The sequence below is a fragment of the Coregonus lavaretus genome (assembly GCF_964263955.1).
Source record: "Coregonus lavaretus genome assembly, chromosome: 26".
In the NCBI taxonomy this organism is placed as follows: domain Eukaryota; kingdom Metazoa; phylum Chordata; class Actinopteri; order Salmoniformes; family Salmonidae; genus Coregonus; species Coregonus lavaretus.
The window spans coordinates 26,425,662-26,538,731 of NC_140013.1; the positions used below are offsets into that span (position 1 = coordinate 26,425,662).

The following is a 113,070-nucleotide window of genomic DNA, read 5'->3' on the forward strand; positions in this document are numbered from 1 at the left end:
GCTGCGTGCCATAAATCTAGCCATGGAACTGCCCCAACTAATCACCACGAGACGGCGCTCCCACTTCCTGCATATCAAATGTACCTCTCTCTACCTTGGGCTTCCCTTATTTTTTTTGATTACCCTCCCAAATCATGTCGCTCTGAGCAGCTACTGCTCATTGATACAGCAGGGTGTCTGGGACTCTGAGAAATACTTTCAAAAGTGTCGAGGTGGGAAATCACAGTTGTCTGGAATCTGATTAGTGCCCTTAGCTTCCATGAATACCAGTGTGAGTCACTGGCAAAGCATGAGCTTGAGTCTAATTTAAGAAGCTTCAGTTATAGCTTTCACTTGGGAGTTTGGCGGTGGTCTTCTTGACAGCTTCAGTATGACAGGTAGACCTGCTTGATCTTGTGGAGGGCTGTCAGTAACAGAAGAGACAGGTAGGCTGCAACTACAGCATGTATTAAATACTTAGGCTGAAACATTTTATTATATTCTACTACCATTTACATTATGTTCCACAGGAGGTTGGTGGCACCTTAATTAGGGAGGACAGGCTTGTGGTAATGGATGGAGCAGAATAAGTGGAATGGTATCAAATACATCAAACACACGGTTTACATGTGTTTGATGACATTCCATTGGCTCTATTCCAACCATTATTATGAGCTATCCTCCACTCAGCAGCCTCCACTGTATATGTTCATATTATTATATTTCATTTCTTATTGTTGCATTGTCGAGAAGGAACCTGCAAGTAAGCATTTATTTGGATGATATATACCATGCGTATCCCATACATAAGACTAATACAACTTGTATTAATAGATAGGGGTGTTATTGTAGCAGAAGTTGAAATGGAAGCAGTGTGGGGAGTTTGTTATGCATAGAGCTTTGTATCATTTCACTCAACCTTGATTCATACTACTGTAATATCTGAAGGCATGACAAACTGCTACCAGCAGTGATTTTTTTAATGGGGGGGGGGGGGGGGGGGAAGAAGGATTACTTTTATACTATTCCAGGTATTCCTTAGAGGTAGGGTTTCAAGTGTCTCCGGAAGGTGGTCAGTGACTCCGCTGTCCTGGCGTCGTGGGGGAGCTTGTTCCACCATTGGGGTGCCAGAGCAGCGAATAGCTTTGACTGGGCTGAGCGGGAACTGTGCTTCCATAGAGGTAGGGGGGCTAGCAGGCCAGCAGTGGATGAACGTAGTGCCCTCATTTGGGTTTGGGTGATCAGTAGAGGTAGGGGGGCTAGCAGGCCAGCGGTGGATGAACGTAGTGCCCTCATTTGGGTTTGGGTGATCAGAGCCTACACCCAAACGAGGGTTCATTTATTTCATGCCATTTGTCAAATAACTCACACCCTTCAGTTGCCTGTAGCAGCTCTAAACATACATTGCTGACTGCATTGGTCCCTCCTTATCTGAGATCCTTGGGACATCCCTACCCCCCCATTGAAGTTTCAAGTTTAAAAAGGTTACGGTAGGTGTTATGGATAGGTCCCAAGGATCCCAGAAATGCATTGGAAACAATCCACCTTATTTGGAATGCAGGAACAAGACCATGGCATGAACCTGGAGGTCCTACTGAATTTAATGGGTGACAAAATTAACAAATACAGCCCAAGTGAAAGCACAAATGTAGGGTTGGGCAAGTCCCATTAGAAAAGGGAAGCATTGATACTGATTGAACACAACACTCTAAATGAGGTGTAAACATCCTCGGCAGGGTGCCTCCAAGGGGACGCCTCAGCCCGCTCGTCTTCTGTACCAAAGCACAATTTTGACAGCGTAATACCGCCACAACACTTCACACCACTTAGTTTTATGTTACACGCCACAGCACTGTCCTCTCCCACCGGGATTACATTTACAAACTGATTTGATGTGAGTGCATGACTGAAAAAACACCCAATTGTTAACGGCAGGGTTTGTTATTGGCAGGTCTGAGGTCCTGGATTTTATTTGGCAATGATGGTCATAGTGAAGTTGAAGTGAGTTGAAGTGTTTTTATGCAGAGGAAATATTGTATGTGATATAGTAACCCCAATTCGTTCAAAGTCAAGTTTAGTACCTTCTGGATATTGCTAGATCAATTGCTGTGTACATCACAATATATCAATTAGAGTTGTCATTCTGAAACTAGATTCACAGACTTCCAGCCAAATGCAATCAAGAGTCAACTCATTCAAGCTGAATGAATGAATGAATCACTGCCCTATATCTGGAGCTATAAAGGCTCTTCAAAATGATGAGTACACAGACATCAGGGAGAATAAGAGAATATTACAAGGAATACAAAAAAAATTAATGCAAATTTCTCTTTTCAGAATTTTATTCACATCTGAAAGCAGGAACCACAACAGCACAACCTGAAAAAGACAAGATGATTTTAGATGGAATACATAGCAGTAGTCCTCCAACCTGCCTGTTAACATGTTACGCATTACATGTTTTACACAACACATTCAATCAGGTATTGCAGTGAGGAATCTTGAGTTCTTTGCAATAAAATGTAGGCTAGTTCCATTAGGACTACTAGCATAACACATACCGGTTTATGCTTTCTCTTCCTTCTCTGCCTTTGCTGCCTTAGCTGCCTTCTCAGGCTTCTCTGGCTTGTCTGGAACCACAACGCCACCCTCCTCCTCGGGACCCTTGGTGTTACGTGTGTAGATCACCTGCGATCTGTGTTTTGACACCAACTTGATCATACCTAGAGGGGCGGCAGAATGGAATGTGCCATTTAGTTTGTACAGATATTGAAATACTATGGTCCCACATTACCAACTGACCCACTCACTGCCCTGACACAAGTTAAGACAATATCCACAACGCTTGATGCTGAAAGAGCAGACATCAAGTTGCAGTGCCAGTCTTAGTAGTCACTGATCAGAGCCAATGTTCAGCAAAACGACAGTATTTTCCCCCCATGAAGGAAGACTACTGCCGACAGGGGTTAAAAGTGACATTTTGAAGGAACAGGACTGATGACCATTACAAAACATGTTAATTTTGTAGTAAGAGTTTTAATTGCAAAATATTTTGTGTTTCATTTGGAAGGCAAGTGAGAGGAGTGCTAAACATGGGTATATGTAGGTGGGGCTTAACAGCTTTGTAAAAGTATCTGTACCAGTTGGCTCTGCGGCAGACCCACAAGAGTCAGTGCCTTGTTGAGTCAAACTGGGGTTCACTGTAGCAAAGCTCAAAATTGAACCAGATCATCGTCCTCAGACTACTGACACAGAGTGTAGCCTGCCAAAACACAACACTAGTGTAGATAGACATGACAGTAGTGTACCAGCAGCCCATGCAAAAGGGTGTATGCCTATTCTGACAAACATGTACCATCCACACTGATATTAGGGCTAAAAAATAAAGCCAAATGTTGAAATTTGAGTACAGTGACTGCCATACAGACTAGTCTTACATAAAGTCAGATCTGGTTACCCGACTACTTCCCAACTTCATCAAATTCACTAAGAGTAAACACTATGGTTGAGAATCAAGAGTAAGGGGTCAGGGTTTACCTTTGCTGAGCAGTTCCTGGAGGGCAGCCCTGGCCAGAGACCCTCTGATCTTTAGCCTCTCAGACACAACTGCTGGTGTGATGAGCTTGTAGTTGGGCACTTCCTTGTTCAACTTTTCATAGGTGGCCTTGTCGAAGAGGACCAGGTTGTTTAGCTTATCCCTCACCTTTCCCTTGGACCACTTCTGCTCAGGGGAAATGGAGGTTGTTGATGTTATTCACACTCCTGACAGTGCAACCATTTTATGACACCAAAGGAATAAACCCCCAAGCAGAGATCAATGGATACCAGGACATACCTTCTTCTTGGCTTTGCCTCCGGATTTGTTGGCTGGATCCTTGTCCTTTTTGGACTTCCCGGAATCCTTCCCCTTCCCCTTGGCGTCTTTAGGAGGCTGGAATAAGAGATCACAGCAAAATTATCCAACTGATGTGGAATGAACCATCATACATTTACCAAAACTAGCAAACGTTAGGTGGTAATTTGTAAGTGCACTATAACTTACAGAAGATAACTAGTTGGTTTGAACCAAATAGGATGAGAGCCTGTGAATATTTTAGTAATGTGTGTAAATGTAGTTATGCCTAAATGAACTTACTAGGGCCTAGTCACATGCTAAAAACTAGCTAGCTAGTCAACAACCGACTCCAGTTAAACCAACAGTGGTCTGCAGAGAACTGGCCGGCAGTTTGCCTAATCTGATCAGTTGATACATTTGTGTGGGAACGGTCAGACTATGAGATATCTACACATTGGGGCATGATAGACAACTGATTGTCTGAAACATGATCCGATGGTTGGCTGATCACGCAGTAGACCATCAGCCGCATGTCAGCTAACGTAGCCAAGCAAGCTAACGTTAACTAGCAAGCATGGCCCACTTTAATCGTCAAGTGAACTATTCCATTCATAATCACGATCAGGACGCTACGGACGACTAATATTTTCCAACTACCCATCCCGATCTATCCAGCCTCTGTACTTTTCCGAGTCAAATATTTTATTCGCCCTCGAATTTAATGAAAAATCACGCTAAAACCCTTACCATGATGTCCCACCGTCAAGATGTCGGAGTGAAAGGAAGTTCAACCCGTGCACGAGCCCCTAAGAGAACCCGTACATGCGGATGTTGAAGTATAATCCTGGGAAATGTAGTTATTTTGGCTATACGTTTTTCTATATCTTGGTTGTAGCATGAATAATAAACAGATCTGCAAAATAAATATAGATGCCATCTTTAAACTAAAAATAATACGAATGAACACGCAGGTAAAGTTACCTCTGTTCAAGATTATTTTGGATGTTGTTTGAAATATTTCCTGTCACGTGACAATTTTGTCACCTGTGCGGAAAAGGGCAAAGATGGCGATATTCAGTGTGTATGTTGTAAATAAGGCTGGGGGGTTAATTTACCAGTATGATAATTATGTACCGAGAGCAGAAGCAGAGAAAACATTCAGCTATCCTTTAGATCTGGTGTTAAAGATCCACGATGAGAAAGTTGTTGTATCATTTGGTCAACGCGATGGGATCCGAGGTAGATTGTCCGCAACTGTCAAGTGATCACATCAAGGCTAACAAAATTGACATAGTGATAGCCGGTAGTTCATGTCATGGTTGGAACTCAAATGTTGCATTGTGCATGCTTCTATTTATTGTTAACATTGTGCACGCATACTTCTATTAATCTAGTGGGCCATGCTTTACTTTCCATCAATGGAGTGGACGTCAACGGCAAGTTCACAGCGGATGGGAAGGAAATCATCGAATACTTGAAAGACTCAACAAACTATCCGGTGTCCATACGGTTCGGAAGGGCTCGCTTGAGTTCCAATGAAAAACTGATGCTGGCTTCAATGTTTCATTCGTAAGTAGTTACACTTCTCAGGTGATTACAGCTGTCAGCTCTAACATTAATAAATCCTTTGTCTATGGTGACAATTGCTTTTCCATGATCTTGCTGCATGTTGTATTGTACTTTTTCCTAGGTTGTTTGCTATTGGTTCACAGCTTTCCCCTGAAGTTGGCAGTTCAGGAATTGAGATGCTGGAAACAGATATGTTCAAACTGCACTGTTTTCAGACACTCACTGGTAAAGCCATGTATTCAAACACTGCTATCAGTCTCTGTGTGCGATGCCTACATGCAATGCTCTTGGTTTGAAAAACGAATTCCGTGTCAACTTTTTTTTCAGGTATAAAGTTCATTGTGCTGGCAGACGCCCGGCAGTCTGGCATTGATGCACTCCTGAGGAAGATTTATAAGATCTATTCAGACTTCGCCCTCAAGAACCCCTTCTACTCTTTGGAGATGCCTATCAGGTAACTTTCCCATTTCAAATATCTGCCCTCTGTCACATGAGTCTATCAGTTATCCAATTCATTGATGAGCAATCATGGCAAGATATATTTTTCCTTCTTTTGTTGCAGGTGTGAACTCTTTGATCAGAATTTGAAGGGTGCATTGGAGATAGCAGATAAAGCTGGTAACTTTGGACCTGTATCTTGAGCAGGAACAAAGATTAATTGCTCCTTTTTGTTGTTGAACCAATCCATTGAATTGTGTTTGTTGTGACTGGGAAGCTACAGTACATTGCATATGGGTCAACATGTCTCCAAGCAGTGCTGATATTTCAGAACTAATGTTGATTAACTTGTATATGAGAAGGATATGTTATACTGGGATACAATGTAAATACTTTTTTATTTTTTCCATACTTTAAGAATAAACACCACTGTAATGTTATCATCTCCTCTACTCACGTTTCAATGCAATCCTTTAGAAGTAAAATCAACCACAACATAAGGTATTTTATTCAAGTCTTTTATCAAATCAAACAGATTGCACCCATTTTAAGGAGATATGTCAAGTGCCATTTTCAAAAGTGAACAGTACATTAAAGTGCCTTGGTTTCAAATGATCAGATTATGCTCAAATTGAAATCATATTGACACACATTTTCAATATTTAAATCTAGGGTGTACTTTATGCCATGAGCATTGAAAAGAGTTTCAAGTAACACAACATAGTTGATGTACTTGCACCTGAATACATCTTCAGTGAAAATAAATAATCCCTGGATCAACTCCATGTCTCACCATCTCTTTAAACAAGAATATACAGGACCATGTCTCCTTCAATTAAATTGAGCCTTTTTCAAATCAAAAACACTTCACAAATAAGAAAATGTACATTCTTATCCTAAGTTTCCCATATTGGCAACAGAGTTATGAGGTGTAATGATCAGTCAGCCTTCTTTGGGACGTGACCCATCTTGGTTCTGGTGTTCTGCAGCAGGAAGAAGCTGATGGTAGTGATGAGACAGGTGATTTCTGCTACCCAGAAGGCCATTTCCCAGCTGTGGTGCTTGGCGATGGTGCTGAACGGCAGTCCAGAGCAGAAGCCACCAACTGATAACAATACAAGGATGTCAATTAGGCTGGTTCTCATAAATAGGATATACAGATTTAGTCATTGAACTTCCTGTCTGGTACTGCTAGTAAAGCCAAGACACCAGAATGCATTACAAATGTTTTTTGTGAAAATATTCATTAGGATTTGAGACAATTTGGTTGAGATAAACTTACTGTTGGCCATTAGGGCAACGATAGCATGTGACATTCCACAATAGTTTGAAGGAGCACTCTCATTGGCTATCACGCCAAACAAGGCTATTGGTCCGTAAGATGAGAAGCCAAAAGTAGCCCCCAAGAAGAGGATCCACATCTGAATTTATAACATAAAAAAGAAAACCATGAACTAACAAACATAGACTAATAGTGTATTGACTCTGAAAGGAGATTTGAGGAACATAATGTGTTTACTATACCTTTGGGCTGTCTGGAGTGACAGTGACCCGGAATAGATACATGGAATCAAACATCCCAGCCATCATTGAGATCAAGAGAAAATGACGGGGGTTTCCATGGCTTTTCATGCCTTGCTGTACAAAAAGAAATATGGTACCTTACAAGCACTGCTTTGATTTTTATAGAGCTCTGAATGAATGTATGATGCCACTGTCAACCCACTTGTGCCACAGCCTTGTCAGAGAAGTATCCTGCAGCTAAACTGCCCAACAGGCCTCCCACCTCCAGGGCACTCATGTAGGAACTGCCTGTGAAAAAGAGCTGCATTCAGGCAAGCTTAACAAGAGGCAGTTATTATTGAGTTATCAACAGTAGGCTATTGCATACTGATAAAACAGGGATGTTAGCGTTTTCCGTCATGAATCTTGTTCTGGAGGCAGCTCTGCAGAGTGGTCACTAACTGGCACAGCCATAGTCATAAAATCTGATTTTAAACCTAACCTTAACCACACTGCTAACCCTAATGCCTGACCCTAACCTTAAATTAATACCAAAAAGCATTAATTTCTACAATATAGACAATTTTGACTTTGCAGCAGGCCTATCTAAGGGAAATCGCTGTTCTGCCTCCAGGACAAGACTTATGACAATAGACTTCAACCTGCGTAAAACAGAGGGACAACGCCGGTGTTAATGTATCAGACTTCCATATCCATGAGTGTTGACTGGCCCTTGTCCTGGATGAGGAAGCGCTGGCCCCAGTCAGTGCAGGCCGTCTTCACCCTGAACACCACCAGGTAGCCCACAGACAGCAGCCACAGGTAGGGGGACAGGATGAACTCTTTGAAGGTGGTCTCATCACTGGATGAGCCTGGTAAGGGAGAGAGGTTTCAGTCACACTAGCACATCACTTAGAGTGTGCATGATCTTGAACTCGTTCACGCTAGCATGTGAGGGGCACACTGGGTGCAGAGTCAATTCTCACAGAGTGTCACTGACTTTACACACAATTGCACATGCAGACAATACACAAAAAGGCATGCGTTCAAACGAAAACCTGTGCACATCACAGTCACACACATTTTGCAATGTTTAAACCACAGAACCAAATGAGGTTAGCTCCAAGCTTTGACCTGCTTTGCCCTTCTTACCCCCCCAGTGTCCATGTTGGGCAAGCACATGTCCCTGGGCTCGTTCCTGATCAACAGCAGGCTGACGAAGGAGACCACACAACAGGAAAGGCCTGACATGGAAAGGGTCGTCCTCTAGCTGTAGATCTGGGCCATCAACGTTGCAATAATGGGGCCTAAACTCCCAGCCAGGTTCATACTGCAGGACAGAATCGCCCACCACGTCCCAAACTGAGAGGGCTCGAATCACTGAGGGGCAGAAGGGAATGACATATCATAGTATCAGACTAGTGATGTGCTGCATGGCTTGACACGACTGGAGTTAAATGGACAGGGATATATAGTGCATTGGGAAAGTATTCAGACTCCTCCACTTTTTCCACATTTTGTTATGTTACAGCCTTAATCTAAAATGGATTGAATCATCTAAAAAAAAAAAAATCTACACACAATACCCCATAATGACAAAGTGAAAACAGGTTTTTTGTCATTTTAGATAATTTAAAAAACAGAAATACCTTATTTACATAAATATTCAGACCCTTTGCAATGAGACTCAAAATTGAGCTCAGGTGCATCCTGTTTCCATTGAACATCCTTTAGATGTTTATACAACTTGATTGGAGTCCACCTGTGGTAAATTCAATTGATTGGACATTATTTGGAAAGGCACATACCTGTCTATATAAGGCCCCACAGTTGACAGTGCATGTCAGAGCAAAAACCAAGCCATGAGGTCGAAGGAATTGTCCGTAGAGCTCCGAGACAGGATTGTGTTGAGGCACAGATCTGGGGAAGGCTACCAAAACATTTCTGCAGCATTGAATCTCTATTGCACTCCACACTGCCCTTTCCCACCTGGACAAGAGGAACACCTACGTGAGAATGCTATTCATTGACTACAGCTCAGCATTCAACACCATAGTGCCCTCAAAGCTCATCACTAAGCTAAGGATCCTGGGACTAAACACCTTCCTCTGCAACTGGATCCTGGACTTCCTGACGGGCCACCCCCAGGTGGTAAGGGTAGGTAACAACACATCTGCCACACTGATCCTCAACACGGGGGCCCCTCAGGGGTGCGTGCTCAGTCCCCTCCTGTACTCCCTGTTCACCCATGACTGCATGGCCAGGCACGACTCCAACACCATCATTAAGTTTGCCGACGACACAACAGTGGTAGGCCTGATCACCGACAACGATGAGACAGCCTATAGGGAGGAGGTCAGAGACCTGGCCGTGTGGTGCCAGGATAACAACCTCTCCCTCAACGTGACCAAGACAAAGGAGATGATTGTGGACTACAGGAAAAAAAAGAGGACTGAGCACGCCCCCATTCTCATCGACGGGGCTGTAGTGGAACAGGTTGAGAGCTTCAAGTTCCTTGGTGTCCACATCACCAACAAACTATCATGGTCCAAACACACCAAGACAGTCGTGAAGAGGGCACGACAAAGCCTATTCCCCTTCAGGAGACTGAAAATCTTTTTACGCTGCTGCTACTCTGTTAATTATTTATGCATAGTCACTTTAACTCTACCCACATGTACATATTACTTCAACTACCTCAACTAGCCGGTGCCCCCGCACATTGACTCTGCACCGGTACCCCCCTGTATATATAGCCTCCCTACTGTTATTTTATTTTACTTCTGCTCTTTTTTTCTCAACACTTTTTTGTTGTTTTATTCTACTTTTTTATTAAAAATAAATGCAATGTTGGTTAAGGGCTGTAAGTAAGCATTTCACTGTAATGTCTGCACCTGTTGTATTCGGCGCATGTGGCCAATAAAATTTGATTTGATTTTGATTTTATTTGAAGGTCAACAAGAGCACAGTGGCCTCCATCATTATTAAATGGAAGAAGTTTGGAACCACCAAGACTCTTCCTAGAGCTGTCCGCTCGGCCAAACTGAGCAATCGGGGGAGAAGGGCCTTGGTCAGCGAGGTGACCAAGAACCCAATGGTCACTCTGACAGAGCTCTAGAGTTCCTCTGTGGAGATGGGAGAACCTTCCAGAAGGACAACCATCTCTGCAGCACTCCACCAATCAGGCCTTTATGGTGGAATGGCCAGTTTGCCAAAAGGCACCTAAAGACTCTCAGACCATGAGAAAGAAGATTCTCTGGTCTGATGAAACCAAGATTGAACTCTTTGGCCTGAATGCCAAGCGTCACGTCTGGAGGAAACCTGGCACCATCCCTACGGTGAAGCATGGTGGTGGCAGCATCATGCTGTGGGGATGTTTTTCAGCGGCAGGGACTGGGAGACTAGTCTGGATCGAGGGAAAGATGAACGGGGCAAAGTAGAGAGAGATCCTTGATGAAAACCTGCTCCAGAGTGCTCAGGACCTCAGACTGGGTTGGAGGTTTATCTTCCAACAGGACAACAACATGCGGAGATCATCCATTCCCCCACACTGTGTCTCATAAAGACACGGCGGTTAGAACCAAAAATTTCAAATTTGGACTCCAGAACAAAGGACAGATTTCCACCGGTCTAATGTCCATTGCTCATGTTTCTTGGCCCAAGCAAGTCTCTTCTTCTTATTGGTGTCCTTTAGTAGTGGTTTCTTTGCAGCAATTCGAGCATGAAGGCCTGATTCACGCAGTCTCCTCTGAACAGTTGATGTTGAGATGTGTCTGTTACTTGAACTCTGTGAAGCACTTATTTGGGCTGCAATTTCTGAGGCTGGTAACTCTAATGAACTTATCCTCTGCAGCAGAGGTAACTCTGGGTCTTTCACTCCTGTGGCGATCCTCATGAGAGCCAGTTTCATCATAGCGCTTTATGGTTTTTGAGACTGCACTTGAAGAAACTTTCAAAGTTCTTCACATTTTCCGTATTGACTGACCTTCATGTCTTAAAGTAATGATGGACTGTCGTTTCTCTTTGCTTATTTGAGCTGTTCTTGCCATAATATAGACTTGGTCTTTTACCAAATAGGGCTATCTTCTGTATACCACCCCTACCTTGTCACAACACAAATGATTGGCTCAAACACACAAATTAACTTTTAACAAGGCACACCTGTTAATTGAAATGATTCCAGGTGACAACATCATATGAAGCTGGTTGAGAGAATGTCAAGAGTGTGCAAAGCTGTCATCAAGGCAAAGGGTGGCTAATTTGAAGAATTCAAAATATAAAATATATTTTTATTTGTTTAACACTTTTTTGGTTACTACATGATTCCATATGTGTTATTTAATAGTTTTGATGTCTTCACTATTATTCTACAATGTAAAAAATTGTAAAAAATAAAGAAAACCCCTTGAATGAGTAGGTGTGTCCAAACTTTTGTCTGGTAATGTATATACTGTCCATTTCCAATATATACTGAACAAAAATATAAATGCAACATGTAAAGTATTGGTCCCATGTTTCATGAGCTGAAATAAAAGATCCCAGAATTTTTCCATACGCACAAAAAGCTTATTTCTCTCAAATTGTTTACATTACTGTTAGTGAACATTTCTCTTTTGCCAAGATAATCCATCCACCTGACAGGTGTGGCATATCAAGAAGTTGATTAAACAGCATGCTCATTACATGCTCAGCACTTTGTGCTGGGGACAATAAAATGGCACTCTAAAATGTGCAGTTTTGTCACACAATACAATGCCACAAATGTCTCAAGTTTTGAGGGAGCGTGCAATTGGAATGCTGACTGCAGGAATGTCCTCCAGAGGTGTTGCCAGATAATTAAACGTTCATTTCTCTACCATAAGCTGCCTCCAACTTTGTTTTAGAGAATATGGCAGTGCATCCAACTGGCCTCACAACCGCAGACCACGTGACACCATGCCATCCCAGGACCTCCACATCCAGCTTCTTCACCTACAAGGATCGTCTGAGACCAGCCACCCGGACAACTGATGAAACCGAGGAGAATTTCTGTCTGTAATAAAGCCCTTTTGTGGGGAAAAAAATAATTCTGATTGGCTGGGCTTGGCCCCAGTGGGTGGACCTGGCTCCCAAGTGGCTCCCAGGCTCACCCATGGCTGTGCACCTCAGCAATATAACAGTATGCCCAATTCGTGATGGCAAATGCCCATTGTAATATATTGCTAATGGACAGTGTCCATTACACATATAATATATTGCCAGTGTCAACATGTTATACTGCAATTGGACAGTGTCCATTGCCAATATATTTAAATGGGGATTTCCCACAGTGTCCATTACACATATAATATATTGCCAGTGTTAACATGTTATACTGCAATTGGACAGTGTCCATTGCCAATATAGTTGAATTAGGGATTTACCATCCCGAAATGGACAGGCTGAAATTAACACCTAAGAGTGAGGGAGAGGAAACACTATGTCTGTTTGACTCATACTGTGTATTGCTAATGGACATTTTGTCCATTGGAAATAAAATACGCTGCTAATTGACAGTGCATGTGTCATTGCTCAGAATCATCATAAACGGTCCAATGACAGCACGGATAGAGTGTGCGTGTACTGTACAGTGTCCCAGTAGTGGACTTTATTCGTTTAAGCCCTTTAACTGCATGTCTAAACTTAGTTAGAGTCTATTCCTAGAAAACATTGAACCACTGTAGTTTACAACAATTATAATGTCTAAAGTGGAAGTTGGGAGAGTTATATTTGAGTGTTTCAGTGAAACGTAAGTGAGGGAGGCCCTGCTCTCTCGCTTTCCCAGATGTTTAGTCAATTTCATTCCGATCTCCTTTGCATTATTGTAGCCTTTTTTTTATAGCCTGTCAACTATGTGTCTGTCTATCCCTGTTCTCTCCTCTCTGCACAGGCCATACAAACGCTTCACACCGCGTGGCTGCTGCCACTCTAATCTGGTGGTCCCTGTGCGCACGACCCACGTGTAGTTCCAGGTCTCCGGCAGCTTCTGGAACTGCCGTTCTGCGGCCAACAAGGCAGAGTTCATCTCAGCCTATGCTACCCTCCAGTCCCTCGACTTCTTGGCGCTGACGGAAACATGGATTACCACAGAAAACCCTGCTACTCCTACTGCTCTTTCCTCGTCTGATCATGTGTTCTCGCATACCCAGAGAGCATCTGGTCAGCGCGGCGGTGGCACAGGAATCCTCATCTCTCCCAAGTGGACATTCTCTCTTTTCCCCCTGACCCATCGGTCTATCTCCTCATTTGAATTCCATGCTGTCACAGTCACTAGCCATTTCAAGCTTAACATCCTTATCATTTATCACCCTCCAGGTTCCCTTGGAGAGTTCATCAATGAGCTTGACGCCTTGATAAGTTCCTTTCTTGAGGATGGCTCACCCCTCACAGTTCTGGGTGACTTTAACCTCCCTACGTCTGCCTTTGACTAATTTCTCTCTGCCTCCTTCTTTCCACTCCTTTCCTCTTTTGACCTCACCCTCTCACCGTCCCCCCCTACTCACAAGGCAGGCAATACGCATCTTTACTAGATGCTGTTCTTCTACTAATCTCACTGCAACTCCCCTCCAAGTCTCCGACCACTACTTTGTATCCTTTTCTCTCTCGCTCTCCTCCAACACTACTCACTCTGCCCCTACTCAGATGGTAATGTGCCGTCGCAACCTTCGCTCTCTCTCTCCCGCTACTCTCTCCTCTTCCATCCTATCATCTCTTCCATCTGCTAAATCCTTCTCCCTCCGATCTCCTGATTCTGCCTCCTCAACCCTCCTCTCCTCCCTTTCTGCATCTTTTGACTCTCTATGTCCCCTATCCTCCCGGCCGGCTCGGTCCTCCCCTCCTGCTCCGTGGCTTGACAACTCATTGCGAGCTCACAGAACAGGGCTCCGGGCAGCCGAGCGGAAATGGAGAAAAACTAGACTCCTTGCGGACCTGTCATCTTTTCACTCCCTCCTCTCTACATTCTCTTCCTCTGTTTCTGCTGCTAAAGCCACTTTCTACCACTACATTTCAAGCCTCTGCCTCTAACCCTAGGAAGCTCTTTGCCACGTTCTCCTCCCTGCTGAATTCTCCTCCCCCCCCTCCCTCTCTGTGGATGACTTTGTCAACCATTTTGAAAAGAAGGTTGACGACATCCAATCCTCATTTATTAAGTCAAATGACACCGCTGGTCCTGCTCACACTGCCATACCCTATGCTTTGACTTCTTTCTCCCCTTTCTCTCCAGATGAAATCTTGCGACTGGTGACGGCCGGCCGCCCAACAACCTGCTCGCTTGACCCTATCCCCTCCTCTCTTCTCCAGATCATTTCCGGAGACCTTCTCCCTTACCTCACCTCGCTCATCCTTGACCGCTGGCCATGTCCCTTCCGTCTTCAAGAGAGCGAGAGTTGCACCCCTCCTCAAAATACCTACACTCGATCCCTCCGATGTCAACAACTACAGACCAGTTTCCCTTCTTTCTTTTCTCTCCAAAACTCTTGAGCGTGCCGTCTCTAGCCAATTCTTCTGCTATCTCTCTCAGAATGACGTTCTTGATCCAAACCAGTCAGGTTTCAAGACTGGTCATTCAACTGAGACTGCTCTTCTCTGTGTCACGGAGGCTCTCCGCACTGCTAAAGCTAACTCTCGCTCCTCTGCTCTTATCCTTCTAGACCTATCTGCTGCCTTTGATACTGTGAACCATCAGATCCTCCTCTCCACCCTCTCCGAGTTGGGCATCTCCGGCGCTGCTCACTCTTGGATTGCGTCCTACATGACAGGTCGCTCCTACCAGGTGGCGTGGCGAGAATCTGTCTCCGCATCACGTGCTCTCACCACTGGTGTCCCCCAGGGCTCAGTTCTAGGCCCTCTCCTATTCTCTCTATACACCAAGTCACTTGGCTCTGTCATATCCTCACAATTCATTTTCTCCAATCCCCCTTCTGATAACCAGGTGGCGAATCGCATCTCTGCATGTCTGGCAGAAATATCAGTGTGGATGTCCGATCACCACCTCAAGCTGAACCTCGGCAAGACGGAGCTGCTCTTCCTCCCGGGGAAGGACTGCCCGCTCCATGATCTCGCCATCACGGTTGACAACTCCATTGTGTCCTCCTCCCAGAGTGCAAAGAACCTTGGCGTGAACCTGGATAACACCCTGTCGTTCTCCGCTAACATCAAAGCGGTGACCCGATCCTGCAGGTTCATGCTCTACAACATTCGCAGAGTACGACCCTACCTTACACAGAAAGCGGCACAGGTCCTAAGCCAGGCACTTGTCATCTCCCATCTGGATTACTGCAACTCGCTGTTGGCTGGGCTCCCTGCTTGTGTCATTAAACCCCTACAACTTATCCAGAACGCTGCAGACCGTCTGGTGTTCAACCTTCCCAAGTTCTCTCATGTCACCCCGCTCCTCCGCACACTCCACTGGCTTCCAGTTGAGGCTCACATCTACTACAAGACCATGGTGCTTGCCTATGGAACTGTGAGGGGAACGGCACCTCCTTACCTTCAGGCTCTGATCAGACCCTACACCCAAACGATTGCACTACGTTCATCTACCTCTGGCCTGCTAGCCCCCCTACCTCTACGGAAGCACAGTTCCCACTCAGCCCAGTCAAAGCTATTTGCTGCTCTGGCACCCCAATGGTGGAACAAGCTCCCCCACGACGCCAGGACAGCGGAGTCACTGACCACCTTCCGGAGACACTTGAAACCCTACCTCTTTAAGGAATATCTGGAATAGTATAAAAGTAATCCTTCTACCCCCCCCCCATAAAAAACAAAAAAGTGGTTGTCCCACTGGCTATCATAAGTTGAATGCACCAATTTGTAAGTCGCTCTGGATAAGAGCGTCTGCTAAATGACGTAAATGTAAATGTAATGTCCAATTCGTGATGGTGAATGTCCATTGTAATATATTGCTAATGGACAGTGTCCATTATACATATGATATCTTGCCAGTGCCAACATGTCATACTGCAAATGCTGGCGCTGGCAATATATCCTACACTACATAACCAAAGGTATGTGGACATCTGCTCGTACAACATCTCATTCCAAAATCATGGGCATTAATATGGAGTTGGTCACCCCTTTGCTGCTATAACAGACTCCACTCTTCTGGGAATACTTTCCACTAGATGTTGGAACATTGCTGCGGGGACTTGCTTCCATTCAGCCACAAGAGCATTAGTGAGGTCGGGCACTGATGTTGGGCGATTAGGCCTGGCTCGCAGTCAGCGTTCCAATTCATCCCAAAGGTGTTTGATGGCGTTGAGGTCAGGGCACTGTTCAGGCCAGTCAAGTTCTTCCACACCGATCTCGACAAAACATTTCTGTTTGGACCTCACTTTGTGCACAGAGGCATTGTCATGCTGAAACAGGAAAGGGCCTTCCCCAAACTGTTGCTACGAAGTTGGAAGCACAGAATCGTCTAGAATGTCATTGTATGCTGTAACGTTAAGATTTCCCTTCACTGGAACTAAGGAGCCTGAACCATGAATAACAGCCCCAGACCATTATTCCTCCACAACCAAACTTTACAGTTTGGGGCACGTAGCGTTCTCCTGGCATCCGCCTAGCAGGGCAGAAATTTGATGAACTGACTTGTTGGAAAGGTGTCATCCTATGACGGTGCCACGCTGAACGTCACTGAGCTCTTCAGTAAGGCCATTCTACTGCCAATGTTTGTCTATGGAGATTCCATGGCTGTATGCTCGATTTTATACACCTGTCAGTAAGGGTGTGGCTGAAATAGCCAAATCCACTAATTTGAAGGGGTGCCCACATACTTTTGTACAGTTGAAGTCGGACGTTTTTCAACCACTCCGTACATTTCTTGTTAACAAACTATAGTTTTGGCAAGTCGGTTAGGACATCTACTTTGTGCATGACACAAGTAATTTTTCCAACAATTGTTTACAGACAGATTATTTCACTTATAATTCACTGTATCACAATTCCAGTGGGTCAGAAGTTTACATACACTAAGTTGACTGTGCCTTTAAACAGCTTGGAAAATTCCAGAAAATGATGTCATGGCTTTAGAAGATTCTGATAGGCTAATTGACATAATTTGAGTCAATTGGAGGTGAACCTGTGGATGTATTTCAAGGCCTACCTTCAAACTCAGTGCCTCTTTGCTTGACATCATGGGAAAATCAAAAGAAATCAGCCAAGACCTCCACAAGTCTGGTTCATCCTTGGGAGCAATTTCCAAACTCCAAAATAAGTATTTGACCCCCTCTCAATCAGAAAGATTTCTGGCTCCCAGGTGTCTTTTATACAGGTAACGAGCTGAGATTAGGAGCACACTCTTAAAGGGAGTGCTCCTAATCTCAGTTTGTTACCTGTATAAAAAACACCTGTCCACAGAAGCAATCAATCAATCAGATTCCAAACTCTCCACCATGGCCAAGACCAAAGAGCTCTCCAAGGATGTCAGGGACAAGATTGTAGACCTACACAAGGCTGCAATGGGCTACAAGACCATCAACAAGCAGCTTGGTGAGAAGGTGACAACAGTTGGTGCGATTATTCGCAAATGGAAGAAACACAAAATAACTGTCAATCTTCCTCGGCCTGGGGCTCCATGCAAGATCTCACCTCGTGGAGTTGTAATGATCATGAGAACGGTGAGGAATCAGCCCAGACTAAACACGGGAGGATCTTGTCAATGATCTCAAGGCAGCTGGGACCATAGTCACCAAGAAAATAATTGGTAACACACTACGCCGTGAAGGACTGAAATCCTGCAGCGCCCGCAAGGTCCCCCTGCTCAAGAAAGCACATATACATGCTCGTCTGAAGTTTGCCAATGAACATCTGAATGATTCAGAGGAGAACTGGGTGAAAGTGTTGTGGTCAGATGAGACCAAAATTGAGCTCTTTGGCATCAACTCAACTCGCCGTGTTTGGAGGAGGAGGAATGCTGCCTATGACCCCAAGAACACCATCCCCACCGTCAAACATGGAGGTGGAAACATTATGCTTTGGGGGTGTTTTTCTGCTAAGGGGACAGGACAACTTCACCGCATCAAAGGGACGATGGACGGGAACTTCAAATCTTGGGTGAGAACCTCCTACCCTCAGCCAGGGCATTGAAAATGGGTCGTGGATGGATATTCCAGCATGACAATGACCCAAAACACACGGCCAAGGCAACAAAGGAGTGGCTCAAGAAGAAGCACATTAAGGTCCTGGAGTGGCTTAGACAGTCTCCAGACCTTAATCCCATAGAAAATCTTTGGAGGGAGCTGAAGGTTCGATTTACCAAACGTCAGGCTCGAAACCTTAATGACTTGGAGAAGATCTGCAAAGAGGAGTGGGACAAAATCCCTCCTGAGATGTGTGCAAACCTGGTGGCCAACCACAATAAATGTCTGACCTCTGTGATTGCCAACAAGGGTTTTGCCACCAAGTACTAAGTCATGTTTTGCAGAGGGGTCAAATACTTATTTCCCTCATTAAAATGCAAATCAATTTATAAAATTTTTGACATGCGTTTTTCTGGATTGTTTTGTTGTTATTCTGTCTCTCACTGTTCAAATAAACCTACCATTAAAATTATAGACTGATAATTTCTTTGTCAGTGGGCAAACATACAAAATCAGCAGGGGATCAAATACTTTTTCCCTCACTGTAAGCTTGGCACATCTAGCCACTGGGATGTTTGCCCATTCTTCAAGGCAAAACTGCTCCAGCTCCTTCAAATTGGATGGGTTCTGCTGGTTTACAGCAATCTTTAAGTCATACCACAGATTCCCAATTGGATTGAGGTCTGGGCTTTGACTTGGCCATTCCAAGACATGTTTCCCCTTAAACCACTCAAGTGTTGGTTTAGCAGTATGCTTAGGGTCATTGTCTTGCTGGAAGGTGAACCTCTGTCCCAGTCTCAAATCTCTGGAAGACAAACAGGTTTCCCTCACGAATTTCCCTGTATTTAGCGCCATCCAGCATTCCTTCAATTCTGACCAGTTTCCCAGTCCCTGCCGATGTAAAAAATCCCCACAGCATGATGCTGCCACCACCATGCTTCACTGTGGGGATGGTGTTCTCGGGGTGATGAGAGGTGTTGGGTTTGCGCCAGACATAGCGTTTTCCTTGATGGCCAAAAAGCTCAATTTTAGTCTCAACTGACCAGAGTACCTTCTTCCATATGTTTGGAGAGTCTCCCACATGACTTTTGGCGAACACCAAACTTGTCTGCTTATTTTTTTCTTTAATCAATGGCTTTTTTCTAGCCCTCTTTCGTAAAGCCCTGCTCTGTGGAATGTACGGCTTAAAGTGGTCCTATGGACAGAGACTCCAATCTCTGCTGTGGAGCTTTGCAGCTCCTTCAGGGTTATCTTTGGTCTCTTTGTTGCCTCTCTGATTAATGCCCTCCTTGCCTGGTCCGTGAGTTTTGGTGGGCGGCCCTCTCTTGGCAGGTTTGTTGTGGTGCCATATTCGTTCCATTTTTTAATAATGGATTTAATGGTGCTCTGTGGGATGTTCAAAGTTTCTGATATTTTTTTATAACCCAAGCCTGATCTGTACTTCTCCACAACTTTGTCCCTGGCCTGTTTGGAGAGCTCCTTGGTCTTCATGGTGCCGCTTGCTTGGTGGTGCCCCTTGCTTAGTGGTGTTGCAGACTCTGGGGCCTTTCAGAGCAGGTGTATATATACTGAGATCATGTGACATTTAGATTGCACACAGATGGACTTTATTTAACTAATTATGTGACTTCTGAAGGTAATTGGTTGCACCAGATCTTATTTAGGGTCTTCATAGCAAAGGGGGTGAAATCATATGCACGCACCACTTTTCTGTTATTTATTTTTTATTATTTTTTTAAACAAGTTATTTTTTTAAATTTCACTTCACCAATTTGGACTATTTTGTGTATGTCCATTACATGAAATCCAAATGAAAATCAATTTAAATTAAAGGTTGTAATGCAACAAAATAGGAAAACGCCAAGGGGGATGAATAATTTTGCAAGGCACTGAATATGGCCAATACACCACGACTAAGGGCTATGTCCTGGCACTCCGCGTTGCGTCGTGCGTAAGAACAGCCCTTAGTGGTGGTATATTGGCCATATACCACACCTCCTCCGGCCTTATTTGCTCAAATAATGCATACTCTAGAATGCCCTTCAAGCCAATCAGAAACAAGTTTTCAACAATGCCATGGTATAATACTGTATGTGACATATGCAATAATTCCCTCTACTTGTCATTTTCTAGACGTGCAATGGTAGGCTACAATTTTTTTTTAAAGTATAGCAGTGCACTGCCCGAAGATACCCCTTCTAAAGTTGACCCCACTCTGGAAATGTACAGTATACAACTGAACAATACAGTATAGTACATTATAGTACAGTATATAATGAATCAATACATCTATGAGCAAAATCAGTTCATATCGGTGTGTGTGCATGCATTTGGTAAAATACTGTATTTATTTTTTACTGTGCCTTCAGAAAGTATTCATACCCCTTGACTTATTCCAACATTTGTTGTGTTACAGCCTGAATTCAAAATGGAGAAAAAATTTAATAAGAAATCCCATCTACACACAATACCCCATAATGACGAAGTGAAAACATGTTTTTAGATATTTTGGCAAATGTATTGAAAATGAAATACAGAAATATTGAATTGACATAAGTATTCAATACATGTTAGAATCATCTTTAGCAGCTGTGAGTCTTTCTGGGTAAGTCTCAAAGAGCTTTTCACACCTGGATTGTACAATATTTGCACATTATTCTTTTGAAAATTCTTCAAGCTCTTTCAAGTTGGTTGTTGATCATTGCTAGACAGCCATTTTCAAGTCTTGCCATAGATTTTCAAGCCTATTTAAGTCAACTGTAGCTAGGCCACTCAAGAACATTCAATATCGTCTTGGTAAGCAACTCCAGTGTATATTTGACCTTGTGTTTTAGGTTATTGTCCTGCTGAAAGGTGAATGTCTCCCAGTGTCTGTTGGAAAGCAAACAAAACCAGGTTTCCTCTAGGATTTTCCCTGTGCTTAGCGCTATTCCGTTTCTTTTAACCCCAAAAAAACTCCCTTGCCGATGACAAGCATACCCATAACATGATGCAGCCACCCTCATGCTTGAAAATATGAAGAGTGGTACTCAGTGATGTGTTGTGTTGGATTTGCCCCAAACATAATGCTTCGTATTCAGGACATGAAGTTCATTTCTTTGCCACATTTTTTGCAGTTTTACTTTAGTGCCTTGTTGCAAACAGGATGCATGTTTTGGAATATTTGTATTCTGTACAAGCTTCCTTCTTTTCACTTTGTCATTTAGGTTAGTATTGTGGAGTACCTATATCGTTTTCTCCTATCACAGCCATTAAACTCTGTAACTGTTTTAAATCCACCATTGGCCTCATGGTGAAATCCCTGAGCGGTTTCCTTCCTCTCCAGCGACAGTTAGGAAGGACGCCTGTATCTTTGTAGTGACTGGGTGTATTGATACACCATCAAAAGTGTAATTAATAACTTCACCATGCTCAAAGGGCTATTCAATGTCTGTTTTATTTTTACCCATCTACCAATAGGTGCCCTTCTTTGTGAGGCATTTGAAAACCTCCCTGGTCTTTGTGGTTGAATCTGTGTTTGAAATGCACTGCTCGACTGAAGGAATTTACTGATAATTGCATGTGTGGGGTACAGATATTATTATGTTATTATTGCGCACAGAGTGAGTCCATGCAACTTATTATGTGACTTGTTAAGCACATTTTTTTTTACTCCTGACCTGAGTTTATTTAGGCTTGCAATAACAAAGGGGTTGAATACTTATTCAATCAAGACATTTCAGCTTTTCATTTTTAAATAATTTGTAAAAATGTCTAAAAACATAATTCCACTTTGACATTATGGGGTATTGTGTGTATGCCAGTGACACCAAATCTAAATGTAATCTATTTTAAATTCAGGCTGTAACACAACAAAATGTGGAAAAAGTAAAGGGGTGTGAATACTTTCTGAAGACACTGTACAATACATTGCAATACATGCAGTTTGTTTTCTGCTCTTTACCTCTCTCGTTAGTCCACGTTTCTTGTTACAGTTTTTCTCAATTGCTAAAACACTCAAACCCATTGGCTGAACAAAGTTCTCAGTTGCCTGGACTCATTTAGCTAATTATGCAGCCTGTTGTCAATACCTTAAACCATTTCACATGGTAAAACACAATTAGCAGATCTCACTTAGACTTTTCAGTAAAACTCTAAACACATTCTCATTCTCAAAACACATTCTGCACTCTAATGCACATGTCATCCATACTGGTAAACACAAGTGGCAACAATCAAATACAAATAGACAACACATGTCATTGATTGAACACAACCACTCAAAATTGATTTAACCTGTTTCAAATGATGCGACACAACCAATAAAAGCCAGTTCAGAGAGCAAACAGGTTGTTGAAGGTGGGAAGGAGAAAGTCTGAGAATGGATAGAAGAAACAATGTGAGAGGACGAGGACGAGTGCGTATGCGAGGTGGGCGACGAGGAGGAAGAGGAGGAGGAGGGCAAGAAAGAGGAAGAGGAGGACGAAGAGGAAGACAAAGAGTGGAAATATCTGATGAAATTCGAGCAACAGTCATAGACCATGTTCTTGTCCATGGACTGACAATGAGGGAACCAGGACTGCAACCCAATTTGAGTCGATTTTCTGTGTCCACCATAGTAAGGACATTCAGAGAAGAGAACAGGTACAGTATACTACTGTATTTTTGTAATTGCAAATTTACTGTACTACACTATATGCAGCTGTTTCAATAGACATTTGTAAAGTTAATCACTGTATGCACAACTACTTTTTGTAGAATTGCAAGGCTGCCACATGCAGGTGGAAGGACAGCTATATTCACTCGGGAGCAAGAGGCCGTTATAGTTGGCATGGTCCTTCAAGATAATGCAATACGACTCAGAGAAATCCAGGAACGAGTGATACAAGACAACACACACTTCCAGGGAATCGAGCATTTCCACAATTGACCGTGTCCTCCAACGTAACAGGATGCGAATGAAACAAGTATACAGAGTACCTTTTGAGCGCAACTCACCAAGGGTGAAAGAACTGCGAGCTCAGTATGTGCAAGTAAGTGTACATTCAGAAACATTTACTGTAATCCAGATTGTCTACAGTACTAACACATACTATGTGAATGACATTACTCTTCAGTACATACAATGTATGTGAATCAGAAGTGCATACAGTAGGCCTAATTGTACTCTACAGTATAGCACTGTCTCTGTAAGACTTACAAAATCCTACATACAGTATATTGTATTTCTACACAGACAATATTTGACTTGGAATCCTTGGACAGACCCCATGAGTTCATCTTTGTCGATGAAGCAGGCTTCAATCTAACAAAGAGGAGAAGGAGAGGCCGAAACATGATTGGACAGCGGGCAATTGTTGAAGTCCCTGGTCAACGAGGTGGCAATGTCACAATCTGTGCTGCTATCAGCAACCATGGTGTTCTACATCACCATGTTACACTCGGGCCATATAACACCCAGCACCTTCTAAGATTTATTGCCAATCTAAGAGATATTTTATTTGAGTAGCAGGTTCAAGAGCAGCAGGGTCAAGCGCTAAATGAGAATCCCATTCCCACCTATGTGATAGTGTGGGACAATGTCAGTTTCCACCGAGCTGCTCCGGTAAGGGAATGGTTTAACATCAATGGGCAGTTTATGAACTTGTACCTACCTCCATACGCGCCTTTCCTGAATCCGATTGAGGAGTTTTTCTCCTCTTGGAGATGGAAAGTGTATGATAGACAACCCTACACCAGAGTAAATCTGCTGCAAGCCATGGATTTAGCCTGTGGTGATATTGGTGAGGAATCATGTCAGGGCTGGATACGGCACACAAGAGGCCCAATTGCCTCAGGAGGGACAATATTGCTTGTGATGTCGACGAAGTGCTCTGGCCTGACCCAGCCCAAAGACAAGAAGCACATTGATCACATGTTTACTCCTTTGATTTTTGTCCCTTTTAGTATTGTATACTGTAGTACAGTGCATTGTAGGCTGTATACTGTACAATGGACAAATGGTATGGCCCTGAACATTGTGCTTTCCATTTGTTAACAGTACTGACTGCTCAATATATTTTGACTGGTTGCAGGTTCAACAAAGAACAAGAATTACAGTATCACAGAGACAAAAAAGGACAAGTTTGTGAGATGCAGGGTACAGTACTGTAAAAATAGGGGTACAAGGAGGAGGAAGAACAAAAAACAAAATTCCAAAGAGCAAAGCAGAGTAGTAATTTCTGATCAATTTTGAGCTACTATGATAGAACATGTTTTCGTTCATCAAAAGACAATGATGGAAAAATATGACATTTGTTTTGAGATAAAAAATGTACTTCTCCCTGAGAACTGTATGTTTTGAACAATGTGTTTTCTATTTTTCGGTGTATTGTTTACTGACTGCTTGAGAGTGTATATCATTTTGATCACTTTGTTTATGATTTGAGAGCAGTGTTTGATTTTGAACACAGGTAAAACGATTAGTTACCGGAGTGTAACTCCAGTTCTATGAGTGGAGCGGAGCCCCATAGGGGAGCTCTGCTCCTAGTGGTTTACCCTCTGCCCTAAGGCAGCAGCAGCCTGAGACAACATTATGCACACACCTACAGCCAATAGGAGTACAGGTGTCCCTATAAGAGGGGATGCCTCCCCTCAATCAGCCTCCCGAGATATTTTTCTTCAGCGAGACTAGAGAGGGTCGGCGGGGCCTTAAGTCCTATGGGGCTCCGCTCCACTCATAGAACTGGAGTTACACTCCGGTAACTAATCGTTCTATATCGTGGAGCTCCGCCCCATAGGGGAGCTCTGCTCCTAGTGGTTTAAGGCGGAGCGTAGCGCTCCAAAATGTACTCCCTGCCGAGCCTAACCCTTCCCATCGAAACGAGAAAGTCAGGCCTAGCAATGGCTGCAACCGAGTCCCGCAGTATTGCAACTAAAAACCCCTACGGGCGTCACAATATACCGCGTCATCGGTTAAAAGACCCGCCCCACCTAGTCCAATGGCAATGCCAATGACTAGTGGGCAGATCACCAGAATAGAAGCCATACTAATCTATACCAGCAGATAGATGTGCCTCAATATCCTGTGAAAACACTACCGACCACTAATGGAATGACATCAAGTGTCACTCTACATTATGAACGCGGTAGACCGCCTCACTCACTCAATGGAATCCCAGAGATTAGTGGGCAGGAACAAAAACATGAGTCATACTAACTGAACAAGCAGATAGATGACCTCATATTCTGTTAATCAACGCATGCCTCTACTGTACTGACCCTGTCAGTCAGGATTCATGCCACAAAATATGTTTTCTTATCCAAAGCGGACCTGATGGAAACCCTGTCCATAGTCCTGCTTTTCCCTCTCTTCCTAGCTCAAGATCTCCCTTCAGCTATGCTGAGTACAGACCGAGCCAAAGAGTTAGAAAACACATCTGTCAAAAACACGTCTTCCTAACCAAAGCGGACCTGATGGAAACCTGTGTCCACAGTCCTGCTTCTCCTCTCCTTCTTGCTCAAGATCTCCCTTCAGCCACGCTGAGTACAGATCGAGCCAGAGAATTAGAAGACATATCTAAGAGATAGAAACGGATAAATGGAGACGGCGTCGACCAGGATGCTGCTCTACAGATATCCTCTACTCCTGTTCCTCTGAAAAGGGCAGTAGAAGCCGCTACTCCACGAGTGGAGTGAGCTCTGATACCCTGAGGCAATTGCCGCCCTGCTACCTCATAAGCTTTCTCAATGCCTTCACAAAGCCAGTGAGACAACCTCTGTTTTGAAAGTGGTCTACCTAGTGCAGCTGCACCGTGACACACAAACAACTGAGGCGATGACCTAATCGCTGCTGTGCGCTCGACGTAACACGCCAAAGCGCGTACCGGGCACAGGCGATGGAGCTTTTCCTCACTCCTCTCTCTATGAGGAGGAGGAGAAAAAGCCCACAGCTCCACGGTCTGTGACCTATATGAACTCTTAATAACCTTCGGCACAAATGCCGGGTTAGGACGTAACACTGCTCTGCTCAGGTCACCATTGATGGCCAAGCAGTCAGATCTCATCGAAAGAGCACACAAATCACTGACCCGCTTAGCTGTAGTCAAAGCGAGCAACAGTGCTGTCTTTATATACAGCATCTTGAGGGTGTATTTGATTCAATGGCTCGAACGGCGACTTACATAGCGCTTCGAGTACCAAAGCCAAATCCCACTGAGGAAGCGTGACTCTAGGTGTTGGCCTAAGTCGCCGTGTTCCTAATAGGAAGCGTTTCACTAGAGGGTGGCTAAAGACATTGTCTCTGCCAAAACCCTCATGACAAGCTGAAATCGCTGCTGCAAACACTCTAATCGTGGCAGGCGATTTTTTCTTATCAAACATGAGCTGCAGCTCATGGGGTCCACACCTTGTGTGACACACCATCGTGAAAACACGTTCCATCTACTGGCATACATCTTAGAAGTGGAACTGGCACGTGAACCCTGTATGGTCCTGATCACTGCATCAGATAACCCACGGCGCTCTAGCCTGTCCCTCTCAGCAGCCAGGCCTTCAGTGGTTGGCCGATTATGGGCAATTTCCCTATCGTGCCAGCCGCCTGAGACAACGCGTCCCGTCGATGTGGAATTGGCCAAGGTGGCGCAATCAACATCTGACTCATCTCCGCAAACCACGGAGCTCCCGGGCGATCGGGCGCTATCAGTATCACTGACAGCCCCCCTGACCTCACCCTGGCTAGCAGTGGGAGAATGCAGGACAGCGGAGGGAATGCATACAGGAGAACTCTCGGCCACGGTTGGTGCGCAAAGGCGTCCCTTCCCAGTGGCGGTTCGTCCTGTTCCCTCAGAGAGAACCACAGAGGACATTGCGCGTTCACGCGTGACGCGAATAATAATAATAATAAAATAATAAATAATATGCCATTTAGCAGACGCTTTTATCCAAAGCGACTTACAGTCATGCGTGCATACATTTTTGTGTATGGGTGGTCCCGGGGATCGAACCCACTACCTTGGCATTACAAGCGCCGTGCTCTACCAGCTGAGCTACAGAGGACCACAATAGGTCCACCTCGGCTCTCCCGAATTGTTCCCAAATCTGGAGAACAATGTCTGGATGCAGACGCCACTCGTCGTCTCGAGGACCCCGTCTTGACATGAGGTCTGCACCTACGTTCAAGTAGCCCGGAATGTGTGCTGCTCTCAATGAGCGAAGGTGCTCGTGAGCCCACAGCCACAATTCCTCTGCCGCACGATGGAGAGCAGGAGACCTGACTCCACCCTGGCGATTTATGTGGGCTACTGTGGTCCGGTTGTCTGACCAGACCAGCACATCGCGACCCCGAAGGGTAGACGCGAAGTGGGTCAGAACCAGTCGAACCGTTTCCAACTCCAGGAGGTTGATGTGACGACCTGATTGAGGCCACACACCTCCTATCGCTTGTGTCTGACATGTCCCTCCCCATCCCGTCAGGGACGCATCCGTGAATACTGGGATGTGAGAGGACACCTTTCCTATCGGGACTCCATGCGTGAGAACGCGCGAGTTTCTCCAATAGTTTAGGTCTGCACTGAGCGAGAGGGGAACCACCACCAACCGATGACGTTGACGCAATGGGTCTAGTCTTAGTTGGGCGAACCATCGCTGCGTCCTGCGCATGTGCAGGAGTCCCAGCGGAACCACAGAGTGGGCTGACGACATGAGACCCAAAAGTGACATGATCGACAGCGCCGTCACTGTGTGATTCGGACGACACTTCCTTAGGGCTAGCAACAAGGCTACCCTTCGGGGGTCCGAAATTCGAGCCCTCATCCTCACAGTGTCTAGCTGTATCCCCAGGTAGAAAATCTGATGAGTGGGCCAGGGCGCGCTCTTTTTCCAATTCACAGCAAACCCCAGACTTGTGAGATGCATCACTGTCTGTGTTGTGTGAGTGATCGCCAGCTCTGCTGACGGGGCGAGAACCAGTAGGTCGTCCAGGTAGGCTAGTAGCCGTATTCCCTGATGACGCAACGGTTCCAATGCCGCCTCCACACACTTGGAAAATGTGCGAGGTGCCAGGGCGTACCCAAATGGCATCCTCGTGTATTCGTACGCCACCCCTTGAAAGGCGAACCGCAGAAACTTCCTGTGACGCGGCTGAACCGGCACAAGAAAGTACGCGTCCTTTAGGTCTATGCTCGTACAAAAGTCCCCTCTCTGGACACATTCCAGCAGACGTTTTGTCGTTAGCATTCGGAAGGGCCGTTTGGTTATGCTCTCGTTGAGAATGCGTAAATCCAAAATCGGCCTCACTCCCCCCGTCTTTTTGGGCACTAGGAAATAAGGCGAATATAGCCCTTTGTTCCTTTGCTCCCGGGGAACTACTGTCACCGCCTCCTTCGCCAAAAGTTCCGTAATCTCTGTCATCAGAGCGGCCACTTTGTCTGGCGTTTTCATCACCGTCTCCACCACTCCCCTGAACGGGGGTGGGGTCCGGTGGAATTGGAGAGCATAACCCTTCTGCAACGTCTGTTCTAGCCAGCGTGAGAGGGTGCAGCTTCTTCGCCACTGCCAGCAATGCAGAGAAAGTGGCTGGGCGCGAAGCTGTGGTGCATCCAGTAGGAAGGACCTGTATTCCTCTATGGCCCTTACCGCCACTGTTCCCAACATTGAAGTGGTGGAACAGCCCAAGGTGGGCCTCCCGTGAAAGGGAGAGGAAATGCGTTCTGAGAAAGAAAGAGGAGTAGGGACGTCGGTTAAACCCGTAACCGTCGTATTCCTGCCCTCCTTGAACGCATCGCGGGTCTGAATTGCGCTGACCGAGGCCACAGCCTGCGGCAGGGCACCATCCCCAGCAAGCGATTGCGTCATCTTAGGTGACTGCAATTCGCTATCAGAGCCCTTAACTACAGTACTCCTAGAAGTCTGTAGTATGAGGTCTCTATGAGGTAAAACAAGGCGGCGCCTTGATACCTTCTTAACTTTCACCTTCTGTGTGTGTTCAACTCTGCACCCCTGGTGGGTTGAGTCACGCTCAGTGTGGTGAGTATTAGCACGTTCAAAGGGAAGTGGGGGCGCCGATACACTGGGCACCTTCGTGACCGTGGTAATCGAGCCCTCCGTGAACGCAGCATGGGTCTGAATCGCACTAACCGAGACCTTAGTCTGCGATAGTGCGCCATCCCCAAATAGCGGCTGCGTCATCATGTCTCCTGACTGAGACTGCAGCCTGCTATGAGAGACACTCACTACAGTACTCCTTGGGGTCTGTAATGTGAGGTCTCTTTGAGATAAGCCAAGACGGTGTCTTGGTATCTTTCCTCCCTTCACCTCCTGTGTGCGTTCAGCTCTGCACCTCTGGTGGGCTGAACTACGCTCAGTGTGGTGAGTATTAGCGCGTTCAGAAAGAAGTGGGGGCGCCGATACACTGGGAACCTTCGTCACCGTGGTAATCGGGCCCTCCGTGAACGCAGCATGGGTCTGAATCGCACTAACCGAGACCTTAGTCTGCGATAGTGCGCCATCCCCAACTAGCGGCTGCGTCATCATGTCTCCTGACTGAGACTGCAGCCTGCTATGAGAGGCACTCACTACAGTACTCCTTGGAGTCTGTAATGTGAGGTCTCTTTGAGATAAACCAAGACGGCGTCTAGGTATTATTCCTCCTTTCACCTCCTGTGTGCGTTCAGGTCTGCACCTCTGGTGGGCTGAACTACACTCAGTGTGGTGAGCCTGGGCGCGTTCAGAAAAAGGTGGGGGCGCCGATACACTGGGCACCTTCGTGACCGTGGTAATCGGGCCCTTCTTGAACGCAGCATGGGTCTGGGTCGTACTAACAGAGACCTTAGTATGTGATAGTGCGCCATCCCCAATGTGGTTATTATCAGCGCGTTCTGAGAGAAACGGGGGCGCCGATACGTTGGTTACGCCCGTAACCGTAGTAATCAGGCCCTCCGTGAACGCAGCATGGGTCTGAACTGCACTGACTGAGGTGTTAGCCTGAGACAGAGCGCCGTCCCGAATAGCGGTCGCGTCATCATGCCATTATCTGGCTGAGACTGCAGCCTGCTATGTGAGACACTCACTACAGCACTCCTAGGAGTCTGTAAAGTGAGGTCTTTATAAGGTACACTTAATACCTTTTATATACCTGCCTTATGTGTGCATTCAGCAACGCACCATGGTGGGCTGAGCTGCACTCATAGTGGTAAGAGAGAGAGCGAGAGTGAGGAAGGTCGAACGCTCTCGGATGTATTATGGAAAAGGGGCTCTTTTTGACAGTGTCAAGTAGAGCCAACTCTTTATTACACACATCAACAAAAAACATTCTCCTCCATACACTCAACGGTAGAGTGGGGGGGGGACAGTGGGCTCGGTCACAGCAGGTGCTGTGCCGTCTTCCGTTCTCTCCCCCTCGCCTGTCATAAACGGCGTCTCTTCTGGCCGCCCTTCGGGTGATGCCAGGGTGACGCTTTAATGACCTCTCTCGCCGGCACCTCTGGCGCTGCAGGGGGGGGCGAGGCCCGCTCCCTTGCTGCTGGAGGCCGCCGTCTGACGCCAAGCTGTAGCGAGAGTAACGGCCGCCCTTCCTCATATCCACTTCCGGGTTGGAGGGAATGGGGGGCAGCTTAATCTCCTGCTGTTTAGCAGCCCACTCAATGAGACCTGAGAATTCAGGCACAGAGAGGCTGTGGCGTCATCATCCAGGGATGTAATGACCTCACAATTTCCCGACGGAAAAGGGGTGTTAAACATCTGGGTCAGTGTAATGAATTGTTCCAATAGAATATTCATTTCTTCCCCAATAGCCCTGTCATCTCCTGAGTCAGCGCCTTCAGATGATGCCTCAGAAGCTGAGACTAACACTGATAGCACATCCTCAAGAGGAATATCCTCCCTAAAAATGCACAACGCTGCTTCCACTCCTTCAAAAAAGGAGGGCGCAGCTGGCGCATAGTGGGGGATTAATGAAGCTGTCCCTGGCGTGCTGTGTCCCTCAACCCACGAAACATATGTTGGGGGGGTCGACAGCCGCCAAGGGGAACAGCGACATTGAGCTCTGAAAAGAGCTTTTGTTAAATACTTACCCTATGGATAAGCTTGGTGTGCTCATTGTAGGACGACGTCGATGATCTGGAAAATCGACGGCGTTTTCTTCGTCCTGAGTCTTCTCTTCGTCTCTTCTTGGCTTCTTCAGTCTAGTCCAGTCGCTGAAGAAAAAGGGAGGCTGATTGAGGGGAGGCATCCCCTCTTATAGGGACACCTGTACTCCTATTGGCTGTAGGTGTGTGCATAATTTTGTCTCAGGCTGCTGCTGCCTTAGGGCAGAGGGTAAACCATTAGGAGCAGAGCTCCCCTATGGGGCGGAGCTCCACGATATAGAACTGTTTTGAGGCGAATGTTTCATTTTGCGAGAGGAGTCAGAGGTTTTGTAAATAGTGCTTGAAGATGAGGTTTTGTGTTTAATGTTTTCAGGAAATGGAGCAAGGTTTCAGAAATGGTGTTTTAGCAATTGAGAAAAACTGTAACATAAACTGCCTCCCACTGGGCACACACTGGTTGAATCAACGTTGTTTGCACGTCATTTCAATGAAATTACGTTGAACCAACGTGGAATATACGTTGAATTGACTGACGTCTGTGCCCAGTGGGCTATTTCTTTCCATCTCTGTACACCAGGGTTCTTCAATTCCGGTCCTGGAGGGCCGAAACACCTCTGTTTTTCATCCTCTCCTTCTAATCAGGGGCTAATTCAGACCTGGGACACCAGGTGAGTGCAATTAACTACCAGGTAGAAATAAAAAACAGAAGTGTTTCGGCCCTCCAGGACCGGAATTGAAGAACCCTGCTGTACACCAAACCCGATATTCAAGTCAATGCCCACGCAACCACATACATTAACTTTCTATCGAAAATGCAATGAAATATGATTTGTCATAATGACGGTGTGTTACATCGTTGCTGGGTTTTCTAATTTGCAGAGATTAGGTACTTTGGCGCCATCTAGTGAGCACAATGTGTGATGCACCACCTCCACCATACAACAACATGCATTGCACATACTGTATAATATCGCGCATGCTTCATGCATGCACTGAACCCAAATATTATATCACATTGTATCAAAGCACCTCTGATTCACCTTGATACAAAGTATCCAAGACATGAGATGATTAATCTGGCTGTGTAAAAAGGCAGGCACAGAGGCCACGTGGACTCTTTCCCATTTGAAGATGGCGGTTTCCATGGATACACAACAACAAAACACATCTAATTTTCAGGGACATGCCAAGCAGTTCTCCCATAATAAAGATCGAAAATAGCTAACTAGGTGCTTCACAACCGTGGACATTCGTTGTGTTATTATAATGGTGACATTCCCGTCAATATTATAGCTGTTATTTCTTTCAGTTGATGAGAGTGGACAATTTTTGACGATCATCATGGTAAGTGGAATCAGAGACAGGCCCACAATCTTACATGACATAGCAATTACATACATGCCAGTCCTATGCAGCTACATGTAGCTAGCAATTATTTGCTGGTCTGTACACACTTTCAATGACTGTATAACTACCAGTACCAAGACTATAAGAGCGTCTGCTAAATGACTAAAATGTACAAATGTAACACTGTTGACTTTCTCGCAGCCACAAAGTGTAGGGTCTTCATCTAGGCTCTCAGGTAGCTCCCGTTCACGTCGCTATCGCACCCGTGCCCTCACCTCTCATGTGGATGAGAGCCTCTTTGGAACCCCAAAACAGGTGGGCCTGCATATGTCAGCCATTTCTTTGATCAGCATTTAATAAAACACATAGCAGTAAGTAACCTGTGACAATTCAACTGTGCAAGGTCTGTGTGTGTATGTGTGTTTGTGAGAGAGAGGGGGAGAGAGAGAGAATTGGTGTAAATGTATATTGGATATTCTCACTCAAGGCGCTGTCAGCCTGCGATGTCAAGGACACTGAGATGGGTGGCAGGTCCGGACCCAGGGGCCAGTCCATGTCTGCTCCAAGTCAGAAGACTCAGAAACCAGAGACAGTTCGCATCATCACAAAGGACCTCATCCGAGACCTGAAGCAAGTATCAGTCAATACCTCAATTTCTCATTCGGTTACAATGTGATCATCAAGTCTAATGCTTTGTGAACATACCAGTACTACACTTAGCATTGTTTATTACGGTTTACTTATTATAAAAGAGAATGCCATCCAGTTCCATAAACCTACATTGCACCAATAAACATATCCCACAATCACATTTTACAAGTGGTGGTGAATTACAAAAAACAACAAAACAAAGCTGTCATTTTGCCAGGATCCCAAGAAAGGATCCGTCTGGGCTGTCTGTCATCCTCCGCCCAACTGAGATCGAGCGGATCAGAAGAGCTTCTCGGGTTTCAACCAAGGAGGAGCTGGAGGCCACGCTGGAAGCCCAGAGGAGGGAGAGAGAAGCAGCTATGGTGAGAAAGGACGAATGCACCTGATGAATTTGTAAGCAACTTTCCACATGAAATCTGGGTGACTAACTGGCAGTACAGGGTCCCAGCTACAGCACTACACCCTTGTGGAGATGTAACAGCAATAAACCAAACTAACCTCTGCACTGTTCTAATGTTGCTGTTTTTTCTGACAAGGATGCTGCTGAGGATCGGAAGGCCCATATCCGCCAGGCTGACCTGTCTCGTCAGAAGAACCAGGACCTAAGTGAGCTGGAGGCCGAGGCCAAGGAAAGAGCTCAGTACCTGCTGGAGAGGGCCAACGCCATGAGGATGGAGCAGGAGGACGAGGTCAAGAAACTCAATGAGGTACAGCAAGAGAATCAACCGGTCACTCTCTCATTGCTCACTCTTTCTCTTTACTTTGCTACTCTTTGTTATTCGTTTTATCTCAGCTTCAGTCCCAATATCACTGCAATATCACACATTTCCCAAGTTATTCTACCCATGCCCAGTCCAGACTCTTCCATCTCTGTGTCATTGTGGGTGTCGTGTATGGTACCTTATTGTTGTGGCCAGTTGATCCTGGGTGCCCAGTGCCACGCGGTGAGGGATGCCCAGATCATAGAGAGGCAGCAGATCCTGGCTGAGCTGCAGGAGGAGGAGAGGCGACTGGATGCCATGATGGAGGTGGACCGCAGGAGAGCCCTGGAAGCCCAGGAGCAGGTCGACGAGCTGCGCAAACACCAGAGGATCCAGTGAGGGGCACACATGCTCACACACACACATACACACCCACACAATGGTCCATTTAAAGTCAAATACACTACATCGCCTCAGCTGTCTTCCCTGTGTGTGTCTATAGGGGAAAGCAGCTGATTATAAACCAGATTGAGGAGCGTCTGGAGGACAGGATGCTGCAGAATGAGATGAAGGAGCAGGAGGGCCAGCAGATGCTGGAGAACCTGGAGAGGATGCAGATGGAGGAGCTGGAGGTATTATTAGTTAGAGACAAGTCTCCTTGTACAGTACAACATTCTTATAGCAAGGCTAATGTATTTCCACTTTGAATTTCAGTTAGAAATTCCTCATGAATTAGCCTGGTCCAAAATCTGTTTGTGCTCTTGCAACTCATGAATATCATTCATGAATTAATCGTAATGCAGTTACTGTAGGCAGAACGAATAATAAACGTCAGAATGGTGTGTGTGTGTCCCAGGCTCTGGAGAGGAAGAAGGAGGAGCAGCAGCGTCTGCAGCAGGAGATCCTTCGTATCAACGATGAAAGCCTGCTGGCCAAGGAGCGCAAGAAAGAGGAGGAGAGACTGGCCGACCTCAGGGCCATGGAGTACACCCACAAGAAAATGGTAAGAGGTACTCCATTATGAACTTCTTAATTATTGGTCTTTGGCCTTCTTGTTTTGGTAAGAAAGCAGAAGGGCAAAACAGTTGTCTAAGGCTGTGTTTACACAGGCAGCCTAAGTCTGATCTTTTTCCACAAATTGGTCTTTTGACCAATCAGATCAGCTCTTTTGCCAATAATTGAGTAAAATATCAGAATTGGGCTGCCTGTGTTAAAGCAGCCAAATATACTTTTGTGTGACCCCTACAGGAGCGGGAGGCTGAGTACGAGGCTGAACAGAGACGCATCAAGAGTGAGAAGGAGAAGGAGGTGGCCAGACTGCGAGCCCTACAGGAGAGAGACAAAGACCACAAGGCAGAGCAGGTGAGCAGCACCAAAGTTCCATTTGTTTTACAGTGGCTCACACTGACCTGTTGTTGTCGTAATTGATCATAAAAGGAATGGAGGAATGGTTACAGTGGTTTTGTGTATGACTTTGTCAGGATGAGCTTCGAGCCAGGAGGAACCAGGAGGGAGCGGCGAGGGATTGGAGGAGAAAAGAGAAGGAGCACCTCAAGAAGAAGGTGGATGTTGAGGAGAGGTTGAAGGCAGCTCGCTTGGAGCAGGTCACACACAAGGAGCACCTCCTGTCCATCGAGGCTGGGCGAGAGAGGGCTGAGTTTGAGAGGGTGTTGAGGTGCACCATGACACAATGTAAATGTACCCAGTGAGCACACACTGGTTGAATCAACGTTGTTTCCACGTCATTTCAATGAAATTATGTTGAACCAACGTGGAATAGACATTGAATTGACGTCTGTGCCCAGTGGGTAGTTACTACTGTACTAACTCGATCACACACTTGTATTACAGTTGGGCGGTTTCATAAATCAAAGCATAACACTATGCGATGTCTTGGACAACCAGGTTTTAAAGTGTTAGCAAAGGCCTCTGTATTAGCAGTAGAGTTTTACAGTATTTTTTTCTCACCCCAGGGCCCAGCAGGCATCCATCTGTAAGGAGAAGGACAAGGAGGAGAAACACAGGATCAAGATGTTGCGTCACGCGGACGGGGTGCGCCAGCAGGTAAGGGAGCGGGAGATGCAGGCCATCGCCCTGCGCAGGGAGGTCTACAAAGAGGGAGACCGGCTGGACAAGGAGGCCCGCCATCGTCGCATCCGCCTTGACGAGATCAAGGAGAAGAAGCTCAGGGAGCTCAAGTAAGTACAGGGACTGGGTGGGGACTAACTCTATTTACAGGGACTGGGTGGGGACTAACTCTGTACAGGGACTGGGTAGGGACTAACTCTATTTACAGGGACTGGGTGGGGACTAACTATGTACAGGGACTGGGTAGGGACAAACTATGTACAGGGACTGGGTAGGGACTAACTATGTACAGGGACTGAGTAGGGACTAACTATTTACAGGGACTGGGTGGGGACTAACTATTTACAGGGACTGGGTGGGGACTAAGTCTATGAACAGGGACTGGGTAGGGACTAACTCTATGTACAGGGACTGGGTGGGGACTAACTATGTACAGGGACTGGGTAGGGACTAACTATGTACAGGGACTGGGTAGGGACTAACTATGTACAGGGACAAGGTGGTATGTATAATTGAGGGGAACAGAGGATAGTCAGGATGGTCAGGTTTAGTTTTGTAATTAATGTTTGTTAATTTTACTTGTAGGGCTGCTGGACTTCCAGAGAAGTATTGCAATGAAGTGGAGAAAAGGGTCCATGCTCTCCCTCACTAGCATGACTGACAGACTGCATCACAAACCCTGATACTAATGAAATACTTTTTGACAGGGTAGAAAGAAGAAAATGAATTGTTACAGGGTAGAAATCTAGTGTAGCACATTTGTATTAGTGATCATTAGGTAATTTCTGAATAAAGAGGACTATACATTACATACTCTGAATGTATTTAATTTTACTGTAGGCATGACCTTGATTAAGTAGGTGCACATGAACTATTCAACTGATTGAAGAAAAAATACAAATTGATTGTTTATATATTGACTTAAATGTGATCATGTGAAAACATAAATTATTCTTTGAAGGATAAAATAATTGGACTGTGCCTAACAGCTTCCAGTCATACAGGACCCAAGATTTTATCTACAGGATATAATTTTTTATTTAGTCTGCATTATATTTATCTTTCAGCATGGTCTTTATGACAAATGTTTTATTGTTAATGTAATAGAAAAGGAATGTTCAGCGCTTAGGATGACACTTTACACACACAGCTCAAAGCACATCGGGAATACATCAAGGTAAATACAGGCTTTTATTTCAGACCATTCTTGACAAAGAACTGTATGCTGTAGTACTGAGATCTAATTATTCATAATAACCATCGAAATACATAACCTACAGGAGTGTTACTGATCTAAACAAGTTGACATTAGGACACCAAAGGAGAACGGCCCTGTCCTCCAATTGTTCTCAGAGCCAATCGCACTGACTGAACCAAAACGGGACAGGGCCGTAGAGGAGGACGCGCAGGATATCCACTTTTTTTTTTTTTTACGATCCTTCTTCTGTACACACAAAACTATGGTGACCTAGAACACCACAACACCTGGCATACACGGACCTCAGCACAAGGAGGGTGATGAGTAAATAGAAACGTACGGGTCTGAAGTCAGCCTTCGATCCCCCTGCACATACACAGTCTCACACACAAGCACTGTACACGGCACAACAGAAGGTCACCTAGATTAAAACACACGGAGCCATCAAAGGAGGATTAACATCTACTGGGGTTGACTGGAGAGCCAGTATAGGCCAAGGGGGATTAAAATTCTTATTTAGATCATTAGATCACACACATACACTCACATACATCTGTATGCATTTAAAACTCCATAAAGCTACACGCCTGTGCAGAATATACTATCGTTACTTAGTGTTGAAGTGGCAATATATGTTCAAATATTATATGTAACCTTTTTTCAGAATATACAATAATGAAATGCATTATACAGACAGACAATGTAAGCTGTTCACACGTTCAGTACATAAAAATTAAGAGTTTCTATATTAGTTTCTTCTCACGACAGAGTGCAAATCAGATCCTTCAACTACTTCAAAAGGTTAATTGCTTCTTTCTCAAGTCCACTTACATAACATAAACCCATTAAAAAAACAATTACACACAAAAAACCTTAATTCTAGTAAGTGTTAAGTAGTCAAATATGGAATGTGAAAAGAAAAGAAAGTGGTCCAATTTCTGTTCAAAACGATACAAATAAAAGTCCTTTGCAGTTTAAGGGAGAACATAATACAAATAATTTAATGAGCGCAGGTTTGCTTGCTGCCCGCTCCATGATCTCGCCATCACGGTTGACAACTCCATTGTGTCCTCCTCCCAGAGTGCAAAGAACCTTGGCGTGAACCTGGATAACACCCTGTCGTTCTCCGCTAACATCAAAGCGGTGACCCGATCCTGCAGGTTCATGCTCTACAACATTCGCAGAGTACGACCCTACCTTACACAGAAAGCGGCACAGGTCCTAAGCCAGGCACTTGTCATCTCCCATCTGGATTACTGCAACTCGCTGTTGGCTGGGCTCCCTGCTTGTGTCATTAAACCCCTACAACTTATCCAGAACGCTGCAGACCGTCTGGTGTTCAACCTTCCCAAGTTCTCTCATGTCACCCCGCTCCTCCGCACACTCCACTGGCTTCCAGTTGAGGCTCACATCTACTACAAGACCATGGTGCTTGCCTACGGAACTGTGAGGGGAACGGCACCTCCTTAACTTCAGGCTCTGATCAGACCCTACACCCAAACGATTGCACTACGTTCATCTACCTCTGGCCTGCTAGCCCCCCTACCTCTACGGAAGCACAGTTCCCACTCAGCCCAGTCAAAGCTATTTGCTGCTCTGGCACCCCAATGGTGGAACAAGCTCCCCCACGACGCCAGGACAGCGGAGTCACTGACCACCTTCCGGAGACACTTGAAACCCTACCTCTTTAAGGAATATCTGGAATAGTATAAAAGTAATCCTTCTACCCCCCCCACCCCCCCCCCTAAAAAACAAAAAAGTGGTTGTCCCACTGGCTATCATAAGTTGAATGCACCAATTTGTAAGTCGCTCTGGATAAGAGTGTCTGCTAAATGACGTAAATGTAAATGTAATGTCCAATTCGTGATGGTGAATGTCCATTGTAATGTATTGCTGATGGACAGTGTCCATTATACATATGATATCTTGCCAGTGCCAACATGTCATACTGCAAATGCTGGCGCTGGCAATATATCCTACACTACATAACCAAAGGTATGTGGACATCTGCTCTACAACATCTCATTCCAAAATCATGGGCATTAATATGGAGTTGGTCACCCCTTTGCTGCTATAACAGACTCCACTCTTCTGGGAATACTTTCCACTAGATGTTGGAACATTGCTGCGGGGACTTGCTTCCATTCAGCCACAAGAGCATTAGTGAGGTCGGGCACTGATGTTGGGCGATTAGGCCTGGCTCGCAGTCAGCGTTCCAATTCATCCCAAAGGTGTTTGATGGCGTTGAGGTCAGGGCACTGTTCAGGCCAGTCAAGTTCTTCCACACCGATCTCGACAAAATATTTCTGTTTGGACCTCACTTTGTGCACAGAGGCATTGTCATGCTGAAACAGGAAAGGGCCTTCCCCAAACTGTTGCTACGAAGTTGGAAGCACAGAATCGTCTAGAATGTCATTGTATGCTGTAACGTTAAGATTTCCCTTCACTGGAACTAAGGAGCCTGAACCATGAATAACAGCCCCAGACCATTATTCCTCCACAACCAAACTTTACAGTTGGTGCTATGCATTGGGGCACGTAGCGTTCTCCTGGCATCCGCCTAGCAGGGCAGAAATTTGATGAACTGACTGAACGTCACTGAGCTCTTCAGTAAGGCCATTCTACTGCCAATGTTTGTCTATGGAGATTCCATGGCTGTATGCTCGATTTTATACACCTGTCAGTAAGGGTGTGGCTGAAATAGCCAAATCCACTAATTTGAAGGGGTGCCCACATACTTTTGTACAGTTGAAGTCGGACGTTTTTCAACCACTCCATACATTTCTTGTTAACAAACTATAGTTTTGGCAAGTCGGTTAGGACATCTACTTTGTGCATGACACAAGTAATTTTTCCAACAATTGTTTACAGACAGATTATTTCACTTATAATTCACTGTATCACAATTCCAGTGGGTCAGAAGTTTACATACACTAAGTTGACTGTGCCTTTAAACAGCTTGGAAAATTCCAGAAAATGATGTCATGGCTTTAGAAGATTCTGATAGGCTAATTGACATAATTTGAGTCAATTGGAGGTGAACCTGTGGATGTATTTCAAGGCTTACCTTCAAACTCAGTGCCTCTTTGCTTGACATCATGGGAAAATCAAAAGAAATCAGCCAAGACCTCCACAAGTCTGGTTCATCCTTGGGAGCAATTTCCAAACTCCAAAATAAGTATTTGACCCCCTCTCAATCAGAAAGATTTCTGGCTCCCAGGTGTCTTTTATACAGGTAACGAGCTGAGATTAGGAGCACACTCTTAAAGGGAGTGCTCCTAATCTCAGTTTGTTACCTGTATAAAAAACACCTGTCCACAGAAGCAATCAATCAATCAGATTCCAAACTCTCCACCATGGCCAAGACCAAAGAGCTCTCCAAGGATGTCAGGGACAAGAGCTCATGAAAGCACATATACATGCTCGTCTGAAGTTTGCCAATGAACATCTGAATGATTCAGAGGAGAACTGGGTGAAAGTGTTGTGGTCAGATGAGACCAAAATTGAGCTCTTTGGCATCAACTCAACTCGCCGTGTTTGGAGGAGGAGGAATGCTGCCTATGACCCCAAGAACACCATCCCCACCGTCAAACATGGAGGTGGAAACATTATGCTTTGGGGGTGTTTTTCTGCTAAGGGGACAGGACAACTTCACCGCATCAAAGGGACGATGGACGGGAACTTCAAATCTTGGGTGAGAACCTCCTACCCTCAGCCAGGGCATTGAAAATGGGTCGTGGATGGATATTCCAGCATGACAATGACCCAAAACACACGGCCAAGGCAACAAACGAGTGGCTCAAGAAGAAGCACATTAAGGTCCTGGAGTGGCCTAGACAGTCTCCAGACCTTAATCCCATAGAAAATCTTTGGAGGGAGCTGAAGGTTCGAGTTACCAAACGTCAGGCTCGAAACCTTAATGACTTGGAGAAGATCTGCAAAGAGGAGTGGGACAAAATCCCTCCTGAGATGTGTGCAAACCTGGTGGCCAACCACAATAAATATCTGACCTCTGTGATTGCCAACAAGGGTTTTGCCACCAAGTACTAAGTCATGTTTTGCAGAGGGGTCAAATACTTATTTCCCTCATTAAAATGCAAATCAATTTATAAAATTTTTGACATGCGTTTTTCTGGATTGTTTTGTTGTTATTCTGTCTCTCACTGTTCAAATAAACCTACCATTACAATTATAGACTGATAATTTCTTTGTCAGTGGGCAAACATACAAAATCAGCAGGGGATCAAATACTTTTTCCCTCACTGTAAGCTTGGCACATCTAGCCACTGGGATGTTTGCCCATTCTTCAAGGCAAAACTGCTCCAGCTCCTTCAAATTGGATGGGTTCTGCTGGTTTACAGCAATCTTTAAGTCATACCACAGATTCCCAATTGGATTGAGGTCTGGGCTTTGACTGGGCCATTCCAAGACATGTTTCCCCTTAAACCACTCAAGTGTTGGTTTAGCAGTATGCTTAGGGTCATTGTCTTGCTGGAAGGTGAACCTCTGTCCCAGTCTCAAATCTCTGGAAGACAAACAGGTTTCCCTCACGAATTTCCCTGTATTTAGCGCCATCCAGCATTCCTTCAATTCTGACCAGTTTCCCAGTCCCTGCCGATGTAAAAAATCCCCACAGCATGATGCTGCCACCACCATGCTTCACTGTGGGGATGGTGTTCTCGGGGTGAGAGAGGTTTTGGGTTTGCGCCAGACATAGCGTTTTCCTTGATGGCCAAAAAGCTCAATTTTAGTCTCAACTGACCAGAGTACCTTCTTCCATATGTTTGGAGAGTCTCCCACATGACTTTTGGCGAACACCAAACTTGTCTGCTTATTTTTTTCTTTAATCAATGGCTTTTTTCTAGCCCTCTTTCGTAAAGCCCTGCTCTGTGGAATGTACGGCTTAAAGTGGTCCTATGGACAGAGACTCCAATCTCTGCTGTGGAGCTTTGCAGCTCCTTCAGGGTTATCTTTGGTCTCTTTGTTGCCTCTCTGATTAATGCCCTCCTTGCCTGGTCCATGAGTTTTGGTGGGCGGCCCTCTCTTGGCAGGTTTGTTGTGGTGCCATATTCGTTCCATTTTTTAATAATGGATTTAATGGTGCTCTGTGGGATGTTCAAAGTTTCGGATATTTTTTTATAACCCAAGCCTGATCTGTACTTCTCCACAACTTTGTCCCTGGCCTGTTTGGAGAGCTCCTTGGTCTTCATGGTGCCGCTTGCTTGGTGGTGCCCCTTGCTTAGTGGTGTTGCAGACTCTGGGGCCTTTCAGAGCAGGTGTATATATACTGAGATCATGTGACAGATCATGTGACATTTAGATTGCACACAGATGGACTTTATTTAACTAATTATGTGACTTCTGAAGGTAATTGGTTGCACCAGATCTTATTTAGGGGCTTCATAGCAAAGGGGGTGAAATCATATGCACACACCACTTTTCTGTTATTTATTTTTTATTATTTTTTTAAACAAGTTATTTTTTTAAATTTCACTTCACCAATTTGGACTATTTTGTGTATGTCCATTACATGAAATCCAAATGAAAATCAATTTAAATTACAGGTTGTAATGCAACAAAATAGGAAAACGCCAAGGGGGATGAATAATTTTGCAAGGCACTGAATATGGCCAATACACCACGACTAAGGGCTATGTCCTGGCACTCCGCGTTGCGTCGTGCGTAAGAACAGCCCTTAGCGGTGGTATATTGGCCATATACCACACCTCCTCCGGCCTTATTTGCTCAAATAATGCAAACTCTAGAATGCCCTTCAAGCCAATCAGAAACAAGTTTTCAACAATGCCATGGTATAATACTGTATGTGACATATGCAATAATTCCCTCTACTTGTCATTTTCTAGACGTGCAATGGTAGGCTACAATTTTTTTTAAAGTATAGCAGTGCACTGCCCGAAGATACCCCTTCTAAAGTTGACCCCACTCTGGAAATGTACAGTATACAACTGAACAATACAGTATAGTACATTATAGTACAGTATAAAATGAATCAATACATCTATGAGCAAAATCAGTTCATATCAGTGTGTGTGCATGCATTTGGTAAAATACTGTATTTATTTTTTACTATGCCTTCAGAAAGTATTCATACCCCTTGACTTATTCCAACATTTGTTGTGTTACAGCCTGAATTCAAAATGGAGAAAAAATTTAATAAGAAATCCCATCTACACACAATACCCCATAATGACGAAGTGAAAACATGTTTTTAGATATTTTGGCAAATGTATTGAAAATGAAATACAGAAATATTGAATTGACATAAGTATTCAATACATGTTAGAATCATCTTTAGCAGCTGTGAGTCTTTCTGGGTAAGTCTCTAAGAGCTTTTCACACCTGGATTGTACAATATTTGCACATTATTCTTTTGAAAATTCTTCAAGCTCTTTCAAGTTGGTTGTTGATCATTGCTAGACAGCCATTTTCAAGTCTTGCCATAGATTTTCAAGCCTATTTAAGTCAACTGTAGCAAGGCCACTCAAGAACATTCAATATCGTCTTGGTAAGCAACTCCAGTGTATATTTGACCTTGTGTTTTAGGTTATTGTCCTGCTGAAAGGTGAATGTCTCCCAGTGTCTGTTGGAAAGCAAACAAAACCAGGTTTCCTCTAGGATTTTCCCTGTGCTTAGCGCTATTCCGTTTCTTTTAACCCCCAAAAAACTCCCTTGCCGATGACAAGCATACCCATAACATGATGCAGCCACCCTCATGCTTGAAAATATGAAGAGTGGTACTCAGTGATGTGTTGTGTTGGATTTGCCCCAAACATAATGCTTCGTATTCAGGACATGAAGTTCATTTCTTTGCCACATTTTTTGCAGTTTTACTTTAGTGCCTTGTTGCAAACAGGATGCATGTTTTGGAATATTTGTATTCTGTACAAGCTTCCTTCTTTTCACTTTGTCATTTAGGTTAGCATTGTGGAGTACCTATATCGGTTTCTCCTATCACAGCCATTAAACTCTGTAACTGTTTTAAATCCACCATTGGCCTCATGGTGAAATCCCTGAGCGGTTTCCTTCCTCTCCAGCGACAGTTAGGAAGGACGCCTGTATCTTTGTAGTGACTGGGTGTATTGATACACCATCAAAAGTGTAATTAATAACTTCACCATGCTCAAAGGGCTATTCAATGTCTGTTTTATTTTTACCCATCTACCAATAGGTGCCCTTCTTTGTGAGGCATTTGAAAACCTCCCTGGTCTTTGTGGTTGAATCTGTGTTTGAAATGCACTGCTCGACTGAAGGAATTTACTGATAATTGCATGTGTGGGGTACAGATATTATTATGTTATTATTGCGCACAGAGTGAGTCCATGCAACTTATTATGTGACTTGTTAAGCACATTTTTTTACTCCTGACCTGAGTTTATTTAGGCTTGCAATAACAAAGGGGTTGAATACTTATTCAATCAAGACATTTCAGCTTTTCATTTTTAAATAATTTGTAAAAATGTCTAAAAACATAATTCCACTTTGACATTATGGGGTATTGTGTGTATGCCAGTGACACCAAATCTAAATGTAATCTATTTTAAATTCAGGCTGTAACACAACAAAATGTGGAAAAAGTAAAGGGGTGTGAATACTTTCTGAAGACACTGTACAATACATTGCAATACATGCAGTTTGTTTTCTGCTCTTTACCTCTCTCGTTAGTCCACGTTTCTTGTTACAGTTTTTCTCAATTGCTAAAACACTCAAACCCATTGGCTGAACAAAGTTCTCAGTTGCCTGGACTCATTTAGCTAATTATGCAGCCTGTTGTCAATACCTTAAACCATTTCACATGGTAAAACACAATTTGCAGATCTCACTTAGACTTTTCAGTAAAACTCTAAACACATTCTCATTCTCAAAACACATTCTGCACTCTAATGCACATGTCATCCATACTGGTAAACACAAGTGGCAACAATCAAATACAAATAGACAACACATGTCATTGATTGAACACAACCACTCAAAATTGATTTAACCTGTTTCAAATGATGCGACACAACCAATATAAGCCAGTTCAGAGAGCAAACAGGTTGTTGAAGGTGGGAAGGAGAAAGTCTGAGAATGGATAGAAGAAACAATGTGAGAGGATGAGGACGAGTGCGTATGCGAGGTGGGCGACGAGGAGGAAGAGGAGGAGGAGGGCAAGAAAGAGGAAGAGGAAGACAAAGAGTGGAAATATCTGATGAAATTCGAGCAACAGTCATAGACCATGTTCTTGTCCATGGACTGACAATGAGGGAACCAGGACTGCAACCCAATTTGAGTCGATTTTCTGTGTCCACCATAGTAAGGACATTCAGAGAAGAGAACAGGTACAGTATACTACTGTATTTTTGTAATTGCAAATTTACTGTTCTACACTATATGCAGCTGTTTCAATAGACATTTGTAAAGTTAATCACTGTATGTATTGTACTGCATGAATATGTTTTGTAACTGCACAACTACTTTTTGTAGAATTGCAAGGCTGCCACATGCAGGTGGAAGGACAGCTATATTCACTCGGGAGCAAGAGGCCGTTATAGTTGGCATGGTCCTTCAAGATAATGCAATACGACTCGGAGAAATCCAGGAACGAGTGATACAAGACAACACACACTTCCAGGGAATCGAGCATTTCCACTATTGACCGTGTCCTCCAACGTAACAGGATGCGAATGGAACAAGTATACAGAGTACCTTTTGAGCGCAACTCACCAAGGGTGAAAGAACTGCGAGCTCAGTATGTGCAAGTAAGTGTACATTCAGAAACATTTACTGTAATCCAGATTGTCTACAGTACTAACACATACTATGTGAATGACATTACTCTTCAGTACATACAATGTATGTGAATCAGAAGTGCATACAGTAGGCCTAATTGTACTCTACAGTATAGCACTGTCTCTGTAAGACTTACAAAATCCTACATACAGTATATTGTATTTCTACACAGACAATATTTGACTTGGAATCCTTGGACAGACCCCATGAGTTCATCTTTGTCGATGAAGCAGGCTTCAATCTAACAAAGAGGAGAAGGAGAGGCCGAAACATGATTGGACAGCGGGCAATTGTTGAAGTCCCTGGTCAACGAGGTGGCAATGTCACAATCTGTGCTGCTATCAGCAACCATGGTGTTCTACATCACCATGTTACACTCGGGCCATATAACACCCAGCACCTTCTAAGATTTATTGCCAATCTAAGAGATATTTTATTTGAGTAGCAGGTTCAAGAGCAGCAGGGTCAAGCGCTAAATGAGAATCCCATTCCCACCTATGTGATAGTGTGGGACAATGTCAGTTTCCACCGAGCTGCTCCGGTAAGGGAATGGTTTAACATCAATGGGCAGTTTATGAACTTGTACCTACCTCCATACGCGCCTTTCCTGAATCCGATTGAGGAGTTTTTCTCCTCTTGGAGATGGAAAGTGTATGATAGACAACCCTACACCAGAGTAAATCTGCTGCAAGCCATGGATTTAGCCTGTCATGTCAAGGACACTGAGAGGGGTGGTAGGTCCGGACCCAGGGGCCAGTCCATGTCTGCTCCAAGTCAGAAGACTCAGAAACCAGAGACAGTTCGCATCATCACAAAGGACCTTATCCGAGACCTGAAGCAAGTATCAGTCAATACCTCAATTTCTCATTCGGTTACAATGTGATCATCAAGTCTAATGCTTTGCGAACATACCAGTACTACACTTAGCATTGTTTATTACGGTTTACTTATTATAAAAGAGAATGCCATCCAGTTCCATAAACCTACATTGCACCAATAAACATATCCCACAATCACATTTTACAAGTGGTGGTGAATTACAAAAAAACAAAACAAAGCTGTCATTTTGCCAGGATCCCAAGAAAGGATCCGTCTGGGCTGTCTGTCATCCTCCGCCCAACTGAGATCGAGCGGATCAGAAGAGCTTCTCGGGTTTCAACCAAGGAGGAGCTGGAGGCCACGCTGGAAGCCCAGAGGAGGGAGAGAGAAGCAGCTATGGTGAGAAAGGACGAATGCACCTGATGAATTTGTAAGCAACCTTTCAACATGAAATCTGGGTGACTAACTGGCAGTACAGGGTCCCAGCTACAGCACTACACCCTTGTGGAGATGTAACAGCAATAAACCAAACTAACCTCTGCACTGTTCTAATGTTGCTGTTTTTTCTGACAAGGATGCTGCTGAGGATCGGAAGGCCCATATCCGCCAGGCTGACTGACCTTTCTCGTCAGAAGAACCAGGACCTAAGTGAGCTGGAGGCCGAGGCCAAGGAAAGAGCTCAGTACCTGCTGGAGAGGGCCAACGCCATGAGGATGGAGCAGAAGGACGAGGTCAAGAAACTCAATGAGGTACAGCAAGAGAATCAACCGGTCACTCTCTCATTGCTCACTCTTTCTCTTTACTTTGCTACTCTTTGTTATTTGTTTTATCTCAGCTTCAGTCCCAATATCACTGCAATATCACACATTTCCCAAGTTATTCTACCCATGCCCAGTCCAGACTCTTCCATCTCTGTGTCATTGTGGGTGTCGTGTATGGTACCTTATTGTTGTGGCCAGTTGATCCTGGGTGCCCAGTGCCACGCGGTGAGGGATGCCCAGATCATAGAGAGGCAGCAGATCCTGGCTGAGCTGCAGGAGGATGAGAGGCGACTGGATGCCATGATGGAGGTGGACCGCAGGAGAGCCCTGGAAGCCCAGGAGCAGGTCGACGAGCTGCGCAAACACCAGAGGATCCAGTGAGGGGCACACATGCTCACACACACATACACACCCACACAATGGTCCATTTAAAGTCAAATACACTACATCGCCTCAGCTGTCTTCCCTGTGTGTGTCTATAGGGGAAAGCAGCTGATTATAAACCAGATTGAGGAGCGTCTGGAGGACAGGATGCTGCAGAATGAGATGAAGGAGCAGGAGGGCCAGCAGATGCTGGAGAACCTGGAGAGGATGCAGATGGAGGAGCTGGAGGTATTATTAGTTAGAGACAAGTCTCCTTGTACAGTACAACATTCTTATAGCAAGGCTAATGTATTTCCACTTTGAATTTCAGTTAGAAATTCCTCATGAATTAGCCTGGTCCAAAATCTGTTTGTGCTCTTGCAACTCATGAATATCATTCATGAATTAATCAAATCAAATCAAATGTTATTGGTCACATGCGCCGAATACAACAGGTGCAGACATTACAGTGAAATGCTTACTTACAGCCCTTAACCAACAGTGCATTTATTTTAAACAAAAAAAGTAAAAATAAAACAACAACAACAAAAAAAAGTGTTGAGAAAAAAAAGAGCAGAAGTAAAATAAAGTGACAGTAGGGAGGCTATATATACAGGGGGGTACCGTTGCAGAGTCAGTGTGCGGGGGCACCGGCTAGTTGAGGTAGTTGAGGTAATATGTACATGTGGGTAGAGTTAAAGTGACTATGCATAAATACTTAACAGAGTAGCAGCAGCGTAAAAAGGATGGGTGGGGGGGCAGTGCAAATAGTCCGGGTAGCCATGATTAGCTGTTCAGGAGTCTTATGGCTTGGGGGTAGAAGCTGTTGAGAAGTCTTTTGGACCTAGACTTGGCACTCCGGTACCGCTTGCCGTGCGGTAGCAGAGAGAACAGTCTATGACTAGGGTGGCTGGAGTCTTTGACAATTTTGAGGGCCTTCCTCTGACACCGCCTGGTATAGAGGTCCTGGATGGCAGGAAGCTTTGCCCCAGTGATGTACTGGGCCGTACGCACTACCCTCTGTAGTGCCTTGCGGTCGGAGGCCAAGCAGTTGCCATACCAGGCGGTGATGCAACCAGTCAGGATGCTCTCGATGGTGCAGCTGTATAATTTTTTGAGGATCTGAAAAATCGTAATGCAGTTACTGTAGGCAGAACGAATAATAAACGTCAGAATGGTGTGTGTGTGTCCCAGGCTCTGGAGAGGAAGAAGGAGGAGCAGCAGCGTCTGCAGCAGGAGATCCTTCGTATCAATGATGAAAGCCTGCTGGCCAAGGAGCGCAAGAAAGAGGAGGAGAGACGGAGTACACCCACAAGAAAATGGTAAGAGGTACTCCATTATGAACTTCTTAATTATTGGTCTTTGGCCTTCTTGTTTTGGTAAGAAAGCAGAAGGGCAAAACAGTTGTCTAAGGCTGTGTTTACACAGGCAGCCTAAGTCTGATCTTTTCCCACAAATTGGTCTTTTGACCAATCAGATCAGCTCTTTTGCCAATAATTGAGTAAAATATCAGAATTGGGCTGCCTGTGTTAAAGCAGCCAAATATACTTTTGTGTGACCCCTACAGGAGCGGGAGGCTGAGTACGAGGCTGAACAGAGACGCATCAAGAGAGAGAAGGAGAAGGAGGTGGCCAGACTGCGAGCCCTACAGGAGAGAGACAAAGACCACAAGGCAGAGCAGGTGAGCAGCACCAAAGTTCCATTTGTTTTACAGTGGCTCACACTGACCTGTTGTTGTCGTAATTGATCATAAAAGGAATGGAGGAATGGTTACAGTGGTTTTGTGTATGACTTTGTCAGGATGAGCTTCGAGCCAGGAGGAACCAGGAGGGAGCGGCGAGGGATTGGAGGAGAAAAGAGAAGGAGCACCTCAAGAAGAAGGTGGATGTTGAGGAGAGGTTGAAGGCAGCTCGCTTGGAGCAGGTCACACACAAGGAGCACCTCCTGTCCATCGAGGCTGGGCGAGAGAGGGCTGGGTTTGAGAGGGTGTTGAGGTGCACCATGACACAATGTAAATGTACCCAGTGAGCACACACTGGTTGAATCAACGTTGTTTCCACGTCATTTCAATGAAATTATGTTGAACCAACGTGGAATAGACATTGAATTGACGTCTGTGCCCAGTGGGTAGTTACTACTGTACTAACTTGATCACACACTTGTATTACAGTTGGGCGGTTTCATAAATCAAAGCATAACACTATGCTATGTCTTGGACAACCAGGTTTGAAAGTGTTAGCAAAGGCCTCTGTATTAGCAGTAGAGTTTTACAGTATTTTTTTCTCACCCCAGGACCCAGCAGGCATCCATCTGTAAGGAGAAGGACAAGGAGGAGAAACACAGGATCAAGATGTTGCGTCACGCGGACGGGGTGCGCCAGCAGGTAAGGGAGCGGGAGATGCAGGCCATCGCCCTGCGCAGGGAGGTCTACAAAGAGGGAGACCGGCTGGACAAGGAGGCCCGTCATCGTCGCATCCGCCTTGACGAGATCAAGGAGAAGAAGCTCAGGGAGCTCAAGTAAGTACAGGGACTGGGTAGGGACTAACTATTTACAGGGACTGGGTAGGGACTAACTCTATTTACAGGGACTGGGTGGGGACTAACTCTGTACAGGGACTGGGTAGGGACTAACTCTATTTACAGGGACTGGGTGGGGACTAGCTATGTACAGGGACTGGGTAGGGACAAACTATGTACAGGGACTGGGTAGGGACTAACTCTATTTACAGGGACTGGGTAGGGACTAACTCTATTTACAGGGACTGGGTGGGGACTAACTCTGTACAGGGACTGGGTAGGGACTAACTATTTACAGGGACTGGGTGGGGACTAACTATGTACAGGGACTGGGTAGGGACAAACTATGTACAGGGACTGGGTAGGGACTAACTATGTACAGGGACTGGGTAGGGACTAACTATGTACAGGGACTGGGTGCGGACTAACTATTTACAGGGACTGGGTGGGGACTAAGTCTATGAACAGGGACTGGGTAGGGACTAACTCTATGTACAGGGACTGGGTGGGGACTAACTATGTACAGGGACTGGGTAGGGACTAACTATGTACAGGGACTGGGTAGGGACTAACTATTTACAGGGACTAACTATGTACAGGGACAAGGTGGTATGTACAATTGAGGGGAACAGAGGATAGTCAGGATGGTCAGGTTTAGTTTTGTAATTAATGTTTGTTAATTTTACTTGTAGGGCTGCTGGACTTCCAGAGAAGTATTGCAATGAAGTGGAGAAAATGGTCCATGCTCTCCCTCACTAGCATGACTGACAGACTGCATCACAAACCCTGATACTAATGAAAGACTTCACAATGGAGATAAATTGGCACCACCATCACACTTTTTGACAGGGTAGAAAGAAGAAAATGAATTGTTACAGGGTAGAAATCTAGTGTAGCACATTTGTATTAGTGATCATTAGGTAATTTCTGAATAAAGAGGACTATACATTACATACTATGAATGTTTTTAATTTTACTGTAGGCATGACCTTGATTAAGTAGGTGCACATGAACTATTCAACTGATTGAAGAAAACATTCAAATTGATTGTTTATATATTGACTTAAATGTGATCATGTGAAAACATAAATTATTCTTTGTAGGATAAAATAATTGGACTGTGCCTAACAGCTTCCAGTCATACAGGACCCAAGATTTTATCTACAGGATATAATTTTTGATTTGGTCTGCATTATATTTATCTTTCAGCATGGTCTTTATGACAAATGTTTTATTGTTAATGTAATAGAAAAGGAATGTTCAGCGCTTAGGATGACACTTTACACACACAGCTCAAAGCACATCGGGAATACATCAAGGTAAATCCAGGCTTTTATTTCAGACCATTCTTGACAAAGAACTGTATGCTGTAGTACTGAGATCTAATTATTCATAATAACCATCGAAATACATAACCTACAGGAGTGTTACTGATCTAAACAAGTTGACATTAGGACACCAAAGGAGAACGGCCCTGTCCTCCAATTGTTCTCAGAGCCAATCGCACTGACTGAACCAAAACGGGACAGGGCCGTAGAGGAGGACGCGCAGGATATCCACTTTTTTTTTTTTTTAACGATCCTTCTTCTGTACACACAAAAATATGGTGACCTAGAACACCACAACACCTGGCATACACGGACCTCAGCACAAGGAGGGTGATGAGTAAATACAAACGTACGGGTCTGAAGTCAGCCTTCGATCCCCCTGCACATACACAGTCTCACACACAAGCACTGTACACGGCACAACAGAAGGTCACCTAGATTAAAACACACGGAGCCATCAAAGGAGGATTAACATCTACTGGGGTTGACTGGAGAGCCAGTATAGGCCAAGGGGGATTAAAATTCTTATTTAGATCATTAGATCACACACATACACTCACATACATCTGTATGCATTTAAAACTCCATAAAGCTACACGCCTGTGCAGAATATACTATCGTTACTTAGTGTTGAAGTGGCAATATATGTTCAAATATTATATGTAACCTTTTTTCAGAATATACAATAATGAAATGCATTATACAGACAGACAATGTAAGCTGTTCACACGTTCAGTACATCAAAATTAAGAGTTTCTATATTAGTTTCTTCTCACGACAGAGTGCAAATCAGATCCTTCAACTACTTCAAAAGGTTAATTGCTTCTTTCTCAAGTCCACTTACATAACATAAACCCATTAAAAAAACTATTACACACAAAAAACCTTAATTCTAGTAAGTGTTAAGTAGTCAAATATGGAATGTGAAAAGAAAAAGAAAGTGGTCCAATTTCTGTTCAAAACAATACAAATAAAAGTCCTTTGCAGTTTAAGGGAGAACATAATACAAATAATTTAATGAGCGCAGGTTTGCTTGTTGTTTGTATCCCCTATTGTGAGTAGAAGAGCATGGTAAGCTGGTGAGGAACACAAGGAGAGAAACAGGTGACTCAGGGGTGGTGGGCGTTCACATGCCGTAGCCAAAGCCAGGCTGGGGAGGCTGGCCGTAGCCGGCGGGTGCTGCTGGGTAGCCGTAGCCTCCATAGCCAGGCTGGGAGGGCACGGCCTGACCAGGGCCTGAAGTGAGCATGAGCTGGGGCGTGCCTGCAACACAAACACGGAGGACACTAGCATGAGCTTCATGACAAGACTACTAATATACAAACACACTTCAAAAGGGTTAACATTGCCCAGGTGCTAAAACAACAAAGCATAATAGGCCTTCCTTTAGCATATTCAACCAATAGAGCGGCAGGGGTATGTAGAGGTCAGGTCGTCGTACCATAAACAATGGGCTGGGACTCTGTGTTCTGCTCCTCCCGTTTCCTCAGGGACTCTGAGGCATCAAGCTTGTCGACCTGTGAGGCAGGCAGAGAGGTGAGCATGTTAACCACAGACACAACCAGCAAGGGGTGCTCTAATGAGATGCCATTATAACTGACCTCTGGGTTATTTCACTGGCTGGCCGATGGGACCATTCCTGACAGGCAGAGATGAATAAAGTCAAGATTAAAACAGGCCGCAAGAGGCAGGCCATGCTACGGGGTGTGGGATGGTTTTTTAGTCAGGCACTGTCACTAGTTGCTACTGGCTATACTAGCTACCAAGCTTGACCACGACAGCCCAGCATTAGGGTTGTAAAGGAGTCTAATTTCAGATTAGATACACACAGCTAGGCCTAAACAAAACACATATAAATAAATAAATAAATGGTCCCACCATCCAGCCACCAGATGCATCTATTTCCATGTGCTTGGACAGTATGTAGAGAACCAAACCCATTTCAACATCTCTAATATGGGCCAACATCACAGAAATCTAACTACTAGGGATTACAAGCACTACCACAACGCTAACACTAACAAGAAACTCTCCCTACCATGAAGTAGAACAAACAGATATAATGAATCAACTGGAAACCACAATAAAAAAGCTCTAAATGGAAAGATTATACTTATATTAAATTGTCAATAACCAGCAAATAAGACAAATCTTTATCATGTCGGTCCTCTTGATTAGTTGTTAAGCAGCTTAGAGCAGGAATTGTAAAAGACAAAAAGGCAAGACTGACAATTCGCAGGATCAAGCAAGCAGCATCTTGAATATGAGAGAAATACACAACCTATGCATCCTGAATATTCACAAGATCACTTCAACAAAACCATGATAAGTCATTTATGAATATACTTCTCTCCTGTCAGATCACAACGTAGGGTTCAGTTCTCTACATACTTGCCGTCTGGCAAAACAGTCAGTACGTTGTTTTAAGATACAGGTAAACAGGCTGTAGGTTCATTGAAGGGGAAAGAGACATGCTGAAGCGGCAGTTAGGTAATTTCTCTGTTTAGAAGAGTGCATGAGAGAGGCAGAGAGCCACAGTGGAGGGAGTGAGAGGATGGAGGGATGGTTTGTACGGCCAGTCAAGGCGTCCAGAAGCAGGCACAGCCAACAACGATGTCTCCTAGCCTGTCCAAAGTGCTGCTAATGCTATGGAGGGGGAAACTCATGCTTGCCCTCAACACAATATAAGTATGTTAGACGCGTTCCACACCCTATGCACACACAGTACCCTGCTTGTCATTGAAGAGATCACACTTTACAGTTCTGGAGTAGCAAAGAACTAATACAGTAAAACTAATATAACAAATAAAAGGAACAAAAATATAATAAAATATAAAAAATGTCTACATACATGATACAATTTGTTGAGGATATTTACTAATATATCTAAAACTTGGCATTTTTTACTTTGAGAGTTAATTCTGTAAACAGTTACATAAGAGGAGGGAACTCTGAAAGAATGGTCACAATTTCCATACAGAGTATGTTCTATTCTCCCACGTTGCAGCTGTCTAAAGCTGTGCATAGCCCAAATATGAGGCTACATAACTTTGCTATAAGGACAACATTCAACAATGTTGGCCTTAAGCGCTGGTCAGACCACATTCAATGTGGTCCCAGTGCTGTTTTAACATTAATTTCAGTACAAATCAAACCCCATTACTCTACCAAGGTTGACCACTAAATGGCAAGTGGTACAGATTCTCACAGCCTCAAGCCAACAGCAGACTGGAGCTCAGTGATATTACAGACAGCGGTAGTTTCATTAGTATCTACAGGTCTAAGGGAGAGTAGTCTGACTACAGTAAGTAGAGCTCTCCTTTCCTGCTCCTGGACAGTTACGGAGTTTGCTGGTTTATGTGGACAGCCTCAATGGAATGGAACTAAACATCCCTCTGTTTGGGTGTTGCTGGGGTGAATGAGTTCCTGAATGGTCAGTCACTGATTCAACCCTGGAACAAAGAGCAATAGCTAATAGAGCCATCCCAAACCCCAGCAGCTCCCTAGAGGCAGGGTGGGAGAGCCCCACTCCAGACCACTCTGGGTGGGCTGTCTAGTCAAGGTGTGGTGTGGACTCAGAAGCAGCAGTGACATGGGGAGGGGACAGACTCATGCAGTTTCCTCTAGTTTCACTCCTCCAAACTACAGACTACAGGGGGTCAAAAAGAATGACTGGAAATGGATTGGACTTTCACCTTTTCCTTAATCGCATCAACCTGAAAGGGAATTCAGAGAGGCAACTTAAGGAGAAAAACAAAACAAACTCTCCCAACAGAGAGAACAAACAAACGTGGAATCATCAGATCAACAGAGAAAACAGAAGAAAAATCACAGTGAGAGATGGAAATAAGCCACTTTTGATACAAATGCAAGCTCTGGTGAAATTATTGATGTGGTACTTTTCAGTTAGAATGACAATATTCATCAAATAGATAGATATTATATATCAGCAGACCTGTTTCTAAAATATAATTATAGTAAGCATCATACAACATGCATAATTTGGTACAATTGGTCTGCGTAGTGGTCTATTTCTTCCTGTTTGTCCTAGATCCCAGTAGACTATAGCCTATACTACCATTTTGTTCTATCACAAGAAGTGATATTTCTGTTATTTCTTGACATATGACAAATATATGTGGCATGGAGAATCCTAAGCAGTATGAATCTCCTGATGTTAACATTTGTATGGAAAAGTAGCAGAGATGAAAACCCAAATCAAAAAGGAACACATGATTACTGGTAACACGATTGAGAGAAACGGAACAGGATGAGGATGTGACCGGCTGAAGTTGTGGTCGTTTACAAGATCCTGAAAGAAGGTGACCTCCTCAAAAGGTAAATTGGTACATTAAAAACGTCACCTGACAACAAATTGCCTCACCATGTTAACAGTACCTACTTTTTACTGTAGACACTGATAACCTAAGGACTAACAAAAACCTTACCATACCCTATGGGTTGAACTGCCATCCGAGTCGTGGCCAACTTAACCCACCTTGGAGAGGTACTCCCTCATGACCTGGATGAAGTAGGGCATGGAGAAGTCCATGATGTTGTGCCTCCAGGCCGTCTCCAGCACCACGTCAGGTCTCAGCAGGTCGTAGCAGGTGAAGAGGCAGGCGGCAAAGCACTCCTTCTTGTCCTCCTCCAGGAACCACGCCAACAACTCCTCAGCCAGCTCGACGTCTTTCGACTCAGACGCGTACTGCATGGCGTCCTACACACACACACAAAACACCACAGATATACACATTAAAACAGGGGAGACACAAGGGGAGAGAATTCAGAGTGACATATCTAAAAGCAATGTTATGATACACACATTTTACAAAAACAACAGCAGCATGGGTATCTATGTGAGCTGATGATCACTGGTCATCAGACAAAATATTAGTATAAAGTTGAGGAGAAACTGGACCTTGTAGAGTTTGTCCTTCTTGCAGAGTTCCACGCTCTGCTTCCAGCGGTTGTTGCCTTTGAAGAGGTAGGCAGCGATCCTTCTGAACTCAATCAGCTCGTGCTTCTCCAGGCCCTGGGCCAGGGTGATGTTGTCAAAGTTGTCGTAGGCGTCAATGGAGGCACGCAGGGCCTGGACAGGACAGAGGAATAACAACAAGAGAGAAAGTCATTTGCATGACAAAATAAGGAACTTTCTCTTTCCACAATGGTAATTTCAGTGTTTTCACAGTTTATTTTCTCCAAAGTATGCAAAACAAAGCGTATGTTAAAAGATCTTAGTACCGCATAGTCTTCCTCCGTGATGAAGAGGTTGTTAAGTGCTTCGTTGACACCCTTGTTGTTGTGGTTCTGCACTGACCGCAGGTACGGCTTGACCAGTGACAGCTGCTTGGTCTGGAGATGGACAGAGAAAAGTTCAGTCAGTGGACAGTCAAGCAGGTCGTTCTGAATGCCAAATATTGACATACAAGATAGATAGGAAGCTATTAAGTATGGACAGAGTAGCGTCCTAGTACCTTCATGAAGAAGTTGACTGCGCGGGTGTGGTCGAGTCGTGGTGACAGCACTATGAGCAGGTCGTTCAGTAACAATGGTTTGAACTCCAAGTAGAACTGGATAGCCTTATAGTATAACTCCACATTGGCCACCTGGAACGACAAAGCATTATACATTCAGCTGCAAGATCTGGATTTCTATTCAGTGACAAATACTTTGTCTAATACAATGACCAAGGAATACATCATGACAACTTGACCAATACGAAATGTTTGCAAATCTAAAACATGACATGCAGTCAATGCTGAGCTTGTGTGTTGTTGCAGTCAGTCAGTTACCTTGGTGACGATGTCTTTGAACTGTCCCTCCTTCCAGGCGTCTGAGGGGTGGCTCATCATGGTGATGATGGCGTTGTCAAACTCTTCATACTTGTCATAGAGGAAGACCAGCTCCGCCCACAGGTGGGCCTGCTCTGCAGCCCTCAGGACCTGTAGACAATTTTTTTTACATTTTAGTCATTTAGCAGACGCTCTTATCCAGAGCGACTTACATTTACGTCATTTAGCAGACGCTCTTATCCAGAGCGACTTACAGTTAGTGAGGACATACATTTGTTATTTTTCATACTTGCCCCCCGTGGGAATTGAACTCACAACCCTGGCGTTGCAAAATATAAAGACTATGCAAATAATTTCAATCCCCTTGCATATAGGCATCTCTCTGGAAGCATTCTTCCTCTCTCTCTCTTACCTTTGGAATGTTGACTCTGGACCAGAAGAGCTCCAGGTGCTCCCTCATCTTCTGGGGTTTGAACTTGGAGTAGAGGATGGCCAGCTCGGTGAACATGCCCATGTGAGCCCGCTCCAGGCCCAGGGCTGCCTCCAGCATAGTGATCAGCTCCTCAAAGTAAGCACGGTCCTAGAGACAAACAACCATGGCATCTTCAATTAACACAGGACCATTAAAAACAAATGTATCACATGTTATGGTATGATTGGGTTAAAAACAAACTCTTGCCAGGATAAGACCATTGCTATGAGAGTGAATATTGGTAGTAATTGAACCAAATGGGCCTTACCTGGTAGTAGTTGATGAGCTCCTCCAGTTCATCAGCATGGACAACGATGTGCAGGCCACACATCTGGGCCAGGCGGAACTCGTTACCATCCACACAGGCAAAGCACACCTCTTTCCAGGTGCGGGTGCTGTTGGCCTTGCGGGCTCCATCCACGGCAGCCTGGTACTCTCCCAGGTGGACCAGGGTGGACGCTAGCCGCCCGAAGTTGGACACGTTGTTGTAGAGCAGCTTGGCCGCGTCATACATCCTCTCATCATAACACCTGTCACCCACCTGGAATAGAGAAAGACTTGATAAGAAAAGGTATGATACTGGTCAGCAGTGATGGAGAAGGATGTGTCAGGTAAACCTGTGTGTGTGTGCCGATGTGTGTATATAGTATTCGGAGCGTACCTGTTGGATGTGGGCGTTGTTGGGTCCATTGATGAACTCCTCCAGTTCAGCCAGGCGGTTGGTCTTGGCCAGGGCGAAGATGAGCTCTGTCTCCACGTATGACTCACGGGACTTCTTACGGGCCATCTGAAGGAACTTCACCAGGTCCTCCCAGTTACCTGAGGATAGTAGGGGAACATTTCTATTTACTTCACTAAGCCCTTTTCCTCTAGCCTGGTTGCCATCTCTGCTCAGCTATTACATGCCACTCCTTGTACTCTGTCATTTGCCAAAGAGACTGGTCATTCTTCAATCTTCAAAACGGAACATTCTATAATTTGAATCAGGATTTGATCCTGATTCGATAACCCTCACAGCTATCCTCCAATCACAAAGGTTATGCAAATATTGGAACTCTATCACTTTTTTTCCTCAACAAATTGTGTTGGTGTCCGGTTGCTAAGCAACCATTTTGTTTGTCCAGACTAAACCAGTTTGTCAAAAGCTCACTTCTAAATTCTCAAACTAAATAAATACTGCAATTCCAACCTCAAAACATCTTAGCTTTGATTTTAAGCCTAAAATTAAAACTTGCCTAGCTGACAGCTAAATGTTTGTTTTTGTTATTTCGAGGCTCCACATGTTGTCATGGAAAATATTAATGATTTTCAACAACCAATGAGCAACTTTGCCAGAAATCCAGCTGCATATTGAACTTTGAGATTGCAGAAAGTCCAGTCTCTTTGGCATATGACACAAGGAGTGGAATGTTAGAGACTGGTACCCAGACTACTTTTCCCCCAATTGGATACAGGTGAATACCTTCACCTCCAATGGCAAGCCTACATTGAAAAACCCTAATGTTGGTCGTACGCTGGACATTACGTGGATAATTTTTTTGTCTCTTACCACTCTGGGCTGCAGCCTGGCCCACCTCCATGTAGGCAGAGGGGTCGTCAGCCTTTATGTAGGAGTCAATGGCCTCCTTCACTAGACCCTTCTGCAGCTGAGCCTTGGCCAGCTGGCTCCACACTGGAGGCTCGTTGCAGCGCTCAGCAAATTCGTAGGCCCGGTCCAGGTTCCCAATGTGCTCAATCAGAACCTAAAAACACACAGAAATAACTTTTGTCAAGTTCACCTCTTAATCCATAGAATTCAGGCAGAACAGTAGCATTGCCCACAATGACCAACATTTTGGTCAATGGTCCATTTCCCAGAGCAAAACACTCAACCACTGACCTGCACGGCAGAGGTGTTGACGTCAAACTTCCTGAAGATGGCGAAGGCCTCCTCGAAGAGCTCGTTGCTGATGGCGATGTTAGCGATGTCGGGGGCGTCGTAGTTGTCCAGGCGGTTGATGTACTCCATCACACGGGTACGGTCCGCCTTGATGGCTGTCAGGATCAGCAGGTTCTGCAGGTTTCTGAATTAAAACACAGATGAACTCTGCTCAGCATTGACAAACTAAAACAACAAGTATAAAGTTCCAAACCATCCTGGTATTGAAAGAGCAGACACACAATGGACAGCGCAGTTTGCCAGTGAGCACAGGTAGCAGAGCTTCAGTAGCCCTAGTACCTGTGTTCACTGAAGACTGAGTTATCCAGAACGATCTTCTCCAGCAGCTCAATGAGTTCGTTGGGGAGGTCTGCAGTCATGAAGGCCTTGACTGTGACGGACACCTCCTCTGGGTCCTGGGTCTCAGACAGGGCTGTCTGAACAACCTGGATGAAAGATAGACAACAAACATCATTCATTATTCCAGAATGGAGAGAATAGTCACCATTCTGCAAACGTATAGCCAAACGGGTCACAAATAACAATTTAACCATTGTGTGAAATACGACAACGCAGCACATTTTGGGATAATGGTTTTAGTGAGGATGATGTGGTTTGCATTTCTAACAGGCAGGAACAGGTCCATACCTGGTCGATGAGGGGTCTTCTGAACGGGTTACTCTCCAGCAGCACACTGGCCCACAGCTCAGGGTCTTTACGGCGAACCAGGTAGCGAGACAGACTCTTGAACAGAGAGTTCTCATTGCACACCTGTACAGGAAATGTAAGATGATCAGCATGAGGCAAAACATATGCAAACACTGCTAAATTACCATTTCAATGTATTAGTCAAGTTAAAATGTATTTCTTATTTCCCCACTCACATTAATGAGCTCCTGGTCACACTGTCCTCTCTCGTAGGCCACGCAGGCCAGGTGGGGGTCCCTCTTCTCACAGTACTTGCCCACCACGCGGCTGTCGTAGAAGGGGTTCTCACGCAGGAAGCGCTCTGGGTTGTTGTTGCTGTCGATGTAGATCTTGGCCAGGGCATTGTGGGTAGCTGGCTCCTCACAGCCCTCATGGATACGGGCCTCCAGCCAGGGCAGGAGCAGCTTCAGTCTGGAGACAACACATATACATCTTCAAGTTTCAGGTGCTCATAAATGAGATATATTTCCACTTTTAACTGGGTCAAACAGCACCACTTCATCCTACTTTCTCTTCCAGAAGTAATGTCACAATTAAATGCACTACTGCTGCAGTTGGGGACAAAAACAAGCCCTGGCAAGACAGGCCACGTTAGTATAAAGCCAGTCTGGGCTGAAACACATCCCTCTCCCTGTCCCCATACTCCTTACCTGTTCCTCTTCTCCACCTCAGCCACCAGTTCATCAGTGGAGAACTGTCCTTTCACCACCAGGATCAGGTTTTTAATCACATCCTCAGCACAGTCCACATCCAGCAGCCCTCCAATCACCACCGGCAGACGGCTGGGGTTCACCTGACACACACACATTTTTCTTACAGAAAATTCACTTATCGTACAATGGTTGTGACCCTTTAATTCAGTGTATTAAAAAAAAAAGCTGTTACGCAGGTTAATATGAGTTTCTGTACCTTCTGCACATAGATCTCAATGTATTTCTGCAGGGTATTGCGATACAGGTAGAGGACCAGGTCATGGACAAAGTCGAAGCGGTCACACACGATGATCAGGGGGAGCTGATCAGTCAGCTTAGCTTCCTGTGAAGAGAGGAAAGATTCATATCAGCTCACAGAATCAAACTAACATCCAGAGCTGGCTTTTAGGGTAATTCAACAAATAAAGACTGAAGTAAGCTGAACTGTGATGTCATGTTATAGTATGCCTCCGTTTCTCCCTTACCTTGAGGAAGTTCTTGACTCGTTCGGGGTCGTAGCAGTTGCTCTCTCTGCAGATCCTCTCCACCTCTTTGATCTGTCCTGTCTTACAGGCGGCCTGGATGTACTTGAAGTGGACCTCTGGGTCCTGGCTGAAGTTAACGATGGAACCCAGGAAGTAGAACAGACCTGGAATGAACCGAGACAGAACTTAGTCCCCATAGAGATAGAGAGGTAGGAAGAACAACTATGTGGTTGTTGAAACAGTCATGACCATATTCCATGCAGGTGAGGACAAGACTAGGTGGTTTGCATCAGGTGTATGGCCTGCTTACCTTCGAAGCTCTTGAATGACTCAAAGAGCTCCGTGAGGGAGTTGGTGGAGAGCTGCTCGTGGTACTTGGAGGCCACCTGGACACAGATCTGCAGGTTCTGACGGATGTTAGCCGACAGCATGGCCCGAAGACACTCTAGAGAGTCCTCCACTGACAGGGATCCAAAGAAGTTCACCAGCCACTGCAGGCCAGAGTCAATACACATACAGAGTCAGTGCACTGACAGGAGAAATACCAGAATGCACACATTAGTCAATAAAGGTTACATTTATTAAGAGCAAAACACAACAAGTACACACTGCTCTCCAAGACCATGAACACTGGTCAAGGACATATTCTATTCCATGCAGTGTGTGGTTGTGTTAGGTAGTGTCCTATACCTCAGGGTTGAGCAGGTGTGTGTGCACCACGGCCCGTTTGATGTCGTACAGGTCAGTGTAGTGCTCCAGTGCCCTCTGCAGCAGGCCAGCCTTCTCACACAGCTGGGCAACGTGTGCACGGTCGTAGTGGGTGAACATCTGGTTGCCCAGGATGGCATCGGCCACCTGAAGAGGAAAGAAACACCATACATTAATTTAAAATCCATGACATCACGAGTCAGTGGAAGAGAGGCAAATTAGAGTGTGGCACTTATGACGATGTGAAATAAAAAATACAACGTACAATTGCTGTGTAAGTGTTGGGTCTGTATTTACATTTTAGTCATTTAGCAGACGCTCTTATCCAGAGCGACTTACAGTTAGTGAGTGCATGCATTTTTTCATACTGGCCCCTGTATAGGATGGGGTGTGATGTGTGTGTGTGTATGTGCTGGTGTGTATGGGATGGGGTGCGATGTGTGTGTACCTGTGGGGCGTGGACCAGGTTCATCTCCAGCAAGCGTGTCTGCAGAGGCCCCTCAGCAGGCCTGTTGTTCTTCAGGGCGTCCAGGAGGAAGGAGGTACACTGCTGGATCAGGTTATACTCCATAAACACATCAACGATCTGAACAGGGAGACAGACAATACATCAGTTACCACACATCTTTCATGTTACTGTCTACAGCCAGCATCTGATACAGCCACCTCACAGCGCAGCACTGAACAAGGTTTTTTCCCCTTCAGAAAATGTAAATATAAGGGAAATAGGATGATAAATGAAGGGTTGAGGTGGTAAAGACGTTTGGCCCTTTGCCCTCTGACCTGTGTGATGTCAGCCAGCGGCTCCTCGTCCTGCACCAGCATCTGGGAGAACTGCAGGCCTTGTTCTGGACTGATCCTCATCACGTTTCTCAGCAGGAACATCCAGTCTGGAGTATAGCCCACCTAGAGGGAAAATACAGAAAACACATCTGTTAGTTCAAAACTGAACACAATCTAATTTGACCACATTACAGAATTCCATTTTGTGTCAAGTCAAATGTTATATTGGAAAGGACTAGTAGATAGAAATATAACCACCACTAACCTTTTTGGCGTAGAGGACAATTTTCTGGAACTGTCCGGTCTCAGCGAAGCACTGGATGACCTTGTTGGGCACGTTGGCCCTGAGGTAGACGCTGAGGGCCAGAGTGGGGTCCACTGACTTCACCAGGTCACCCAGCTCCTCTGAACACTCCAGCTGTAGAAAAATACATGCAATGTTCATTCACACACTACAAGCTGTAAATCCCTAACCAACACTGTTTCTAAAAAAGTCCTAACCAGCCCAATAGTTATAGGGATAGTTGATCAGAGCAGTGCTATATGTTGAGCAATACATAATTGGAACATAAAACTGTAAAGCTCAATGTTGAACATCCAAACTCAACAGTAAGAGACAATTATAGTATCAGTTTATTATGATAACTATGGTTCCTTGCCTTGTCCTCTTTGAGCCATTTCTCCAGCAGCTGCTTGCGTCCCTGCTGAAGGACGGGCCTGCACAGCTCCAGAGACTCAAACTTGTTGAGCTGGCCCTGGTCCAGCAGGATGCCAAAGTACTGTAGCAGGGGAGAGGTCTGGCCCGGCTGGGCCGGCACACTCTGGAACTTACGGATGGTGTCTGGGGTACGCAGGATACCCTGGGGAGAAGGAGAAAAGGAGCCAAAATCCAAGTTGTAACTTTTAAAACATTTGACCATGATAGATAGAAGGCCGCAGTAGCAGAAACCTTACTATCCACAAGACAGATTTTTTTTGTTGCAGCTGAAATATCATTCAAAAAACATGATTTTCATTGTTTGGGCGTTTTGGTGCATTGGCAGTACCTTGGGAGCGTTGGCGGCCACCTTGGCAGCCTCTGAGTAGTTCCCTGCAGCGAACAGGGTGTTGAACTTTCGGGCGAACAGCTCCTCGGCCCCGGCCAGGTTGTTGCGCACGGCCATGCGCAGGGCCAGGTCTGGGTTCTGAAGCACGTTGGTGATGTAGGGGATGATGTTCTCCTCCTCCACACACACCGACAACACCTGGACAAACACATTAACACACAGACAGGGTTAGAGTCCACTCCTATACAGACATGAAAATGTGTACTATTACATTAGTTTATATGTACTGACAATTGTAACAAAACTGGTATATAATTCCTTTGTTAAACTTACATATTTATTCAAAATGTAATTGAACGTGTAAAAAGAATGTTGCTAGACTAGAGAATGGCATTTGGGAATTAAATTCACAGATGGCCATCCCCATGGAGCAGTGTGTGTGTGTGTGTGTGTGTGTGTGTGCGCGCGAGTGTGTATATAAGTGTGAGTGTGTGATACATTAAAATGTAAAAGGAGCAGCAGACTTGGCGGGTTAGAGAGCCAGGAGCTTTAAGGAGATGAGGACACCTGGCCTGACGGACCTCCAACTGTGTTTCACATGTTGCTCTCTGCTGGAGGCGCCGTTAGAGCAGTTATATACAAGGCTTCCCTCAGCCAAGGTCACCAACTGACACACACACATGTCAATCATACTCTTAAGAGACAAAAGCACACTGCCACACAAACACACTCTGTTTTTTCACTGTCACATAAATGGGACTCTCAAGCCATCATCACATACACTACCAGTCAAAAGTTTGGACACACCAACTCATTCCAAGGTTTTTCTTTACAAAAATAAAGAAAAATCCTTGAATGAGTAGGTGTGTCCAAACTTTTGACCTACAGTACCAAACTTTTGACTGGTACTGTAGGTACAGTATTTGTGAATTCTGAGGAGGAGAGTTGGAGCAGTGGGCTCTACAGACATGGATCAGCTTTCCACCCTCCTGAATATTTAATGGCTCTGTGTGTTTTGGACAGGAAGCTCAATGATCAGCCCACTGGCATCTAGTTACTCCTGATAAAAGGACTAAAACAATCCCCTTTACTCCCGGCTACCCAGTGGAGACTTACCTGTCCTTTCCTGTTGACTCCAATGATGCCAGCGGTTGGTTCATGTGGGGCTGTAACAAAGATGGTCTCCCCGCTGATCCTGTTCATGTAGATACAGGTGCCAGTCTCCAGGTCATACAGGTGGATGTAGCCATATTTGGTGATGAGAAAGACAACATCCTGCTTAGAGCTGATCTAGAGGACAGAGAGCAGGGAGACAAGGCTTCAGTACCTGTGTCATAACGGGTATTAATGCTGAGGGCCTGCATGTCTGTATGGAACAGGTTTGAGTGCTTGTCCGTCTACTATGAAGTGGTTCCAGTACCTGCATGGCTACAGGGAAGTCATTCTGGGCCTCAGGAGGGAAGAACACGTCCACTGCCTTCTTTGGAAATGGCTGATTGCCTGTTGGTGGGGTTCCCACTTCAATTATGTGTAACTAGAAAAGCAGAAACATATTTCAGAGGAAAATCAACAACACAGCTCCCGGTCTTCTCTCATTTTTATTTTTCCATTCCAGCCCTCCCTGAGTACTCCATGTCCATGCTGAGCGGAGATTCCTACCTTTCCTCCAGCTTGCCCACGGACAGCGAAGCAGAACAGTGTGGATTCCTCTGTGTTACCCTCCATTTTGAACTGGGCGAAGCCGGCAGCATGGCCCTCAATGGGCTGGGACACCTTCCTGTCCACAGAGTACAGCTGCATGGCTCCCACCACACGGTTTTGCTGAAATGAAGGAATACACATACTGTACAAGAGCTTGTGCTACAGCAGTCTTTTCCAGTGGTACATTAAGCCTTATCAGGGCATTTCATAACACTGTGCAAGCTTCAATACAGACAAAAAGCAAGCTATTAGCCTCTATCAGGTCAGTGTATTGCTGTACATTCGTGTAGACACTCACACGGATTAACTTCTATGACAAACTCATTTGAAAAATAAAAATGCAAGTCACTCTTCAGTAGATTACAGCTCGCGTCAACCATAAATCCAATCTAATTCCTTCTATTTCAGTACCTGTGCTGAAATCCCAATGAGAAGCAGCCATTTCTGTTTGGCGTCAGTGCGGTAGTTGATGATTTGACAGCCTGCTAGGCTGGAGTGTCGGTCAAAGACTTTGACTGGCTGGGAGTCTCCCTCCATGCTCCAATGGTAGACGGCGTTGTCTGTGACCAGTGCTACTGTGTTGAGGGAGATCCACTTCCAGAAAGTGACGTCATCAGTCATGGTGTGAGCCTTCATCTTGCTCTTCATCTCAATGTTGAAAATCTGGAGGGTTTTTGCCGCTGAAAATTCACACATTAAAAGGTTTAGAGATACGGTGCTAGATCATCATATCTCCACTAGCTAATGTCAACTACTAATCACCACACACAAACATCAGACTAGAGGGGAAATGAAAATACTGTAATACCAAATTTCACTTGATTTAGAAATAGTGGTAGTCATGGTTTGGTGCGAGTGCCACCAAATGACCATACAAAACAGCACTTGCAATGCAGAAAGCAAGACCACAACGACAGGCAACCAATAATGTGGTAAGATCTGCATTCAGTTAGGAAAACACTCAATACAAAAAAAGTAGAAGTCATGACCAATCCAGATGAGGATAATAAACAGAAACTTCTAGTGACTGGGTGAATTGACAACTTGCAAACAATTGCCTTCAGAAAGTTTTTATACCTCTTGACTTATTCCACATTTTGTTGTGTTACAACCTGAATTCAAAATGGGTTAAATAGATTTCTCACCCATCTACACACAATACCCCATAATGACAAAGTGAGAACATCTTTTATTTTATTTTTTTTTGCTAATTTATTGAAAATGAAATACAGAAATATCTATTTTACATTAGTATTCAGACCCCTGAGTCAATACTTTGCAGAATAACCTTTGGCAGCGATTACAGCTTTGAAATCGTATTGGGTATGTCTATCAGCTTTGCACATCTGGATTTTGAGATTATCTCCCATTCTTCCTTGCAGATTTTCTCAAGCTCTGTTAAGTTAGATGGGGAGCAGCAGTGAACAGCAATCTTCAAGTCTTTCCACATATTTTCAATGGGATTCAAGTCTGGGCTTTGGCTGGGCCACTCAAGAACATTCACATTCTTGTTCTGAAGCAATTCCAGCGTTGCTTTGGTTGTATGCCTGGGGTCATTGTCCTGTTGGAACATTAATCTTGTCCCCAGTCTAAGGTAATTTGCACTCTGGAGCATTAACATTTACATTTTAGTCATTTAGCAGACGCTCTTATCCAGAGCGACTTACAGGAGCAATTAGGGTTTAGTGCCTTGCTCAAGGGCACGGACAGATTTTTCACCTAGTCGGCTCGGGATTAGAACCAGCGACCTTTCGGTTACTGGCACAACGCTCTTAACCACTAAGCTACCTGCATCAAGGATTTGCCTGTATTTGACTCCATTCACTGTTCCCTCCATTCTTACCAGTCTCCCAGTCCCTGCCGCTGAAAAGCATCCCCATAGCATGATGCTGCCGCCACCACCATGCTTCAGGTAGGGATGGTGCTAGATGGGTGATTAACTGTGCCTGGTTTTCTCCAGACATAGCGCTCTGCATTCAGGCCAAAGAGTTACATTTCTCATTAGACCAAATAAATATTTTGCCTTATGCTCTCAGTCTTTCAAGTACCTTTTTGCAAACTCCAAGCGTGCTGTCATGTGCGTTTTTCTCAGGAATGGCTTCCGTCGGCCACTCTCCCATAAAGCCCAGATTGGTGAAGTGCTGTAGAGACGGTTGTCCTTCTGGCAGCTTCTCCCACCTCAGCCAAGGAACTCTGTAGTTCTGTCAGTGGTCACTGGGTTCTTGGTAACTTCCCTGACCAAGGTCATTCTTGCACGGTTGCTCAGTTTGGTCAGACGGCCAGCTCTATCCAGAGTCTGGGTAGTTCCATATTTTGTCAATTTCCCAATGATGGAGACCACTGTGCTCTTGGAAACATTCAACACTCTAGAACTTGTTTTATACCCTTCCCCAGATATGCCTCATCACAATTATATCTCTGAGATCTACAGACAGATCCTTGGACTTCACAGTATAGTTTCTGCTCTGACATGCACTGTCAACTGTGGAACCTTATATAGAAAGGTGTGTTTCTTTCTAAATCATGTCAAAACAATGGAATTCTCCAAAAGGTGGACTACAATCAAGTTGTAGTGACATCTCAAGGATGATAAAAGGAAATTGGATGCACCTGAGCTCAATTTGGAGTGTCATAGCAAAGGGGTGTGAATACGTATGTAAATGAGATTTCTGTCTTTTATTTATTTTCAATAAATTTGCAAGCATTTCTAAAAACATGTTTTCACTTTGTCATTATGGGGTATTGTGTGTAGATGGGTGAGAAAAAAATATATTTAATCCATTTTGAATTCAGGCTGTAAAAACATGTGGAATAAGTCAAGGGGTATGAATACTTTCTGAAGGAACTGTATAAGGTCCTTCTATTAATTTCTGTTAAAGTCCTAACATTGTATGTGCCTAGTCATAGGTTAACTTCAGGGGTGTGAATCTGGAGCTCAAGCATCTCTACAGGATTCCTAACCCAATATGTTAATCCTGAGATGAATGAAGGAGTTTGGGTTGGGTCTGAATGCAGATTAACGCAAGACCACAAACAGATGTGATGAGGTACAAGAAGTGTCCTGGAATGCACTGACTGACAACCATTCCATTTCAGGCTTTCCAATAACTGGCTTATTATTGGAGCAACGAAAGGGTTTCCTATTCATTCATTTCTTGCGTCTGTAGCCTATGATGAATCAGCTATTGTTTTCAAATTTCACCACTGAAAAGTCTATAGGCCTAAATTTCCTGTTGTGTAATGCTATACACCTGGACAACAAATCACAGAGCTAAAAAAATAAACTAGCCCATCTAATGCAAAGAGAGATGACACATTCGATCACATACATATACACACACACACACACACACACACATTCAGTTGAAGTCGGAAGTTTACATACACTTAGGTTGGAGTCAATAAAACTAGTTTTTCAACCACTCCACAAATTTCTTGTTAACAAACTATCGTTTTGGCAAGTCGGTTAGGACATCTACTTTGTGCATGACAAGTAATTTTTCCAACAATTGTTTACAGACAGATTATTTCACTGTATCACAATTCCAGTGGGTCAGAAGTTTACATACACTAAGTTGACTGTGCCTTTAAACAGCTTGGAAAATTCCAGAAAATGATGTCATGGCTTTAGAAGCTTATGATAGGCTAATTGACATCATTTGAGTTAATTGGAGGTGTACCTGTGGATGTATTTCAAGGCCTACGTTCAAACTCAGTGCCTCTTTGCTTGACATCATGGAAAAATCAAAAGAAATCAGCCAAGACCTCAAAAAAAAAATGGTAGACCTCCACAAGTCTGGTTCATCCTTGGGAGCAATTTCCAAACGGTTTGCAACTGCACATGGGGACAAAGATCGTACTTTTTGGAGAAATGTCCTCTGGTCTGATTAAACAAAAATAGAACTGTTTGGCCATAATGACCATCGTTATGTTTGGAGGAAAAAGGGGGCGCTTGCAAGCCGAAGAACACCATCCCAACCTTGAAGCACTGGGGTGGCAGCATCATGCTGTGGGGGTGCTTTGCTGCAGGAGGGACTGGTGCACTTCACAAAATAGATGGAATCATGAGGAAGGAAAATTATGTGGATATATTGAAGCAACATCTCAAGACATCAGTCAGGAAGCTAAAGCTTGGTCGCAAATTGGTCTTCCAAATGGACAATGACCCCAAGCATACTTCCAAAGTTGTGGCAAAATAGCTTAAGGACAACAAAGTCAAGGTATTGGAGTGGCCATCACAAAGCCCTGACCTCAATCCTATAGGACATTTGTGGGCAGAACTGAGAAAGCGTGTGCGAGCAAGGAGGCCTACAAACCTGACTCAGTTACACAAGCTCTGTCAGGAGGAATGGGCCAAAATTCACCCAACTTATTGTGGGAAGCTTGTGGAAGGCTACCCGAACCATTTGACTCAAGTTAAACAATTTAAAGGCAATGCTACCAAATACTAATTGAGGGTATGTAAACTTCTGACCCACTGGGAATGTGATTAAAGAAATAAAAGCTGAAATAAATAATTCTCTACTATTATTCTGACATTTCACATTCTTAAAATAAAGTGGTGATCCGAACTGACCTAAGACAGGGAATTTTTACTAGGATTAAATGTCAGGAATTGTGAAAAACAGAGTTTAAATGTATTTGGCTAAGGTGTACGTAAACTTCCGACTTCAACTGTATACACACACACACACACACACACACATACATAATACACACAATATACATATATATATATATATATATATATATTATACACACATATAATATATATACATACAAAAGATATGTGGACACCCCTTCAATTAGAGGATTCGGCTATTTCAGCCACACCTGTTGCTGACAGGTGTATAAAATCGAGCATACAGCCATGGAATCTCCATAGACAAACATTGGCAGTAGAATGGCCTTACTGAAGAGCTCAGTGACTTTCAACGCGGCACTGTCATAGGATGCCACCTTTCCAACAAGTCAGATCGTCAAATTTCTGCCCAGCTAGAGCTGCCCTGGTCAACTATAAGTGCTGTTGTTGTGAAGTGGAAACGTCTAGGAGCAAAAACGTCTCAGCCGCGAAGTGGTAAGCCACATAAGCTCATAGAACGGGACCGCCAAGTGCTGAAACGCGTAGCGCGTAAAAATAATCTGTCCTCGGTTGCAACCCTCACTACCGAGCTCCAAGCTGCCTCTGTGTTTCCATGGCTGAGCAGCCGCACACAAGCCTAAGATCACCATGCGCAATGCCAAGCGTCGGCTGGAGTGGTGTAAAGCTCGCCGTCATTGGACTCTGGAGCAGTGGAAAGGGGTTATCTGGAGTGATGAATCACGCTTTACCATCTGGCAGTCCGACAGACGAATCTGCCCCAATGCATACTGCCAACTGTAAAGTTTGGTGGAGGAGGAATAATGGTCTGGGGCTGTTTTTCATGGTTCGGGCTAGGCCCCTTAGTTCCAGTGAAGGGAAATCTTAACGCTACAGCATGCAATGACATTTTAGACAATTCTGTGCTTCCAACTTTGTGACAACAGTTTGGGGAAGGCCCTTTCCTGTTTCTGCATGACAATGCCCCTGTGCACAAAGCGAGGTCCATACAGAAATGGCTTGTCGAGATCGATGTGGAAGAACTTGACTGGCCTGCAAAGAGCCCTGACCTCAACCCCATTGGGATGAATTGGAACGCAGACTGCAAGCCAGGCTTAATCACCCAACATCAGTGCCCGACCTCACTAATGCTCTTGTGGCTGAATGGAAGCAAGTCCCCGTAGCAATGTTCCAACATCTAGTGGAAAGCCTTCCCAGAAGAGTGGAGGCTGTTATAGCAGCAATGGGGGGACCAATTCCATATTAATGCCTATTATTTTGGAATAAGATGTTCGACAAGCAGGTGTCCACATACTTTTGGTCATGTAGTGTATCTTGCCTGACTAGTGAACTATTCAAATAGAATACATTATAGGCTACATAAAGACAAACACACAGGGGTGGGGGTGTCAAATCAATATTAAATCAATCAACACAAATATACAAATTAATTTGGCTACTATAGCCTAGTATTGAAATGTTGCAATATTGCATTGCATATCTGATTTTCCTGTAGTCTAATATGCAGGATCTGCAATAAATTTGGTCTCTGAATGCAAGGTTCTTCCACTGCAGTCCAGGATGCACTGACAAAAATCATGCAAACCATGACTATTTCGGCCTATAGGCCAAGACCAGCTCTCAAACTGGATATAGTCATAATAAGGGCATGAATAATACATTATCGAAAGTTATCACAAGGATCTTGCTTCAGAGGAATGTTTCACCGTCTCAGCCTGTGCAATAGCCTTGACCGCTTGGCCATTGAGACAGCAGTGTGCAATATAAAAAGGTGCACATTGGCACACTCACAGATGTTTTTACCTCAACCCTAGAGGTCTTGATGAACTTCCTTGAATTTCCCTATTCTGTTTGCCATTTACCCTATAGCCTTCTGTTCTTTAAATCAACCCCCTTGTGCTTCCATCCTACTTTCTAACAGTCCTTCCTATGTAAACATAACAGAACATATACAGTACTGGGCAGACATTCCAACACAGTGCAAACATGATTACAACTTCCACAACTCATGATATATAAAATCCAACTCACCGTCTGCAAACATATAAGAAAGCATTAAGAAACGAAAAGAGCAAAAACAAGCAAAAATAGACAAAGCATTCATGATAGTATGACAATTTTATCAGTGTACAAAGGGGTTCAATTGTTTAAAATGTAGACTATAAATTGCAAATTACAAGCAGTTTTACTGCTGATTTTTTCAACAAAACAAAATAGAAATGGACAGGCCCGTATATGGTCATTAACAGGCGAAGCAGAATGTAACAGGTCTAGATCAATAACTTGCTGACAAACACAAAAACGTACACAAATGGCCTTTTATATTAGGACAGCAACACACAGGGAAATTGTGGTCTACAGCAGTCAATAAAGGTGTAGTTAACTGCTTAGTTTGGGTGAATTCAGTTGTTAAAAACACAGCCTCTGTACATATTAGTTCAGTCAAAGGAAACAGGTCAGGCTCAGTGCAAGTCCTTACCTTTGAGGGCAATAACTTTGCTAGCAGGGTTCATGATGGCGCTATCTGCAGAGATGGGCCTACGGATGGGAGTGTTGGGGTCGGCCATATCAATGATGACAACCTGTGCCTGCTCGCCCACCTTCTCTCTTATACAGATGAACTTATCAGACTCCATAGTCAGGGTGCTGAATCCAATGTTAGCTGGGTTGATCCCCAGGTTCTGGAGCTAAAGGAAATGGAATTACATTGTTTGAAAGATTTTGATTGGAAAAAAGACAGTTGCTAGTGTGACTGTGTAGCAGAGGTGGTTCGGTGAACTACGCTTGCATGATGTGTTAGTGATCTTGTCTGAGACCTGAAAACGTGTTGGCTCCTGTCCTGTAGTTCAGTGGACTAACCGGCCTTAAGGCACATGCACAGGTTCATGATCATTGCAGAGATTTTATGATGATGATGATTCGTGATGAGCTAGCATTTGTAAAGACTCAAACGCATTACCCTTTTATCATCCTATGGCCATACATAAAGTTAACTAACGTTACATCAAAATAAATAATACTAACTAGCTAGGTACTGTAGCTAGCTATGTTGTTTTAACCATAGAACATTTGTCTATTGATTAAGCCAATTTAGTTTACTGAACACCTGCCTCCCTTGAATGAAGGGTCAGGGTAATCGAAGATCAGTGACAGACTAGCAGACATAGCTACATGCATCTATCTGGCTGTTATTAAATGGACTGTCACGCAGAAACGTCAGCTACAGTATGTATCCATCTAGTTAAGTAGTTAGCCATTACTTAACATTAAACGTTTGAATTAGCAGGCCAATTAAAATCAAAATAGTAGCTATCATACGAAAGCAGTTAGTTAACGTTACGTTTGATGGCTACCCTATAACGTTAACTAACTAGTTCACTGTGCTAGTCTTTTCGCTAGCTAGGTAGCGAGCTAGCATAATATGGCAACCGGGGAGGAGAGGTCATTCATTTCGCTGCGGGTGTTGTGGACTGCCAGTTACAGTTAGCTTAGCTAGCTAACAGTGAGCGAAAAACGTCAAGCAACCGAGAAAGATCTGGAGGGGTTTAGTGCGATAGTTACGATCCCTGGTCACGACTAGTATTTAGCTATATTGTTTTCATACCTGCAGGTGCTCCTGGAAGCGGATAGGTAGTATTTGAGCCATTGCGGATTTCCTTTGCTTCTACGGAGTCCTGGAATTCTAGCTAAGCAGCTAGTTGGCTAGGTTAGCACCGTGCTAGCTACGACCTCCTCACTCACTGATTCGTAAGTCGTAGTCAGACAGTGAATATTTACGTCCAATCAAGCTGTTATTGAGAATATTTTCTAAATTGTGATTCCAAAATCTTATGTCAAGTGTAGCCGCCGGATGTTTATGCGTTTTCTCCACTGCCTGAATAAATGGCAGTGTCTTAAGCACTGATCTCAGTCCAAACCTGCAATGGCGACGGAAACAGCTCAGAATCTGAGACGGAAGAGGAAGCGAGACATCCAACTCCCTAATTTGTTTTGTTCATATACGGTCAGTGAACTAAGCCGACAAGACCCAGCTGCTATCGCATTGAGCCACCCCTTAAGCAAACCGGAACAGATTTTTTTTTCAAAGGTAAACGGCCTGAGTAAGACATCTTCATTTAGCCACCATCTTTGTCAGAACGTTCTCAATCCGGAAGCAGCTGGGGATATCACTGGAAGGACAGACAAACCAATATGATCGTTCCACCTGTGATTTCATCTTTGCCTTTGACATGGAACAGTCTAAAACACACCTAAATGTATCTAAGAGGCCAAACATTTATTTATACTTATTTGTTTTACATTGACTTCCAATTTTTGCCACATCATTCGCCCTTTTACGTCAGTTCCGGATAATTCACGCTTCATTGGACATGCAGCGGATTTTAAGTGTAAATGTCCTCTCTGCATGATGTGCATTTAGTGTAGGATTATCGTGTGTTCATGTTTATGTTTCAATATCGTGTCTGTCACAGGGTCTCAGCTCTAGAATGATTGATTTTAGTCATGAAATGAATTCTAAACTCATAGGTGCTATTCTATCTTCCATGCTACTGTCCTGTAGCATGCGTAATGTCCTGTACGGTCTCATGTATGTCCTGTCTGAATCATTGTACCATTTGATCCCAATAGATCGTAAGTGGGATCCTACCCTAACCATAGTTCTAACCCTGACCATAACCCTAACCTAACCGTTTTAGTTGGGTCGTCCCAAGCATCCCACGTTAATAACAAAAGCCGTTTGATCCCTCAATCTGGAAGGAACAAAAACCAGAGAAACATTCCCAAATCCCCCACCCCTATGCTGATGAGTCATATTGAACATATCTAAATATGAATACATGTCATTCTTTTCTATTCAAAATGTTCATAAATGCATTTGAGCTATATTGAATACATGCACATCATCGTCATTCCATTCAATGCATTGACAGCCAGAATATCCTGAAAATATTTAAGGTTTAAAAAGGATTTAAATGAGCTTCAACAGAAAGACCAACAAAAGGAAAGACCCAAGACCCTGATGCATTACAAGAAGCAGCTGTATTTGACTAAAGGCATCTTTAATCCAGTGTCTCTATGTTGTTTTATTTATATTTCAGTGTAAAAAGCTTATACTCTATTAGAAAAAAAAACAACAGTAACCCAAAATAACATATCTTAAAAAGAAAACAATCAAAACAATTCCCCATTCACCAGTCATCTCAATTAAAATAGAAACAGCATCACAGTTTTGCTAACATTTTCCCTCAAAACAAATATATATAGATGTGTGTGTATATATATATATATATACACATATACATACATACACACACTCCAAGGCAGTTGGTCATGGCCAATTAATTGACTTAGTCATGGCCATTTTATTAATTTATATATTTCAATGTAGTTAGAAAACACACCTGAAAACAAAAGAAAAAACAGTACAGTTTAGGACCACTGCAATGGCCAATGATTAGTGTCTCATTTTGAGCAGAAGGTAAAGATGAGAGTGCAAGTGGCACAAAATATACTTTCTCCGGGCCAAGTGTAATGCAGAAAGAACTAGGATTCCCTCCATAGCTCAGAACCACAGCACTCTTCTCCCTCACGGCACTCCGGGCAGTCCATCACATTCCCTTTGCATGTTTCCTCTGACTTATCCAAGTCTGTAGAATTGAAGTTTGTGTAGTGTCTCTTTTTTGGCCATTGACAGAGCAGTCCACTTGGGAGCGGTAGACCTTGCTTCAAGGCAGTGGGGCAGTATAAGCTCTTGTTGTTGTGCACCAGGCCTGCAGGAAGTAGTGTGTTCTGGGGATGAAAGCCCTCCACCATGGTGTCCCTGAACGATCTGGTAGTGTCCTCCCGTCACCACACATTCTCAAGATAGGCCTATGTTGTGTTGTCTTGGGTTATCTAAAATGTTATATTTGAAGGCAGTGTTTGAGGTTGAAGCTGTGCCAGGTTAAAGAGGATTCTTACAAAAGCCAACCAACCACTCTGTCATTAAAGTAACAAGAATGAATGATATGTTCTTCCCTGAATACTGAAGACCCCAGTAAAAACACTGGTCTGTCTGACGAAGGGAGTGAGTAGGAGCAGGATTTCTATGGGGCAGATACATGGGGGGAGAGATACAACTGTACATGACAAGGAGTAAGAGCAACAGCAGCCGTGATTATGTGCTCTGCAGTGGTTCTCATGAAATGAAGGAAAAGTTGGATACAAGAAGGGATGTGCGAGGAGAGGTGGTGTCATCGCAGCTGGGGTGATAGCAGGTGATCTAGTCCTGTGTTTGAATGTGGTTGTGAATCAGTTCCCTGCGTTAACATGTACGTTTCGTGTGCAGTTATGTAGGTGTGTGAATGTGAGAATGTGTGAGGGAGAGAAATAAAAATCCCTGGGCTACACTGGAGGGGGTGACAGGGGAGAGGTCCATACAGGGCCATAACCTCCTCTATCCATTCCACCCGCCACTCTAGCAGAACTATGTGGAGCCCCTCTTCTGTAGCTCCTCAATAAAGGCTGTGGAACAGGAGAGAGACAAGAAACAATCAATACAACATCTGACAAAGAAAAGTAGTGCCTTTGTTCTTTTCCCCCCACTTACTTTAGACTTTTATACAAATGTCATTAGATCAGTCTCTGTGTGAAACATGGTTGTGGCCCAAAACAAATATCTGCAGTCTCACCCCCGATTATCTCCTCCTTGACTTTTTGTAACTCCTTTCGCATCTCGTCAAGAATCTCCTGCAGGAAGCAACCAAAACATTTGATCATTTACAGTCTTAGTATTGCATATGATTATATGTCTTTACTAGTCTTGGCATTAGAGGTGCAGCAGAAAATAATATTTACCTGTTTAATCCTCTCCATATCGGTCTCTTCACTACCTCCAGCATCATTACTACCACCTGCATGCTTCACCCTGGATGAGGTGTGGCGATGGGGGGAAAAGAAAGCGAGTGGGTAGGGGAGGCAGAGAGAGAAAGGGAGAGACTGATTAAGATCAAACAGTCACTGTGACAACCTACGCTGTCAATCCAACCCATCACCATAGCACCGCCAAAGAGGCCTCAGGAAGCACAACACATACAAAACCACATTCTGTGGAAAACCCAAGGCTAGCTTTCAAAGTTTCAATGACATTTGACTGTTGACCACACCAACATGTCCAGAAATGACAGGCAAAACACACAACATTCCATTCTATACTACATCATGGGATAACAAATTCCAAGAATCCTTAAATAATATAAAGTCAACTTGGAAAATCATCAATCAACTGTTGAATAAGAAAAAGCCATTACAACTATGCCATCTCAATTTATTGTTGAAAATAAGACCTATAGTGATCCTGTTTTGTGAATGTGGGTTCCTCTCTGTCAAAGGAAATAGAGAAAACTGATGGAAATCCATTGGATTACATTAAAGGGCATTTCCCTTCTCTGCTTCAGTTTGATCCTCCTAATGTAATGGAGTTGGAGGTAATTGGTAACTTAAAGATATCAGCAGCAGGTCATGATGAGATTGGTGCCTCTTTGGTGAAATCAGTGTCTTCCTCGACGACTGAGCCTCTAACGTATATCTTCATCAAATCTATGCAAACTGGTATTGTTCCTAAAGATTTGAAAATTGCCTAAGTTATCCCCCTCTATAAATCTGGGGATCCAAGATCTTTTACAAATTATCGCCCAATATCTGTACTACCATGTTTGTCTAAAATCCTAGAAAAATTGGTGTATAACAGAAAGTTGAAACATTTAAAGCAACACTGTATTCTATATGAGCACCAGTATGGTTTCAACACTGTAGTCTATATGAGCACCAATATGGTTTTCATAAAAACTACTCTCTTTTGCAACTTGTGGAAAAATTATTTACAACCCTGAACAACATTGAAACTCTCTTGGCATCTTTTTAGATATATCCAAAGCGTTTGATGATTAAATATTACTTTCTAAATTGCATTATTACAGTTTTCATGATTATACATATCATTGGCTATATAGTTATGTTTATGATAGAGAACAATTTATTCACTAATTAATGAAGCCAACTCAGACATGGTCAAATTTTCTGAATGGTTCCAGATAAACAAATTATCTTTAAAATGGTTTAAAAAAATTAAACTTTAATATATTCACTAGTATGAATAAGAAAATATAAAAAAAGAGCCATAATCTCAATTGGTGGGAATGAAATGGAAGTCCACTAGATTCCTTGGAGTTCTAATTGATGAAAAGTTATCCTGGAAAGATCATACTCAATTTGTCTGCAGCAAAGTGATGAAATCTGTTGGTATCATCAGAAAGATTAGTGGTTTGGTTCATCAAGCTTGCTTCCTAACTCTATACTATAGTTTAATTTACCCATGTCTCATTTACTGTAATATTGTCTGGGCCAGTACACGTCTCCTACCTACACAAATTACTCAAGACTAGCCACCTCCTCTAATTACCTGGCTCCATCTGCACCTTTGTCTATTTACGACATTAATGTACGCCAATTATGCACTTTCATCTACAAATACTCATACCTCCCAGACAGTTTACCTAAACCCTACAATGGATTCCTCCAGGTTCAATCTGAAATCCATCTATATAAACACAAGATAACCTTCACCCTCCCCACTGCCCCAACTCACATAGTCAATTCTCTATCAGTTATAGAGGTACCATACTCTGAAATGCTTATCTTCACATTGCCAAAACATCATCCCTCAATAACCTCAAGCGAAAACTGGGGGTCAGCCTGACTAACCAGTAATCTCCTCCATATAGCCTAACTCTCATACACTCACACACAGTCACTTTAATAATGTTTACATATTTTGCACTACTCATCTCATATGTATATACTGTATTCTATAATATTCTACTATATCTTAGTCCATGCCGCTCTGTCATTGCTTGTCCATATATGTATATATTCTTAATTCATTCCTTACTTAAATTTGTGTGTATTGGGTATATGTTGTGAAATTGTTAGATATTACTTGTTAGATATTACTGCACTGTCGGAGCTAGAAGCACAAGCCTTTCGCTACACCCGCAATAACATCTGCTAAACACGTGAATGTGACAAATAAAATTTGATTTGAAACATCTAAACATCGTGATTACTGATCAATTAATTTATACATTTATAATTAGTAGGTTTTGTTATCTGTTTTTACAAACCTTTTTTATTTTTGTACTTATGTATTGTATATAGTTTTTTTGTGGTGTGGCTTTCATATAAGCCCTTGGGCTACCAACCTCACCTGCACACCGTTTAAAAAATACATATATTTTTGTATCTGTATTGTTGTCTATCACTTGTTTTCTTTGGTGCAAATAAATAAATACAAATAAAATAAATAAATATCAATTCACATATCAGAATGGAATCCTGCAGCTTTTTGAGCAGAGATGATAAAGGCTGTCACAGTAGTCATAGCCTTCTGCATTCCACTAGGTGGTGCTGTCAACAGTACAATGGCCCAGCACCACGCTCTGAAGCTGTGTCCCTGTTGACCTGACAGAGAGAAGGGAAGTGGGACGGTATGCTAGGGAGAGCAGGAAAGCATCAGTCCTGTTTTCTTGTCATGGGAGCGACTTTGTACCTGGGACCCTGGGGCAAGGGAGAGGTGGAGTCCATGCTCTTGGAGATGACATTATTCCTGTTTGTGAGACACACACTCTGCTCTTAGAATGGGAAGCAACCAATTCATCAACACACACACACACCTCTTTGAATTCTGAGACTGGCATACGTCCACACAGGCTGCTCTTACTACAGACACAGAGAGAGCATAGGAAGCTGAAACCTTACCTGGGCATAGTGGCTGATTTCTCCCAAGGTCTTCTTCCAAGAGTGTCTAAAAAGGAGACAGGCATATTTTAAATCAAAACCATATAAAAGTCAAATATTAAGCAGATTTGTCTTCCTAGGTACAAACAAAACAGAGACTGGCACACAGACACACGCAGTTCTCACCAGTTTGGCCTTGAGACTCTGAGTCACCCTGTAGGGAGACAGGAAACAGAGTTAGACCAGCCAAACTTGAGTGTTTTCTGACTACATGGAAATTGTTCAATTATGTATTCACAACATAGTTGGCCAATAAATGAACAAATACTTACATTATCTGATGTCTTAGCAGGTGGCTTAGCCCCACCGTCTGCCATTTTTTTCCTGAACAAGACAGACAGACATAAAAGGAGAGTAAGAGCGTGATACAACACTTAAAGATTCACTAAGCCAGATCAGAGCCATAGAGGGGCATACACAGCGCTCTAGACTGGGGTGTATGGATCTGTTCATTTATAGGAGTGCGCTCTTCAGTGCCACCTACCTCCGTGCCAGGATGGATGCCATCTCACCCATCAGGCCTCCTCCTCCACCACCACCACCACCGATGGAGGCACTGGTGCGGCTTTGATCAGGCTTGGCAGCCGGTGCTGCAGCAGAAGAAGCAGCAGCAGCAGCAACAGCAGCAAAAGCACCACTACCACTATCATCCTACAGAGGGCAGTAGAAGACACAGGAGCAGTTAGAGTATCGACACAACACATTTTTACATTTACATTTTAGTCATTTAGCAGACGCTCTTATCCAGAGCGACTTACAGTTAGTGAGTGCATACATTATTTTTTTTCATACTGGCCCCCCGTGGGAATCAAACCCACGACCCTGGCGTTGCAAACGCCATGCTCTACCAACTGAGCTACACCACCTTTAGCTCTAGCTAGCACTACAAAACAGAGAGGCTCGGCATTCAAAATGATTGGCATTGAAGTCCAAATCAGAAATGAATGGTGGTTGCATAAATTTGGAGATAGATACAACAGATACAAAACAATTGTTATGCTAATTCTTATCCTGAGGCCACTCTTTCTCTTTTCTCTCTCTCACCTTGGCCACTCTGCGGAGCTTGGCTCCGGCTAAGGCTGCCGCCAGGCCCCCTGCACCTCCCCCTAGGCCCCCATCTCCTCCCGGGGAGGGCAGCGGTGGGGCAGGTGGGGGTCCTGATCCTGCGGCCGGGGGTCCTGGGGGAGGAGGTCCAGGGGGTGGAGGTGGCCCAGACTGAGGAGGGCCAGGGGGTGGAGGAGGGCCCGGAGGTGCTGGGGGGGCCAACGGTGGAGCCGGGGGAGTGGGCACTAAAAATAAAAAAGGTAAGAGACTGTCACAGAGTATACTACGTTCAGAGAATGGGTAAAAAAAAATAATGGCTTTGTTCAAAAAGGCTAACTGTATTGCTGTCAGTGTGGCTGTTTGACACAAGATGGTGCCTCTGACCTGTTGCAGCTTGTCTCTCTCTCTCCAGTCTCTCCCACTCCTGCCTCTCTCTCTCCTGCTGTTCCAGCCTCTGCTGCTCCAGCCTACAGGGTCAAAACTCATGGGGATTAACACACCCAAACAGTCAACAGATTAAGAGGCACAAATAATATAACAAAGTTGTATCTGGTGAAGGGCTGAATGGGAAGTTACCACATCCTCCCTGAAAAGGAGGTATCCAGCCAGAGGTGGCCTGGCAGAGAAATTACATTTTGGTTTTAATCTTTCCACACTAATGACATGGCAAGTGAACTGTACCAGCAATTCTTTAATTAAAGCAACAACCATTTTCAAACAATCCCAGTGGGCACTGTCTAATTGTGATAAATGGCTCTGGAGCAGTGTTAGACTGAAGAGCATATTTGTTATTAAATTGTGCTGACTATGCGGCCATGCTGGGTTGGTGAAGGAGCTCCTGATTAGTCCAGCACTGAAATTAAAGTCCACATCTGGCCAAGAAGCCCTAATCCCCAAGAAGCCCTAATCTGGGTCACTCCAGGTCCCCTACCCCAGCACATTGTCGCCCACAAGAGCTGCTGCTGCCACACACTTTAAAGCACTGTTGGTTGACTGAGGGCTGGTGTAGACTTTACTGTGAAATGTTTTCTTATATCATGACTCTCCTGGCTGAGGATCCAAAGGCCTCAGGTCAGCTTGGCAAATGGCTGACAACAACCAGACCCTCTCACCCACAGAAGAGGGGAAGGGGGGCTGGACCGGTTTTGACACCTTAACACTCGGTTGTAAATTAGGCAGGAGGGGAATCTCTCCATTGCCTCTCAGTATTGGTAAAGGAATGTGTTTTGACTCCAGAAGACTTTTGCAAACTTTTACGTCCAAAAAGTGAACACTGGATCAATATTTCCAACATCAGAATGTGGGGAATGGTCAGTGGCGATCTAAAGAATAATCATGTCATATTGTTTATTATTTTGTGATGTCATTAAGGATGGTATCAAGAAAGTACTGTAATTTGGAAACTATACACATTCTATCTGGCAAGTCTTCATCCAATATGTTGTGTATAAGAAATGAAAAATGATGAAAGCATTTTTGGTAAGATAGGAATGCGATTTTAGTTTTCTAACAAGATCATAGGTTTTCATATAAGCTATGCAGTCAGTAGCCACGCCCCGAGTGAGCTCAGAGACCGTGTCAGCAAGTAGGAATGCCCCTTTCACCAGAGTGCATAAAAAGCCTTGGTAACGAAATTCACATTAGACCAGAAAGCGTGGAGCTGTGGCTACACAGCTTAAAATGGTTAGACCTTTGAATCTCAACACGAGGTGAAAAAGATAAACTCACTAGACCAGAACATTGCCAGTCTGTAGCTGTGCGTGTAAAGTGATCTAGAACTTTGACTAACCACACGAGGGGGAAGGAGAAAATCCCATCTCAGACAATCACTGGTGCATCTGAGTATCAGCTCTGAGTACACTCAACTACAAGCCAGAACAAAGAAGAAGGACATTGTGACCTCTGGTGGACAATCAGAGCCTTACTAGTTAGCTAGTAAATAAATAATTAAGCCAATTTGTGTAGTGCTGAATCATACGTAAAGCTGGGGTTCTTGCGGATCCAAGAATTCTGCGACCATTCAGAATGATGACTGATAAGAGGTAATGACTGATACGTTGACTGTTTTATACATAGTGATAGGTAAAGACCTTTTAGAGTTTAATTCGGGAGATGGTAACTCTATAAACAACTTATTCCGTGGTGCCCCAAATCCTAATGAGTTAATTGTTACATGATCAATTTAATCAAGTAACAATTAAACGTAGTTAGTTGATTTTATAAATAACAGTCATCATATTAGTGAAAGTCACGTCACAACACTTATGAGCCCTTCACAATGATGCAGAGTTTAAAAATAAAATAGTAACACAAGAGAAATAAAATAAAATACACAAGAATGGAGCTACATACAGGGAGTACCAGTACCAAATCAATGTGCAGAGGTACGAGCTATTTGAGGTAGATGCTGTATGTACAGGCAGGGTAAAGTGACTAGGCATCAGGATATATAATAATACGAGTAAAATAAAGAACAGAGTAGCAGCAGCAAATGAGTGTAAACGTGTGTTATGTGTGTGTGTGCGTATGTAGTGTATCTGAATGTGTGTGGGAGTGACAATGTAGTGTGTGTATATGGTGTGTACAGTGAGGGAAATAAGTATTTGATCCCCTGCTGATTTTGTACGTTTGCCCACTGACAAAGAAATGATCAGTCTATAATTTTAATGGTAGGTTTATTTGAACAGTGAGAGACAGAATAACAACAAAAAAATCCAGAAAAACGCATGTCAAAAATGTTATAAATTGATTTGCATTATAATGAGGGAAATAAGTATGACCTCCTCTCAATCAGAAAGATTTCTGGCTCCCAGGTGTTATTTATACAGGTAACGAGCTGAGATTACGAGCACACTCTTAAAGGGAGTGCTCCTAATCTCAGTTTGTTACCTGTATAAAAGACACCTGTCCACAGAAGCAATCAATAAATCAGATTCCAAACTCTCCACCATGGCCAAGACCAAAGAGCTCTCCAAGGATGTCAGGGACAAGATTGTAGACCTACACAAGGCTGGAATGGGCTACAAGACCATCGCCAAGCAGCTTGGTGAGAAGGTGACAACAGTTGGTGAGATTATTCGCAAATGGAAGGAACACAAAATAACTGTCAATCTCCCTTGGCCTGGGGCTCCATGCAAGATCTCACCTCGTGGAGTTGCAATGATCGTAAGAAAGGTGAGGAATCAGCCCAGAACTACACGGGAGGATCTTGTCAATGATCAAGGCAGCTGGGACCATAGTCACCAAGAAAACAATTGGTAACACACTACGCCGTGAAGGACTGAAATCCTGCAGCGCCCGCAAGGTCCCCCTGCTCTAGAAAGCACATATACAGGCCCGTCTGAAGTTTGCCAATGAACATCTGAATGATTCAGAGGAGAACTGGGTGAAAGTGTTGTGGTCAGATGAGACCAAAATCGAGCTCTTTGGCATCAACTTAACTCGCCGTGTTTGGAGGAGGAGGAATGCTGCCTATGACCCCAAGAACACCATCCCCACCGTCAAACATGGAGGTGGAAACATTATGCTTTGGGGGTGTTTTTCTGCTAAGGGGACAGGACAACTTCACTGCATCAAAGGGACGATGGACGGCGCCATGTACCGTCAAATCTTGGGTACAGCCAGGGCATTGAAAATGGGTCGTGGATGGGTATTCCAGCATGACAATGACCAAAACACACGGCCAAGGCAACAAAGGAGTGGCTCAAGAAAAAGCACATTAAGGTCCTGGAGTGGCCTAGCCAGTCTCCAGACCTTAATCCCATAGAACATCTGTGGAGTGAGCTGAAGGTTCGAGTTGCCAAACATCAGCCTCAAAACCTTAATGACTTGGAGAAGATCTGCAAAGAGGAGTGGGACAAAATCCCTCCTGAGATGTGTGCAAACCTGGTGGCCAACTACAAGAAACGTCTGACCTCTGTGATTGCCAACAAGGGTTTTGCCACCAAGTACTATGTCATGTTTTGCAGAGGGGTAAAATACTTATTTCCCTCATTAAAATCCAAATCAATTCATAACATTTTTGACATGCGTTTTTCTGGATTGTTTTGTTGTTATTCTGTCTCTCACTGTTCAAATAAACCTACCATTAAAATTATAGACTGATCATGTCTTTGTCAGTGGGCAAACGTACAAACTCAGCAGGGGATCAAATACTTTTTCCCCCTCACTGTATATGGTACACACCATGCAACGCCCCAGTGATGTACAAATGCAACGCCCCAGTGATGTACAAATGCAACGCCCCAGTGATGTACTGGGCTGTCCGCACCACCCTCTGTAGTGCTTTGCGGTCAAGGGCGTTGCATTTGCCATACCAAGCGGTGATGCAACCAGTCTGAATGCTCTCAATGGTGCAGCTGTAGAACTTTTTGAGGATCCGAGGGCCCATGCCAAATCTTTTCAGCCTCCTGAGTGGGAAGAGGCGCTGTCGTGCCCTCTTCACGACTGGGCGGGTGTGTGTACTATGTTAAGTCCTTAGTGATGTGGACGCTAAGGAACTTGAAGCTCTCGACCCAATCCACAACAGCCCCGTCAATGTGGATGGGGGCGTGCTCTGCTCTCTTTCTCCTGTAGTCCATGATCAGCTCCTTTGTCTTGCTGACGTTGAGGGGAGAGAGGTTGTTGACCTGGCACCACATTGCTAAGTCTCATCGCCATCGGTGATCAGGCCTACCACCATCGTGTCGTCAGTAAACTTGATGATGGTGGACACGCAGTCGTGGGTGAACAGGGAGTACAGGAGGGGACGAAGCACACACCCCTGAGGGACCCCCATGTTGAGGGTCAGCGTGGTGGAGGTGTTGTTACCTACCCTCACCACCTGGGGCCGGCCAGTCAGGAAGTCCAGGATCCAGTTGCAGAGGGAGGGGTTCAGTCTCAGGGTCCTTGGCTTGGTGATGAGCTTGGAGGAGACTATGGTGTTGAATGCTGAGCTGTAGTCTATGAACAGCATTCTCACAGTTATTTCCCCTCTTATCCAGGTGGGAGACGGCAGTGTAAAGTTCAATTGAGATTGCGTAATCTGTGGATCTGTTGGGGCAGTATGTGAATTTGAGTGGGTCTAGGGTGTCTGGAATGATGGTGTTGATGTGTGTCATGACCAGCCTTTCAAAGCACTTCATCATTACAGATGTGAGTGCTACAGGGCGATAGTCATTTAGGCAGGATACCTTAGAGCTCTTGGGAACAGAGACAATGGTGGTCAACTTGAAACATGTTGGGATTACAGACTGGGACAAGGAGAGATTCAAAATGTCTGTGAAGACACTTGCAAGCTGGTCTGCGCATGCTTTGAGAACATCCCCTGGTATTCCGACTGGCTCGGCAGCCTTGTGTTTGTTAACCTGTTTAAACATTTTGCTCACATCAGCCACGGAGAGCGAGATCACACAGTCATCCGGAAAACAGGGGCTTTCACGCAAGGCACAGTGTTATATGCCTCGAAATGAGCATAAAAAAGGTATTTAACTCGTTTGGGAGTTCTGCGTCGCTGGGCAACTCATGGCTGGGTTTCCTTTTGTAATCCGTTATCGTCTGCAAGCCCTGCCACATACGACGAGCGTTGGAGCCGGTGTAATAGGATTCCACCTTTATCCTATATTGTCCTTTTGCATGTTTGATGTCTCGTCAGAGGTCGTAGTGGGCTTTCTTGTATGCGTCCATGTCTGTGTCCTGTTCCTTGTAAGCGGGTAGCTATAGCCCAGCGTGGATATTGCCTGTAATCCATGGTTTATGGTATGGATATGTTCTTATAGTCACTGTGGGGACGACATCGTCTAGGCACTTATTGATGAAGCCCGTGACTGTTGTGGTAAACACGTCAATGCTATTGGATGAATCCCGGAACATATCCCAGTCTGTACTAGCAAAACAGTCTTGTAGCCTCGCGTCTGCTTCATCCGACCACTTTCATATTGAGCGCATCACTGGTACTTCTGTTTGAGCTTTTGTTTGTAAAAAAGAAGCAGGAGAATGAAGTCATGGTCAAATTTGCCGAAGTGAGGACGAGGGAGGGCCTTGTATGCACTTCTGTGGGTAGAATAAAAGTGGTCTAGAGTTATAACGCCCCTAGTGGCGCTGGTTACATGTTGGTAGAAGTGAGGTAGGACAGGTTTATGTCTCCCCGCGTTAAAGTCTCTGCCCACCAGAAACGCTGCCTCTGGGTGAGCGGTTTCTTTTTTGTTTATGGCCCCATACAGTTCGTTGAGTGCCAGAGTGGTGTTTGCTTGCGGAGGGATGTAGACAGCCATGATAATTACAGATGAGAACTCTTGGTAGATCAAATGGTCTGTAGCTTACCATGAGGTATTCTATATCAGGTGAGCAAAAGCTAAAGATTTCCTTCACACTTGAAGCAGCACACCAGTTGTTATTTATGAAAAAACACTCCACTTCCTTTCGACTTCCCCGAAGCCACCGTCCGATCCTGCCGCTGCATGGAGAATCCACCGAGTACTACGTGCATAGCGTCATCATCCAGCCACGTTTCAGTAAGACATATTGCAGCTTTTCAAGTCTCTCTGATGGATGAGCTTCGTTCAAGAGTCTCCCATCTTTTTCTTGAGTGACTGGACATTTGCCAATAAAACGGAGGGGAGCGCCGTTCGGTTTTCTATTCGCCTCAATTTTACCAGAACTCCGCCTCGTCTCCCGTGTCTACGCCTGCAGCATTTTGGTAGCCCATGGAACAACGGTAATAGGGTCCGGTATGAACAGTGGAACAGCTGAGTCGGAGTTGAAGTCGTATTTGAAGTCAAAATCGAGGTTAGTAACTGTCAATCTGATGTCCAGAAGTGCTTGGCGGTCATATGTGATAATAGTATGAACTTTCTGTACAAATAAAAGGAAATATATACACGATAAAAGTCACTATATAGCAAAGGAGTTGGAACTCGTAAGATGTCGGTCTTCTCCGTTGGCACCAGCTTGACACTCATATCTGTGACCATTACTACCACCATTTGACGGACAAACTCGGCAGCCTATCCCAGAGCCTCCCCAGTGTGTCATATTGCCCATTAGACTAAATGAGATTAGGGGTAAAGATGGGCGTATCCTTGGCGAGTATGGGGTCCACAGGGAGAGGAGTTGGTGGGAAAGAATGGATTTCGATGTCAAAGAGGAGTTGACCTTCTTTAGCTTTTCAACCTATGACCTCAAGAGGCTGGCTGAGGGCTAAGCGGCGTAAGGCTAATGCCGATAAATCCTTTGAGTCAGTGTGCATGTGTGGTTATGTAAAACCAGGTCAGTGGGACTCTGGTCATACGAAGCTGTCTTGTCTTGATACTTGTATTGACCCTTAATTACAACTCAATCTGGTAGTAAAGGTGAGTGTACTGTTCTCCCCCCTCCCCACCCCACCCCAGATATCCCACACTTGGTACCTCCGCTGCTGTTCCAGCTCCTCTGGGGAGGGTCCATTTGACACTGGGCGGGGGAGGGTAGCATAACCTGGAGATAGAGAGGGGAAAGAGATTTTCTTAGTATGACTTAAGAAGAAAGCTGTGAAATGCAAGCCATGCTCATGTTTCCACACATGCATCTCTCTAAATTCTTTCTCAGACAGTGCTGTGCCTTTAGGTATTGCAAAGCATGTTGTCATGTATGTTGAGGCTGCATGTACGATCCATTCTAATAGTACCTGCGTCTGCCAGGGAGTTGAGCACTTCCAGTGTGTGGGCCATTCCGTTGGCGAAGAGGGCGGCATCCTCCTTACTGCCGAAGTTGAGCCCCCACACCTGCCGCGCGTCCCGCCACTGGTGGAAGTTGGGCGTGGCCTCATTGTACTTCAGGCCTTTCACAATCGGACAGTTAATCACCACCTTAGAGAGAAGGGGGTCGGAGTCAAGACATGACACTCCCAACATTGGCATATCATGGATACCACTTCTTTATCAAGAAACAAGGTGATGATCTGTATAGTTGAAATGGACAAACTGTAGATTTTAGAGAAGTGAACGGTCTTTACTCATGTTGTATGGAAGAAACTACATTGGTAATGGAAATATTAGACATTAATACAAACACTCAGTGATAAAAATCCATACCGGTATGTGGATCCATTCCGGTATACACGATATATCACCCAGCCCTAAGTGTTAGTGTTTAGGGTGCATCTCAGTCTAATGTGGCATGGTCTCCTCTCCTCCATCTTCCCTAATTGAAAGCTTTTTTCATATTGCACTCAGCCTGTGCTTTCAGATCATGGAGAGGAAGCCAGCTTGGACAAGAGAAATGCACCCTAGGTCTATATCAGTCCAGCAGATGGCACCAGCCTGGTGATTCAATACAAGCCACGGTGCTCTGGGTTTGAGTGACTCAGTCTGAATGTGCTGATGCATCGTTTCTGTTTTACAATCCCTGAATTCCACAGAGCGGAGGAGCGAGCGAGTGCCTAAACTCCCCGCGCCAAAAGAGTCAGGGAGTTAGAGAGAGAGACGCAGACACAGAGGGAGGGGATATAGATACTCGGGGAGAGAGAGAGAGAAAGAGAGGGAGACACAGACACAGAGAGAGGGGACAGAGATACTCAGAGAGAAAGAGAGAGAGCGAGAGAGCAAGAGAGAACGAAGGGGAGGGAGAGACACAAACACAGAGAGAGGCAACAGAGATGGAGAGAGGGGGAAGGCATCCATAATTGTCACAGGAAGTGGTTGAGCTGGCCAACTACCTCTCAGGAAACATACTCCACTTTAAGATACATCTATGGGGTACACTCAGGCGACTGGATGTTTAATGAGAGGATGATACGGAGAGATAGAGGGAGAGGGGGAAGAGATAGAGGGGGATGGGGTGGTGAGATACTGTATCTATACTGAACAAAAATATAAATGCAACAATTTCAACGACTTTACTGAGTTACAGTTCATATAAGGAAATCAGTCCATTTAAATCAATTCATTAGGCCCTAATCTATAGATTTCACATGACTGGGCAGGGGCGCAGCAATGGGTGGGCCTGGGAGGGCACAGGCCCACCCACTGGGGAGCCAGGCCCAGCCAATCAGTTTTCAATACAAAAGGGCTTTATTACAGACAGAAATATTCCTCAGTTTAATCAGCTATCCGGGTGGCTGGCCTCAGATGATCCCGCAGGTGAAGAAGCCGGATGTGGAGGTCCTGGGCTGGCGTGGTTACATTTGACATTTTAGTCATTTAGCAGACGCTCTTATCCAGAGCGACTTACAGTTAGTGAGTGCATACATTATAAACATTTTTCATACTGGCCCCCCGTGGGAATCAAACCCACAACCCTGTCGTTGCAAACGCCATGCTCTACCAACTGAGCTACATCCCTGCCGGCCATTCCCTCCCCTCCCCTGGACGACGCTGGGCCAATTGTGCGCCGCCCCATGGGTCTCCCGGTCGCGGCCGGCTACGACAGAGCCTGGTTTCGAACCAGGATCCCTAGTGGCACAGCTAGCACTGCGATGCAGTGCCTTAGACCACTGCACCACTCGGGAGGTTACACGTGGTCTGTGGCTGTGAGGCCAGTTGGACATACTGCCAAATGCTCTAAAACAATGGAGGTGCTTATGGTAGCGCCGACGAAGATAGTGGCCTCACGACTAGATCTTAGGAAACTTTTCTATTTTGTTTTTTTATGTATTATTTTTTACATTATTAGCTCAGAGTGTTTTGTATCATTACATACAGCCGGGAAAAACTATTGGATATCATAGCGGCAGTAACTCACCAGAACTACCAGCATTACGACCAGGAATACGACTTTCCCGGAGCAGATCCTTTGTTTGCTCTCCCCAGGGCAATTGAACTGATTCCAGCGGCTAACCCAAAACGTCGCCGGCGGAGGAGAGGCACTCGAAGCGGCCTGCAGGTTCGACTTAGGAGGCGCGCATACTACCCGCTAAAGTTCAGTCTTTTGATAACAAAGTCGATGAGCTCAGGGCAAGGATTTATTTCCAGAGAGACATCAGGACCTGTAATATACTTTGTTTCACGAAAACATGTCTCTCTCTGGATATTTTGTCGAAATCGGTCCAGCCAGATGGGTTCTCAGTTCATCGCGCAGACAGAAATAAATATTTCTCCGGGAAGCAGAAGGGCAGAGGTGTGTATTTCATGATTAACGACTCATGGTGTAATTGTAGTAACATACAGTAACTCAAGTCCTTTTGTTTACCCGACCTAGAATACCTCACAATCAAATGCCGACCGTATTATCTCCCAAGATAATTTTCTTCGGTTATAGTCACGGCCGTGTATATCCCCCCCCTCAAGCCAATACCAAGCCCTCAAAGAAACCACATATCCTGAGGCTGCATTTATTGTAGCTGGGGATTTTAACAAAGCAAATTTGAGGACTAGGCTGCCGAAGTTCTATCAACATATCGACTGTTGTACTCGGGCTGCTAAAGTTCGACCATTTCTACTCTAACTTCCGGGATGCTTATAAGGCCCTCCCCCGCCCTCCTTTCGGCAAATCTGACCACGACTCCATTCCTATAGGCAGAAACTAAAACAGGAAGTACCCGTGCTAAGGACTATTCAACGCTGGTCTGACCAATCGGAATCCACACTTCAAGATTGTTTTGATCACGCAGACTGGGATAAGTTCCGGGTAGCTTGCAAAAATTATTTCAACGAATACACTGAAACATTGACTGAGTTTATCAGGAAGTTTATAGTAGATGTTGTGCCCACTGTGACTATTAAAACCTACCCTAACCAGAAACGGTGGATAGATGGCAGCATTCGCGCAAAACTGAAAGCGCAAACCAGCGCATTTAACCATGGCAAGGTGACTGGGAATATGGCGGAATACAAACAGTGTAGCTATTCACTCCGCAAGGCAATTAAACAGGCAAAACATCAGTATAGAGACAAAGTGGAGTTGCCATTCAACGTCTCAGACACGAGACGTATGTGGCAGGGTCTACAGACAATCACGGACTACAAAAGGAAAACCAGCCACATCGCCGACACCGACGTCTTGTTTCCAGACAAGCTAAACACCTTCTTTGCCCGCTTTGAGGATAACACAGTGCCACTGACGCGGCCCATTACCAAGGACTGTGGGCTTTCCTTCTCCGTGGCCGACGTGGTTAAGTCATTTAAGCATGTTAACCCCCGCAAGGCTGCCGGCCCAGACGGCATCTCTAGCTGCGTCCTCAGAGCACGCCCAGACCAGCTGGCTGGTGTGTTTACGGACATATACAATCTATCCCAGTCTGCTGTCCCCACATGCTTCAAGATGGCCACCATTGTTCCTGTACCCAAGAAAGCAAAGGTAACTGTACTAAATGACTATCGCCCCGTAGCACTCACCTCTGTCATCATGAAGTGCTTTGAGAGACTAGTAAAGGATCATATCACCTCTACCTTACCGGTCACCCTAAGACCCACTTCAATTTGCTTACCGCCCCAATTGAACAACAGACGATGCAATCGCCATCACACTGCACACTGCCCTATCCCATCTGGACAAGAGGAATACCTATGTAAGAATGCTGTTCATTGACTATAGCTCAGCATTCAACACCATAGTACCCTCCAAGCTCATCATTAAGCTCGAGGCCCTGGGTCTGAACCCTGCCCTGTGCAACTGGGTCCAAGACTTCCTGATGGGCCGCCCCCAGGTGGTGAAGGTAGGGAACAACATCTCCACTTCGCTGATCCTCAACACTGGGGCCCCACAAGGGTGCGTGCTCAGCCCCCTCCTGTACTCCCTTTTCACCCATGACTGCGTGGCCAAGCACGCCTCCAACTCAATCATCAAGTTTGCAGATGACACAACAGTAGTAGGCTTGATTACCAACAATGACGAGACAGCCTACAGGGAGGAGGTGAGGGCTCTGGGAGTGTGGTGCCAGGAAAATAACCTCACACTCAACGTCAACAAAACAAAAAGGAGATGATTGTGGACTTCAGGAAACAGCAGAGGGTGCACCCCCCTATCCACATTGACGGGACCGCAGTGGGGAAGGTGGAAAGCTTCAAGGTCCTTGGCATACACATCACTGACAAACTGAAATGGTCCACCACGCAGACAGTGTGGTGAAGAAGGCGCAACAGAGCCTCTTCAACCTCAGGAGGCTGAAGAAATTTGGATTGGCACCTAAAACCCTCACAAACTTTTACAGATACACAATTGAGAGCATCCTGTCTGCACCGACCGCAACCGCAAGGCTCTCCAGAGGGTAGTGCGGTCTGCCGAACGCATTACCGGGGGCAAACTACCCGCCCTCCAGGACACATACAGCACCCGATGTCACAGGAAGGCCAAAAAGATCATCAAGGACATCAACCACCCGAGCCACTGCCTGTTCACCCCGCTATCATCCAGAAGGCGAGGTCAGTACAGGTGCATCAAAGCTGGGACTGAGAGACTGAAAAACTGCTTCTGTCTCAAGGCCATCAGACTGTTAAATAGCCATCACTAGCACATTAGAGGCTGCTGCTGCCTATAGAAATCACTGGCCACTTTAAGAAATGGAACACTAGTCACTTTAATAATGTTTACTTATCTTGCATTACTCATCTCATATGTATATACTGTATTCTATAATATTCTACTGTATCTTAGTCCATGCCGCTCTGTCATTGTTAATCCATATATGTATATATTCTTAATTCCATTCCTTACTTAGATTTGTGTGTATTGGGTATATGTTGTGAAATTGTTAGATATTACCCAGCCACGTCGCCTAAAAAATATATAAAAATATATAAATGCAACATGGGACCAACACTTTACATGTTGCATTTATATTTTTGTTCAGTATATATAGTGTTGTTTGTCTTGTTCTATTGTTAAAGCTGTGACAGTACAGGAGGTGTAAGTATTGATAGGCCCCATGTGCTCCGTGCCACCCAGGCCCGTACTAGCCTGCTGGCCCTGATGGGTGAACTATAGGAGACAGAATACAGCTCGTTGACCCAGCACAGAGAACCTGTGGTAGGGTGTCTGTGCTTGCATCACAGAGGAAGTTAGTGGGTGTTAGTCTGCCTGCACATGGCCACAGGTGGAGAAAGGGCTGATTCACAGTTCTACAGCTGGCAGGGCTTGTTGGTACTAGAGGTGTGCAGCTGTTGATGTACAACATCACACAAGACCAAACACACACACAATCAGTGAAACATGCATTCACACACACTTTAACCCATAGTCATAGATAATGTAAATATAGACGTGCACGCACGCACGCACACACACACACACACACACAACCTGTTGATCTGTCTGCATCTTGCGTCCCACCACTCTGAAGGCGTTAGTGGAGGGGTTGTGGTAGATCTGGACCCTGCTGAAGACCTGAGGCCCTGTTCCTGCCGAGAGCCACTTCTTATCCGCATCATCATAGATCATCACCGTGGCCCGAGCCTGGCATATACTGGACTCACTAAGGGAGAGACAGAGAAAGAGAGTTATTGTACAATGTAATGATTTATTATGCAAAAAAAGCTTATTGAGTTGAATTGATAGAGATAGTGTGAGATAGAAAGGGGGCAAGGAGAAGAAGGGATGCTGTTGGGGGAGGGGTTAATGATGGAGAAGGGAGGAGGGAACCAGGGGCAAGTATGGTGGAGTACAGTGGTGTAGGGAGAGAGGGAGGGGAGAAGACAGGACAGGGAGGTTAGAGGGGGAGAGAAATAATCAGAAAAATTAGCTAGGTCACACGCTGCCATAAACAAGACATGCCTGAGAGTTGAGCCAGTCCATACAGGCTATCGTCCAGTTGCTCTGTTCAAACTCACCCAACCAATGTCACACAATGGCTGTCAATGGACCCCGAGCACTGATGCAAGCCAGCTCAATACACTCTTAATGAAGGGAGGAAGCAACAGGTAATACGCCATATTGAATGGTGTCTCTTCAGCACAATCAGCAGGCCATTTAGTGTTTAGTCTAAGTTTAGGTCTTCCCTTGACATGTGTATTATGAGAATACAGTTGAAGTCGGAAGTTTACATATGCCTTAGCCAAATACATTTAAACTCAGTTTTTCACAATTCCTGACATTAAATCCTAGTAAAAATTCCCTGTCTTAAATCAGTTAGGATCACCACTTTATTTTAAGAATGTGAAATGTTGGGTCAAACATTTCGGGTAGCCTTCCACAAGCTTCCCACAATAAGTTGGGTGAATTTTGGGCCATTCCTCCTGACAGAGCTGGCTGGTGTAACTGAGTCAGGTTTGTAGGCCTCCTTGCTCGCGCACGCTTTTTCAGTTCTGCCCACACATTTTCTATAGGATTGAGGTCAGGGCTTTGTGATGGCCACTCCAATACCTTGACTTTGTTGTCCTTAAGCCATTTTGGCACAACTTTGGAAGTGTGCTTGGGGTCATTGTCCATTTGGAAGACCCATTTGCGACCAAGCTTTAACTTCCTGACAGATGTCTTGAGATGTTGCTTCAATATATCCACATAATTTTCCTTCCTCATCTATTTTGTGAAGTGCACCAGTCCCTCTTGCAGCAAAGCACCCCCACAGCATGATGCTGCCACCCCCGTGCTTCACGGTTGGGATGGTGTTCTTCGGCTTGCAAGTAACCCCCTTTTTCCTCCAAACATAACGATGGTCATTATGGCCAAACAGATCTATTTTTGTTTCATCAGACCAGAGGACATTTCTCCAAAAAGTACGATCTTTGTCCCCATGTGCAGTTGCAAACCGTAGTCTGGCTCTTTTATGGCGGTTTTGGAGCAGTGGCTTCTTCCTTGCTGAGCGGCCTTTCAGGTTATGTCGATATAGACTAGTTTTACTGTGGATATAGATACTTGTGTACCTGTTTCCTCCAGCATTTTCACAAGGTCCTTTGCTGTTGTTCTGGGATTGATTTGCACTTTTCACACCAAAGTACGTTCATCTCTAGGAGACAGAACGTGTCTCCTTCCTGAGTGGTATGACGGCTGCGTGGTCCCATGGTGTTTATACTTGCGTACTATTGTTTGTACAGATGAACGTGGTACCTTCAGGCTTTTGGAAATTGCTCCCAAGGATGAACCAGACTTGTGGAGGTCTACAATTTTTTTTCTGAGGTCTTGGCTGATTTCTTTTGATTTTCCCATGATGTCAAGCAAAGGGGCACTGAATTTGAAGGTAGGCTTAGAAATACATCCACAGGTACACCTCCAATTGACTCAAATGATGTCAATTAGCCTATCAGAAGCTTCAAAAGCCATGACTACATTTTCTGGAATTTTCCAAGCTGTTTAAAAGGCACAGTCATCTTAAAATAAAAATTACTTGTGTCATGCGTAGATGTCCTAACCGACTAGCCAAAACTATAGTTTGTTAACAAGACATTTGTAGAGTGGTTGAAAATTGAGTTTTAATGACTCCAACCTAAGTGTATGTAAACTTCCGACTTCAACTGTATATGCACTGATGCATTTACCAGATGTTAGTGCGTGTATGAAAGAGTGAAAGTCAGTGTGGGAAGAGATGGAGGAAGAGTAGGAGAAACAGACCAGACAGACAAGGATAGAGAGACAAGGAGAAAAAGAGAGCAGGAATGCAGTAGAGTCATTCAACCAATTCGGTACCTTTTGAGAAGTGTAAGTTGGTTAAAAAAAAAATCTTTAGATAGATTTCACCTAATTTTAACATTCTGTCATAAAAAATGGAGCAGTTGAAATGTTCAATTTCATAAAAACATGTTTTCCCATCTCAAGACATTCAATTAAAAATGACTATAGTAAGTGCCTATTAAGCTCCAAATAAAGTAACAGGGTTGAATGTAAGAGTTGACGATTTCATCTTAAATCAGTCATGAATCCCCTTGTGACAGGGGGAATGGAAGCTTGTTTGCAACAGGGAGTGCCAATTGAATGCAAGCTTCACAAAAATGTTTAAATTATTTTAAAAATTCTAGCCTCCTCTATGGGTAACAGGGTTGACGTGTAATACTCGACCAGCTCAGTTTTCCACCACAAAACAGCCAAAAAGAATAGAACCAGCTCACCTGCTTTTACACTACGATTTGTTTTTAAGGAATCCTTTCACCATATTAAAACAAGAGTTCAGTTCACATAACATGGTTGACCTTAAAACGAGGGACAGACGTAAATGAATCACTAATCACATTAAATAAATAATAATCATCAGAAATTACTTTGTCATAGCAACAAAATAACTAGGGCTTAAAAAAAGAAGAAGTCACAGATGATACACTTTAGCAAGTCTTTATTCATATTTAAAATCATATTTATTGAATTCTCCATGTGGTCTATGTTAAAATGCACTTCATTCAATATAACAGGCTTTTAAAATTCAATATTGGTCCACAATTTCTACTTAAAATATCAAAAGGGACGCAAAAGGCACTCTTTTCATGGAACGACCCATTAAACGGCAAATTTTATGACGAGAGGAGAGATTGGTTTGATCCAAAATAAGATTGTTTGGGAACAACAAGAGGCTGACAAAGACCGGAAGCTTTGCCGTGTTCCGACAGAGGAGGATCTGGAACCTTCCACCTGCACTACATCAACATCTCCTCCCACCCACCCACAGGGAGAGCCCCTACAGATAGCTGACTGCCATGCAGGCTCCTGGGGCAGCTTTGCATTAAGTCCCACAGACAGCAAAATAACACTAGAAATGCAACCTGTTCTTAGGAAAATGTACCAGCTAATACAAACCTGGGCACTTTCGTAGCCCCTGGTCTATAAGAGAAATTAAACCAACTTTAGAGACTACAGGAAATACAAACCGGTCTATAGGAGAGGACTGCAGTGTTGTGCAAGTAGGCTTATATGCAGTGGCACTGACATACAGGTGTCACTGACTAGAGCCAGGCATGGTGACATGGTGTTGGCAGGGTGACACTGACAGACACAGATTGTGAGGGCCTCCCCGATGCTCTGGCTCATATCAAGGCTCACACACTCCCCTAGTCACACATACAGGGGAAGTCCCTGACCACCAGACAAGGCTGAGTGAGTGAGTGAGTGAGAGAGGCTCCATTCCCACTATGAGAGATGAGTCTGAGGAGCGGAGTGGAGAAATAGATTTCTACTTTTCAATTCACATTACATCTTTGCCTTACCTTTCATTGCGGCTGGCAACACAACATTCTTGGTCCGCAGCTCAAATTGACCGTAAATATCACAGTAGCCACTAGCCAGTAAGCACAAACTATTTAACAATCTGAGCAACTTTTCTTCTAAAACACATTACAATACTGAATAATGCAACAAAACCATATTCCACTCTTGAGTAATGCAACAATCCACAACCATGTGCAGACAAATAAAAAGGGTTTATTTTCTTGTCCCTACACATTAAATTAGCTGACAATACACAGCCAACTCCTGCTAGCTAGCTTCAAGTTATTGTCACGTGCACTAGTACAGTGAAATGCCTTTCTTGCTTACTCTTTCCCAACAAGTTCGCAAGTTTACATTGCAGTATATGTGTAGCCGACTGCATTTTTGTGAAAAGTGTAGTAAGTGTGAAGACCCTCAGAGAGAGAGAGAGAGAGCAAAAGAGAACCAGGGAGAGCGAGAGGGAGCAGACTGTCAGAAAGCATGTCTAATTTCTCTCCTTTTCCATCCTCTCCTAATCCATCTCTTCTCCCACGTCGCCTCTCTCCCTCCATCTATCCAGCCCGTGACACAATCTCCCACTTCCTGTGACATAGCTCTGTAGCCACAGCCCACTTCCTACTCCCAGCAATGCCTAATAAGGGTTGACAGCCTGACTAGTGAACAATACACACACGCTCATTCATATACACAAACTCACCCTTTCAAGTTTACCCACTCATGTGCCCACTGTTGACCCAAATGTTTGTTAGGTAAGGTACGTGAAGAAAGGAGGAAATTGATAGAAAGAAAAATTAAATAAAGATGTCCCTGGCTGGGGACATAACGGTGTGAGGGAAGAGGGTGAGGAAAGAGACGTGGATCGTGGTCAGTAGGCACAGAAACAGAAGAGCTATCTGAACTTTCCCAGCAAGTATGCCAATATTCAATTTCAAAATGTTCTCTCACATTTGTTTTTAGTGAACACAACCCACCCAGGTATGGAGCAGTGAGGGCTGCTGCTAACTGGGAAGGTACAGAGAAAAGGGACTGGGAAATGGATGCATTTTTAATAGGAGGGAATGCAGGGGCTCAGGAGGACCGAGAGTGAGGAGTGAATTATTGATACATCTACAGATATTGAAACTCCCATGTTAAAGCAGGCCACACACACACAACACGTGTGCACATGTCGACACAGTCCGAGAGGTTGGCAGGCATGCTACATGGACGCACATGTTTTTCTACACGTTAGCATCTGAATGAACCATGGGGGAAAAAGGCCATAAACAACCTATTCCAAGTGTCCAAGCAGCGCACATAATGCAGTCCTTGAAGGTTAGTTAAGAGTCCAGACTAGTAGTTAAGCTAAGTGTTAACTAGCTCACCAGTTCATTTAAGAGGTGTTGTACAGTGAGAGCCAATAGATCACTGGCTGGCTGAGCATTAAAATAACTCAACCAAGGAATGGACATTTTCAGTCTTAATCTGAGGAATTTTCACAGACCCTTGAAACATTAGCTGTGTTGGATGTGGCTACTGCTCGTCAAAATCATAACCAAGTGCTCTTGCAAAGGTTATGAAAATATCCATTCTGTCAAGCAGACAAATTAGCAACCTAACTAATAACATTATGATAATAACATTATGATACATTTATGGCCTGAATACAGACAGACAACGCCTAGAGGAGAACAAACAAACCAAACTCAATGACAACGTTTAGTAGAGAATAAAAAATACAGAAACTCAACACTGACAATTAGAGACAGAATGGGAGCCTATAATTTCTCAGTCAGTGAGGGGTTAACAGGAAACTGCAGTGCACGACTGGGGCACATGCTCTAAGAAGTCTGTATAAGGCTTTGCACAGAGCTTGTACTGACAAGTACAGTCAGGTCCAGTGGCCCTCCCTCCATGCTTATTTTCTTCCTCCCCCTCGCTGTCTCCACGTCTGTCCCCCATCGTCCCTCTTAATCCCTCAATCCTCTTCTTCATCTCTGCGTTCATACTTAGGCTACCAGTTAAATCAGTCTACCATTTTTTGTCTCAAGCCCCCTGCCAAACATGTTAGCAATTTGGCCTTTCCCTCCACTGTTCCACTTTGGCCTTCTATCCCTCTGTTCGTTTGGCAGAACATGTTGGACACATATGTTGAGTGCTTGCTATGTCCTGTCAGTGTGCTATGATGCCTTGGGGTCATTCATGCCAGTCAAACTGTCCAGTCTAGCACATCACGTCAACAGAAAGTCTGTATTGCGCTCTAATTTGGTCACAGGTACAGTCATGTACAAATCAATAATGGTGCTTGAACTTTTTCAAAGTCGCATATCATCAGTCATATATCAATAGTCATATTCAACATGACTAAAGGGAATGAAATAAGAGGCATCACAGTTCAGTTTATTCTGATCTCAGGAGGAAATGTGAACAAATGTTATTCCACTCATAGTTCCTCTTCCTTCTCAGCCCACTCTAAAAAGCTTTAAAAAATGTCTACTTTGAAATGAGAGATAAAACAATAAAAAGTAAAGCAACGCTAACTCCCTCTCTCAGCCTTAATAAAAATACACACCCCAGTTCCAAGTCGTGGATGATGACGATACCGATATCACACATTCTTAAAAAGCAGAGGAAAAATTACCTGGTCCTGTCTCTCCAGGATACAGCACACAACCTGGGTCTCTCTAGCACCACAAAGTGAGTACACACACAAATGACAGGGGCATAGGTGACCAACCATGTGTGACCTCTTATTCAGTTTATGTACAAAAACATAAAAACAATTGCCTTAGTTTTGTCTAAAAACATTACACTGACAGTTGAAGTTACCAGTATCATCTGACAGTATTGTCCTCAATGAATGTACCCTCCAGTCAAGTACAGGGCTGTCACAGTGACATCACAGACTCAGTGATACACTACATGGCCAAAAGCATGTGGACACCTGCTAGTCGAAAATTTAATTCTGAGGATGCTAAGTAATGAAGAGGATGCTAAGTAATTTAATAAACAGTTGTAAAGATGGACAGAATACCTCAGATCCTTGAAGTACAGGTAGAGTATTTGTAAGAGGCAAACCGTATGGAACGACTGGCTGACTACTGAAGCCCCAGACTAAAAATTGAGGAGGACCAGGGCCCCTGTGGTAATCCTTTGCCTACTGCTGTTAACTTTCCTTCCACTTTCCTTCTCTCTGTCTCCCTTCCTCTTGCCTGCCCCTCCTCACACAGGTCCTAGCATGCTGCTATACACAGACTGAAGACTAGTGCTTTTAGTCTCTCCCGTCAGCCACACTGCACCAGGCACACAGCACCAGGCACACAGCACCAGCCACACAGCACCAGGCACACAGCACCAGCCACACAGCACCAGCCACACAGCACCAGCCACACAGCACTAGCCACAAAGCACCAGCCACACAGCACCAGGCACACAGCACCAGCCACACAGCACCAGCCACACAGCACTAGCCACACAGCACCAGGCACACAGCACCAGCCACACAGCACCAGCCACACAGCGCAGGCTCTTTTTTTTTTCTGTCGCTCTCTCAAAAGGTGTCGGACTCTCATTCTCTGTCTCTTGTTATGTTCTGCCTCTCAAACTCTTTCATGCGCCAACTCTCTCAGTCAGGTCCAAACCACTCAGCATTCTTTGTGTGCTGACTCATCGGTGCCTGAGTTTCTCTGGAATCGTCTCTCCAACGTTGTGAAACAGTTCCCTGGCTGTCTGGGCCAGGCCTCTGACCACTTCAAAGAGGCCGAGGAGCAAAAGCAGCATTCCAGCTCCTGAAGCGCTCTGGGGGGGCCGTGATCGTGACTATGCCCTTATTTGGACCATTGAATCATCTCTCCCCTCTCTGTGTTCGCTTAATTCCTTTTACAGGTCGAAGCATATCCTCCCTGAGAGGCTGAGGAGGAGGCATACCCCCTTGGAGAAGATCCCCCTCATTAGGGCGTGGGAGATGCCGAGAGAAACTCCCCACTCTCTCAGTTGTCCAGACATGTAACTCTATCCACATATCCAGAGAATATGTTATGGGTATGAAACTGCGAGCACAGGGAACAAAAGATGGAGGGAGGAAGGATAGAATCTAAATTGAGTTGATCCTCACTTTTATGGAGGTCTGTGAGTGCTGCATGCCTGTGGCTTGACACTTAGCTATATAGATGCTTAGCAGTAGTAGAATTTCCTTCATCATTATCCTCAAAAGGGTCAACGCTGGTCAAGACACAGGATGTCTAATTTTCAGCTTAAGTACATAATCAAATCATGGATCTATGAAATGTTGCTGTCCTACTCTGATGGTATGCACATACTATCTTACAAAGTGTCTTCAAATGGTTACACTTGCCTTGTGGTCACTAAGGTTCATGCATGAACATGCTTGTTACTTGAGAATGAAGCAATGGAATGACGATCAGTAAATCTACCTTTTGAACAAGGTGGTACTTTTTATAGTTATATCCCATTGTGGACATTCAATAGAGACGGTTCATGAATTCACTACTCATTGAAAATGTATCCAAATGACTAAAGCTATAATTATTCAACACAGATATTATCAGATGGAGAGACCCAACTGGGCGATCTGAAGAGGCAACCAGTGCAGCGAAAGTACAAAAGCTGATAGTTTCAGTAAACAAGATTAGTTGCTTCGCTAATCATTCACAAAAATGTCACCCATGCAGGAAATAGTGTTCTCTCTCTCTCTCTCTCCCTGAGACAAAGAGAAGAAGGAGAAATGGCAGCCATTGCTGACCGTGCATTAAATCATTACAACATGGCTACCACAACAAGCTTTAGCTTCACCAGGTCAGACCCAGCCTGTCTCAGCCACGGCCAGCGACCATTGATTTTAGAGTATCCAACATAGAGATCCTATTAAATTACTATTCTAGTTCCTAATTCTATGGTATCCCATGCCTAGTGTTAGGTTTCTCACCTACAGCTCCACAGTTACGGTGCAATTTTACACGGTGTAGCTATGCTGATGCCCACGGCTTGTTGGGACAAAGCCAACCAAGGCCTGGAGCTGCCCAGGGAACCAGAAGGAGAATATGATGACGGTTGTTCCAGAGACACAACAGTGGCTCTGTGAAACCAGTTTCCTCCTTACGCATCTACATGGATCAGCTACAGGCAGCACTACATTTCTTATTGATGGGATATAAAGGAGAAACTGGTAGCGCTGGGAATGAGGGATATGGGTGTGTGGAAGGACACTAGCTAGGGTGGAGGGAAGGAACAGAATGGTGTATATGGGAGTGTCAGGCAGAATCCCAAATCCCCCCTTCCCCTCGAAACTCCATTTGCACGTTCACGCGCAAAGCCACTTCAAACGAGCCAGCAAGGCTGCAGGCTCCAGAGCAAAGTGCTATCCCAACACACACTGCAAAATGTTTGGAGTTTGCGCAATTTCATACATATAATTGAGAGGTTTATATGACCCGTGTTTTATTCACCGTCAGTGTACTGTGCTATAGGAGGGTGTAGAGGATTATTTGGTCAGTGACCAAAGTCCTACTGTTGCTTCCTGTTTATCATGCCCTACCCACCATTCTGCACCCGCCTAGACTGTAGATGTGTGAGAGACACCTTTGAACAAGAAGGGGGGATATTGTAATCTAAATGCTTAGTAATAGAAGAAAACCCACAACAACCACCAAGGAAACTGGATTTGTCACTATTGAGACAATAGATGGTTTTATACATTGTGCACTGCTTCTCATCCCAAGGCAGGCCCCCACATAAAGGCCTATTTATGTGCCCTAATTCAGGGAGGACCGATGGGGGTAAATCGTTATGGGGGGGCGAGGGAGTGGTGATCAGGTGTTGGACATAAAAACTCTGTCATAAGGCCAGTTGCTTTAAATGGGAGAGCTTGTGGTGAAGCATGTCACAGATTGTTCGGCCACAGTGTCATTCAGTGTTAATGTATAAAGTATTTTCTGTGAATACTACCACACACGCAACCACACGAGTCCCATTGATTTTTGTACAGGGAACCGACCTGAATGTACTTTGATGAACAAAGGAATTAAGGAAATAGTCTACTTATGGAGACATGAAAATCACCATACCAACGCTTAGTGATGACAAATACAGTGGGCAAAAAAAGTATTTAGTCAGCCACCAATTGTGCATGTTCTCCCACTTAAAAAGATGAGAGAGGCCTGTAATTTTCATCATAGGTACACGTCAACTATGACAGACAAAATGAGAAAATAAATTCCAGAAAATCACATTGTAGGATTTTTAATGAATTTATTTACAAATTATGGTGGAAAATAAGTATTTGATCAATAACAAAAGTTTCTCAATACTTTGTTATATACCCTTTGTTGGCAATGACACAGGTCAAACGTTTTCTGTAAGTCTTCACAAGGTTTTCACACACTGTTGCTGGTATTTTGGCCCATTCCTCCATGCAGATCTCCTCTAGAGCAGTGATGTTTTGGGGCTGTCGCTGGGCAACACGGACTTTCAACTCCCTTCAAATATTTTCTATGGGGTTGAGATCTGGAGACTGGCTAGGCCACTCCAGGACCTTGAAATGCTTCTTACGAAGCCACTCCTTCGTTGCCCGGGCGGTGTGTTTGGGATCATTGTCATGCTGAAAGACCCAGCCACGTTTCGTCTTCAATGCCCTTGCTGGTGGAAGGAGGTTTTCACTCAAAATCTCACGATACATGGCCCCATTCATTCTTTCCTTTACACGGATCAGTCATCCTGGTCCCTTTGCAGAAAAACAGCCCCAAAGCATGATGTTTCCACGCCCATGCTTCACAGTAGGTATGGTGTTCTTTGGATGCAACTCAGCATTCTTTGTCCTCCAAACACGACGAGTTGAGTTTTTACCAAAAAGTTCTATTTTGGTTTCATCTGACCATATGACATTCTCCCAATCCTCTTCTGGATCATCCAAATGCACTCTAGCAAACTTCAGACGGGCCTGGACATGTACTGGCTTAAGCAGGGGGACACGTCTGGCACTGCAGGATTTGAGTCCCTGGCGGCGTAGTGTGTTACTGATGGTAGGCTTTGTTACTTTGGTCCCAGCTCTCTGCAGGTCATTCACTAGGTCCCCCCGTGTGGTTCTGGGATTTTTGCTCACCGTTCTTGTGATCATTTTGACCCCACGGGGTGAGATCTTGCGTGGAGCCCCAGATCGAGGGAGATTATCAGTGGTCTTGTATGTCTTCCATTTCCTAATAATTGCTCCCACAGTTGATTTCTTCAAACCAAGCTGCTTACCTATTGCAGATTCAGTCTTCCCAGCCTGGTGCAGGTCTACAATTTTGTTTCTGGTGTCCTTTGACAGCTCTTTGGTCTTGGCCATAGTGGAGTTTGGAGTGTGACTGTTTGAGGTTGTGGACAGGTGTCTTTTATACTGATAACAAGTTCAAACAGGTGCCATTAATACAGGTAACGAGTGGAGGAGAGAGGAGCCTCTTAAAGAAGAAGTTACAGGTCTGTGAGAGCCAGAAATCTTGCTTGTTTGTAGGTGACCAAATACTTATTTTCCACCATAATTTGCAAATAAATTCATTTAAAATCCTACAATGTGATTTTCTTGATTTTTTTTCCTCATTTTGCCTGTCATAGTTGACGTGTACCTATGATGAAAATTACAGGCCTCTCTCATCTTTTTAAGTGGGAGAACTTGCACAATTGGTGGCTGACTAAATACTTTTTTTCCCCACTGTACACAACGATTATGTGCCATAAAAGTATTAGCTAAAGGATTACAACATAATGACTGTTACTAATGACTGTGTCATCAAAGACAAATTTAGACAAACAACTAAACTTCAGCCATAATAGGTCCTGACTCCTCAGCCAGGGGTCAAAAGATCACTGATGATGGTAGAGGAGGAGAGGGTAGCAAGTGAAATACCCTCCCTGTGGGTCTACACAAGCCACTGGCTTCCAGTCTGGCCTCCATAGCCCATTTCAATATGGACAGGCAGGCAGACAAAGAATGATGTGAGATAAATAAAAGGAGACTGTAGGTGAGTCAGTCTGTGTTCCTGCTTTTAGGAGGAGGATCAATACTATACGTGCTCAGCATAGAGAGAGTGAAAGGGGAACATTTTAAACTGGTGAGAGGAGCCTTTTATCCCCCCCAAACACACAGGGGGGCAGGTAGCCTAGTGGTTAAGAGTGTTGGGCCAGTAATAAAAATGTTCCTGGTTTGAATCTCAGAGGCAACTAGGTGAAAAATCTGTTGATGGGCCCTTGAGCAAGAGTTTAAAATTCAGAAAAAGTAAAACGGTATGTTTCACAACCACCTTACACCTGAAGGGTGTCCTGTGTAGGCCTACTGTATGCTAGCCCAGCCCAGGGGGTAGTCATTGAGTCACAGCAGGCATCGGTTTGATAACAACAATGAATCCTCCAGCTGCCATTAATGAAGATTGATGCATTTCCTGTGTGACAGTGTAGTCTGAGATAAAGAAACATGGTGGAAACTGACCAGAAAGGCTCAGCTGACTATGGTTATAAGGAGTTATAGGGGGGATGTATGCACAGCCAGGGTGGACAGAGAATATGGTTATCTTTGTGTAACAAACTGCCTTGGATGTATTGACTGTGAAGTCTATATTTATTAGATTTGGGTCAGCTCAGGATCTAGGCCTACCTGTATTGGGAGAAACCATGGAACATTTAACCAGTTGGCTGCACTTCAGTGTCAACATGCACATACGGTAGACTATGCTGGAGGACAATGAACTTGATTATGTGACAGACAACATTACATTCCTCACCCATTATGTTAGGAAGGTAAAAGACACAACCTCTTTAGGTGGGGCCAGAGCCCATTCATTCAGTAGGCCTAGAAGTCAGTGTTGGCTTTAGCAAAGTAAACCAAAGTGACCAGCAACAGGTTAAAAACAATACAAGGCCTTACTTACCCAACTAGGTTTTGCAAAAGCAGTGTGAGAGATTCAAGATTGGTTAAAGATAAGTTGTTGCAGAGGTTATGGAATGACAAAAAATATACCTTGTGGATAGAGTCCCAGTTACATTATATAATACAAATGTACATAGGCACAGGTCATATGCAAGGTGCCATTGTGTTTGAATCAGGAAAAAAAAGAACATTCCAGAAAAGGCCTAACCAGTGTCGGCTTCAAAGCTGTAATTGCTAACTGCACAGGCTACAACAGGATGTGGATGGAATTCGTAGACTGGCGTGTTCCATGCTCGGTGCAATTTGGTTCGGGGGGGGGATACGTGGTGCTATGGCAGGCCAGCTGACCAGACAACTTCATGTCTAGCATTCACAACAGCGTGCTCAACCACAGGGCACCATTGCAGATAGCAGTTCCATTTCCCACCAGTATGTCCCTAATAGGCCACAAAAAATATTAATTCCATGATAAATGTAAATCACCATGGGACACAAATTGTCATTCAAGTAAAGTACAAATTACCTGTTCTAATGCCCTCTAGGCCTATTGTACTGGAATTAGGCCACCTCACAATATGTTCAACTATAATAGAGCAACAGGCTACTACTGTATGACAAGGGAAAGACACCAGACACTGCGCTCGAGCTGACATTTCTCTGATTCTTCTCTCACTGAGACGCGTTCCAAAATTCCACTGGGCTACAAAGTGATACATTGTATCAGGTGCTCTACTTTGAAACAAGTTAGTTTAGTCTTGCGGTCACTTTGATGATGACATGTTTAGGCTATCTCGAGTCAAAACTAGACTGCCGAAACAGTTCGATATCTATCGATCTTACAATATGAGAAATAATGTGACAGACTCCAAACAAAAACTTGCACCGTCCATGCTCGAGCACTACAAGCACACAAAAACGATATGTTGTGTTGTAGTCTCAAAATAAAATGAACAGACCGATCAGATTTGACCCGCTTTACCTCATTGTTAGGCGAGAGTGGAGATCCTCTCCGACGCAGTTTTTTCGGCTTCAAATCTAAGCCCGCGGTTCAAAAGCAAAAAAATAAAATAAAAAACGAGGATATTGGCGAGATACACATCTATCTACCCGTAAATGGGTAGCCTACGATCCACAAGCAGGATAAAGAGAAGCACACCTCGACGATTTCCTGGTTTCGGAGAGAGAGGGGTTGAAAGACTGGATACAGTAGTGGAGCGCGCTTGTCAACTCGAATCAGGATCCGAGACTCATCTCTCCTTTCTAAACAGGCTACCATAAACGAGCAAACGCTGTCAGGACAAACGAAAGCCTCTTTCTCAAATTTGTCCAAGTGGGAACTCCTCTTGATCTGTAATGCTGTGAATCTTCTCCAGACCTTCCTCTCGGTCTGTGTAATTTCATTGGTGTTTACACTCAACCCGCAGCCAGCTTTCAACTCGAAGTAGGCTTTCTTTCCATGTTCACCCGCCACTCCTCTCTGTAGTTAGAAAAAAAGGTCATTGCTATGCGGGATCCTTAGGACGTCCCTACACGCTATTGAAGTGGACGTTTTAAAATGGTTAAGGTTTGGGATATCCATGTCCCAAGGATCCCAGATAGCAATAACCTTGGAACAAAATCCACACGACTCTGCCTTTCCCTAGTGGAAAGTTGGGAACATACTGTATTTAGAATTATTTAAGCAACATAGGCCTGTTGGACTAAACAAGACTGCCCTATCTATAATCAACGTTGTGCACATAACGTTAATAATGGTGAGACAACAAGTAGTTTAAGAAACTAGTTGTAGACTCTTATGTAGGCAAAAACAAATAATTATATTGTCACATACACCAGATAGGTGCAGTGAAATGTGTGGTTTTACAGGGTCAGCCATAGCAGTACAGTGCTCCTGGAGCAAATTAGGGTTAAGTGCCTTGCTCAAGGGCACATTTACTGGTTTTTCACCCTGCCAGCTCAGATATTCAAACCAGCAACCTTTTGTTTACTGGCCAAACGCTCTAACCACGAGGCTACCTGCCACAACTATAAGCCTACTAACTTCATACATAATGAAGGAGGAAGATAATGGGAAAGACTATAGTGAATTATAAACTGGGTGGGTCGAGCCCTGAAAGCTGATTGGCTGACAACCGTGGTATATCAGACCGTATACCAAGGGTATGACAAAACGTTTATTTTTACTAATCTAATTAGGTTGGTAACCAGTTTATAATAGCAATAAGGCACCTCAGGGGTTTGTGATATATGGCCAATATACCATGGCTAAGGGCTGTGTCCAGGCACATAAGAACAGCCCTTAGCCGTGGTATATTGGCCATATACCACACACCCTCGGGCCTTATTGCTTAATAAACAGTGCTGTCACCACCATGAAATATTGCACTGCATTCCTAAAACTTCTTGAGCGATACTGTAGCCTGTTTTCTCCTTATGGGGGAGAGGGAACTGGAGCAGAAGAGGGAGGAATGCATTACGTCTCCATGGCATGTGTAAACATCTGAAGCACTGATAGGCCTTAATACACACACACACACACACACACACACACGACAGCTGACCATTCTACAATCTACTGAGCAACTGTCAGCCTGTCACACAATTTGAGCGCCCTCCATTCAATCTGCTGTCTGCTGGCCACTACTGAAACTGCACCCAAAAATAGAGTACACATTTTCAAGCAATTATATAAGCTCATGTTAATTATATAATCAGATTTCCTCAGCCAAGCATGTCATTTTGTGGAGGACTGGGGAGAAAATGAAAATGTGTGTGTGTGTGTGTGTGTCAAAGACAGTCCCTCTAAGTGGTTCACCCAGAAGTAGACTGTGCTCCCCTCCTGTCCTCTGTACCACTTTTCCACAGTGTGACGTCAGCTCTCTCCATAGTTGGCACAGTTTCACATGGGGCCTGTTGGACTTGGACACCAGTGATTAGATAATATGAGAGTTAGATTAACGTACAGACCAAGGTTATGTTAGAGCGGCTGGACAGTAAGAAATAAGTGGAAGACCCGGGTACATTAAGTGTGTGTGTTTGTGTGCCCTATTTGTAGAGAGGGCATTATGTAAACAGGAATATAGCTTACTGCATTAGAATGATGGTAGAGGCAGGGGGCTTGAGTACTAATCATTTTAATAGAGATTAATATGGGTCATGGATTTTTTCACTGTGCATAATAGATAATAGAACCATATGGAAGAGTTATTTTGACCACAAACAGATTATTTTTCAGGAAATTAAATGTTGGCAGAAACCACTGGAACTTTCAGAAACAGGTTAGACAAGGTAATAGTATTTTCACCTTACACATTGTCCAATAGATTGTTTGTTAATACAGTCTAGATTAACTGAATGGCATGTTATTATCATTAAAATGTTCTTATGAAAAGCAGTGTGTGTGTGTGTGGACAGGAGAGTGGGGTGGGGGGGGGGGGGAATGGGGGTAGAGAGACTGTGTGTTTGAGGTCTGGGCTGGTCACCAGGCCGAGGGAAGCTAAAGAAATTTAGCACTAATTAGCTGACCCGGACTAGGTCTCTGACCTCTACTAAGGGAAATGGGGAGGATCACCTGATGCACAAATATATAAGTCACAGCACAGTGGAAGAAGATAGGTCTACCTTAAGGAGGATATACAGCTGAAACTCTTCATGAGGACAATGCTTTATCAAACCTTAGAGGTTTGTCCCTCTTTAACTGTTTGCTCGGTCTGTAGACAGGTGGTGTTTGACAGGCACATTGAGTGTTGCTCAGCATTTTGCACTCATGTAGCCTGCAGTAGTTAAACAGCACATTGAGTGTTGCTCAGTATTTTGCACTCATGTAGCCTGCAGTAGTTAAACAGTTTAAGCACGTCCTTTACTGGGCGCCAAACAACATACACTACTAATATACACCGCTAGATGGCAGAAGATACAGGTTTTTATTAAGAGGAGAATGATTTTATGGGTTGATATTGATAATGAAGTGTAGGCCTACTATTTTGTTTGAGAAAAAAACATACCTGTCAGTTTGTATACAGAAAATACATTTGTCCCCATGTAGTCTATAATTGCACCCTTATCTGATTGTTAACATTAAAAAAAAAACACATTGCAGCTCAACATAGCTGACCTGGCCATTTAGCAGTACACATTTTATCTCCACATTTCCATTTAGTCTGCCAGTAACATATGGGATGTCTATGTATTAATACTCCTATACGTAGGCCTAATTAAATGAACTAAAAATGATTAAATAATGTTGACCTTGATGTGTGGGGTAGCAGCACTTTCTCTTTCACTGGGATGAGGTGACCTCAAGTGTATTTATGTGTCACAGGAGGTTGGTGGCACCTTAATTGGGGAGGAGTGGCTCGTTGTAATGGCTGGAGCGTTATAATAATAATAATATACCATTTAGCAGACGCTTTTATCCAAAGCGACTTACAATCATGTGTGCATACATTTTTACGTATGGGTGGTCCCGGGGATCGAACCCACTACCCTGGCGTTACAAGCGCCATGCTCTACCAATTGAGCTACAGAGGACCACATTATAAGTGGAATGTATCAAATATTCAATTCGCTCCGTTCCAGCAATTATTATGAGCCGTCCCCCCCCTCAGCAGCCTCCACTGCTGTGTTTACAGAGTTGATACTCTCTGTCACTCTTTCTCGCGGCACTGACACCCCGACCATGGATCTGCTTGGAAACAAACTGCGGCAGCTCGGGTTACCGGGCACGATCGATGACGAGTGTGAGCCACATGCGGGGCAAGGGTGTCGCGTTGCGCGGAGGAAAGAGTATCGACACATGGCCGATCGCTATCATAATCACACTTCCCCTCTTATCGCGCCTTCTGCCCCAGCTGCCTACTGAATAAAACATCCCCCTTCCTGCTGAAGATCCACACCCCAAAATCTGGAGGGAAATGGAGTCAAGAAGTCTCAAGTAAAGACACATAGTACCCTTTTCTATCACTCAATAGGTATGAGTGAATAGGTGTGCATGTTTGTAACTAAACAGAGCCCATGGGGCGGCGCGCAATTGGCCCAGCGTCGTCCAGGGTAGGGGAGGGAATGGCCGGCAGGGATGTAGCTCAGTTGATAGAGCATGGCCTTTGCAACGCCAGGGTTGTGGGTTCGATTCCCACAGGGGGTATGAAAAAAAATAATGTACGCACTAACTGTAAGTCGCTCTGGATAAGAGCGTCTGCTAAATGAATAAAAAATGTAAATGAATATACTGTATTATTGATGATAACATGAACTACTGCAGACAGAGACCGAAAAAATAGAAATTGGAATGTTTCTCTGATCAGGAAAATAATGAGTTGGATTACAAGGATGAAGGGGGTTAGT

At 44.4% G+C, this 113,070-nt stretch overlaps 5 protein-coding genes and 2 pseudogenes across 8 annotated transcripts; 3 read left to right on the top strand and 4 right to left on the bottom strand.

The window, feature by feature from the left end:
* Nucleotides 1-2,293: 2,293 nt before the first annotated feature.
* Nucleotides 2,294-4,632, bottom strand: LOC311101593 (small ribosomal subunit protein eS25-like). Its single transcript, XM_084142723.1, has 5 exons — nucleotides 4,562-4,632; nucleotides 3,815-3,910; nucleotides 3,517-3,700; nucleotides 2,541-2,702; nucleotides 2,294-2,358 (listed from the first exon to the last, which is right to left on the bottom strand). The coding sequence occupies exons 1-4, from the start codon at nucleotides 4,562-4,564 to the stop codon at nucleotides 2,545-2,547; spliced, it is 441 nt and encodes a 146-aa protein (XP_083998849.1). The 5' UTR covers nucleotides 4,565-4,632; the 3' UTR covers nucleotides 2,294-2,358; nucleotides 2,541-2,544.
* A 239-nt stretch (nucleotides 4,633-4,871) lies between these two features.
* On the top strand, nucleotides 4,872-6,261 carry LOC311101619 (trafficking protein particle complex subunit 4-like). The gene is made up of 5 exons (XM_084142745.1): nucleotides 4,872-5,053; nucleotides 5,209-5,383; nucleotides 5,505-5,608; nucleotides 5,711-5,837; nucleotides 5,946-6,261. The coding sequence occupies exons 1-5, from the start codon at nucleotides 4,879-4,881 to the stop codon at nucleotides 6,022-6,024; spliced, it is 660 nt and encodes a 219-aa protein (XP_083998871.1). The 5' UTR covers nucleotides 4,872-4,878; the 3' UTR covers nucleotides 6,025-6,261.
* Nucleotides 6,262-6,691: 430 nt separating this feature from the next.
* Nucleotides 6,692-12,640, bottom strand: LOC311101964 (glucose-6-phosphate exchanger SLC37A4-like; annotated as a pseudogene). The gene is made up of 7 exons (XR_014615766.1): nucleotides 12,632-12,640; nucleotides 8,477-8,695; nucleotides 8,038-8,196; nucleotides 7,548-7,633; nucleotides 7,346-7,459; nucleotides 7,104-7,242; nucleotides 6,692-6,926 (listed from the first exon to the last, which is right to left on the bottom strand). The product of XR_014615766.1 is annotated as a glucose-6-phosphate exchanger SLC37A4-like (transcript).
* A 19,663-nt stretch (nucleotides 12,641-32,303) lies between these two features.
* Nucleotides 32,304-36,905, top strand: LOC311101965 (cilia- and flagella-associated protein 45-like; the record flags this gene model as incomplete). The annotated part of the gene is made up of 12 exons (XM_084143195.1): nucleotides 32,304-32,309; nucleotides 33,015-33,128; nucleotides 33,301-33,443; nucleotides 33,682-33,826; nucleotides 34,001-34,171; nucleotides 34,382-34,560; nucleotides 34,668-34,797; nucleotides 35,022-35,168; nucleotides 35,414-35,527; nucleotides 35,647-35,840; nucleotides 36,139-36,363; nucleotides 36,839-36,905. 12 exons carry the CDS (start codon nucleotides 32,304-32,306, stop codon nucleotides 36,903-36,905), a joined length of 1,635 nt encoding a protein of 544 aa, XP_083999321.1.
* A 10,030-nt stretch (nucleotides 36,906-46,935) lies between these two features.
* On the top strand, nucleotides 46,936-51,460 carry LOC311101966 (cilia- and flagella-associated protein 45-like; annotated as a pseudogene). The gene is made up of 10 exons: nucleotides 46,936-47,078; nucleotides 47,315-47,459; nucleotides 47,635-47,809; nucleotides 48,020-48,198; nucleotides 48,304-48,433; nucleotides 49,379-49,506; nucleotides 49,752-49,865; nucleotides 49,985-50,178; nucleotides 50,477-50,701; nucleotides 51,394-51,460. The product of its transcript is annotated as a cilia- and flagella-associated protein 45-like (transcript).
* Nucleotides 51,461-51,994: 534 nt separating this feature from the next.
* Nucleotides 51,995-74,859, bottom strand: LOC311101646 (clathrin heavy chain 1-like). The gene is made up of 31 exons (XM_084142785.1): nucleotides 74,542-74,859; nucleotides 73,417-73,624; nucleotides 66,749-67,017; nucleotides 66,296-66,457; nucleotides 66,057-66,170; nucleotides 65,753-65,926; nucleotides 64,637-64,834; nucleotides 64,250-64,450; nucleotides 63,856-64,008; nucleotides 63,591-63,713; nucleotides 63,256-63,393; nucleotides 62,790-62,954; nucleotides 62,410-62,590; nucleotides 62,100-62,263; nucleotides 61,832-61,957; nucleotides 61,573-61,715; nucleotides 61,099-61,333; nucleotides 60,863-60,985; nucleotides 60,515-60,660; nucleotides 60,176-60,359; nucleotides 59,846-60,038; nucleotides 58,958-59,115; nucleotides 58,565-58,837; nucleotides 58,237-58,404; nucleotides 57,825-57,974; nucleotides 57,507-57,638; nucleotides 57,274-57,384; nucleotides 56,951-57,121; nucleotides 56,528-56,749; nucleotides 53,471-53,546; nucleotides 51,995-53,292 (listed from the first exon to the last, which is right to left on the bottom strand). Exons 1-31 carry the CDS (start codon nucleotides 74,581-74,583, stop codon nucleotides 53,156-53,158), a joined length of 5,040 nt encoding a protein of 1,679 aa, XP_083998911.1. The 5' UTR covers nucleotides 74,584-74,859; the 3' UTR covers nucleotides 51,995-53,155.
* Nucleotides 74,860-75,978: 1,119 nt separating this feature from the next.
* On the bottom strand, nucleotides 75,979-109,206 carry LOC311101341 (vasodilator-stimulated phosphoprotein-like). Of its 2 annotated transcripts, XM_084142477.1 has the most exons (14): nucleotides 108,707-109,206; nucleotides 95,007-95,178; nucleotides 89,458-89,638; nucleotides 89,201-89,267; nucleotides 82,200-82,282; nucleotides 81,816-82,060; nucleotides 81,256-81,422; nucleotides 81,044-81,095; nucleotides 80,898-80,925; nucleotides 80,733-80,778; nucleotides 80,524-80,580; nucleotides 77,775-77,844; nucleotides 77,609-77,666; nucleotides 75,979-77,441 (listed from the first exon to the last, which is right to left on the bottom strand). In XM_084142477.1, exons 1-14 carry the CDS (start codon nucleotides 108,709-108,711, stop codon nucleotides 77,404-77,406), a joined length of 1,269 nt encoding a protein of 422 aa, XP_083998603.1. In that variant the 5' UTR covers nucleotides 108,712-109,206; the 3' UTR covers nucleotides 75,979-77,403. The 2 variants fall into 2 exon arrangements, with proteins under 2 accessions (XP_083998603.1, XP_083998604.1); XM_084142478.1 differs by lacking the exon at nucleotides 80,524-80,580 and having other exon boundaries at nucleotides 108,707-108,794.
* Between the last annotated feature and the right edge of the window lie 3,864 nt (nucleotides 109,207-113,070).

Excerpts from the sequence above, each read along its gene's own strand:
- LOC311101593 (XM_084142723.1), bottom strand. Across the intron at positions 3,701-3,814 it reads GAGGCAAAGCCAAGAAGAAG|AAGTGGTCCAAGGGAAAGGT; the intron begins GTATGTCCTGGT and ends TCCCCTGAGCAG. Across the intron at positions 2,703-3,516 it reads CCAGGAACTGCTCAGCAAAG|GTATGATCAAGTTGGTGTCA; the intron begins GTAAACCCTGAC and ends CCGCCCCTCTAG.
- LOC311101619 (XM_084142745.1), top strand. The coding sequence starts at position 4,879 with ATGGCGATATTCAGTGTGTATGTTGTAAATAAGGCTGGGGGGTTAATT. Across the intron at positions 5,054-5,208 it reads TCAACGCGATGGGATCCGAG|TGGGCCATGCTTTACTTTCC; the intron begins GTAGATTGTCCG and ends CTATTAATCTAG. Across the intron at positions 5,838-5,945 it reads TCTTTGGAGATGCCTATCAG|GTGTGAACTCTTTGATCAGA; the intron begins GTAACTTTCCCA and ends CTTTTGTTGCAG.
- LOC311101646 (XM_084142785.1), bottom strand. The coding sequence starts at position 74,583 with ATGGCTCAAATACTACCTATCCGCTTCCAGGAGCACCTGCAG. Across the intron at positions 66,171-66,295 it reads GTGGGCAAGCTGGAGGAAAG|TTACACATAATTGAAGTGGG; the intron begins GTAGGAATCTCC and ends CTGCTTTTCTAG. Across the intron at positions 62,955-63,255 it reads ACCTGGTCCACGCCCCACAG|GTGGCCGATGCCATCCTGGG; the intron begins GTACACACACAT and ends TTTCCTCTTCAG.
- LOC311101341 (XM_084142477.1), bottom strand. Across the intron at positions 82,283-89,200 it reads GAGCTGGAACAGCAGCGGAG|GCTGGAGCAGCAGAGGCTGG; the intron begins GTACCAAGTGTG and ends TTGACCCTGTAG. Across the intron at positions 81,423-81,815 it reads AGCTCCGCAGAGTGGCCAAG|GATGATAGTGGTAGTGGTGC; the intron begins GTGAGAGAGAGA and ends TGCCCTCTGTAG.